The sequence below is a fragment of the Neomonachus schauinslandi genome, chromosome 3 (genome assembly GCF_002201575.2).
Source record: "Neomonachus schauinslandi chromosome 3, ASM220157v2, whole genome shotgun sequence".
NCBI classification, from domain to species: Eukaryota; Metazoa; Chordata; class Mammalia; order Carnivora; family Phocidae; genus Neomonachus; species Neomonachus schauinslandi.
In genome coordinates this window covers 127506153-127633477 of record NC_058405.1, presented here as the reverse complement: position 1 = coordinate 127633477, position 127325 = coordinate 127506153, and the positions used below count along the sequence as shown (strand labels likewise).

At 36.2% G+C, this 127325-nt stretch overlaps 1 protein-coding gene across 8 annotated transcripts; it reads right to left on the bottom strand.

Annotated features, from left to right (window-relative positions):
- Positions 1-41719: 41719 nt before the first annotated feature.
- LOC110592182 (sodium channel protein type 2 subunit alpha) lies at positions 41720-124363 on the bottom strand. 8 transcript variants are annotated; one of them, XM_044913665.1, is made up of 27 exons: positions 124097-124363; positions 123112-123230; positions 111056-111145; positions 109992-110120; positions 109326-109417; positions 108178-108450; positions 105516-105579; positions 103973-104114; positions 103626-103832; positions 103136-103138; positions 101861-102148; positions 96613-96960; positions 92590-92722; positions 87970-88208; positions 85430-85603; positions 82673-83029; positions 77216-77695; positions 66401-66521; positions 62068-62222; positions 60306-60479; positions 56202-56324; positions 53429-53710; positions 52125-52178; positions 49052-49189; positions 48586-48690; positions 44775-45045; positions 41720-42915 (listed from the first exon to the last, which is right to left on the bottom strand). In XM_044913665.1, the coding sequence occupies exons 1-27, from the start codon at positions 124361-124363 to the stop codon at positions 41720-41722; spliced, it is 6024 nt and encodes a 2007-aa protein (XP_044769600.1). The 8 variants fall into 8 exon arrangements, with proteins under 8 accessions (XP_044769600.1, XP_044769602.1, XP_021558808.1 ...); XM_044913667.1 differs by having other exon boundaries at positions 96664-96960; XM_021703133.1 differs by lacking the exons at positions 103136-103138; positions 109326-109417 and adding an exon at positions 109512-109603.
- Positions 124364-127325: the final 2962 nt, after the last annotated feature.

The following is a 127325-nucleotide window of genomic DNA, read 5'->3' as shown; positions in this document are numbered from 1 at the left end:
AAGGAAGGAAGGAAGGAAGGAAGGAAGGAAGGAAGGAAGGAAGGAAGGAAGGAAGGAAGAAAGGAAGGAAGAAAGAAAGGGAGGAAGGGAGGAAGGAAGGAAGGAAGAAAAAATAGAAAGAAAATGGTATTAGAAGAGCAAGACTTGCAAATAGGGATTAACAAATTCCCACCTCATTTGTTTGCCAGGTAGGAAAAGATTCAAAAGAGAGGGGGAGAAAAGAAACTAACATCAGAAGAAGACCAAAATTGCAAGGATGTATAGGGCTTAGAGTAAATAGATCAAAAGCCTATTGATAAAAGCCACATGTATATAATAGCGGCAAACATGGTTTACTCATAATCGATAAAATATGGTGAAGTACTGTACAGAGTTAAACATGTATTACTTACTCATACACTGAACTGATGTGAGAAAGCATGATTATATTTCTGAAAAAGGGAACGATCCATTTAAATAAATAAAAAACAAACTCCTGGTGCTTTTATGAATCAGGAGCTTTAAAAGCATGATCTTGTTTAATTCCAATGACACTTCATGGTAGACATCATGCCCTCTAATCTACAGGTAGGAAAATGAGATCAGAGAAATTAAATAAATTATTTGAATTAACTCAGTAAGGAATTCGAACACGGGAACATCTTATTCTCTGGAATATATCACTAACATCTTTCAAAAAACTTGAAGTCTATAGTCTCTTGCCAGTAAAGGACATCCACACAATATTTTGGACATTAGAGCCTTCCACTGATTTCCCCAGCCCTGCCCATTTTCAGACAAGAAACCTGGGCCATAGCAGGCTTCCTCAGAGTGAATACTCACATCAAGCAAGCCATCATTTTCTTCCTCAGAATTAAAAACTTGGTGAAGTTAACCTTAAAAAAAAAATAAAAGCCAGTTATTTTACCAGCAAAAATGAATTTATTTGGGAATATCAGAAAATCGCAATGCTGGACAACCAAGCTACAACAAAAATCATAGACAAGTCTGTTGAACAAAGGAAAGGAGCACTCTTTTATAGAGGGATTGTTGTAAGTAAAAACTCTGTTGGAGTAAACTGGGAGTTCAAAGTATAGTGGCTTTTCATTGGCTGAGTTGTGACTTCATTGGCTGGGTTGTTGAGGGTGGGGGTAAGGGGATGGGGGTAGTAAAGTAGTATCCAAGACAAGGTTCCTCTCTTCCTATCGGATTTGCAATTAATAGGAATGGTAGGGCAGGAGAGCTTCCCTGCTGAACCTCCTGACTTCGTTCTAGTAAGAGTTCCCTTTATTAATTTTCACAGTGGTAACACAGATTTTGATATGGAGCACGTGGATAAAGGTGGCTTACTCTCTGATTTTTAAAAGTCTAAACAATTTCTTCAAAGAAAGATGTTAAAATGGTTTAAGTAAGATTTGGTGATGTCATAAATATTAATATAAAACATATTAGAAAAACACATTGAGGCTCACATCTTTTTTCAACATATTAGAATCTCAAGCATATAGTATCAATGTTTAATTATATAGAATTGATTAATAAATAATAAAATGTTATTGTGCCATTTAAGTGATACTGTAAATTCACAGTAAAAATGTATTGACAAGGAAAAACTAAAATGTACTTCATGAACCAACTATTTAGTGTTGTGTGTATAGAAAGAATTCTAGAAGAACGTATCAAAATGTTTATAATTTTATTTCTGGAGGTGAGGCCATGTCATGTAGGCCTTTTTCCTTTTCTTTTGCTTATTTGCATTTTCAAATTTCTATGCAATAAATATGCACTATATGAAATTACATAATAGGTTAGCATAGTACATCCCTGTTCAAATGTCAAGAATTCACGGACATCAAAAACTCTTTGGTTAAAGCCAAAAGTTACTTTTATGACTTCAAATAATTTTCAGCACAAAGATATTCCACCAGTTTAGGTTGGGGAGAAACAAGAGTTCTTTTCCTGGTAACAGAAGGCCCCTTTCCTGCTAGTGTGTTCTGTTAGAAAAACATTAATCCTGACTCGAGTGTGGGGTGACATCTAGTGAACTGTTTCTGTAGATGATTGCCGGGTTATCCCTCTATGTCTCCCTCTCCTGCTTCTTTGCTTTCAGTACATAGTCCTACAGATCTGTCCTTTTTCAGAGCATGCATATGTCCTCAATATAGAGAAGGCGATATTTGAGTCATGTGTAGGGATATATGGGATTTCTCATTTTGTGCACCTTGCAAGAGAAAGCTGTTCAGTTTGCCATGTAAATAACACATGCTCTTTTCTCTGAAAAACAAAGACTTTGGCTTCCAGGCTTTGGATTATGATTCACCTAGCTTTTCATCTATTAGTAGTTAATAAGATGACTCCGTATTTGCTAAGGTGTAGGACAAGCAGAAAGTCAGTATCTGTTGTCAGTCAGCAGGTCACAGACCAACCCTTCCTTCACCAACCTTAATGCTTGGGTTCAAGACAGGTAAGTTAGTTATCAGTACTGAAGTTCATGACCAAGGCTGGACTAGCAGGCCTTGTAGCTTAATGCTAAACTATATAATACCGAGAAGGAAGCTACTATCTAAAGTCAGGATTGGTTCCTAAAGACTAGACCTGACAGTGGCCAAGTGGCCTTGGCAATAGGGAAAAATACTATAGGCAGAGTTTGACACATGAAGTAGACAATCCTCTGTAATAATTTTATATAATATAGTTTAGTCACTCTCCATATTAATTTAAAAATTATCAGGATCCCATTTAAAGGTTGCCCATGGGTATAAATTATTGATATAAGTTTGGGATCATGGCTCTTCCGAGTTTTAAGAGGAATTTTGACATCACAAACACTTTTGGCCAACCATAAGCAGAGATTTAAGCAAGCACTGGATATTTGTAGAATCATTCCTGAATTAAAAAAAATTTGAGATCCATTAAGTTGAAGTTCAGAGGGTAGAATGGGGGAAGGGAAGTAGTGGGAGAACAAAGGGTTGATGTCATGTGTCAAAGCTTGCTAGTCATCCCACAGAAGTAGTTACTACATATTATCCATATTTTCCCTAAAACACGAGGTTGGCTGGAGATCCTATACCCTGGAAATCAGATTTTAATCAATAAACATCAAAGAAGTAGAATAAACAGCTAGCACACTTACACAAAAATACAGTAAAGTGATATACTCAAAAATCCACAGCATTATGGGTATTAAATAAAATTGGCTTAAGGCAAATTTAAGTTACCAGTATGTACCCATTAAACTAGCAAAAGCACTAAAAATCCATTGGTGACAGGTTAAGGTATAAAGGTACGCTTATATATTTTAAGTAACATTGTAAATTGGTTCAAATTTTCTGCAGAGCTATTTGTGACAAAAACTATATAATGGTTTCTTTCCTTTGACCTAGTAATTTCACTTTGGGGAATATACTCCTAGAAAATAATCTAAAAGCAAACAAGTAATTTGTTCCAAGCTTTTCATACAAAACTGTTAGGAAAGGGGAAATTTGAAAATAACTCAAATGTCCACCAATAAATGATTATCCAAGGAAACTAGTGTTTAATACCCTGAAATACTAGATGGCCTGTTAGGTTGTATGGACTAGTTAATACAGGCGCATATTTATGGTAAATAACTGAGTGAAGTCAAAAAATAAGATCCATCTGTGAAACCTGATTAGAGTCATATAAATACATAGACCTATGCATGAAGGGCCATCAGAAGCCCCTGAAGTGAAGAAAGGGATTGAATTCAGGTTTATTGATATATTGAGGACCTCTGTGTCCCAATATTTTTATATAGCTTGTCTCTTTTAATCTCAGGTCAATCTTGTGAGACAGATACTATTTATCCAATATCTACTCAAGAAACCCAGTACTTGCCCATGGCCGTGTGACTGGGCAAGGGACAGAGCTAGAATCTGAACACTGTCTGGAATTCCAAAATCCATGACTTTCCAATTCATCATATTGGACATTTTCTGAAGTTCTTTTTAAGAAACGCTAGTCTCATTACATGGTCCTCCAAAACAGATTAATTGGTTGAATAATTTTGAAAATGTATTAAATTACATCTTTCTAATGTTAACTGGCAAAAACTTTTGAAACCTTAAAGTAAATAAGCTCATTTACATTTGTTTAAGACAGCATTTCCCAATCCAGTAAATCCTGTTGGGGGGTGTGTTTACACCTGTAGGTAAGTATATATGGCAGCTGCTAATAAACCATAAAACTCAAGATCTGCAGAACATAGTTTGGGAAATACCAATTTAAAGTTTTGGGCTCACTAGGCATATTCTTCTGAGGTTAAGTATCAAAACTTCCGGTTTTAAAATTAAAACTTAAAGTATTAAGCTTAAAGTGTTGAAATTTATAAAAGTTATCTCTACTGTATAAACCTCTATCTGAAGGCACTCAGAGAATTAAATGTAAATTAGGGAATTGCTCAGAGCTTTAATGTAAATAAATATATATATGGATAAAATATATATAAAATATATACATATATGAATACATATATAAAATATGGATAAATATATTTTTTCATATTTTCTCTCTTCCTTAACATAAGTGGCAACTCTTTAAATGCTGGCACAGAAAATCACCATGGGATCCCTGAGGAACAATCTTATGGCAATTTGCCCTCATTATTCTATAGATAAGGGTAATAAGAATTTTGAGGTCAAAAATTGGGTCAAAAATTTAGCTATCAGAGTGGCCACTGAAGAGGAGGTAGAAGATGAGGATTCTGAATCCATGAGGGGACACATCCTGGTAACGACACCGAATCCAGCCCTCTGAGAGGTGTTTGTGTTGGTGAACTTAAATAAATGAACACTAGGAGCTATAATCCTGTGGAGTCAAGGCTAGTCAGGAATGAAGGCCTCACCACGGAGTATGGTTCAGAGGACTAATGTTTTCCCAAAAGCATTTTCACTTCAAGACCTGTGGCACTGGCCATACTAGAGGATTTGGCCTCCCTCTCTGACCTAACCTTTGTGTTCAAGAACTGTTTTGACAATCAGCCAGTTCTTAGACCATCACAAGTGTTATAATTAGATGGCTGGGGTATGTGGTTAACCTCATAACCTTCACCAACCTCTCATAACTCTGTAACTCCTGGTATTGCAAATACAATAGGGGGCCAAGACAGATTTGTCACTCCTCTTTAGGTACTGATGCTGGATATCCTGGGATACATGACAGTGATTGGTGTAAGGATTTAGAGGAGAATTTATCTAACTCCTGGACCCATTACTATTTCTACCATGTGCTGGTCCCAGTACGTGGAGATGGACTGGCATAAGATATATGTGTGCCCAGCTTCCAGGTCAATTAAGTCAGAATCCATGGTTGGGCACTGGTATTTTTTAAGTTTCCCAGGTGATTTGAGGAATCTGGTCTGAGAATCACTGATGTAGAAAGCCATCTTTATTACGGATTTGAAGTGTGCCTTGTGATGTATTTTGTGATTTAGGCCTTCCTTAATCTTTGCAGTCATATTCTCATCTTCAGATTTCAGCCATTTCTGGTCCTAGTTGATCTTGTATAGTTTGTGGAACAAGAAGCAATGCATGCTGGACCCCATTTGAATATAAAATCTAATCAGTGGCTAAAATTTTATCTAAGGAAATAGAAACCTTCTTATAAGAATGATCTGTTTGATACTACCAAAGATCTATAGGAAATTTCTTGAGTATTTAGGGAAAGAAAACTTTAAGCAAAAAGCAAAATGCAATGTGATAATAGAAATTCAGGGAAAGAGATCATTCGTGCAATTTTAGGAAATAATTTTCTCTTTTTCTAAATTACAAGTAATCCCTAAATAGAAATAATAATCCAGTAGAAGTAGTATAAAACATACAAATTTCCTTCCATTAGCAAACCTCTAACTGAAATTCAGAGATTGTTAGGTTTTACTGAACAAAAAAGAGTTTGGAGTTACTAAAAAAATGCAATGACTACAAAGTAAACAATATTACCCTTTCTTCCTCTCAGATGTTGGACCACATCACCTACTCAAACAAAGCCTTGTTTCTACTTTCTGATCCACAAGACAAATGCCTTCTTGTTTTCATGATCAAAGATATAAAATGGTTTCCAGACACTCCATTCCCACAGAGGATATGCTCACAAACTTCCTTCCTGACCTAAGGATATATCTACTCAAGTCACCAACATCTATAGTTGAAGAGCACTGGAGTTTTTTTGTCTAAGATCCAGGATGGTCTTAGGCAAGTTTTCTTTTTACATCAGTCTGAGCTTAAGTTTCCTCATCTACGAAATGAGGATGTAGTCTAACCACATGGGAAAACTGGTAGCTCATGGCCTCATTTTGGCCTGAAGATATGTTTCGTTTGACAGGCATTTCCTTTTTTTTTTTTTTTTTTTTTTGCAGGCATCAGCTGCCAACATTTAAAAATTGGGATGTTTACCTACAAATCCATTTTTAATTTTTTTTGAAAAAATTGGTAGAGTTCACCTATATTCTCACTTAGCAGTAATCAGCTGGAGCTGTGTCTTCACTCCCTCCTTTAGATATGGCTTGTTCTCTGAGACATCACAGTTCCAAGCAGACCTACTTCACACACTATAGTACTGCCTGGCTCCAGGAGCATAAAGATTGCAATCTGTGACCTAAGAATCTCTTAGGTCCCTTCCAGGTCTGAAATCCTATGATTCTCCTTTTCACTAAACACAAACACATGGAGCAGGACAGGATGAGAGGTGGATGGAAAGGGTTAGAACAGGATGGGGAGAGAGGGGAATTCTCAGCTTCCTTTGAGTGTAGATGTATAACTTCTCTTAAATAGAACTATTCCCTTCAAAAATTTAATCTACAATTTCAGGGGCGGGTAAAGGGTGAGAGATACCTACAAACACCGCAGTCATATTTACCAAGTGATATGGAACAAAGAGAACATCAAGATAGAAAGGTAGCTACTGAATTTCCTTTCTGTTATTTTAAAACTTAGATTAGTTTTCTGTTTGTTTATTTGTTTGTTTAGAGGGGGCAGGGGCAGAGGGAGAGGGAGAGAGAGAATCCCAAGCAGGCTCCATGCTCAGCACGGAGCCCAACACAGGGGCCGATCTCACAATCTTGAGATCACGACCCTGGCCTAATAAAGAGCTAGATGCCCAACTGACTGAGCCACCCAGGTGCCCTGAAACTTAGATTAGTTTTTTTTTCATATTATAAAATCATTTACGTTCATCTCAGAACATTTGGAAAATAAAAAGAGGTATAAAGCAGTTGCAAATTAACATCCATTGAAGTCAATCTACAGAGGGATAAAAGATTTTATATCTATTGATTATAACAAGGATCTATTGAGCACCTATATGTGTGTTAGGTACTACGAGGCATGCAAAACAAAGACAAACCAAAGAAATACTGTTGAACTTCAGGAAGCACATAATCTATGAGGAGGAAATAATACAGGTTACGTACCCCTGATATAAGGAAAAAAGACCAAAAATACAATACTTTCAAGGTCTGTAATTCAAAGAAACTTGCCAAGAAAAGAATATAAAGAATTTTATATGCTCCAAGACAAAGAATACATCTTCAAATTTTCATTTATATCAAATGATGCAATTCAAAAAATAAGGAATTGACTAAAACAAAACAATTGCCTATCAGTGTGATGCATATACATGATTATACTTAATCAAAATTATTCCAAGACAAAAAGTATTAAACTATTGCAAAAAAAATCAAAGTAGAATATAAAGCCTGCCCCCAGTCATTGTGGTAGTACAAGAAATAGAGTTCAATTTCACAGTTACTGGATGAACATTACACTTTGACCAAGACTTCATGGGACCTAGGACTGAAAGTAATTACCACAACTTAAAATAGCTCTGTTTGAAAGATTTTCATTCTCATATATGTCATAAACAAAGCGGAACATGATTTCAGTATGTTATGAATAATACTTGAGAGAAAAATTACCATGTCCAGACATACACTGGTAGGGAAAAAAAAAAAACTTTCTTTTGATTTAATTTGAAAATGATAATTGGTTCATTTTTCAAAGGGCCTTAATTCTGAAAATGTTTTGCCATAGCCTTTTTGTGTATGTAAAACCTAATGATACCTTAGATAACAAGCTCCCAGATGAAATTACAAACAATTAGATGTTACGTATATTGTTTTCAAGTCTACGATGTTATTAAATTATCATTGTTTTGGGCGCCTGGGTGGCTCAGTTGGTTAAGCGACTGCCTTCGGCTCAGGTCATGATCCTGGAGTCCTGGGATCGAGTCCCGCATCGGGCTCCCTGCTCGGCAGGGAGTCTGCTTCTCCCTCTGACCCTCCCCCCTCTCCTGCTCTCTCTCTCTCATTCTCTCTCTCAAATAAATAAAATCTTAAAAAAAAATCATTGTTTTGCAAATTAATACTTGCTTTCATTTTTATAGTAAGTGACCAAGGGCAAAATAGGCTCAAAATGAATGTAAAACAGAAAATATGAATAAAATTTGTAGCTATTTCTACTCACAATCATTTCCTCCTACGTATAAAATATGGTTTATAATAATAACAAAACATTTTCCCCAGCTTTTCACAGCCTCAGAAACTGGTATGCTTACCACAGGATCTTTATTTGTCTAGAAAATTTAGTGGAAACAGCATACTGTCCACTGGATAAACCATGTACAATAAATGTGATCCTTCAAATTTACTGCTGATTTGTCAAAGGTACAGTTGTCAACTAATCAATTTCTTTGATGGATCAACATTTCCATTACTACGAGAAAACGTACACCTCTGAGCTGTATACTATTCTCTGCAGACCAAAAAATGTGGTTGTCATGGCAACTGCAAACCGGGGAAAGTCTGTCATGACCCAGTAGCTATATAATGGAAAACATCTGCTGGGAAATCACGGCCTGACACAAGGTCTTTGGGAGGAAGTATTTGTGAGAATTTAACCTTAAAAGATTTCCTCACCCCTGATCTCAGACTCCCCCAATGCAAATATATAAAATGGTGCTATTCTTGTCAACATCTGCAGCACACAACATAACGAGAAATACAGAGAGAAAACATGATGCTTCATTCATTGCCAGTAATACAACTTTTAAGGAATTAAGTTATTTATTCAATATCAAATTGTTTCTTATAAAGTTCCCCGCCCTCCAAACACACACAAAGAAGAAAAGGACAAGTAATTTCCATTACTTGACCTCAACCAGTGATCTCAAACTTAAATGTGTATTGGAATTGCATGCAGGGCTTGCTAAAACTTAGACCGCTGGGCCCCACGCCGTAAGTTTCTGATTCAGTAAGATGGGGTGGGGTCTGAGAATTTGTATTTCTAAAGTTCCCAGGTGATGCTGTTGCTTCTGACCCTGGATCTGCATTTTGAGAACCACAGAACCTCAGAGAACTCTAAAAGCTTGCTAGCAAGAGAATTTTCAGAGGAATAAGAAAAACGTCAATTCCTATTAACAAAGCTCACTTCAACAATATAAACTGCAGTGGTTTCTATACCTGGTCCTGCATGAGAAATCATTTAAAAAATATAAAATTCCAGGTCTTATCCCTCGAGATTTTTGGTTTTAGTTTGTCTTGGATAGAAGCCAACATCTAGATATTTTTAACAAGCATCCCAAGATGATTCTGATGTAAGCTTGTTTCTCTACTTTGCTTGGTTTACTAATTGGAGGCAAGTTGTCACTTTGTGGTACATCACAATCACCTGTAAAGCTTGTTTTAAAACTTTAATCATTGCCCCATCTCCTCAGGTTCAGTAGCTCTGGATGGAACCCAGGAATTGAAATTCTGTCAACCACTACTAGGACTTGGTGAAGTGACCACAAATATCAGTCTTCAAAATGGCTTATTCAAGATATCTATTGAAGATGGGGGAAAAATACTAGAACTCTTTTTTTTTTTAAGATATTTTTATCTGGGGGCGCCTGGGTGGCTCAGACAGTTAAGCGTCTGCCTTCAGCTCAGGTCATGATCCCAGCGTCCTGGGATCGAGCCCAGCATCGGCCTCCCTGCTCAGCCGGGAGTCTGCTTCTCTCTCCCCATTCTTGCTTTCTCTCTCTCTCTCTCTCACTCTCTCAAATAAATAAATAAAAATAAAATCTTTTTTTTAAAAAAAGATATTTTTATCTGAAAACTAAGAAAGACATTAAGCTTTACTCAGAACTCTTTCTCTCAAAGTGAGTCCTGAACAGTCATGAATCACCTACTGCAGGAGGGAAGAGGGACCTTTGCCAGAGGTGGGGGTTGGGGAGCATGGGGCGTTGACAGCAATACTCTGTCTGGTTCATGTATTATTACAACACAGAGCAGTTCATTGGGACTTATTTACGTAGATTTATGGATTTATTTTCCCTAGTTTTCACTGACCTAAGCCTTCGGAAAATGGGTTAGTGGTTTAAAAAGAATTGCAATTGATTGAAGACATTACAACTAATGTAACCACAAGTAAGCCACCTGAAATGGCACAACTCATACCATTTCCTGCTCTTAGTGCAAGCTGTTTCCCAACCTGATTAAGAAGAATAATCTAAGATCCAAGAAGTTGATCAATGAAGAGAAAGTCTTTTCTGCAAGAAATGCAGGCTGTGGACAGAGCATATTTAAAATAAATGTTCCCATCATTATATAAGCTCGTTGTTAAAATTTTGCACACTTAAAAACATGGAATCCAAATGTTCTACTTTGATTAAGAATCTTTTTTTTTAAAGATTTTATTTATTCATTTGAGAGAGAGAGAGAAACAGCACGAGAGGGGAAAGGGTCAGAGGGAGAAGCAGGCTCCCTGCTGAGCCGGGAGCCCGATATGGGACTCCATCCCAGAACTCTGGCATCATGACCAGAGCTGAAGGCAGTTGCTTAACCAACTGAGCCACCCAGGCACCCTGATTAAAAATCTTCAAAAAGGAGGAGCTCCTGGCTGGCTCAGTCAGTAGAACATGCAAGTCTTGATCTTGGGGTTGTAAGTTCAAGCCCCACATTAGGTGTAGAGATTACTTAAAAAAAATACTAAAAAAAAAAAAAGCTTACTTTAAAAAAAAATCTTCAAAAGGATTTCAGTAAGTTTTGAACCACTGTTTAAAGATATAATTAACAAAACAAAATTAAGATATAATTAACACTTGATTAGTTTAAAAAAAAAACCTGATAGAATTTGGGGAAGATTAAAATTTGCTTGAATTTCAATAAAAATCTTTAGTGGACAACATGGAGAAATGAGTAGAATGATTTGGTAAGCAAAAATTGAAAAACAGACATGATTTTTCCATTTGGATCTGCATCTTTTTTTTGTCAGCTCAGATGGACTTCTAAACCCAAATATCTAAGTAAGCTGAAGTTAAACCCAGACCTACAAATTTCTATATTATAAAGTGTGAGGCCAGAATGTTTTTGCAAATAATGAGGCATGTTAAATATTAATTTTATCCCCTGTAACATAATGTATATTTATTTTTAAGGAAAAAATGTTTTGTTCCTTTTTAAATTAAAATAGTTGTTAAAATAATGGATTAGAGAAAATAGTTTTCCTTAGAGATCTAGTCAATAAGTTAGAAATTCTTTTCTCATTTATGAATTACCAATTGAGGATAGTGATGTGGATATTAATTATGTGTGTATTATAAGCATTGTGTTAATGCTACCTGCTATAGATGTTAAAAATTTGTAACTACCAAATAATCATTGAGCTAAAGGTGACTGACACTTATTCCTTTTGTGAGTAAATAGTGTCTAGTGTCAGAAAAGGTTATGGCATTATAGTTGAGTGCATGTTAACCAGCATCTTGAAATTGAAAGTCACGGAAATAAATATTTTAGCTAAATTATATTAACCATCTTTGGGGAATCAATGAACGATTCACCCATTTAAAAAAATATAATTTGCTTTTCTATCATATACTGTGTAGACTTTGAGCAACATACAGTATAAGTACTTTTTTTTTTAAGATTTTATTTATGTATTTGAGAGAGAGCATGAGAGAGAGAGTGAGAGAGCAGGAGCACGGGGGGGAGGTGTAGAGGGAGAGGGAGAAGCAGGCTCCCCGCTGAGCAGGGAGCCTGATGCAGGGCTCGATCCCAGGACCCTGGGATCATGACGTGAGCTGAAGGCAGACGCTTAACCGACTGAGCCACCCAGGTGCCTCAGTACTTTTTAAATGGTCACAAAAAATATAAAGCACATGCTCCCCTCGCATGGAATGAACAATCTAGTTGGAGAGGTAAGACAGAAAATTTTACCTATACAACTTTTTACATGATGGGAAAGAATGTCACACAACTCGGTCTTGGACCGTTTCCTCTCCAGTTTCTTCTTACTGTATGTAGTGAGGGAATTTCTCACCACTACAAACATACAGCTAGCACTGGTGGTAAAGAAATGCTTTTTTGAGAGTTAATGTCATAATTAGCAGAATAGGACTTCAGCACCTCCTTTGTATGGGCTTATTAGTTTTTCATTGCTATGTAACAAATTACCACAGATTTAGCAGCTGAAAACAATATCCGTTTATTATCTCAGTTTTTGTAGGTCCCAAGCTCATTACTGTATTCTCTGTTCGGGGCCTGTAAAGCCGCATTCAAGGTGTCAGCCAGGGCTGGAGTCTTATCTGAGCCTCACGACTCGAACCTCCTCTTCCAAGCTTGTGTCGTTTTTGGTAGAATGCATATCCTTGCACTTGTAGAACTCAGGGTGGCTCATTCTTTACGGTCAGCAGGAAAATAGCTTTCTTAGACTCCACCTCCTTTTTTTTTTCTTTTAAAGATTTATTTATTTGAGAGAGAGAGAAAGAGCATGAACAGGTGGAGCAGAGGGAGAGAGAGAATCTCAAGCAGACTCCACACTGAGCGAAGAGCCTGATGCGGGGCTCCATCTCAGAACCCTGAGATCATGACCTGAGCCAAAACCAAGAGTTGGTTGCTTAACCGACTGCACCACGCAGGTCCCCTAGACTTCACCTCATTTTAAAGGCCTCCCCTTGATTATATCAGATCCAGACATGATCATCTTTATTTTTATTAACTCAGTGTCAGCTGATGAGTGCCCTAATGACTGGAGTGCTATCCCATCAGATTCATTGGTCCTGTGCTTAAACCCTCCAGTGTATTATTACTTTTGCATTAAACAGTTAAGTATCTTTTAAAGAACTTAAAAATGAGAAAATACATTTTTATATTTGCCCAGATATTTACCATTGCTGGTACTCCTCATTTTTTGATGAGGATTTATATTTCTCTCTGATACAATTTTCCTCCTACTTAACAAACTTTCCTCAACATTCCTTCTGGTGAAGGTTTACTGGGGATGAATTCTCTAAGCATCTGTGTGTCTAAGAAAGTTTTTATTTCACTTTCACTTTTTGGAAAACAATTTTGCTGGATAAGCAGCCTAGAATAAAAGGTTTTTCTCTTTCTTTTTTAAAGTACTTGAAGATACTGCTCTATTGTGCTTCTTACCAGTCTGCCACTATTTTTTTTCTTTTCTTTCCTTTTCATTTTTTTCTTTTCTTTTCTTTTCTTTCTTTTTTTTCCCCTTTGTACTCAGTCTGCCTTTTTTCTCTGGCTATTCTCTTTTTTTTTTTTTTAAGATTTTATTTATTTATTTGAGAGAGAGAATGAGAGACAGAGAGCACGAGAGGGAAGAGGGTCAGAGGGAGAAGCAGATCCCCCGCTGAGCAGGGAGCCCGATGCGGGACTCGACCCTGGGACTCCAGGATCATGACCTGAGCTGAAGGCAGTCGCTTAACCAACTGAGCCACCCAGGCGCCCTCTCTGGCTATTTTCAAGATTGTCTTTTTATGACTTGATTTTCAACAATTTGCTTGTGATATGTCTTGATATTGTTTTCTTTTAGTCTGTTTGGGGTGATTAAGCTTCTTTGAGCTATTAATTTATACATTTTATTAAACTTGGAAATTTCCAGCCATTATCTCCTTAAATACTTTTTCTGTTCCTCCAACCTTCCTTTCGGGACACCAATTACACATAAATGTGGCCAGTTGATGCTGTCCTACAGGTCACCGATTCTCCGCTTATCTTTTTTTTTTTTTTTTCAGTCTCTACACTCTCTTTACTTGTGATCAGAGCTCCAATCAGCCAGTCCTTGGCACCATGTAAACATTGTAGCATTGACTGGGCTGCTTCTGCCAACCGTGCTGACAGAGTAGCAGATAAAACTTCTCTGCCGAAAAAATAATAATAAAATCTGTCCACAGAGAGAAATAGGACTGAGAGACAGAGAAAGCATGCTCTCTGAACTTTTGTTTTTGTTTTTTTTTTCATGTCCTGGATTCAGTTCCATCTGAGGCTTTACAAATTCTTGTCTTTGGAGTAACAGGCTCAATTCTTGCCCACATTTTTGTTCTTGGTTTCTGAGAAATGCCCAGTTTCTTTATAATCATCTTTATTTTGCTTAAGCTAGCTAGAGTTGGTTTTCAACAGCAATTCAACAGCAATTTTCCTCCATTTGTTTCAGTGTAGAAAACTTTGTTCAAAATGAATATAAATGGAACCCCAACATGTAAAGAAACAAACATGGAAATGCTCCAGGTTTGTAGGTGTTGAAGGGCTCTGCGGAGATCCGAATACTTGCATCCCTTCCCCTCTACCATGGCACCTAATTCACTCCACACAAATCTCGGGCTTCCCGGAACACAGTTTGACAACCACTGTCCTGCAGGATTAATCTTGCTACTCATATTTTCTGTACATAATTTTTGTCTTCTCATATCTGTATTTTAGCCCATGCTGTTCCTTGGTTCTGGAATGCTCTTTTCCTTAACTTTTTCTTTATCTATGCTTTGGCTATTCCTCAGGGTCTATGTCACTTAAATGACCAATCATTCTGAAAGCTTTCCTTAATTATTCTTATAAGGAGAAAAGTGAGGACAAGCCAAGATTTGGTGCTGCTTAAATATATTGTCCCTTCTTTAATTTCTTTAAAAGAACTTTGAAAAACACTTATTGAGTTCCTCAGATAGAAATGAACCAAAATCAGCCAAGATAGATGAGGCTTAATCTTTCTCATACTTTCTAAACAAAAGGAAACAATCACATGTTTATTTAAGTATTTGGAGGGAAAACTTAACAGAGAACAATGTTAATTTTGTATATTTAGAAAGACCATACAGCTATTGTTCTCAGATGCTGCCTGACTTTAATGCTCTGAAAATTTTGCCTGAAGTCCTTATGCCATCACATTGATAAAGGAAGAAGGATGGAACCAATATCGAGTAAACACTGCATACCAGTCAATTCATTAGATTTAATTTTCGAAACTATGATGGTCAGCTTTTCAAATTTTTTCCGTTGTTACATTGTGAAGTCAGGATTCAACTGATAGTACTTATTAAATGAGACAAATGATGAGTTGAATAATCCAGCATATTAGAATGTTTGGTTAATTTTTCTTGGAATTCAAAGATTTTTTTATATTTACTAAATCTGTTATTTTTTAAGAACAAAGGTGCTCATGCTAGTGTTTATATTAAGAAGGAATGAAACAAAGTCTTGATTTATAGTAAGAACTGCCTCTTCCTGAAGGATATTTAATAAATCACACGCATCTAGTATAAATCATTTTATATCAACACAGCTCTTCAAGAAAGAGTATCTTGTATGTGAGGACAACTCTGGGGCTTTTAGGTCACATGTACCTAAGTTTCTATTGCAGCCACTTCCTTACTTTTGCCCATCGGCTCTCAGAAATACTAACGTGGATGGTCCAGTATCCTGCACAACAGTGGTTAGAGAGGTGGTGTCTGCAGTCATGTACGAATGCACGTGATAAGATAAAATAAAATATCTGCAGACTTAGCATAATATAGCATAGATGTCAAATGGTAAGCTATGTATTCAAATAGTAATGATAAATTAATATAAATGTCCCATCTTTTATAAAAAATATATTTAATAATACCCTTCATGTTGCGCTGCTACCGACAGCAAGCACTAAAGCGTTCCAAACCCCGGGACATGTCACCTTTCCAACCCAGATGCAACTTTCAGATGCACTTGTCAAATATGAAAGGTTAGAAATACAGTAGCAGTAGTACCAGGTACGGAATTACGCTTTGCATTGGGAGAGAAATACAACAGATAGAGTCCTTTCTCCAAGAATTCGTAACATAAAGCATTCAATCTGAGAAGACAAAACTATGAGAAAAGTGCCGAGATCCAAGATCATGTCACCCTTACACAAACCCAAACTTACGGTCGTTTATTCAAAAGCTCAGTTTTTAAATATGTTCTTTCGTTTTTACCATATTAAGTACTTAGGAAAAAGAAATCTAAAAACGGGCTGTAGGAAGCCTATAAATAACTTGAGATTGCTTGCAAAACATTTTGGGGGAGAGGGGAAGTGTGTACGTTTTGCTGGAGAGAAGGTATATGGCTTTCATCAGATTCTCCCCTAATCTGTAATCCCCCAAAGTTTTAGAGCCATTACTATAAAAGTCCAGTTGGATTATTATTTTGTTGTTAATGGGAATTATTGCTGTCTTTATATAATGTTGACATAACAAGGGTCTGCTGAAATTAAATTTCATGATATGTATTTAGATGGAGCTCTATGTTTAGGATAATATAATTCAGAATTTAGCAGATATCTCACAGTTATCTTTACCAATCTGATTGAAATCAGGAGACACTTGCCCAACTGTCTTCAGGGGTCAGGGAGATATTAAAAATATGTAAAATGAATGACATAAACATGTAGGACACTACAGAGTAGTAGGAATGATGTAAAAGCAGAGTATTAGCCTCTCCTAAAGGTATTCAAATTCAGTGTGTTTCTTTTACTACCATGGGGCTGAAGAAAACACCAGCTTGTGACTCCCGAATAGTTGAAGAATCACTACTGATGATAAATGTAAATGCACCATTGATGTCCGTGACACCACCACCCGCTTCATATGGATTTACTGACTATGCAGAGTGAATTCATCTCACACTTGCCAAACTTTTATTGGATAAATAGGTATATAATGGTTAAAACATTCTAATTCTGGTCTGGGTATATCCACCATTTTAATACTAATTTAGATTGCTTTAAATTTGATAAAAGTAAGTTGTCAGCAACCCAAAAAATTTCACCCTGTTATGTTTAGTGTTTGAAGGCCTCTCATTAAGCTGACAAATGACAGATTAGCAAGAAAAAAAAAACAGATTTAATTATATATGTACTTGGGAGTTCACAAAGAAAGGTAAGTCAGGGAGGTGATTGAATCTGGGGCTTATATCCCATCTTCACTGGGGATGGGGATAGGCAGAGTGACACTTTTGGAGGAAGAAATTACTTGTTAGAGGAGGATGAAGGGGCACTTATGGGAAAAAAATGACTTTTGGAATGGGTCTTTAGGAAAATAGATGAAAAATATGATAGCTTTGTGGCAATGTCTGCTTGGGTGTGTAGACTTCTGGTCTCCAAGAAGAGTTGATTAGAGTTGCCCCTGGGTGGGGGTGGAGAGGGGATTTATGACAGTTGGGTTCTCTTGGGAGGCTTTGCTTTTAGGCAGATAAGGGATTTCAGGAATTCAAATGTCTTTGGCTCAAAATAATTTTTATGCCCACTGGCTTATTCTGGACCACTTCAAAATGAAGCAACATGCAATGAGTATATAAAAAAAAAAAAAAAAGACTGCTTCCATTGTGAAAAGTCAGCATCTGAGGCTTCCTAGATCATTTGTACTAGACTCATGTTGAAGTTCATATTTTTTGCTACGTGTAGTGAGTTAAAACCACAAAGTCACCAGTTTAAGAAGCTTCAGGAAAAAAACCACTTCTGAGTTGCTAAATCACAGACCACAAACAAGTGAGCTGAAATAGAACAATTTTGGTAAATCAATGGTTTATCCTTTTACTCTTTAAAGATCAGAGACTTTAAAATGTTTTTCAGAACTCACATGACTTTATCACCACCAGCAGTTTAGTAGTTGCATTTTAATTAATACTATTGCTAAAAAGCTGAATCTGAGCAAAGTAATCTGGATTCTAATCGGCTAGGCAATTTTCTTCAAGAGCATACACTTAAAAAATAAAATTTGTTCTACTCATCACTGACAATACAACAAACTTCCAGATGTTCTAGAGCCTTCTAGAAGGCTCTCACACCTTCTATAGCATCTTCCCACTGGGACTACTATTCTCCCACATCCTTCCCAGGACCCCTATCCTCCTAACTGTCCTTCCTTTATTTTCTTTTCCAGGGATTGTTTTCCTTTTCAGGAATATTTCTGTTACCCAGTGGCAGAAGTTTAGAGTTATAAATCAGTTACAAATCACAGATCAGAGATATGGGAGCAGCTGCTCTGAAGACCCCCAAAATGAAAGAATGGATGGATGTGATTTTTAAGAGGTGAGACCACTGCTTTTCAATCTTAATGAATGAGTTTACAAATCTCCTGAAGACTTTGTAAAAATGTCTATTTTGGGGGTGAGACCTGAGTCTTTTGCATTTCTGACAAGCTCTCAGTGATACTAATGTTGCTGATCCATGAACCACTCTTGGCTTGGTGGCAAGGAGTCAGACTGTTCTCTATATGAAAGCAATCCTGGGACACTTGGGCAGCTCAGTCGTTAAGCGTCTGTCTTCAGCTCAGGTCATGATCCCAGGGTCCTGGGATCGAGCCCCACATCGGACTCCCTGCTCAGTGGGGAGCCTGCTTCTCCCTCTGCCTGCTGCTTCCCCTGCTTGTGCTCTCTCTCTCTCTCTGACAAATAAATAAATAAAATCTTTAAAAAAAAAGATAAAAAAGAAATCACTCCTTCCTCGAAGGTTCTGAAAAACACTCAAGAAACTGTTTTTCATTATTTTTTCTTGCTACTTTATTATTCTTTGCATTTACTCAAGGTTGCCAGCATTGATTGATTGATTGACTGATTGATTGATTTTTAAGTAGGCTTCTTGCCCAGAGTGGAGCCCAGTGTGGGGCTTGAACTCACAACCCTGAGATCAAGACCTGAGCTGAGATCAAGAGTCGTAAGCTTAACTGACTAAACTACCCAGGCGCCCCAAGGTTGCCAGGATTTACACAGCATTTGTGAAATCTACAGCTTTTCTTAGGTGGTAATGTTGTACTAGGGCATGCATCATGATGTAGCTGTATGATAATCAGAAGATAAAACAGCTTTGCCTGATTCTTGAAACAGTATAACAATGTTGTATTTTTTTTTTTTAAACAACAACAACAATCCCAAAGACCATTTGTTAAACAGATACTGTGTTCCAGGCACTCTACCAGGTCCTGGGGATTCAAAGTTGAAAATCACACCATCCCTACTGGTAAAGACCTAAAATTCATCGTGTTAAGTGCTATAGTCGGGTATGCATAAATGACAGGAGAAACAGATGGAAAAATAACTTGCATATGGGGAAGAGTGAAAGGCCGTTGCGAAGAGGTAACACTTGAGTTAAGGCTTGAATGATAGGTAAGGCTTACCTGCCAGGAAAGCGGGGAGAGAACATTCTCTGCCGAGAAAACGGCAGGCACAAAGGTGTAGAGGCACTTGTCCTTGCAGCCGACTTCTGATGGTAAGTGTTATGCTCTTTATCTGACAAGTTCACTACCCAACAAATAAAATTAGCATTGCAGTGAGAAATAGTATTATGTTATTCACAGTGACAAATAATTGAAATAAGAAGCTGATATTTGTTTTTAAAAAAGTACTTGAAAAAGCAAGTGGATATTAAATTTTCTGTAATTACTCTCTGCACTGCCTTTTAAATGAAGCTTTGTAAAAGAGAAGAATGTGTTTTGCATCTGTGCACAGCTCACTGATGAGGAAGCTACCAGAGCATGGGTCACAAGCAGCTTCTATTGCTTTCAGACACAAGACTAGTTTCCCTATGGAATTAGAGACAATCATTTTGACTATGATTTAAGATATCTCCACATGCAAGGAAAGCCTTTTAAGAAACCAGTTTTATATAGTCTTTTTGTTTTGTTTTGTTTTGTTTTTTCTATCAGCCAAAGTAACTGATAGACATTTATAAGGGGAACACTGTAAGCAAACAGTGCAGTTCAAGCTTCAAATATAGCTAACATTAAATTCATTTGTTTTGTATGCACATATTTATTTTGCAGTATTTTATGCTGAGCACTTCTCTAGGCTTTGAAAGTAAAATGACAAAGCAGAGAGGGGGTATCCCTAATCCCAAGAAGCCTACATTCTACTGGAAGCACCATCAAGCAATAGGGAACTCTATTTAAGAAGCAGTTCTCAAAGTGTGGTCCATGGAACTTTGGGGTTCCCCAAGACTCTTGCAGCAGGCCCATGGGGTAAAAAACTTTTCATAATAACACTAAGACATTTGCTCCCCCCCCCCCCCCCCCAACTTTGTTGACATTTGCATAGATGGTACAGAAGCAATGAAGGGTCAAACCGTGGGTGCCTTAACACAAATATCGACAGTGCTACCAACTGTTCTGCATTTCTAGTCATTGTATTCTTAGGGCCACACACGTGCAGGAGAAAAACGGAAAAAGCCAGTTGTACTTCAGGATGTACTTAATGAAGCAGTAAAAATTAATTTTATTAAATCTTGACCCTAGAGTAAACGTCTTTTGACTATTGGATGTAGGACTTCAGCAAGATGGCAGAGCTTTCTTTTACCGTCCCATTAAAAAAAAAAAAAGAAGAAAGAAAGAAAAGGAAAAGGAAAAAAAAAAAAAAAAAAAAAAAATTTACTTTCCCAGGAATAAAAAAGTCCCCGGGGGGCCAAAATTTTAAAAACCCTTCTAAAAAAAACAGGGGGGCCCCCCCCCCCCGCCAAAAAAAAGAATGGAGAGTAACCACACAGAAAGGATGGCTGGGTAATGGCAGAGCCGAGACTTCCCAAGAAGGCTAGAAAGCAAGAAGAGCAGGGGCTATCACTACCCGTGTCAGGATCAGTATCGGCCACGTGACTGGTGCCGTCCAGGTCCCCAGGGGCATCATCACTGCTGCGGACCCCCGGGACGGAGCTACCGTTGTGTGGCCCTGGGACCAGGGCTACCAGGTCCGCTACCCCCAATCCCGAGTAGGCCTTGCACCCCAGAGCTCCAGCCACGGAGCACGTACCTGCACTCCAGACCTTGGCTCCTAGGAAGTTCCATACGCACCCACAGGCCAGACCCTAACCGCGCAGCCGCTCCGCGTGCACACGCAAGCGTCCCTAGTAGCCGAGCCGCGGCCGCGGGGGGCTGGCCCGCGCCTGACCGCCAGAGCTGCGCTTTCCGAAGCGCCAGCGCTCTGGGGCCGGCTCTCTGGCTGCTCCGTGGTTACAGCACATCAGACAGCAGCACTACTGTGACTTCAGGGCGCCTGCCAACCACACCTGGTGCTAAGGAGGGATCCTGTCAGCCACTGTACCCTCCATGGGAGGAAGGAGGTCGGGAGGTCTCTAGCAGCCTTTGCCACCAGAGAATCTAACAGTTCTCACCACTACTGCAGACACAAGACATCCTGGGCCCTTGAGAACCGCTGAAATCTTCCCCAACACTGGCCTCAGCTGGGGGAGCCCCAGGGAAACGGCACTGCTGAGCCTTTCCTGCAGCGGGAACCGCCAGACTCCGTCCAGAGGGTAGGTACTCTCTACTCACCCGCGAGTAAGTTAAGTCTCTTTCCCAAACAAAACCAGCCGGTAAAGCCTGGGACAGGTGAGTGCTGCATCAAATGTGCAGCTATCAATGGGAGGTTACAAGAAACACGACTGGACACAAACCAATAATGAGTAGAATTGTTAGACATTGTATCAGTAATCAAAAATTTCCAGGACCAGAAGACTTCACTGTTGAATTCTATTAAACATTTAAAGAATCAATAGCAATCCTTCTCAAACCTTTCCAAAAAACTGAAGAGAGGAAACACTTCCAAACCCATTTTAGGAGGCCAGTGTTATCCTGATACCAGATATGGACACTACAAGAAAACAAGACTACAGATCAATATCCCTGATGAACAAAAATGCAAAAATCCTCAACAAAATATGAGCAAGCCAAATTCAACAGCACATTAAGAGGATTACATACCACTATCAAGTGGGGTCTATCCCTGGGATTCAAGGATGTCTCAACATGCACAAAGCAATAAAAATGATAAATCACATTCGTATGTAAGGGTAAATATATGATCATCTCAATAGATGCAGAAAAAACATTTGACACAATTCAACATTCTTTCATGATAGAAACTCTCAACAAATGAAGAAAGTGAACCTCAACATAATAAAGGCCATATTGAAAAGTCCCCAGCTAAGATCATAGTCAACAGTGAAAAACTGAAAGCTTTTCCTCTGAGATCAGGAACAAGACAAGTATGTCCACTCCCACCACTCTTACTCAGCATAGTGCTGGAAGGCCCAGCCAGAGAATTAGGTAAGAAAGAGAATTAAAAGGCATCCAATCAAATCAGAAAGGAAGAAGTATGTTCTCTATGGTTAAGAGTCTCTTACGGTTTGTCTCCGTCTCTAGTTTCATCTTGGTTTATTTTGATGGTTGCTGGAGAGGAGAGGGGTGGGGGGATGGGGTAACTGGGTGAGGGACATTGAGCAGGGCTACCCATAGTTGAGCCAAACTTCACAGGTCAAGGCCACTGTCCTCCACCTGACTGCCCTCACTTCAGATCCCAGCTGTAAGTTAGAAGGTCCCCAGGCCTCCTGCGTTCTGACCAGCTGGCTACAATTCTGAGAAGTTCCCACTACCTTCTCAAGTTCAACTATTCATTAGAACAACTCAGAACTCAGGAAAGTGCTATTATTTTTATTATTTTATTATAGCAAAAGGATGCAAATAGAACTAGCCAAAGGGACAGACACCTAGGTGGGGTCTGGGAGGGTCCCAAATTCAAAGTTTCCCACCCCCTCCACACCCCCGGGAAGCAGGAGTCCCTTTCTCAGCATATTGATGTGTGACAGTACGCAGAGTATTACTGTCCAGGGAGCTTACTTAAGCTTCAGTGCCTAGAACTTTTATTTGGGTTTCATTACGTAGGCATGATTGAATAAATCACTGGCCACATGATTGAACTAAGTCTCCAGTTCCCTTCTCCCTGGATATTGGGCTGCTATCACATGGCTCAAACCCCAACCCTCAAATCACATGGTCGGTCCTGAGTCATCTCAGCAGAAAGATCTAGGGCCCCCCATGAGTCGTCTCCTTAGTATAAACAGTCAGAGACCACTGTGAATGACAAAAACACTGCTATCACTTGGGACATTCCAAGGATTTAGAGGTTAGTTCCCAGAGACTGAAGACAAAGCCCAATTAAATTTTTTAGTTTACAACAGAGACCAGAGGCACTGAAATATGGAGACCTGAATACACATGTCTTGTGAGACTAAACACTAAACACTGGCTGTGGCTTGAGTCTAAGATATTTTGAAGCATAAAATGAATGACAAACCAGAAAAAGCAGCTTAGGGACATTTTATGAGGAATCTTTGAAAGTAGCCCAAGGATCTTATATTTTTAATAATAGAAAATCTCTTCCTATTACTGTATGTGCTTGTTACCATCTAGGATCCTTACCTGAATGACTTCTATTCGGTGAGATGGTGGCATTTCAAAAGATTTTAACAAAGAGAATGGGCCTCGATCATGTTTCTAAAAATCTACTTCATACTTACAAATTGCTTCCAATGAGGCCAAGAAAAATTTACTGAGAGACCAGCAGTTTAACAAAAATAAGAGCCGCCCTGATGCTTCCTACAAGTCAATATTTGACTTCCCTGATCCGATTGCCTATTTAGCTTCATCCCTCGACACTAGATCTGCTTTTGGTCTCTGCTAGTTCCCATTTTGTTTCCTGATTCAGTATGTTTTTCCTCTAGGATTCCAGATGTCTGGCTCCTCCCCAAAATGTTTTTTTGTGTCCTAACTTACCAACATCCATGTTAACCCTTAGCTTGCCTATATGCTACCTCCCGCAATGCCATCGTAGCCAGATGCCGAATTCTACATCCCTGTTACCCATGTGGTCATGCCAGGACCAGCAACTGCCAGCTCTTGAGCCTTGCATTACCTGCCTGTGATGCTTGCATTCTTCTTGTATGAGTGCCCTTTCCATTCCATTCCAACTCTCAGCTCTCGGTCACATGGGGGGATTTCTGCCCTTGCACACTGCTTAGCCATGGCACAGAGCATTGTACAGCATGGGCACTTGGTCCCCCACGATATCTCCACAATATCTCTACTGCTTCGGCAGAAGTAATTGACGACTATAACTGATTTATCCCTTTCCAAAAAACATGGATCTTTGCGATGGTGGCACACAATAAAAAAAATTGTGTCTGGTCTGGCTTACAAGAGATTCTCAACATGGTTAAATGTTCGGTGCTGAGCGAGAGATGTGAACAAATGAAAGGACCTCTGACCTCATAAAGCTAATAGTCGAGTGGGTAGGTTATAACTTTTTGGAATATAAATACTATTAGTTAATTTTTAAACATGTCCCTAATTTTATACATATATATATCCATAATAATTACCAATTTATTAATGTAATAGTATATTGTGCATGTTATAAAACATATATAAACCAGAAAATCAGAAGGATATATTATATAATATTTTTGCAGACTTCTTGATAATGTTTAATGTCTTTGGCCAACTTCTTATTAAATACAATTTTCTTATCAGATACATTTTTCATTGCTTTTACCTGATTACATGGCTGAAGGAGAGGTCTAAATATTAATGGTGAAAGTGTCATTTTCTGGTTCTTATGTCCATTTCACAGTTCCTTACAGGGATCTTTTAAGCTACTTAGGCAGAGAATCCAGAATATTTCTCTCATTTTAATTTAAAATGCCTTTAACAGATTGGCCCCAACCTATGGTTAGTAAGTTCAATATTCTTCATTCCTTTATGTGCACAGGTGGGTACCTATCTCAACACAACCATCCAAAGTGGGCTGGCATGATTCCTTCCAAGCACAGGTATGTAGCCAGGCCATCCAGATTTCCTCCCTGGAATTTAAGGTAAGAAACAGAGAGAATCTGCAGGAGCAGAATATATGGGAACAGAAGCTGAGAGGATATCCAGGATGCCATATTGTGGCAAATGCCACGAGAGCCATGAGAGAGGTGAAGATAAGCTACAAAAGAGATGAACGAGCTGGCTCTGGAGGCTCGCAGGAGCAGAGGTAAGTCTCCGAATTGCCCTCGAATGCTGTCTCAGTAAATGAACCCTAACACAGTGTAGATAATTCTACCTGACTGTGTTCCATTCCATGAAGCCTCAACCATTCAGCTGTTCCTGAGTTCCTGTGGGGTACTTGCTTCCCTTATTGCCACAAGTATCCTTTTACTAAACTCCTGCAATGTGAGGTACTCTAAATGAGTTTCTGTTCCTGACCAACAGACAACACCACCCCTACACCTACAGGTACTGTGTCTCCTCCATATTCCCCTTGCAGGAACCGTTAATCTCTGTCACTGCTCCCCTGAGTATGCTCCACAATGTGGCACCAGAGATGTCCTCATAGAACCAAAGTCAGGCGAGAGTGGAGCGATGGAACGTCTGGGAAGGCATGTGTACAGTGGAGCCGTGGTATGTTAGAGGAATCCTAAAGCACTATTTCTTGTACCAGTATTTCACAGAAGTTAGAGAATTTCCATTTTAATTTACAATTTGCTCTTCCCTAGAACACAAACGGATTCAGGGGCCTCCACCCAGTGTACATTTGAGGAGAGCCACTATGATGCAGGCTAAATCACCACCTCCCTTGGAAGCTTTATTGTTGGGTCTGTGGCTTTATTGCTGGGTCCAGTTAATTCTGTCATCTCCCTAATTCCATAGCTGCCTTTGAGGAGCTGTCTCAAACTCCCTGCAATTAGATTACATGGGACTAGCTCAGTTAGTGTGCAGTCGTGGCCAGGAACACCCAGCCTTCTGCAGAAAAATGGCTTCAATTCCATGACTTACACAAATAGACTTCTCTTGGGATGGCTGGCATCATGACATGTTGAAGCCATTTTGCCCTTTTCACTATGAATCGGATGTTCTTTTCTTTCCCTTTGGTGTTATGTACTATTTAAATATTCTCAATCCCATAGCTTGTAAAGCATTTCTAGTGTTTAGGTTCTTATGTGGCTATATGTCTTTGACTTGACACAAAAACCACTTTTAAGAGACAGTCTTCAGGAAGCATGCTGGGTTTAGGACAGACAGACCCAAATAAAGGAGCAGCCAGCTCAGTGGTGATCCTCAGTCCCTAGGATACAAAACAAAGTGCTCATTCAGACATTTGTTGAATGAATCAGTGAATCCAAAAGCAGGCCTCTGTTGTTTCATTATTTCAACCCTCCTTGTTCCCAACTACTCAAAAGATCAAACAGTTAGAAAGACACTTGATGAAGAAATTTTTTTTTTCCCTAGGATAGTTCATCCTGAAGGAGGATGTTGGCTGTTAACATTGGTGGACATGGAAAAGCTTTAGACATACTTTGACCTGTCTGGTTGGATGGAGCCACTGAGTGAGTTAAGAAGCTGTTCGGATATAAAAGGGGGTTGAGTCAAGCTCATATCTGCCACATATCTCAGTGACTAAAAGCTTGGGTCACACTGCATATGTTCAAATGCTGGCTTTACTATTCAGCTCTATGATTTTAGGCAAGTTACCCAATCTCATTGGGTCTCAAGTTCTCCATTGGTAATGGGGAGAACATTATTCACACACACACACACACACACACACACATACACACACACTTGATGAGAGAAGTCAATGAGACAATTCATGTAAATTACTTGGAAGAATGTCTGGTACATAGTGAGGTTCAATTAAGGTTAATAATACTAGTAAATATAACAAAAGTAGTAGTATTATTATAGATAGTAATTAATAATGTTATAATTATCACCATAATTCTTGGTAGGTAAGGAGCAAATATGATTATGAAAGAAAAATCTCAAGAAATATGGTAGAGATATGCTGCCTCCTGGTAAAATTTTCTGTGGGAGTTAACAGTAGTGACTAGAAATTATCCTCAGGAAGATAAAAGAAGATGATAAACCAATATTCAAGCTTCTTTGCCTTTTTTTTTTTTTTAAAGATTTTATTTATTTATTTGAGACAGAGAGAATGAGAGAGAGAGAGAGCACACATGAGAGGGGGGAGGGTCAGAGAGAGAGGCAGACTCCCTGCTGAGCAGGGAGCCCGATGCGGGACTCGATCCAGGGACTCCAGGATCATGACCTGAGCCGAAGGCAGTCGCCTAACCAACTGAGCCACCCAGGCGCCCCAGCTTCTTTGCCTTTGATGGTAAAAGTCACTCTATATTTCTCTCTTTCTTCTGATATTTTATGTCTCACCAGCTCTGAGCCATTGCCCATAACAAGCCTCAGTCTCTTTTTCTCTTTTACTCTGTTTTTAAGCTACAGACATATGGGGTCTACAGAATCTCCTCTGCTCCTCTCAGTGGAATGCATATGCATAGGGGGATCATGTGGGCTCAAAATCCTGGACATCAGGAGGGCTGATTCATGGAGAAGCATAACGCTAGATGGTCAAGAAGTGGACACCTGATTGGTGTTTTAGGAAATGAGACACCAGGAAGACCCCAGGAGGACATGACATCAGACCTGGAGTGTTTAGGGAACCGTTTATTTCTCATCATGTTTTGCATTACCTAACTGGAAGAGCTACCCTCACCTATTCACAGCAGGAAGTCAAGCTTTCCCATGGAATTCGGCCTATTCAGCCTTTCAGCTGCTGATGAGTAGCAATGGTGTAGCAAGATGGTTACCCAGTGGTGATAAGATCTGACCCTGAGGTTTGGGCTCTTGCGCATTGATATGAGTAAATGTACATCCTGCCACCTTTCACTACTGTGTTTGGCAGGAGAGATGATGACAACAGGAGGTTTGAATCAATCTTCCGTGTTGAGCTAAAGTGTGGTCAGTAAAAGAGTTGTAGAGTGAGACTGGGCAAGAACCACAGGGAGTGCTGCTACCAGTGAGGGTAAAGCAGGAACGGAGGCAGACAGACCCACGTAGCCCATGGCGATGTGGCAGGTTGGGGAGGCATGCACTTCTGTGATATTAGTAACTGCTATTCCAATGACTCCCAACTACAGTAATAACTTAAAAATATCAATATATACAATTTTTAGTTTTTAATCATTCTCTGTAGCCTATCTGAACTTACATTTCTTAGCAAGGGAGAGTAAAAACCAACAATATATTATTAATCAAACTATGTGCACTCTAAAGCAGATGAGTTTCATCAGAGGGTATATTTTAAATATATGAATCTTATAAAATATTTTAAGCATATTGAAAAGTGTAATAAAAATATCCAAGAAAAAAAAGAAGTAAAGCAGCCTCAGATTTTAAGTTATAGAAATTTTAAAATAATATTAGTCATTAAGAAGTTTTATACATAATATTTTGCAACCCTTTGTTCTTCATGGTTCTCATAAAAATTGACATAAGATACAAACTTATTTATATCTTATTAAATCTATGTATATGTTCATTTAATATCATATGTATTTTGAAACAAACTAGAGTCAGACAATTTATAAACTCCAGCTTATAAATAGAAAACCTCTACCAAATGCTCGACAAACATGTTCAATTCTACTGAATCTCTTCATGTTCTTTACAATGCATCTGTCACTTTCTTCATGTTAAACTATTTCTCCTGAGAATTATAAATTTATATTCCTCTCTCTCTCCCTCCTCCCCTTCAAGCTTGGGGGCTGTTGTTGATACAAAAACATTTTCCAGAAAATAAATGTAACGGAGTTTAAACCTGCTGCATCCCTAAGAGTTTGTAATATGAGGATGGAGAGAAAAGCTATTATATACTCTTAAAAGTTTTAAGCTTAATAAGTTTCATGCTTGAAGTGAGAAAAATGAGGAAATAAGGTAATTCACCCACAGATGTCTCGTGTTCCTTTCTTTGGCCTCTGGCACATTTCAAAAGCCCACTGATAATCTTACTTGAAACATCTGAGGTTGAAAGTAATATAATCTTCAAAGTAAACAAAAATAAATGCATAAAAAGAGGATTTATTGAAAAGACATTTCATAGAATCCAAAGAAATGATTAAAAAAAAATAATCCTAAGAAATAGAGTCTTCCTAGCTCCACCATTAAATAGTTCAACTTTCAAATACCAATCTCTATGTCTTAAGTTCAGATTTATAAAAGAGAATCTGATTGATCCAGCTAGATCTTCATCCTTCATCCACTGTGACCAGAAAGGTTAGGCGGCAGAGCTGGAAGAATGCCTGACAAATGACCGGTCTGTGGGGATATGGGCTATGAGTTGGGGGCAGTTCTCATGGGAAAGACTGCTACGAGATCCAAGCTGTCCTGAACCCTTGAGAAAGGCTATATACAGATTGCCATTCACGTAATTTCACAGCAATATTTAATAAGCACCTGCTGTTTTCCTGGTATTACTGTCTACATGGGGGTGGTAGCACCCTGGCACTTTCCCTAATTTTGACACAAATGACTGATTAATCTTGAGCAACTGACATCAAAGCCTTCCAAAGGCGCCAAGATGCATTGAAGTCTTTATGGCTAGTAACCGTCCTGAAAGTAGCCACCTGGATTCTTAGACATTCCCCCACTTGTAGAAAGACAAAAACACAAGTATTAATCTGCAACAAGCCATTCTGTGGCAAGTCATTATGTCATGGAATACCTAAATGATAACCAACTTTGGTGACAAGACTTCCTCAATATCCTGACCCCTTCTTTAGGAGATCAGGATTCATATCCAACACAAAGCCTAACCCTGTATTGGGCATGTAACAGGCCTTAAACACACACTTACTTATTGATTGACTTCATTGCTTTATTATTTCTAGCAACTAAAATCAGTACTTACAAATGGCCCTCAAGTAAGAATTAGATTTTCAGTTTCAGATAATTATTCCAAATGCCATAAATCACTCCCAGAACTAACAAATTATTCAAGATCATGCAGACAGGATTGCAGGATTGTTGCCTCTGCAAACTTTCTCCAATGTCTATTTCTTCAAGGTCTTTACTGCCCTCACAGAAGACTCTTCAAGCTTACCATTTTTTACTTAGTGTTCATTTACTAGTTACTTTCCCCTGTTTGTTTGTAGCTGAGATTTAAGAGACCTCTTTTTTGTTTTTTCTCCCTGAGGTTCTGATTTTTCAGGCAAGGAGTTGTGTAGACCAGCCACTTCTTTTCATTAGTGCAGTAACCAATATCTGGATGCCAGATCATTTCAGTCCCATCTAGAAATAGTCATGTGCAAAGTTAAGTGGTGTGAGAATGAATCATTGTGCATTTTAAAAAATAGGATAAAAGTCAACAAATGCCTCAGGGATTCTTTACCTACTGAGTAAGTTAGAAATTATGACTGGGTAAATTCTAGTAGGTAAGTCTACTTGATTTTTCTTTTGAGTTATTGGTAGAGATTTAATTACAATTTAAAAAATTCAGGCTGCATGCTTCTAAAGGAAATTTCCTCTGGACAAGGGAAAACAATTGTCAATGCTTAGGTCCTTGTCTGATAGAGAAAGATAGTTTATTTGGAGTGCAAATGAATGAATGTGCTGGTGTGAAGGATGAAGAGTGATGGCTGGTTTTAATTGTTGTTTGTGTGATATATGTAGCCACCCAGAGAGAAATCAGCCTCGTTATTCTACAACGATAAGAGGCTTGCAGAAGAGGGTACTTTCTTCCTGGCTTGTCCTCTGTGAGCAATATAATTTTGGTTAGGATAGTCAGGTTTCATTTAGTTCAGCTATCTTTATATGTGGCAGACACACCTAGAGGGATGCCGTTCCCCCTGAGCTCTGCCACCCTGATTTAATTCCCTTTACCTAAATGTGGGCAGAACCTGCGACTTGTTTTTAACCATTGAGATGTGGCAAAGGTGAAGGAATTTTGCGTATGTGATAAAGATACCCAATTGATTTAATTTTATTTAAAAACTTTTATTTATTTATTTATTTATTTATTTATTTATTTATTTATTTATTTTTAGAGCAGTTTTAGGTTCACAGCAAAATTGAGAGGAAGGTACAGGGATTTTCCATATGCCCCTTGCCCCTACACATGCATAATCTCTCCCATCATCAACATCCTACACCAGAGTGGTACATTTGCTATAACTGATAAACCTATATTGACACATCATAATCACCCAAGTCCATAATTCACATTATAGTTCACTCTTGGTGTTTAGCATTCTATGGGTTTGGACAAATGTATAATGATATGCATCTGCCATTACAGTGAATGTGGAGACTTGAAGCAACAAAGACTCTTGCTGGCCTTGAAGAAGCAAGCCACCATGGGTTCTGCAACTGTAAGGAACTGAAATCTACCAACAACCACATGAGCTTTGAAGAGGCCCCCAAGCATCAGATGAGACCCCAGTATTGGCCAATATCTTGACTACAGTCTTGTGAGACCCTGAGCAGAGGACCCAGGTAAACTGTGCCCAGACTCCTGACCCATAGAAACTGTGAGATAACAAACATGTGTTATTTGAGGTACCATATTTGTGGTTATTTGTTACTCGGCAATTGAAAACCAATGCACTATAACAATTTCTAAAGTTATTCCATGGAAAGGACAAAAAGATATTTCATTTGTTGGGTTTTAGAACGACTGAATTGAAGCATCTTAGGAAAATCTATATATGCCTTATATATTGACTATAGAGTAGGTTCTGACATATTTCCATTTCTTTCTAAGTAAAGGTTTATGATTAAGCTCATGTTTGTGAATTTTTAGATTCTCTTGCCAAGCCCCACATTGATTTTTATCCCAAACTGTCTGTCCTGGAATGTCTGTTTCTTGTTTCACAGAGGACTTAGTAGCAAGACCATTCTGATTTTGCTCAGAGTATAGTCTTTATCAGCTGATTCTGAGGAAGGCTTTGCTTCCTGTTAGTATGCCTTGAAAAATGCTGACTGCTGACCTTACAAATTAACCCAAGAATGGTGGTACAATGTTATAATTATATGGTACTAATTAGAACGCTTTGAATCAGATTGGCTTTGGAGACTATGTTTTTTGGGGCTAATTTTTCTCTGCCACAATTGGGATCTGTTGTTTACAATAGCAGAACATTCTCTTTGTAGGAAGAGTAACTTACTGTGTGGGTTGAAACTAAAAATAAATATTTTACACATGTGAAAGCATGATCCTTCCTGTGTGACTTTGTTAAAACCCCTGGCCACAGTAGCTCAGGGAGATTATGGTCTAATTATTTTATTCCTGATACTACTTCAACAAATATAGCTTTATTAATGAATAAATTATGAGTTATTTCATTAATTAGAGAAAGAATTTAAGACATGGGCTGAGTTGAACAACCAGATTTTATTGTGCTCATGAAAATATGGATAAACACTTCAAGACCCTCTCAAGTACTTATAGTAATAATGAAAAGTTATTTGAAACTCTGTACTTGGACATTTTGTTCATCTAGTTTCATGTGACTCTCTGAAATGTTTTCCATTCACCATTTCTTTGGGCTTCATAATTTATTTGTGTTGGTTTCAATTTTCAACTATGAAGTCTTCAATGTTCAAGGAAAGAAATATTTTCTTAATAAAGATGCTTCACAAACTGCTTTTTCCTAAAGAGATGCATTCAAATGTAAAACATTGTTTTCCAGAAATGTTTCCAAAAGGTACAGTTGCTTCTATTTTTTCACATCTAAAATAGATGCAAAATAAGCACAAAATAATCTGCAAAGGTAACTCTCCTACTCCACCAAAAAAAAAAAAAATGTTAGTCATGTTTCTTAATGGAAGTAGCGCCTCCTAGTGGGTAGTGTTGCAATAATATTAACTTTTTTTCATATAAATTTTCATTGAAATGGAAATTCACGTAATTATATTAAAGTGTGCAATTCAGTGGCATTTAGTGTACTCACAATGTTGTGCAACCACAACCTATCTGTAGTTTCAAAGCCTTTAAATAGCCTCAGAAAACACTGCCTAGTAAGTAATCACTCCCTATTCTGCCCTCAGCATCCCCTAGTAAGCTCTAACCTGCTTTCTGTCTGTATGGACTTGCTTATTCTGGATATGTCATATAAAATAAATCATACAATACCTTTTATTTTAGCCTCTTTCATTTAGCATGATGCTATTGAGGTCAATTCAAGTTGTAGTATGTATCAGTACCTCATTCCTTTTTATTTTTGAATAATATTTCATTGTATGTATATTCTACAGTTTACCTATTCATCCAATGATGGGCATTTGGGTTGTTTCCACCTTTTTTCTGTTATGAGTAATGCTGTTATAAACATTTGTGTACAAATTTCTGTGTGTGCGTATTTTTTCTTTTCTCTTGGGTGTATCCCTTATGAGTGGATACTGGGTTGTATGGTAATTCTGTGTTTAACTTTTTGAGGAACCACCAAAAAAGGCCAAACAAGACACATCAGAATATGGTTTCCTAAAATATTCGTTGGTATTACAAAAGAATGTTTTTTAGTATTGGAGAATAATGGCAATAGTTATAAGCCCACTCATAGTTCCCTCTAATAATTCAATCTTTTATAGGAAGCCTTTCTAGAATTGAGCATGGGGTGATAATGACTCTTACCCCCTAAAGATTGGCTTCAATAATAGATTATAAAATTTATCAATTAAAAATGTGCAATGTATTTATGTAGGAAAAAACAGACAATAAATCAATAAAGATGAATTTGAATGACATGATCAATAAGCTTGATCTATTAAACATATATAAAACATTGCAATAACAAAGTAGTCCCCCCAAAGCTAAATGATTAAAATTATGCAGATTATATTATCTGAACAAAGGGAAAATTAATTATAAGTCAAAACAAACATATCTAAAAAATTCCTCAAATATTTGGAAATTAAGCAGTACTCTTCTAAATTTCTAATCAAATAAGAAGAAATCACAATAGAAATTAGAAAACATTTTTAACTGAATGGTAACAAAATAAAATATAACAAAATTTGTGGAATGTTATTAAAGCCATGTTTAGAGAGAAATTTATAGCCTAGCCTAAGTGCATTTACTAAAGAAAGAATAAAGGCTGAAATTTTTAAAATAATTTACAAAATAATAGTAAATTAGAACCAATGAAATAGAAGTAAGGAAATTATAAATATAAAAGCAACCAAAATTAATAATGAAATAGAAAAGGACATACTGTAGAGAAGAATTTAAAAAGCCAAAATTTGGTTCTTAATATATAATAATATAATCCAATGTAATATAATATTAACATCATTAATATCAGGGGAAAAAGGTCTTTACTACAGATCCTACAGAGTTTTAAAAGATAATGTAAAGTAATAAGTAACTTTATGTGAATAAAATTGAAATCTTATTTGAAATAAATAATTAGAAAAAATTTTATGGCAACTGAAACCAGAAGAAACAGCAAAGCTAAATGGCCCTCTATCCATTAAAGAAAATAAATACACGATTAAAAAATTGGATCAGGCTCAGAAGCAAATCAGGCTCAGAAGACTTCATAAGTCATCCAAATATTAAGGACAAATTAACACCTTTCTTATTTAATCTCTAACAGAGGACAAAAAAGGAGAAAACTTTTCCCAACTTGTTTTAAGAGCAAACCATAACCCTATGATCTAAACCTAACAGTCACGTTAAAAGAAAGAAATATTGTGAGCCAAGCTATTTCACAAATGTAGATGTGAGAATATGAAAAAAATATTAAAGAGCTAAATATTGCAATATATGAAAATGATAATGTAAATGACCAAACTGGATCAAATTCCAGGAGAATAATTAGGATTAACATTCTAAAAGCAATCAATACCATTTATCATAACACCAAAGTAAAGAATAATAACAATAATATGATTGTCTAAGGTACAATAAAAATTTAATAAAGTTCAGTGTGCACTGATTTTGAAAACTCTTAGAAGATTAGGAATTGCAGCGATTTTCTTTAAGTTGATAATGAGTATCTATTTTAAAAACCTACATCAAACAACATACTTAATCATAGTCGAATTGAAAAGAGCAGAAATCAATGAATAGAAAACTGAAAAACTGTAAAGAAAATCAATAAACCAAAAGTTGGTGTTTTGAATATATTAATAAAATTGAAGAATCCTTAAATAAGCCAATCAAGAAAAAGATAAATTACAGATTTTCAGGACTAGCAGGGAAAAAAGAGATATGACTAGTGATGCCACAGATACTGAGAGCATAATAATGGAATTACATGAACCATTTATGCAGTAAATTCAATAACTTGGATGAACAAATTCTTTTAAAAAAAAATGCAACTTACCAAAACAAAAAAGGGAAAAATCATAATAGCCCTGTATCTATTAAAGGAACAAATATCTTTAATTAAAAACTTTCCCACAAAGACTCAAGTTCCATATGGCTTTACAAATGAATTCTATCAATATATAAGGGAGAAATAATTCCACTCTTACAGAAATTCTTTCAGAAATGGACAACTTCTAACTTGTTTTATGAAGCCAGCATTATCCTGATACCAAAAGCTGGCAAATTACCCAGAAAAAACACTAAAAATAAGAGACAGTAAAAAACATGGGAGAAATATTTAGAAATTTAACATATAACCCTCAGGAGTTCCAGATGGGGAAAATAAAAGAATACAGGATGAGGAAATATTTGTTTGCTGAAAGCTGAGAATTTTCCTGGAATTTTCCTGAAATTTTCTGAATTATAGATATTAATAAATATGCCAATCCTCAAATTACTTAGCATAAATTCTGAGGCATATTAATAAAAGTAATTTCATAAATAGACTCAAAAAATAAAAAAAACACCAAAATAATTATAATCTAAACTATTCCATTAAAAATATGGCTGGGGGCACCTTGGTGGCTCAGTTGGTTAAGCGTCTGACTCATGATTTCGGCTCAGGTCATAATCTCATGGGTTGGGAGTTTGAGCCCCACATGGGGCTCTGCACTCAGTGGGGAGTCTGCTTGGGAGTCTCTCCCCCACCCCTCCCCCCACTCATGCTCTCTCTGCTTCTCTCTTTCTAAAATAAATAAATATTTTTTAAAATATGGCTGAAATAAAGCCATTTTCAGAAAAAAGAAAAAAAGAGTCTGCTACCCACAGATATTACTACTAGAATTCCTTATGTATTTCAAGAAGGAAATAGGGGGCACCTGGGTGGTACAGTCAGTTAAGCGACGACTCTTGATTTCGGGTCAGGTCATGATCTCAGGGTTGTGAGATTAAGTCGGGCTCTGTGCTCAGGTGCTCAGGGTGGAGTCTGTTTTGGACTCTCTCTCCCTCCCCCTGTGCCCCTCCCCCCCAATAAATAAATCTTAAAAAAGAAGGAAATAGAAGACAAAAATGAAGAAGTAGACAGGAGAAACATATTTTAGGAAAGATTAACAAGTGAGTAAGTCTAACTAAGTCTAACTAAGCACTGACTATACAAATTCACAATAATATTGTTTAATATGTTGGGCGTCAGACAAAGTAGAATTAAAATAGTAGACAAAAATCATATCAAAAGTGGGCAATAATACGTACGGAGTTTAGGGAACTTCATTGTTCCATATAAGGGTACAACTGCTGATTTTATTTCACTAGTTAAGTATGCATGTTAAAATTTAAGAGCAATCACTTATTTAAAAATTAAAAAAAAAAACAGAAAAGGAAGGAAGGGAAGAAGGGAGAGAGGGAGGAAGATGTGTAGCTTACAAACCAGTACAGATGTGGGAGAGAGAGTAAACAACAAAATTAATGCGGAAGAGGACAAAAAGGGAAGGAAGAAAAAAGAAAAACTTGACAAATAAAAAGCACAGAATAAGGTAATAAAAATAAAATCAAATATATCTGTGTTTAAAATAAATACAAGTAGATTAAGATAGGCTATTAACAGAAAATGTTAGTCTTTTTTTAATCTATGTATATTCTTTTAAAAATATATACCAAAAGATAAGAACACAGACATCTTTAAAAATAAAGAGATGGGAAAATGAGATCTCTGTGAAATATTAGCAGAAAGAATGGTCAGTGTAGTCTTCTTACTATCAAATTAAATAGGGACAGATATATCTAATTTCCCTGCCATTGTACTGCTCATGAGCAATCAATCATTCCTCATTGCCAACAGAATAAACCTCAGGCTCTTTAGCATGACATTCAAGGTTCTTCACCTCTGGCTATACCCTTCTTTTGGACATTTAATTTCATCTTTGATCTCACAGCTCCTATCACAAAGTTAATATGTAGTAGACACTCAAATATTTATTTAGTTCAGATGACAGAAAAAAAAAAACCCATTATTGATGCAATCATTCTAACATTTAGTTGCATAATGTCCTCTTCACCTTTCTCAAAGGTATTTTTTCTTTAAAAAAATAGGAGAGGGCGCCTGGGTGGCTCAGTCGTTAAGCAGCTGCCTTCGGCTCAGGTCATGATCCCAGAGTCCTGGAATCGAGTCCCGCATCGGGCTCCCTGCTCAGTGGGAAGCCTGCTTCTCCCTCTCCCACTCCCCCTGCTTGTGTTCCTGCTCTCGTTGTCTCTGTCTCTGTCAAATAAATAAATAAAATCTTTTAAAAAAATAAAAAGAGAGGAGAAACATGTTTGCATTGCGTATCTAACATATTGACGATTAAGCAAAATTTCTTTTCCTATGCCTTTTCTTTCCCCCTTCCTTCACTATTGCTGTAGATATTAACAGCAGGACCTTTTTCCGGAGGATAATTTATAAAGCATCCCTTCCCATTTTTATACTCTCCTCCCTCCACTTCCCCCAGTTGCTTTCCCTTCTTTCCTTCTCTGTGTTTTTATCCCCCCTCTTATTTTCTCCTCTCTTCTTTTTGTAAATCCATCTGTATTATAAAGTACTCAGGAGAACATGTGATTATGAGAGGTGCCCCAGAATAAAGTAGAGAATGGAGGTCTTTCCTCTTTAGATTTGTGACTTGATAATGACAAACTGAATGTATCTTTTTTGTGGACTATCCCTCATTGGTCCAGATTAATGGTTTTTACCCAACAGGGCATGTAGGATTCACCTGAAAGAGTATTTTATGAATCCATACTGTTTCCCAAACCACCTGCATATTCACCTAACCCAGTATGCACTAGGAATAATTGGGGTGCATGTTGTGTGGGTGTATAATTTGAAAAAGCTCTTAAAAACAATACTGATAGAATTCCCTTTCACCATCTATAGTCTTAGAAGAGAACCCCTGATATATAAATAGATCAATATCAATTCCTTGCACTACAAGATAAACACCTCAAAAGCCACCATTTTGGAAGCCTTATTTTATACGCAATGAATTATATAATGAAACTCTGAAACAGGAAAGGGGCATTTTCTGTAAAATATTTTTTTCCTTTTGGGGATAGAGACCCTAACTCACTGGCTTTAACTCACGAATCAGCATCAGTGGTAAGCCTTAAAAAAAATTTGATGCTTAAGTCTCATCCCCAGAAATACGAGTTCAATTGGTCTGGTCTTGGTCCATGCACTGGCATTTTTAAAAAAGCTTCTCAGATAATTCTAATATGCAATCAGAATTGAGAAACATTTCCCAAACTGCTCATAATTAAGTAGAAAAACCAAATCTGTGGTTTTGTTAATATGGTATGAAAAGTTGAGATCTAAGCCCACTTAGAATTTTTGTCAAGGAAATTGTAGACATGAGTATAATAATACTCTATGGATTTTTTTAAAAAAGACTTTATTTGACAGAGAGAGAGACAGAGAGAGAGAGGGCACAAGCAGGGGGAGTGGGAGAGGGAGAAGCAGGCTCCCCACCGAGCAGGGAGCCCGATGCAGGGCTCGATCCCAGGATCCTGGGATCATGACCTGAGCTGAAGGCAGACGCTTAACGATGGAGCCACCCAGGCACCCCATTCTACGGATTTTTTATAGTGACAACAAATTATTAGGGGTTTAGGCACACAGAGCCATTGTTCTACAGAATGTAATTAATAAAGAGATTGGGTGAACACAAAAGAAACAAGAAAAGTATCCTGAATGAAAAACACGAGCCAGAGGAAGGAATGGAAAAGTATATAGGAAAGGAGATCAAAAATACATAAGGAAGGGTTCCTGGGTGGCTCAGGTGGTTGGTTAAGTGTCTGCCTTTGGCTCAGGTCGTGATCCCAGGATCCTGGGATTGAGCCCCACATTGGGCTCTCTGCTCAGTGGGGAGCCTGCTTCTCCCTCACCCTCTCCCTCTGCTTGCCGCTCTTCTGCTCTTTCACTCTCTGTCAAATAAATAAATAAGTCTTAAAAAAAATACATAGGGAAGAAACTAAAGTGAAAAGGAGAACAAAACAAAACAGTAGACGGGAAGGAGAAAGGACACACAGCTTAAAATGTTAGTCAATTTTTTTATTAATTTTTGTAACTTTCCAGTACTCTACCCAATACCATATCTAGATTTTTGGCCAATATTAAAACTAGATATCCAATACACTCTTCTTAATTGACTTCCATTCCATGAAAAAATTTAAAGATGAATTATTATATTTAATGTGTATTCTTTACATTTATATTTTTTTCTGATCATTTTTACATGATAGAAATTTACCTTTAAATGGCATTTCAAAGATAGAAACAAAGACAGAACAATTAAATACAAAACAAAAGCAAAACCTTTATTCTTTTGGCTTGATTGTAATGTGGTTTACCGTTCTTTATGGTAATAGCATTTTCCTGCATGCATTTCACCAACACACTACAAGTCAATAGCTTTAGTATAAAGAATCTACATTTAATGTTGCCTGTGAAAGAAAAACAAAATGTTTTGCTGTAACTGGTAATATAATTTCACTACCTGGCTTTGTGAGAAAACAAACAAACAAACAAACTTGGGTCCCAGATCATAACTGATACAGTTCTAATGCCATACGGGTCAATAAGAGTAAGATATATCTGGGTAAACAAACACTGGAAAAGACTGACGATTTACTAAATAAAAAGACTAGGTGGAAACATCCGATCCAAGCAATGCCAAGAATATCAACTGATCTTTCCTTAAGCCTCTTTCCATGATAAGGCATTACTATTTGAAAGCAAATAAATGCTGGACTCAGTCTGAGATTTGTTTCACATTGAAATGTGTGCAAAGTTTACAGTACTAATAAAAAAGCTGAAACCTACACTGCATCTTAGTCTTTGTTTCTTATTTTGTGAAGTGCTGCAATTTAAAAGTGCTAGGAACAGAAACTAACAATAGTGACTGTGACATCAACCTGAAGATACTTTTAATTTCTCATTTTATGTACAAAAGGCTGAAAAATAAAATAAAATGAACTTTGTACAGTATTTATATTTTCTTAGAAAACTCTAACCATATAGTTTCAACAGATTTAAGCAGCTTGCAACATGTTCGTACAGTTGGGCTTTTCACCATAGAGTGTTCAATTAAGATTGGAAGAATAAAAAGCAAGAAGCTCTTCATTGTTTGCTGCAACCTATTGCTTAATGACATGAAGAATGAGGTCTTGGTCGAACAGTTTGCTTCAATTTACCACTGACATATGGCTTCCCATATTAGACTTCTGAACAGTGGAAGGAATAAGATACAGCAGCATACGCAAGATAAACATGCAGCAGTGACAGCTTCAAACTATAATGGAACCAATTACATCATATTACCTGTTGAAAGCTGGCAAACTATACTTACTGTGGTACATATTTGATGCAATAAATACTGTGCTTAAGTCATCATTTTTGTTTGCTCAAACATGCACCACTGGGTAAAATTACTATTTACAAAGCGGACTTTTATTGTTTAAATTGACATGTACTATGTCAACCTCACCAAGAGCAGAAGATGGCTAAACAATACTGCAGGAAAAAAGCAGAATCAACTTTATAAAGTGGTGGGGGGGGTGCTTTTTGGTCAATTCAGGTTCTTAAAAGGATTGATAGGATATTTTTAGTTTATGCCAAAGGACACTTATCAAAAACGGTATAGTCATGCTGCCAGGACTCTGAATGACTACGTAATGGTGTGTGTGTCTCTCTGTGTGTATACATATATATGTATATACACGCACATATACATATATACATATATACATGTACATATAATGGATTATGTAAAAATAAAACAATTCTTCAACACTTGTGAATTCTATGGAACATTTACAGGCACATTAAAATTTTTCTGGATGAGATACCTTAAAAACATGAATAGCTATTTAAGCACCTCAAAAATCTAAAAACATCCTGAAACAAGAAGTAAACTCTTTCCTTTTGTGATGTGATTTTTTTTTTATGTGTGAATGAGAAGTGCAGCATGCCTTCATTTAAAATATATCCAGTTATACAATAGAGAAATGCAGAATTCCCTACCTTTAATCCCTCTCCCCAAACATAAACCCATTTACAAAAATAGTCACATATAATAGTAAACAACCTGTGAATTAAAAAAAAAGGTGATAAATTCACAGCATACATTTTGTAAAAATATGGCAGGTGTGGCAGTTAAATCATAAACAGTGGTGACAATTACTATCATCAAGTGTCACGTGTTGAATTTACATAAAAATTTAACTTCCCTCCCCCCTTTAAAGTGGTTCCTATAGTCTGAGTAGCCATTACATCTCTGCTCTTCAGCAGTGTCAGCTGGTTGTGAAAACAGAAACCTCCTGTCAATGCTGTTTTCCTGGTTTATTGAGTCCCAGTTTGCTGACCAGAGGTCTCTGTCTTGTTATAGGCACTGACCTTAAGTATACATTTGTAAAAACAGTCAGTTTGGCATAGACCTCCTGTGGGAGTCCTGTTGACACCAATACATCACCATCACAGGCTGTAAACAATTGATCACAAAATGGAATATTCTTTGTTCCTTTTTACTTTTTACTTTCCCTGATATCTTTCCCTTTGTCTTCCTTTTCTGATTTGTCTTTTTCAAATTTTTCTTTTTCCGGTTTGGTCACACTGTCATAGGAAGGTGGAGAGGTGGTGGAAGGCGTCATGTCGGTTTTCTCTGGAGTTGAATTCTCATTTAGTTTGTCAATGAGGATATCTTCTTTGATAGGTGTTCCATCACCTTCTTTGCCTTTGTCTTTCTTATAGATACACGAAACCTTTTTAACTTTTTGCTTCAAGAGGTAGCGTCTATAAGCCCTCTGGATAACAATAGCAGACACCTCCTCTTGTTTGCGCTTCAGAGTGCTTGTGATGGGCTCATAGGAGACTTTGGAGGGGTTCGATGCCATGAATCGCTCCTCCATCTGTATTCGAAGGGCATCCATCTCGCCACTCTCACCCAAAACACGCTTTGTAAAAGCAAATAAAATGTCGAGGCAGTGGATCCGGTCCCCACTCACCATGGGCAGGTCCATGGCGATGAGCTGGACTTTGTTTGGTTTGGCTATGAGAAGAGGAGGATCCAGGGCAGCTGCAAAATCAGAGAGCTTGGCGAACTCTATAAACTGGGTGGCATCGGGATCAAACTTCTCCCAAACCTCGTAGAACATCTCAAAGTCATCCTCACTCAGGGGCTCTGCACTTTCTTCAGTAGCAACACTGAAGTTCTCCAGGATGACAGCGATGTACATGTTCACCACAACCAGAAATGATATGATGATGTAACTGACAAAAAAGAAAATCCCGACAGATGGGTTCCCGCAGTCTCCCTTAACTGAGCTTCCAGGGTGATCTTTTTCAGGGTCACAGTCTGGAGGTCCACTATTAAGAATAGGTGCTAGCAATCCGTCCCAGCCAGCAGAGGTGGTAATTTGGAACAGGCAGATCATGCTGTTGCCAAAGGTCTCAAAGTTGAACATGTCATCAATTCCAACTTCCCTCTTGACATAGGCAAAGTTGGACATTCCAAAGATGGCGTAGATGAACATGACCAGGAAGAGCAGGAGGCCGATGTTAAACAAGGCAGGAAGGGACATCATCAGAGCAAAGAGCAGCGTGCGGATCCCCTTGGCCCCTTTGATCAGACGCAAGATTCGACCAATCCTGGCGAGCCGGATCACTCGGAACAGGGTAGGGGACACAAAGTATTTTTCTATCAGCTCAGCCAGAAACATACCTGTGGAAAATCAAGAAACAAAAACAAGAAAGAGTGTTATATTTAATAGCAGTGAATGCAAATTTACATGGATTAGATAATCACTAGTTTTACAAAATGTGGACGTAAGAATTAGGTATACATACACACATACACACACAATCTGCAGTATTTGTTTAGCAAAATGAAACTGATGTTTGGTGTTATAACATTAACCCTTTTATGCTAACTGAGGTTTCAATGGTCATTTTTCCTAGTTCAAGAAAAGCATCTATTGAAAGATTGAACCACTGAAGGCCTAAAGATGTCACAAAGTATATGGCGGCCAACCAAAGGAGTGGATTTGTAGTTCTAAAATACCAGTTCTGGGGCGCCTGGGTGGTTCAGTTGTTAAGTGTCTGCCTTCGGCTCAGGTCCTGATCCCAGGGTCCTGGGATCGAACCCCACATTGGGCTCCCTGCTCAGCAGGAAGCCTGCTTCTCCTTCTCCTACTCCCCCCTGCTTGTGTTCCCGCTCTCTCTGTGTCTCTCTCTGTCAATAATAAATAAATAAATAATATATAAATTATTATATAAATAATTTATAAATATATAAATAAATAATATATAAATTATATATAATAATATATAAAGTATATAATAAATAAATAAATAAAATCTTAAAAAAAAAAAGTACCAGTTCTGGTATTGGCATAAGAACTAATGGACAAGGCTTGTGATTTTTCGACTGGAATATGGGAGTTCTTATCCTGAGATGGTTATGATCCATTTTATTTGGAAGGTGGCAAGAATGATGGACAGGAGAGAATCCAGGCTTTGGAGACAGACATACTTGTGACTGAATCCTATCTCTTTTTTTCCACATCACTAAATGGTGATAGTATCTACTTTTGTTGTTGTTGTTTTTGTTAAACTTAGTACTTTCTGAGCCTTTTCTTTGTTCTAGGCATGCTACTAAGTGCATCTACTTACATAATTTCATTTAATTCTCACAGTAACGCTTTACAGAAATATTCCCTGGAAAGCCAGGAATTGGAAGTAACTTGCCATTGGTCACTGAGCTGGTAAGTAGTGAAAATAGGGAAGCTCCAGGCCAGATCTGTATGACTCCAGAGTCTCATCCTTTAATCACTATATGACCACCTCATAGCGCTGTTGTGAGGATCAGAGTGGCATATTGTTTCAGTGTTCCAGTCCACCACAGAAAGCAGTATAAATAGTGGAATACTATTTTTTTCCCTCTATGTATGTTTTCTTTTCTCAAATAGGCAGAACCTTGTCTTAAATCTCTAATATTTACTGCCAGCACCTCATTTAATGCCCTATACCTAACCACTTGATATGTATTAATGAAAATGAGTCTGTTTTAGTTTTTTGAACAAAATGGCTACTTCTGGAGAAAGAATATTACAAACCATAGGAACTATCTGAATCCAAAGGTAGGATGAAGCTTATTTATGTGTGAATATATGTAAACACACACGCAAACTATTCCAATTATCAATAGCTTATTTCTGGACTATTTGATTACTTCTAATAATTTTTGTGTGTATGTGTGTGTGTGAATTATTTATTCAAAGCAGTACTTGTCTATACCACAGGAGTCTGAGTGACTATAGGAGTGTTATGACAAATTGCAGTTATTGTCTTCTGAAATGAGACAAGATGATAAATGAAAGCTGAAAAATATAAAATCTTTTTTTTTTATACATCATTTCATGCACAGCATGCAACAAGAGAAATGACAAACTGAAGAATGGACTATTAGGCTTTTATCTGAAATTTTGGGATGAATGAGAAAGATTAGTAAGAAACACTTCCAAAGTTTTAAACAAATTTTTACTACTAACTTCCTTAACTGAGTAAAACATCTCTTCTTACCTACGATAGAGAGAATGACCACCACAAAATCAAAAATATTCCATCCAATGGTGAAATAGTAATAACGAAGAGAGATAAGTTTCAGCACACACTCTCCAGTGAACAGAACAATAAACACCAGATTAATCCAGTACAGAATGTTTGTCATCTCCTGACTCTGGTCATCAGTTTCCACCATCATGGTGACCATGTTGAGGCAGATGAGGATCATGATGCTGATATCAAAGACTTGTTTGGTTACAAAATCAAAGACCATTCCTTGGAATTTGTTCTGGAACAAGAAATATGTAAAATTCACTTAGGAACATAAAAAAAAATCAAATTTGACTTATCTGCTTTTAACACAGCAATATGAAAATGTAGCTTTTATAAAAACACACCATGTTTATTTAATACTTGGAAGAACATTTTGTATATTGGCATATGCAAATTTTTTCAAATGTATTTTAGTTACACTGTTCATGATATCAGATTTTATAAACTGACTTTAAGAACCACTTATTGTATTCTCAGTGCCCATAACATCATCATGTGTACGACAGACAGTCAGCCAATATTTGCTACTATAACAAATCTTCGTTATCCCCTGTATTGGAGGTGCGTATCAAAGTAAACTTCAAAGAACTAATAAATACTTCTCCGGCTTTTTCTCTCATGTTTATTTTTTTCTAGTTTCTGCTTTTATCGTCTTTCCCCAAAGCCAGAGCATCTTAAGTTTCATCTGGGAAGATGTTTTAAAAAATTATGTCCAAGAAAAAAGATATATGTGGAACACCTGGTGAAATCCAATTAAGTTCTGTATTTTATTTAAATGGTATTGTACCAAGGTTAATGCCTTAGCTTTGATTACTGATCTATGGTTATGCCAGATTTTGCAATAAAGAAAAGCTTGGTGAAATTAAATGTGGGTAACTCTTCTGTAAGAATATAATAATCTTTTAAAGTTATAGGCCACAGTCAGATGTTCAGGCTTTGCCCTATTCAGTTTGGACCTTATTGCCAAGCACTAACTGGCTTTATGTCTTGTTTATGAAATTAAGTCCTCCACCTTACCAGTTCTGCTAGTTTGGACCCTGTTTTGTACCATTTACCTGTATGATACCGAATACCTGCTTGGTATTTCAGGCTTTCTAGGGCTCAAGCCTTGACTTAACTTCCACGAGGCTGTCCTCTACTTTTTTAACTAGAAACACTGATGGTCTGTTACCTATACACTTCACAGGCTACTTTCCCAGATCCTGACATGTTTATCCATCTGGATTCTCTGTACTAGTGTTCTGATCTCTCCCAGTTGAGAGACATCCGTTACTCCCTATGGAAATTCTTGGACATCAAACACCACCTGTCTGTTGTATTTTTCTTTCTCTGAGTAGATATCTGGCTTGCTGGACTGGACTTCTATTGCTTCAGCTGGGTCTGTCCTTCAAGAGCCTCCTTCAACTTGATAAATGTGTCTAATTCCAGTTCCAAACCTTTCCTTCTTAGTTCTTATTTACTGTAGCTTACCTTTCCAAGTCTGGCTATGTTTCTTTTATTTCTACCCTTCTGATAAAATTTGCAGAATTCTACTGTATCATTTTATCTTGTCTCCTTGTACTAAAACAGACTTCTCTGACTCCTTCTCTGGTGACTTTGAATTCAATTTTAAGTTTTAAGCACTCTGTGTCCTCAGAAAACTTTATGTTTACATTTGTCATAAAACTGATGACACTGTATTGCAAATGGTTTGCTCTTATTTGATTTTAATTTTTTCTTCTAGTCATTTGGAGGCTCTGCCAGGACAGAGCAGTGTCATTTTCTCATAGATATAGCACCTAGAGTGTAGTAGGTTCAAAACTGCTTAAAATCAGAAGCTTTTTATCAATAAAAAGCTCCTTAGATTTTCCGCCTGTGTAGTTTTCCAATGGGTCACTTTGATGTACAACTCCAATCCCCAGTCACTAATCGCTATCTCCAATTTAAATCCCAGGATGTAGTATATGCTGGAGGAAGCTACGTAACCCTGGCAGTCTTGTTCACCAAAGATTTATGTTCTCTCACTTCATCTTGTCCCTTGACGATGATGAGGAATCCTTTATTATCCCTCACTTGCTCCAGGATAGTTCCAAACTTCTCAAAAATATTCTATTCTTTTGCCCTCTATTCTTTTTTGAGAGCATCAAAATCAGTGTAAGGAAACTCTTCTACTTCCTTTTGCATTTCATATTATCTTGACTTTTCACAAATATCTTTTTATATATTACTCCATATTCATCAGAGGACTCAGTCCCTCTTCTTTTTTTTTTTTTTAAAGATTTTATTTATTTATTTGACAGAGAGAGACAGTGAGAGAGAGAACACAAGCAGGGGGAGTGGGAGAGGGAGAAGCAGGCTTCCTGCAGAGTGGGGAGCCCGATGCGGGGCTCGATCCCAGGACTCTGGGATCATGACCTGAGCCGAAGGCAGATGCTTAACGACTGAGCCACCCAGGCGCCCCAGTCCCTCTTACTTCTAAATCTAACCTAGACCATTCTATTCTTGAGCCACATCTTATGTGTGACTTTATTCTATATTCCTTCTCTTCACACTCTTCTTCTCCAGAACTCTTGCTTTGCTTCAAACCTAAACCTCTCTCCAAATCTTAAGAAACTTTATTTTACTACTTCTAAATATTCATTCTTCCCCCATCTCCTTTTGATTGCCAGATTCTGCAAGCTAGCATCTCCAATTTTTTTCTCCATGCATGTCCCTTCTTCATATCCTGCATGACACTAGTCATCCAGTGTGTATGGCAGAAACTTGTAGGTTCTCTTTGTTGGGTCCTTCTTTGTCTCCCATATTCAATTAATAGACAAACTTTTTAATTTCACTCCAGTGACAGCTCACAAATCCATCCACTTTTATTCATCTCCACACCACTGTGGTTCAGGCTACCTCTCATCTCTGAAACAGCGCCAAAATAAGTCTACAAAGCATACACATTGCCCCTATCAATACCAGTTGAGTGATCTTTACAAAACTGAAAATGACCAGGTTCCCTTCAATGGTTTCCCATTGCTCTAAGAATAAAGACAACTTCTGAACATGGCCTACAAAGCTCAGAAAAATTTGGCCCAACCTAACCTCTTCATTCTCAACACATCCCAATGAGCCCTCACTCTCTGTACTCCAACCTCACTGGCCTTCCTACCTCAGGGCCTTCACACAAGCACCACCCTTCTCTTAAAGGGCTCTTTACCTCCTGACAACAATTTTCTGCAGCAACCAAGCAGCTATTGGCAAATATACAATTGGAATCTCCATAAAAATTCATGAAGAGAATGATGTTATCAGATTTAGAAGCAAGATGCTAGGGGAAAATATGAAATGTTTTTAAAACCAAAAGAAAACAAAACCTGTCACTTGTTTCATTAATGATTCCACTTAATCACCAGAGCTGGGCAGAAAATGGGGCATATCTGAGATGTACCAATACCTGAGATTGTATCCAATTGGTCTTCATTGCACTCTGTGAACATTCAATATTTCCACACAATGTATGTATGCATATGTTTTCTTCTCTACATTATTAGAAGCTCCTCAATGACATCAATCCTATGTAATACTATTGGCATATAAGTCTGAAATTTTTTACTTACATATATTTTCTGTTTATTTATAATACCTATATTATATATTTTGTGCATATGATATACATATAAAACACATATACTTAGGCTAAGATAAAAATTTTGTTCTGCAAATTCATAAAAATACTAGTATCTGGCAATCTGGACTGTGCAAGTGATAAACAACATAGATCTTGCTGGGAATGAAAGCATGTTATTCTTACAGCAGGTCGAGGTATGGGTTTTTGTGGTTTCTTTGAGCCCAGTTTTTTCATTGCATTGTAGTATTTCTTCTGCTCTTCTGTCATAAAAATGTCTTGACCTCCAAAGTAAAGAGATAAAAACAAAATTTGTTAAAATCATGTTCTTTGCTAGCTATAAAACCCATCTCATTAGTTGTGTGAAAATTGGCTTCCAAGTGCTATCTAATGTTGCCAATCTTTGTATTTACAGAGATAGATGCATGGATTCAATCTATAAATTATTCTGTATTAATCAGTCATATTTCTATCCTGAAAATATCAAAACATGCTATCTGAATTAACAATTACTTAAAAACTTACAATTGATTAAATATCTCAAAACAATTTCAGAATTTTATATAGCTGATTACATTTTAGAGCCAAAAAGAACCAGTGTGAGATGTTTAGTCAACATTTTAGAATAAAGATGAAGTTTTAGTATACTTATCTTCTTTTTCTGTTGGTTGAAGTTATCTATGATGACACCAATGAATAGATTCAGGGTAAAGAACGAACCAAAAATAATAAAGATGACAAAATAAAGGTACATGTACAGATTGTCTTCATACTTGGGTTGTAATTCTACCTACAAAATATTAAGTAATGACAACTATTAGAACTACTACTTGTTTTATAAAAAAGACATCAGCTAATTTTCAATTCTCAAAGCATATCTCAACTGCTGGGAATGGGGAAAAAAAAGATCAAACATTAAACAGATTTTATGAAACATCAAATCTAACCTGCTTATTGAAGAGTCCTGCAAGACCACTCACTGACTTGACAAAGTGAAACAATTAATAGAAAAGTCTAGATAATTAAAATTAATTTCACCCAATAAATTTCTAGATTATGAATGCACTTTCCCTTATAGGCGAAGTCCTCCAACAGGGCATGCAAAGTGAGGATTTCCCCTTCCTGCAGAAGAGATGTTTGAGTTTCACCTATTTCATGTTAAAATCTTTAAGATTTAGTCTCTTTGATTTGGTTTTTTTCAACTGTAAAATGGAAATAATAGAACCTTAACCTCATAGGGTGGTTGAGAAGGTTAAATATATTAATATATGAAAAGTGCTTAAAGAAATAGTGCCTGGCCTATTATAATAGCTGAGTGTAAAGGTTTGATTTCTATTACACATTTCTTTTCATAGGCTAGAATTATTATTGTATGTGTGGATATGGGTACATCTGTAGGATCATGCCCTTCTGAAAATGATTCTATAGATTCATCCTACTTAGTAGGCTTTAGGCACAGTTGCTGTAACAATGATGCCTTGTCTTGCCCAGTACACTTTTGGTCAAAAAAAGAGTGACAGTTGGTGTGAGCTTTGGCTGTAATCTATAGCTCAGGTCTCAAAGGGTATTGTTCTAACCAATTCAGTTAACCAGTCACAGGTGGTAATGGATACAGGTAATGACCCATTGTGTCATGAAATCAATTTAGAGGGTAAAGGCCAAACATGATATGTTTTTCTAATGAAATAAGAGTAAAATGGAAAATGTTAGAAATATTGTAAAAGTACCTATTCTTTGATGAGACTTTTATTTCATTTATATGTGTATACAGTGAACAGTGATATAAAATGATATTTTTAAACATTTTAAAATGGAATACAATACATACAGAAAAGTGCACAGCACATAAGTGTAAAATGTAGTAATAAATTGTTATAAAGTGAATCTCACGGTGCAGGACATTGCCAGGAACTCAGAAACCCTTGCTGCATCCTTCCCAAATATAAACTCTATAATCCCTGCTAGAGGTGATCATTATGCTGACTTTTATGGTAATTCTTTCCTCGCTTTTTCTTTACAGTTAACACTTAAGTATGCATTCTTGAACAGTAAGATTAGTTTTGTCTATATTTTGTCTAGTGGATACTTATAACTGTTATATTTTTATATTCATCCACATTGCTATGTATGCTGTATTCATATATCATTTCATCATTGTATAACATTCAATCATTTGTCCAGTTCTACTACTTTTGAGTTGTTTCCAGTTTTTTGCCAGTTCAAAAAGTTATGTTCCTTCTCATGCTGAGATTCTGCTATGCCTGCGCACAAGCTTCTGTAGGATACATTGCTAAAAATGAAACTGCAAGGTTAAAGAATATCTTGAATTTTATTGAATAATGTGATAATGCCCAACTTTTTAAAAGAAATATTTATCCGTTTTGTCCCGTCAGCACTGCATAAGAGTTATTATTGCTCTTTATCTTTGACAATACTTGGTATTGTCATACTTTTTAATATTGCCAGTGAGGTAAATGTATAGTTAACGCCATGTTGTGGTTTAAATTTGCATTTCTCTGATAACTACTGAGATTAAGAGCGAGCAACTTTTCATAATTTTAGTGTCCACTTGGATTTCATCATTTGTAAAATGCTTGAACGCTGAGGAGTTATGTAGCTACTGTCCGCTAAGTTACTAAGGAAGAAACCAAAAGAAAGTTGCGTATCAGGCTGCTGCTAAGGAAGGTAGAGAGAACTCTAAATGAATTATTCAAAGCAGGTAGGAAACTACTGTAGAAGAAAGTGGTTATGAGCCCATTGTTTGTGGTCAGAGTTCAAAAACATGGCCTACCACTTAACGCATTGAGCCTCTTTGCTTCAATAGTGAAATGGAGTTAATTATCAACCACACAATAACGTTGTTATTTAAGATTAAATGGGATTGTGTAAGAAAGCCCTTAGCAGAGTGAGTAGTAATAAGTAGTAAGTTATTAGTATTATTCAAAAAAGCACATGACTGGGATTCCTGATAGTACTCACAGAGATACAATGCAAGTTCTCATGCTTGCTCTCTCTTTTTTTTTTAATAAGGTAAAAAAAACCCCCAGCAACTCAGGAATTCTTTCTCAGTTACCACCTAGTTATTGGTGCTAGGAAAATAACATTTCGAATTTAATTACTATGCTCTGACAATATACCAGAAGCCAATCTCTTTTTTTTAAATGTGATTTCCTCCCCCATTGTTAAATAGTGAAAAATTAATGAAAACTGTACAAAATTTTCAAAAGTGCTGAGGTGTCTAAGGCAGATTGTGAAGGCCCCTTCCTTCTATCACAAAATCTCACTTCCCAGAGAGAAACACTGTAAAGTTTTCTGTTTGTTTTTTTCCACCATTAGCCAGATTCTTCCTATTCCAGGGAAGATAAAAAGACGGAAGAAATCTGTGACAGATGAAGAAAGTGCATGTACAGATTGAGGGCTTCTAATGCACTAATGTCCAGAACTATCAGAGCCAAAAATAAAATGTCTCATTTTGCAAAATCAACAAAATTTTAAGTGCTGGGTGCCACGCTAGATACTAGAAAAGATGTGTTAGAAGACTTACAGTGAGTAGAGAAAAACATTCAAATCAAATTTTGGAAGAAATAATGCAAGGTTGAATATTTTTTTTGTAATATAGATGTTTTCTATAAATTGACCCATTGTTTTATTTATTAGTAAATTACAACACTGTGGAAATAGTCACTGGATCAAATTAAACAATCTTCCCTCTAAAAAAGACTTACATTTCGTGAATCAACAGCTGCATACATGATATCCATCCATCCCTTAAATGTGGCCTGTAAAAAAAGTCATACCATTTAATTTTTCCCCCACAAATGATAATTTTAGAAAAGAAATTAAGTATCAGATTGACCAATTCAATCATTCAAAAACAGGTATATAAAAGTCTGGGGTTAGTGTTTAAAATCTGGGCAAAGTTTTGTAATAGATGCATAGAAAATACTTCAACTTTACATTCATCTATAAATCTATAATTAAATCATGAGCGATTATAACAATATGCTATCATAAAAGCATATTTTATGCTTTTATAGGTATATCAGATCGATATACCTATAAGAATATAACATGAAATTTGATAAAATAGCATCACACAAGTTGAAAAATATGCTGCATTGTTTGATCTTAATGCTTTCCATTCTTATTCTTTTGGTATTATTGCCAATCACTAATCATGATTTGTTCTTGAAAAATCTCCATATCGTTGATTATACTATTTTAAGCCAATTATTCCATAAGATGAAGTAGTTGCCTAATCTGAAAACAAACATATTCAACTGCAATTTACTCTTTTAAATATTTGTGGTTTTTGTGCAGACACCGCACCTAGAAACAAGTTTTATACATTTTTTTCAGTTCCTTAGAGCCGCAGGATCTGTCCTTCCCCTTTACATTCATATAGCGTTAGATATCATGCAGGTGGATCATCTCAGAGAGTGGTCAGTTAAGAAGTTGAATGGATTTTTATGAATTTATAACAGACATCATAGACTTGGTAGAAGATTTTTGTTTGCAGGAACGCAATCTCCCTAACAGAAGAAGTTCAAACAACAGGCAGGAAAGGTGTGGATCAGAGTAGGTGTCTGTGCAACAGATGAAAGGTGGGAGTTTGGTTAAGGGGGTGGTGGAGATCGGATGGATGAAAGTTTGATGAGGGTTTGATACTGTCTGCTAGCTGAGGAGAAATCTACCACTCCTCCTCCTTCACACACACGCTTTTCCAACACCACGCTAGGGCCAGGTCCTCTATTTTGCTCAGAGTAGGGATGGGATAAAAGAGTGGGAACTACATAGAAATCTCAGTAAGCAAGGACTGGTGCTGGGGTAGCTAATGCCTAGTCTGAAAGACCATAAACTTTGTAGAGCAGTCCAGTTTCCAGCGTGACGCCGAAAAGAGAGTTCAGCACTGATTAGAAAGAATCTAGGCAGATGGGCTTGAGGAAGTATGTATTTGCAAATATTGAGAGAGACGATTTCAGATTCATTTTAATAATAAATCACAGAGAATAATAAAGTGATTACTTACTACTTGAAGCAGAGAAAGATATCCAAGTCCTACATTATCAAAGTTTACTTTCACATTTTTCCACCTGGCGGTTTGATTGCTCTCTATGAGGGCTTTACATTCGCTGTAGTTGTTGACCACACTTACATCAAACATTTCTCCAGTGGTGTAGTTAATACAATGATAAAACTTGCCAGCAAAGAGATTTACTCCCATGATGCTGAATATTAGCCAAAAGATCAGACAAACCAGAAGTACATTCATTATGGATGGAATGGCTCCTAAAAGAGCATTGACCACAACCTGGCGCAGAAACGAGAAGGGAAAATAAGTGAAAACTCAACAACCGTTTTTGAACACTATTAAAAGAACAGCAGTCAAGTGACAGAAAATATACCTGTTCCTAAAGCTAAATATTGGGCAGAAACTAGTACCTGGTAGCTCCAATAAAAAATTTTACAATTACAGTTCAGAATGATATAAAATCTATTTTATGTCGTGGAATGTTTTCTCAAGAGGTAAGAACATACACAGAGCAGATGTTCATCAAAGAATGGAACTGATTATAAATGCAAATAGTGACATGGCAACAGCAACAGTGTCAGCGTGTGAATATCACAATTTCCGAACATTTGCAAACCATAAAATTTACTATCCAAAATTTGAAAGTGAAAGAGAACAACACGTGAGGGTTAATTTCCAGGGCAAAAGGGAACACTGATAATAATTATTCTGAGAAAGCAAGTATAAGCCAGGACTGTCCCAAGCAGTGTAGTCTAGGGTCACCCTACAGCTACAACTTCGGAGCAAAAGAGATCGAAGCATGGAAATTGAATACGTGACAGGAGGAAAAGGTTTGGAAGTCAGGAGCTCTGTGTCCCAGTTTACATCACAAATTAGCTGTGTGCCTTTGGGCAAGTTATTTCATTTCTCTGATCCCCCTTTGGGGAATCCCTTTCAGAAGAAAATTCTCCTAAAGCATTGCAATTTGAGCCCAGGGTTTTCACTTAATGGCTTTGTTACTTGCAGCTTTCTCAATTAACTACGGCTTTCAGGAAACATTTTTCAGCACTTTTTAAAATTATCCCTCAAGGAAATATTTAGCTAAAAATCGTGTTCTGTGCGAGTGCACCTAATGTACTTCAGCAATAGACTATCAATGAGCAGGATGTAAAATATAAGAAATACATGCATTAATCTTCCTCCACTCACTTATGGGATAAAAATACATAAAAATACATACATACACACACACATACGTACATACATACATACATACATACACACACATATATAAATATATGAGTAACGATATCTTACAACCAATCATACCAGATGGGTACTTGGCAAAAGGCACAACTCACCTGCAAATTGGCACCTGGAGCCTATTCAGTAAAGAATAATATTTTAAAGTATTTTTAAATGAAAGTAACTTTTCAAGAACTTATTATAGTGTTATTATGAGAACTTCAACTCTCTGATAATGTAGAGGTACTTGTAGACTTGACAGTTTATTTTATTATTTTTTTTAAAGATTTTATTTATTTATTTGACAAAGAGAGATACAGCGAGGGAACACAAGCAGGGGGAGCGGGAGAGGGAGAAGCAGGCTCCCCGTCGAGCAGGGAGCCCGATGTGGGGCTCGATCCCAGGACCCTGGGATCATGACCTGAGCCGAAGGCAGACGCTTAACGGCTGAGCCACCCAGGCGCCCCTTGACAGTTTATTTTTAAGTTCACTACAACAAATGCTCTGCAAATGTGAGGAGATTCTGGTTAACAGAGTTTAAAAAAAAAAAAAAAAAACTGGAGAGCAAAGACATAATACATGTGTTTTCCAAGATAGTCAGATGTATGGAATGGCTGGCAATTTAGGTCCTTATCTATATAAATTTGGTATAGAAAATATGAAAATTATTCTAATACTGAGAGTTTAATTGCCCTTTTAAAATTAAAACTACTGCAAAAACGGTGATTTTAAATTGGTAAAGTGAAAAGAATTTAACAGCTACCAATTCTTTACTATGCAACCATGAGCACACCAACACACAAACACACACACCTACACACATCATTCACTTCTGTTTATGATTGCAACATTCAGAGAAAGTCCCAAGTAAAGACTTTCAAATTATCAGAAAAAGCATCATTTTCTAACAGTTTCTTTTAGAATAGCAAAATCCACAGAGATAGGATGTCATCATTTCCTCTGTGCTGAGGGTGTGTTGGTCTCAGGTTTTGTGCCCCGCAGGGGGTGACAAATGGTAGCACAAATTCCTCCTTCTTCCTTTGTACCACCTTTCTAAATGAGTATTGGATTTCCACAGCTGACCTACTTTTTAGCCACCTCAGCCTGTTTGAAAGCTAAAGGGCCAGATTCAGATTTTAAAAGGCTCAAACACATCACATGGAGCAATGAAAAAATGATGAGGAATTCTTTGGGGTTTTAAATTACAGTCAGCGGAATTTCCCGCACATTTACAAATGGAATGAACATAACTAATCTTGACTCACATCAGAAGTCTACACAACATGATAGAGATTTCCCACAGAGTGAAAAATCTACTTACAAGCAATCTAATTGTTTCTAATAAGAAGCTATCACTTAGGCATTCTATTCTGTGAGTGTCTCCAACAGTGTCAAGTTTACAATGTCTGACAAATACTGATTGATAGGTTATGTCAGTATGAATGTATAAGATATAAATTCTCCATGGATTTGTCATTTCTGGGGTACAAAGTGTCAGTCTATTCTCAATTATAATTCCAGCAAATTCTAAGGCATGCGGTCTTACCCTCATTCCTTCAAACCGGGATAAGGCTCTCAGTGGCCTCAGAGCTCTTAGTGTTCTGAGGGATTTGATGGCACCAAGTTCTGAGTAACCCAAGGCATTTGCAGTCAAGCTAACCAATGACACCTATACAGAGAAAGCAACATAGTTTTCTCATTTACAGACAAAAACGCTTACCCGGTTCAACCTTGCTCTGCAATAAACCAGTAGTTCGCAACTTTAGTGAGTACCAAAATCACTTGGAGGGCTTGTTGAAAACACAGATTACTGGCAGAGTCTGATTCAGCAGTTTTGGGGTGGGGCCTGAGAATCGTCAGGTTTCCAGGTAAGGCTAAAGATACTGGTCTATGAGCCATACTTTGAGAACCACTGCCATAAACTTATGAGAAAGAAGCTATACATGTTCTCTTTTCAAAGATTCTTGATAAGAACAGTTTTTTTCTTTAAATTAAATGCAAAACAAGAATAAGAATCCCACTGAAATGCAATCTTCATCTACAGATCTGTAAACTTTTATCATCTCTCCTATTATTTAGCTGACCCAAAAGGGAGATGACTAAAACTTAGTGTAAGTACAAAGGTGAACTAAGCAAACCACTGGTGAATCTGAACACAAACACACTCAGAAAGATCTAGGCCTCTGAAAGTGGCTTTGTCTTTCCGTCAACTTCAGTATGAGGGCATCAAACCACGAACTAGGTCAAATTAAAATAATTAACCAAAAAAAAGAAAAATTGAGATTTTAGTATGACTAATTAGAAATTGCCAGAACAATGGTTTTAGTCATTTATACAGATGACTAATGTAGTTGATAGAAATTCTAAAATCTCAACTAAAAAGGAAAAGAACAACTGTCAGAGGTAGCACAGAAATGTCTGATTTCCCTTGAAAATACATAGAAAACTCATTAAAACTATATAATCTAAGAAAAACTATTTTGTCCTAAAGGACACTTGAATTTCAAAACCAGATAAATAAAAATAGATGTGTAATAGAGCTTTTAAGAGTATGATGTTAATGGATATTTGAAAAAATCATTTTTTATGAAAAAGCACACAGAAAAGTTTCACAAAATTTATTCACACTAATTTTGCACATGTAATGTGAAATAGAAAAAACCCTCTAAATTTGGCCAAAAATGAGCTACAAAAATTTATCTTAAGTGGTTCACATATTTTCCCTAAAATCTAAATTTTATTTATTTATTTGAGAGAGAGAGAGAGAGGGTGAGAGAGAAAGAGTTCATGAGCAGGGGGGGAAGGGTAGAGGGAGAAGCAGGGAGCCTGATGCAGGACTCAATCCCAGGACCCTGGGATCATAACCTGAGCCAAAGGCAGACGCTTAACCGACTGAGCCACCCAGGTGCCCCTAAAATCTAAACTTTTAATTTTAGGCCTTGTGAGCCCTCTCTTCACTAATAATTGAAAAATAAAGTTACTGGATTTTCATTTGTTGTGAAGATTTTCTGTATATAAAATATGAGGACCTGGACTACTTACTTTATCTTCCCTGAAGACAGAATCAATAAGAAATAGACATAAACTAAAGGATAAAAGATAAAAGTAGGACATAAGAAAAAAAATTGTGAACAGGGGCAGTATTTATTGGCTAACCAAAAGAAGTGGTAAAATACCCAATTTTATGTGACTTGTGTAGCTGAATGTGAGAAGGAGATACATTTATGCTTTCTCCTCTTCCTGGAACAATCTTCTAATTGGTCTTCTGGTCTCTAAAAAACCCCCTTTCTATTCCATCATTCACAACTGCACCAAATTTCTCTCCCTAAAAGATCAAGCTTTTCTTGTCACTTTCCATAGATAATGCTTCAGTGGCTTCTTGAACTAGATCAGAGGCCTACATCTCCTTGGATGGCATCACAGTTCTTTAAACTCTTGTCCAACTTACCTTTCTTACCTTGTCATCCAATTAGAAAACACTTTTCCTCACCCCATGGCACTGTTCTTACCCTCTAGGATTATTTGTTGCTTGCACAGGCCCTGCTTGGCATGCATGGGTCTTAATGCTTTGGTGTCCTTCCCCTTATCTGTATCTGCTGACATTCTCAGCCCTCAAACTCCAGCTCACAAGGGCGTTGCCTCATAAAGCCTTGCCTCCTTCCTCAGTGAAGTGAATGGCACTTCTAATACAGATGTCATCTTCTTGTTGTATACGTATCTTTCCTCACTAGTCAACTGTAAGCTCTCACAAGCCAGAAAAATGACATTCATATTTGTATCTTCCGTAACAAAACAGATGATCAAGAATATATTTGACATAAAGCAAAGTACTGATGAGTTTAATATACTGTCATAATAATTTTCTTAAATCTAAGAAGGTAAATATCAGGATATGCTCAGTAATATGAGCATCAGCTGCAGGGCAACTAGATTTCTCCTAAGAATTTCTTTATATTCAGGTCATATTGATTTAATGCCTTTAATGTTACACAGGTACATTATATATCAGGTATTTTTATTATAAATTCTCCAAGGTATCACGATCACATATAAAAAAATTTTTTAAAGTATCATCAGTAATCCGATTATACAAATAAAAGAATTGGTATATTTTTCCATTGTGTAATATCCAATCATATGTGGTTTTAAGTATTTATTTATTGTCTTCTTTTATTGCCAGAAAAGTTTTGATGTAATTCTGCATGTAGCCTTATATATTATATTTAATAGTAGATTTGCTATAGACAGATTAGGAAAAAAATATAATAAAGATACTCTTCTCTCTTAAATTCAAAGAACTCTCTTTTCCTCATATTTCGTTTCTTTGGTTTGGTGCTTAGAAAGCTCAAATTGGATTAAAAGTTGATATTTTTTCTTTTCTTTTCTTTTCTTTTTTTAAGATTTTATTTATTTATCTATTTGAGAGAGAGAGACAGAGATAGCCAGAGAGAGCATGACTGGGGAGGAGAGGGAGAAGCAGGCTCCCTGCGGAGGACCTTTGCTGAGGATCCCAGGACCCTGGGATCATGACCTGGGCCAAGGGCAGCAGCTTAACTGACTGAGCCACCCAGGTGCCCCAAAAGTTGATACTTTTTCATTTGAAACTATAAAAAAAAACTTTCTCCATGAAAGTCTCCATTTTTTTATTTTGCTAGCATGATAAGTAAATTTTATATATCAAAATATTTCAAGTTAAAAGTATGTCTTTAATTTCCATGGAATTACAATCAACAGAATATTATCTTTAAAATGCACTAGTTAGCACTTGTGCTTTCTTGCAAATTCCAGGGTCCTCCTCCTCCTTTGTTGGCTGTGAACATCATCCTGTCACCTCCCCCATGTGCCTGTCTCCTGTCCCCACTGGCTTGCCTACTTTTCTAAACAAAAGGACTTCCAAGTTTCTTTTTAGCCATTATGAATGGACTACTAATTTAAAAGGTATTTAAGAAGTAAACCTCCAGAACTAAATGAAAATGATTTTTAATTTTTTTGCTCAATTAAGATTTTATATTTGTGAATAAAAGGTAAGATCTTCTTCAAAATTCTCCCTCAGAAATCATGGAGTAACCTGGTATTCAATTTTGTAAAGACTTTTATATTCTGGTACTCCATCTTACTTTATTTTCAACACCAGTGCAGTTTAATACAACTTTTAAATAACTGGCCCACAGCCAATCTGTTTCAACCATCATACAAATCAAGAAGTATGTCTCCTGCTTTTTTGACTTCCAAGTTTCTTTGTAATTAGTAACCCATCTGTGGGACAAACACTTCTCAATAAGCTCTGGTGATAACAAAAACACTAATGTCAAAGATAACTGTGAGGAATTTAAATAGTTATTGTGTCAAAGGCAAGGGTGAAAAAAGCAAAACTTCTACATTAATATATTATTCTGTATAACTTGGAATTTAAATATTAATTTGAAACAAAATCAGTAAGTATAGTAAGGCCAGCATTTGACTGTTTCACCTATGAAAGTATATGAATTTAAATCAGCAAAAAAATATTTTGGGGTATCTTCTCGTTGGGAAAATGGGAATCATCATTTATATTTACATATTTACTGAGTGCCTACTGTGTGCCAGTCACCATTGCTAGAACTGCCATCACATGGCAATGGAATGAAGCATGGAAGTGCAGAACACTCACGTCAACAATCAGGAAATCCAGCCAGCACCAGGCATTGGTGAAATACATCTGAAAACCGTACGCGACCCACTTGAGAAGCATTTCCAGGATGAATATGTAAGTGAAAACTTTGTCGGCATATTCTAACATGGTCTTAATGGTTTTTCGCTGCTCAATATATATATCTTCAAAGGCCTGTGAGTGAGAAAATTCCATGTAACTTCATTGTCATAAACTTGTCTCTAACTGATGTCTCAATAGAGCAAACCTGCAGCAAGCCTCGTCTCAGGGGCCCGCGTCTGGAAGGCTTCGTGTTCCCCACGGTGGCATTGTGCTTTAGGGTCATCTGCAGGCACACTTCAGTCAACCAATGAATTCAAGTAATTTTTAAATTAGGGTATCAGGATATCCCAAAGAGCTTAAAAATATTGAGAAACTGTCAGGTGCTTCTCTCTACAGCAGGAGGCAGAAAGTCATGTGTGAGTAGATCTGCTTTGTTCATTACACTAGAATGTTTTCTCTCAGTAATGCAAATGTAAGGCAAGGAGACACCCCCCCACCCGCCCCCATAGCCTGAGGCAAGAGGAACAGAGGGTTATCACTTTCACCTCTCTATTTCTCTCCTTCAGCATGGGCACGTGTGTGGTGCATGTGGGGAAGTCCCCTCCACCAGGCTCTGCGACATTTTGCAGAGCTCTTGAGACAGTGTGGGGAATTCATTTTCAGGAGCCTCTGGGTGTTCTGGAATGAAAAGATCATTTATCTAACTCAATTGCCTTATAGGAAAAACTATCAGGATAACTTGGTGGCCTGGATTAAGGACAAAAGAAAATTTTCTTTTTTTGGAGAAAAGGGGGATCTGGGCTTGTGATCAGGGCACAAGGGCCTAAAGTCTCTCCAGCTCAATTTATAGCTGAAGCTGGAAGCCCCTCAGAAGCCAGCCATTGTGCCAGCATGGTGATGCACTTTGGTGAGCTTTGACTGGGTAAAATTGAGAACCAAGAGCTAAGACAGCAAAGGCACTAGTTACTGGTGAGACTTCAGAGTTCCCTCTCTACTGGCATTAAAAGCGCAGGGCTGACCCTCTTTGCTCAAGTACATGGCAAGACACAGGACTCTTAGTCAAAGTAGAGGCAGGCTTAGAGGCCTCCAGATACAAGACTATAATCCTAATGAAATCAACTCACCAAACCCTGTAGTGACTAATTAAAAAATAAAAGAAATGCAGCCACATTTGTATCACCAAATGGGAAAACAGGTCACACTATTTTCATATGTTAATTAATATTTTGACCAAACTGACCCTTCCACTGAATGAAATCGGACATAAATTAAGTTTTAATGCTTTCACTTTACTACTAGTCAGTAATTAAGTCAGTCTACTATTTGCCATTCACTATGACTGGCACTAGTGAATCAGCATGAACAAGACAAGTGAATTCCCTGCAAAATGGAGCTTATGTTAAGCAGTTTGATATTTAGCTGATGATCCCATATCTTGTCTGCATAATCACTCTTAATAAGAACTGCCTCTGATGACTCAAAGTCAGAAATATCTTTCTTTAAATATTATAGAAACCATAATCTGAGTTTGATTCAATCTGAGACCTACTCCACAACAATAAAAATTGCTATTTACTGAGGCTCACACTGTGCTAAGAATATCACACAATGTCTCGTACTTCACAAGCACCATATTTTAAAAACATATAACAAGAGGTTCATTGAGGGGGAAGGTAAAGAGTTTCAGTAAAAGAAAAGGAGTAGATCATATGTCACCTACCAGTGCCCCACTGCTGAGTAGAATCATGAAGACAATGAAGGTTTCAAACCAGTTGTGCTCCACTATCTTATAGCAAGTTTTTCTCAAGTTCCACCAGAGTTTCCCTTTGCCTTCTTCTATGCTTATCTGACAACACTTGAACTTCCGCACACAGTCTACAATAAGTCAAAGTAAATGAAGAAAAAATAGTTACTCTTTGATTACGTACATTTGTATTGGTGGAAGACTCATCTACATTATTACCTGATATATTGTAAGTAACTATTTTTAAGATGGCTTCCACTTACACAAATGGAAATCATCTGTACGGTTTTTAAAATCATTCATTCAACAAATATTTTTTATGTATATGTGATTATTGTAATGGATTATATTACATCATAAAAACATATAGAAAAACAGAAAGAAAATAAAATCACCAAAAGTTGATATTTCCATCTTATCCTTATGACATTCATACATTGACATTTGAATTCTAAATAGTTCACTTAATGGTATAGTATACATATTTCCCTTTTATTGTATGTAAATAGAACTGTGAAAGGTTTCACAATACTTCTCTAAATAAGATTACCAGACTTAACCAGAATTTATAGAATTATTCCACTATTATTGAATATGTTGCTTTAATTTTGGCTATTATCAGCAACAATATTATAAACATCTTTGTGTAATTTGTGGATTACTACATCAAAGGCTTATCAACAAATATTTATTAAATATCTATTGCATTCAAGGAATTGTATTGGACAAAGTATAATAATAGAATGTGTAAACATAGACTTTCTCTTAAAAAAGTGTGCACTTTAGGGGCGCCTCGGTGGCTCAGTCTGTTAAGCATCTGCCTTCGGCTCAGGTTATGATCCTAGGGTCCTCGGATCGAGCCTGTGTCCTCTCCCTGCTCAGTGGGGAGTCTGCTTGTCCCTCTCCCTCTGCCCCTTCCCCCCCATGCTCCCTCTCTCTCTCAAATAAATAAATAAATAAAATCTTTTTTTTTTAAGTGTGCATTTTAAGTAGGGGACTTTTGTTCACAAATTCTATAGTTATAGAAAGCAAAAAAAAAATCACAAATTAAATAAGGTATGGTGAGAGTTGATTGGTATAGATTAATTTCTGATATTGAGCTTTACAGAGGAAATGAATTTCAGCTTAGACTTTGAGGGATATGTAAGAACAGGTCTGGTACAGGAGCTATAAAGGAATGGAGAAACAATGACATCAATAAAACTTAATGATAGGTCTAGAAGTTGCATGAAGGAAAGAATTAGGAGTCAAGACTAGAAAAAACACTTAAGAGCCAATCTGAAAAAAGGAACTGGGGACTTAGCTGGAGACTTTAGATTTTATATACTGACCAATGAGTAAAACATTGAAGGATTTATTTGGGAGTTGTGAAGATTTACCTGATAAAAACACTGATTTAGAATGATCTCTGCCTATAAAAGGCACTGGATGGATAGAAGAAAGAAGATGAAAAAGGAGTTAAGAGTGCACGAAAAAAAAAAGAGTGCATGAGATTCAAACAAGGGTAACTGTGGTGACAGTGGTAAGGAATCAGAAGATACCATTGAGCTGACAGGACCTGGCAGCACACAGAATAGGGGGATGCTGGGGTGTGGGAGATGAGTCATGAGATAAGGCTTTAACCATGGAGAGGGCTCTTGATCAATGAATAGAAAAATGGAAACCTCATCTTGAAAAGAGCATAATATTTTACTGCATAGATATTTATCAGATGCTACTTTATAATGTCAGTTGGAGAGATCATATCCTTTGTTTCATGAAAATTTAACGATGTGCTATAAAATGTTATTAGCTTCTCATCTAAGAAATAAATAGCATTGTATTTGTTGTTTCTTTGAGGGCAAGATCTTTTTCATATTCCTGTTTCCCAAAAGATCAAGAAGATTTATATGCCCTGAAAATATTCATTGTATTAAATTAAATGGAACTAAATTTAGGGTTTTTTTTTTTCCTCTAGAGAGGGTATGAGATGAAAAAACAGTTTAACAGAAAAAGACCAATTTTAGCAGGAATGATGAATGCCAAATTTGAGACATTAGTTTATTTCTGAGAAGAAAGGAAGAAAATGGGATAAGGAAGGGGAACAAAATGGGCCTAAATTCTATCTGTTTTATCTTAAATAAAAAGTCTGATGCAAATATGACAAAAGTATTCAAATTGTTAAAGTTGGTTGGTGGGCATCTACATATTATTCATTATTATTTTCTATAATGTTAAGTTATTCTATCCTACAGAGAATATATTCTAAAATATTTCATACTTAAGTGGTTTTTTAAACTTTACAAAAGACAAATGTTGATAGTACCATAATTATTATTGCATAATTACTTATTATTTCCTTATTATTGCAGTATTCATGAATCTATTGTGACCCTAAAGATAAGCTAATTGTCTGATAAGCTAAGAGTAAAAACTAATACCACAGAAATTATTTTTGTGATATACCACTTGAATGTTTTGGGAAGTCATATATTTTTTCATAATCAAGTAACTGCACTGGAATGTATGAAGACTTTTTGAAGAAAATAGCAAAGAGTGACTTCCGTCATAACTTATGCTGAACAAATAGCTCTCCCTCTGAAATTATTTAAAAATTCACAATTAATATTTAAGTATTTATTTTCACCAATGCATTAAAGTCCAAAATCAACAAGTATATGCAACATAATCTTATGTAACAACCTTGAAAGAATCCATTGACGTCAATTGTGATTTCTAACATCTGTGTAATTACATATTCTAAAATTTGCTTGAATTTTAAATTAAAACAGCTTTAGTGTTCTTAATGTAAACATGCATAACCCAAATGAAACACTTTTAGAATTAGTTGTAATAAAATTGCATTACTAGTAACAATTTGAGACAGTCACTATCTTTATTTTTAATTTTTTAAGGATTTATTTATTCATTTTAGAGAGGGGGAAGGGGTAGAGGGAGACAGGGAGAGAAACCCAAGCAGACTCCCCGCTGAGTGCGGAGCCTAATGCTGGGTTTGATCTCACGACCCTGAGATCATGACCTGAACCAAAATCAAGAGTCGGTTGCTTAGGGCAGTGAGCCACCCAGGCAGCCCTGAGGCATGTCACTTAAGCAAAAAAAATAGATAATAGATAAGCAATTTTTGCTTAAGCAATTGCTATATAGTACTGATTTGAGACCAAGACATGATATGCATTATTAAACAGCTGTTAACTAAAAAAATGAGTTAAATGTGAAGTGATATCCAGGGTTTTAGAGAAATGTTCCTGTACCTACAATAGGGATTTATATAAGAAATGAAGAGAATTTCTTATCTTGTGGGAAGAAATTGTACTAAATTTTTCTGTCTCTTTGATCATTAGTGGTGCATTCCCACACAGTCTGGATTGGCCAGGTGACTTTGCTTTGGTGAACAGGACAGGAGCAAACCTGGCAGAAGAGGAGGCTTGGCAGTTAGGCTTCCTCTCCTGCTCCTGTGCCTTCACCCCACGAACATACTTGCTCACTGTGCGGAGGACAAGATTAAGAGTGGAGAGGAGTTGAGTCAGCCCAAGAGTCCATGCGAAACCTCAGGCTTGGAAGAGAGCCTATCCGAGATCAGCAAAACCATCTAGCTGGCCATGGACTTGTGAGCAAAAATATACGTTTTTTTGCTATATGCTAAGAAGTTCTGGGTTGTTAGATATACAGTATTATTGTTCAAGAGATAACTGATCCATACCTCAAATTACATAATTTTAGCTTTCTTCAGAAAATCCTCTTGGTAAAAAAAAAAAAGAAAGAAAATCCTCTTGGTATTATTGCCCTGATGGCATGGTGTCCCATATTAAAAACTCATAGTATATTTTGGCATTTCATTATCTATTATCTATTATCATTCAGAACAAGTAAAAAAATTAATCTTGACAGATACAAATAACCATTACTCATGGACAGTTTTAAATGTACACTTATCATTTACTCCCCATTGTAAGCTGACAAAACAGTAAACAATAAATTACCTCTTGGACCTTAAATTTTTTCTTCCTTTCTTTTTTTTAAAGCTAACGAGAGATAGGTTTGGATTTGTCATTCTCTCTGATTCGATATTCTAGGAGGCCACTAAAACACCCATATAGTTAGCAGCATTTCTTAGTTGAACAGTATGCACAAAAATAGGAATGTCTGATCACATAAATCTTATCTTCTAAAAAATTATCTTTGTTTTGATACAGAAAAAAACAAAAACCAAACAAATAAACGAATGGTCACTAGATAGAGATGATTAGAGGATGGGGAAAGAGATAGGTAAGAGGGGTCCAGTGAGCTCACATGCACTGTTCCCACTTACCTTCCGTGAAACAGGCTTCAGGTTCAAGGGATTCTTCGGGTTCTACCTCAGGTTGCTCTCCCTCAGCGGGAGCTCCTATATCAACTGTGCTGCCTTCGGATGAACTAGTTGCATTTAGCTTCTGAAAATCAATTCCACAGAAAATCTTTTAAAATATTTTCTTTATAATATAAAAATTCAAAAGGCGTGCCCTCAAGTCTTCTGTATGCATTTCCTTGAGCTGTAATTCAAGAGTATCTTAAACATAATGCCAGTCCGCTTAGGAGAGGTGGGGGTCACAAGATTAGATGCAGTGCCACAGCGTATTTTTTTCTTTAAAAATATGGTGCTAACAACTTAAATAATTTTTGATTAAGCCCATGTATAGAGATTCTGAAATAAAATCCTGAAGAGAGCTTTGTAAGCTGCCAGAGTCATATGGTCATCTGTGATCTTGCTTTTGCAAATTAGCTTGCAAATGGTATAGTTTGTTTTATTCTAAAATTGTGACCCAACCAACGAAAGCTGCACAAGTGTATTTTCATGTCAAATGCAGAAAAGATTGATCCAATGCACATAAACAGCAACAATCTAAATTTATCCACTTTTCATTGACATGAAAACATATACCACTAGTTGTTATTAAATATATTCTAAAGTTTTCTAATTCAGAAAAGAGCAGCACATTGTTAGCTTTATAGCAAGAGCTGGTATTTTGCATTCTCTTTGGCCAATGCACCCCTGTGTTTCATTGTGCATTTGGAAACTACTTGTTACTCTGGCACTCTTACCTGTCCTGTTAATATGGGGAGAAGTGAATCTTTGGCAGTCACTTTGGTTTCCTTTAGGCTACATCAAATACCACCAAAAGAAAAATAATAAAGTTGTTTTGAACCTTGACATACAACAAACTTTAGCCAGGTCAGGGTGTTAAAGGGATCAGCTAAAAATAAAGGGATCCAAGTCTTTAGCCTGGTCTTAAAATGCTGCAGGAATGACACAGGGCCAGGTATGAGTGCCACATGGAATCAGAGTAGTTTGGGCCACAGCATTCCCGGGCCTGTTACAATGTTATTACCATTAGTGCATAACATTAGGAAATGGCTGAGCTGATAAGAGCTACTTTATAAAGGGGATGAGGTAAGCACATGATAAAATGCACACTGAAGTATGTTGAACTATTACAAAGTGGATATTGTAGTCAGTACTAGAAACACTCTCATATTTGAGCTAAGGATTACATGGATCTGCTCTGGGAAGCTGGTTCCTTTATTTTATGAAAATCATTTTCTTTATTTAAAATATTTACTTGGCATAGTGATGCTGATGAAGTAAAACTATTTATATATGATAACTATGAGACTGAAAATGCTTTTGTCTCATGTAATTTAACAATATCAGTGATAGAAGCATAAATATTAGATATGTCTATCTTCTTAGAACCAGTTTCAGGACTATTTTTTAATTTGACTGAAACAGTTAAATCAAGGATTATATATTATAAAATGCTTGAAGTTTGTTGAATTCTTCTCCTGCTCACCAGGTGTATCACAATAGTAGACAGATAATCACGATATCTTTGTCCTTAAAATTTAAATATATTTAGTTTTAAGATGAAATGTCAAAGTGGGAATATTTATTACACATATTTTAATTTTTCAGACTTCTAATTTCTTATCCTTTGTCTTTTGGTTAGACCCTTTGATAATATAGCTGTGTTTAGGTACACGTAATTGACTAAGATATGACCAAATTATCCTCTCATTCTAATTCATCTGACTCTAATAAAATTGTTACATATTAGGGAGCTGAAGATACTGATCTTTTCATTTGCAGGATGTTGAAACATGGCAATCGGAAAAACTGAAGCTTAGTCATACCTAATCTAACTGCAGACAGCCCACAATAAGAAATGGAACACATTCCTTTTAGGAAAAAAGGGTAACACTGTAAACAGAGACTGGGGGAAGACTTAGGGGTGAACCCAAGGAAAAAATGAGGCTCCATATTCAGAGTACTCCATATGCTCAGGCTGGCATTAGTGAATGATTGCATTACAGCCTATCAGGCTGGGTATGTCACAGGTACTCAATAAATATTGTTTAAAAATAATGAATGAATGATTTCTCCATAACAAAATGAAGGTTAGTTCTTGACACTGATGGGGAGAAGTCATCAGAGAACAAATTCCAGTGAATCTTGGTTTGAAATGTTCCAGAGGATCCCTGTAACGTCAACTATCACACCTTTCATTTGGTGCAGCTCCTTAATACTAACATAGAAGTAATGTCTTTTTATTGAAGCCAAATATTTGTGTATTTAAAGGTCAGGTTACTACTTTTTTATAAGTGCAACATGAAACTATTTTGTCTCTAGAAGACGTATAGCACAAGACTTAATCTTTTGAGGCAAAGATACTACTTTTGCCATCTCTGTGTCCCTAGTACCTATCACCAATGTTTGTGTTTAATAGATGTTTGTCAAGTAAATGAATAAATGACCAGTGCATGGACTCTTTTATTCTGCCAGTAACTACTTCTGACACCGCCTATCAAATACTTTTACATTCAAGGGAATACAAATAATATCCCCACTTAGGTGCAGAGTAACACAAATCCTTGAAGATTCTGAATTGTATAAATAATGGCCAACAACTTTTAGAATTAGGAGTGTTGTCTCAACATCAGGTTCTCAATTATTCAGACCTAAAATCAGTCTACAACGAAAACTGTAGTTTAACTCTGGAGTTAGTAAACTAACACTGAATCATCCTGACAGTGTTTTCTTTCTTTTCACTCTTTATAGTTAGATCTGCAGTCCCATTGGTGAATCGAATCTTTTTAAGGAGAAGCAATCTCCTCCTTCTCCATCTTCCCTCTGATATGGAACAGCAACCAATCTGGTGTCTATTTAGAGAAGGAAATGTGGCTTTAAATACCTTGTCATAAGTGATAGTGAGTCAGTAACTGGACTCTAGATCTTCTGTACCCTATTTTACCAGAACTTCCTAGAGAATTTTTTGATGATTCATAAGTAAAACCAACCTTTATCAGTATAAAATATTTAGTAGACGTGGTATGTAGTTAAATGTTGTAGGTTCAAGATAGTGCTTGTGATATTATTGATTCCCATGTTTTGTGACAATGAACTTAGTATTAGTTCAATTTATATTCATATTCCTATATGTATTAATGTAGAGTAGAACTAAATATTCATTGGAATATTAAATGAACAAAAAGTAAACAATAACCGAGATGTAGGCAAGAAACTGTGATTTATAAAATCTTTCTTGATAACATCAACCCAATGACTTCCTTAAAATTACATAAGAGGCAAATATCATAATATAAAATATGTCAAGTAAAAGTTAGAATGTGTAAAGAATCCATAAAAATCAAAGGAATCTAGTTAAGACTATAATACTCCAGCTTCAGATATGGTCATAATTATAATAAATCCTATCGTACAAATTCACCAAATAGAACTGTCAAGTATACATCATTATATGGAACTTTTAGACTCATGTACTTGAAGAATTTTCAACTAAAAGTTGCTTGCAAATGCTCCAAACTAGGCATGATCCACTGCAAAATACCACATGAGTAAGAGACCAAAATATGAATTGGCTAGAAATAGAACCAATTCTATACTTTCAAGTTCTACACTTGGCAAGTTTTATATTTCCCTTTGGTAAAATTTAAATGTTTAGGTTCCCTTTTTATTTTTTGTGCTTATTTATTAGGAAATAAATGAGCTAAATGATATTGTTAGAGTACCCTTGCCTAGTTAAATTTTAACAAAATATGATGTATTCTAATATCAGGATAGTAAAGAGATCAAACAGGAATAGCCAATTGTTACTTGCTATGAATAGCACTGGCAATAATTTATTTTCAGGTGGAATATTACATGAACATTTGTTTTAATGAAAATCTCATACTATAGGACTCTTCCTATTGAAAATCTGCTGGATTCTTATTGGAATATTAAATGCTAATATTTGCTAAATGATCTAATAAATAAATATCAAGGCACATAATATTTCATTTTGTATTTTTAAACATTCTATCTCTTTTACTTTTCATGTCATTGATATATTACTATTAAACACTGACATGCCAAACTAATAGTCGTTCTTTCAGAAAGTAAAAGTATTTTTTAAAATAATTAATCACAGCAGGAAAAGGGAGAGAAAGCATCATTTGCTATTTTTTTTCATAGGCACACTTGTTTTTCATTATAAAACTGAGATACATTTTTACGGGAAATATAATTATTACAAAGATTGCATATAATATTATAAAGATTTTATATAATTTAGAAAAGAGGTATATTCTACTCTGATTCAATAAAAGGAGCTGGGATTTTAAAGAATGAAATAGCTTCAAATATAGATTAAATCAAATATTTCATATCTAAATATTTTGACCCCCAAGAATGGCAATCCTTTGTTCCACATGGATCTTAATTCAAATTTATATTTAAGGAGCTCTGGATTATTTTCCATGAAAAATCTTAACACTAGAACAATGAAAGTTATAATCTTGCTTGCTTTGGGATAAGCTTAAGGCCAAAGTGGCACATTAACACCAGAAAGGGATTGTTGGTGTTACGGTCTTAATAAGGAAGATGGCAAAATCAAACATATGACAAAAAGTATCATTGGTATTATACTACATTACCCAGAAATCATTTCTGTCTTTATAACGGATACATTACACAATTTTCAAACCATAAATTGGATTTGAAGTATCCATGTTGGTCCAGCAAAAGTAAGCCTTATATCATGTTGGCCTACTCCTCAGCAGATAGATAGTGACCCAAAGACACACGTGTTTAGTCCATTTTGTTCTTACATGAAGGATATTAAGAGCTTTTTTTCTCCCTTAATCACTATCCTACTGGAAAACTTTCCTTCAAGGACTAAACATTCTCCAGGATAAAATAATAAGTGGGTTCTCACTGAATCCTTCCCACCAAAACCTTCTCTTACATCTTTTCCCCTCTTCCACCCCTTGTACTGGATTTAGTATACTCTTTTATGGAGCAGACAATGTTTCCTGAGGGAGGATAAGAGACATATTCAAGGACATTGAAAACTGTAATAATGTAAGAGTTAAGAATAATCAAGTCAGTTTAAACCAGTTTCTGCTTAGTTGGTGTTTCACCATATGTACTCCAGTAAATCTCCAAAATAAACTGCTAGGTAATATATCTATCTGATTATCACTTTCTTGGTATACCTGTTTATTCAAGAACTTGGAATATGGGATTCTCAGGAAATAAGGAAATGAACCTTCCCTTTTTCCAAGAAACTGGGAAAAACAAGGTATTATCCTAAGGAGTCAAGTCCCACACTTTTCTGAAGAATTAATAAATTATAGGGAAAAAATTCTCTCTAGTCCTTGTGGGTATACGTATATCTGTGTTTCATTGTGAACGCTTATATACCTTGGGTCCTATTTTATGTCATTCTTCAATATACAAGGCATTATCTTTCAAAAGTCTAGAGTGCCAGGACTGAATATTTTGTTCCAAAGTATAAAAGAATACTATAAGAATGACATAATCATTGCTCCTTTCCAGAGAGCCAAATATGCTTATATTGGGGTTGTTTTACAGTTTTAATGGCAGAAGAGGAAACTGCACTTAAGTGACAAAGTATTTAATTAACATTTCTTAAGAAAATAATTAAATCGCACCGAGCAATTTGGTTAACATATTTGAGTACAAAACTATGATTTCAACATTAGGAAATGCAAAGTCCACCAAATGGACCCCAAAGTGGGTTACACTCATTGCCATGATCAATGACAAGGGAGGTCCTTTCATTGAAAAACACTAAAGGACCTCACAAGGATTCTCTTCCTATATAGGACTTTGTAGTGCATGACATATTTAAATAATATTCTTCAGGAGAAAGTTTTCCAGCAGGTCTGGATGAAACAAGGAAAAACAAAACCACAAAGGACAGAGGAGCAACCAAGTAAAGAAGGTGGATTCCAGATCTATTTTCAGAATGCATATCCCACCTAAAAGACCATTATCTTATTTTTTTGGTGTACAAAAAGCATTTTTTCCCCCTTTTCTTTCAGTCTTAGGAGTTTTAGGGGTAGATATCAACAGAATTTCCAAGGTAATCATATTCCAAATGTAAAATACTTTTGGTCAATTGCTGAATAAAGCAATGTCATTTTCTCTGTAATGAAGCAGATTAAAAATTGTACCCACACTGCTAGCAGCCAAAATATAAACATTCCAATTCATTTACATTATTATCACATCAAAATACCCTTTAGGCAGTTTGCACATGAATAAGGAATTACTTTGGTTTGCAGAATACCCTTCAGACAAACTTAATATAAGACAGTGAACAAAAAATTACCAATAAAGTACACCCATTGGGGTTATATTAAAAAAAAAAGGGGGGTGAGAAAGCTTTTCTGCAAGTTTTTCAAAGAGCACCTACATTTCTTCTTTAAGCCCTTAGCATGTTCAAAACTCTGCAGCATTAAATGGAAATTAAATAATCCATAAAGGCATGCACTTTTATTTTTCAATGAATATAATTTCTATTAAAATCTATGTAAGAAGATTAGCAACTAAATCATTGTTTTAAAAAGTTAGGGTTGCCAGACTTGCCTGACCATGCTTTATATGACTCAGCATAAGAGCAGCTGTGCATATTTTTATTTTACTGCCAATGGATGGGCAAGGAATGTAGCTGAGTAACATGCAGGCCAGTCAAAATTCATTTAGAAACTGATTATATTTATATATGTACAACTTGCTTGGGTAACCTGGGTAAAAGTGGTGGCACGAGCCTCTGGCTGGTTAAAAAACACCAGAGCTGCACTCTTGATGGCTCCAGCTTGATTTTACCCCTGTGAGAAGTAAGAACGGTAAGCAGTGAAGGTCACCATATTGTACTAGTAAATTTCACTTTGAAAAATAATCATTCAAGCATGGCTTCAACATTATTAAAACTCTAAAAGAGAAATCAATCATTCAAAATCGCAAACTATGAAAGGAATTACATTAAATATAGTCAAATAATGTTGAGTTAAAGCATACATGATTATAACACGGTAAACTCTAGAGAATCCATAGAAAGGTATCAAAGAATCACACAACTTTGTCAAAGACATAGAGGATTTAGTTCAAACACCCAAACAACCTCCGAGTCCACTTGGTTAGTCTGTCCTATAAAAAGGGATTTTCAGGCATTCCGAAATTTTTAAAGTGCCATATTTTTTCCTTTAATTAAAAAAATTATTTAGAAAAGAATATCAATAACCTTCACACCATTTCTTACTACTCTACATGTAATATTTAACAGCACACCCCATCCCACCATTTAAAAAAATGAACAGAGGGGCGCCTGGGTGGCTCAGTCGTTAAGCGTCTGCCTTCGGCTCAGGTCGTGATCTCAGGGTCCTGGGATCGAGCCCCGCATCGGGCTCCCTGCTCTGCGGGAGGCCTGCTTCTCCCCCTCCCCCTCCCCCTACTTGTGTTCCCTCTCTTGCTGTGTCTCTCTCTGTCAAATAAATAAATAAAATCTTTAAAAAAAAAAAAATAAATAAAAAAATAAAAAAAATAAAAAAAATAAAAAAATGAACAGACAAAAATAACTAGAAGACAGAACACTAAACAGATATTTCAGGTAGGAATATTTGGAACTCTTGGATAATTCTCTCAAATCTCTTTTGTTTTCTCGTATAGAGCTACTAGGTAAAACACCAAATGATTAAAACCTGCACACTTCTCTTCCTAGACTTTTGCCCTAATTTTTTATGAGTTTATATTTAGGAAGTTTGATATAAAGATATACTTGAAAATTTCTCCAAATAATAAGTTTTAGCAACCAGGTAACAATCTCTATGGTGAGAACGAATCAAAAGGACTCCACAGCCAAAGCAATAAAATAATTCTATTTCCAAAGGGCAGATCAGTTCTTTGCCTCCAATTCCAAAGTAATGACTTCACATATGTTATTTCGGAGTACTTAATTGAAACACAAAACAAATGAAAAAGCTTAATGGTAACTGGAAAGAGAGTCTGGATTTTCCTACTATAAGCCCCACCTGACTGGACATTTCTCCTGTGTCAAACATAATGATTTGAGGTGAGGCAAAAATACATGCAGTTTTGGAGAAGCCTGAGGCTTTAAAATTTCTGAAAATTAAAAAGACTGGATGCCAAGTTAACTACATCTCAAAAGATACTCAAACTTAGCCAAAGGTTTAAACTGACTGATGGCTTTAATGTTTGATTCTTCATAATTTATTCTTGGTTTATATGAAATACTCTAAAATTAAACATACATAAAAAGAAAAATTGAAAAAAAAAGAAAAATTGGCTTCCCTTACAGTAAATATTTGCTATTTGGTATAATGTCAGGATAACAAGAGGGGAATATATAGTAAAATTTAATGACCCACTTCTATTTTCTAAATGCTGGCTTCAATTTCTAGTAATATACAATAAGAACAATTAGGCCCCACCCTTTCCTTCAGCATAGCCCAACCAACTACGCTTATCCAAAATTTTATTAACCATATATTAAGATATTATTAAATTTTAAAATAATGGCCTTATTAGTAAACATTTGAGTTCAACTAGTTACAGCAATTCGTTGCCTCAGGCTATAAAGTTTTATAATTTTCCCCTTGAATCACATCACTTATTTTGTGAAACTAATAACTATGGCCTTATTATTTACCCGTTAATTTTATTTTATTTTATTTTATTTTTTAAAAGATTTTATTTATTTATTCATGAGAGACAGGGAGAGAGAGGCAGAGGCAGAGGGAGAAGCAGGCTCCCTGCTGAGCAGGGAGCCGGATGCGGGACTTGATCCCAGGACCCTGGGATCATGACCTGAGCCGAAAGCAGACGCTTAACCGTCTGAGCCACCCAGGCACCCTTACCCGTTAATTTTAATACCTCTATTTAAACTTTCTCTGGGGTGCCTGAGTGGCTCAGTCAGTTAAGCGACTGCCTTCGGCTCAGGTCATGATCCCAGGGTCCTGGGATCGAGCCCCGCATCGGGCTCCCTGCTCAGCAGGGAGTCTGCTTCTCCTTCTCCCCCTGCTCATGCTCTTTCTCATTCACTCTCTCTCTTTCAAATAAATAAAATATGTTGTTTTTTTTTTTTTAAAGAAGATAGCAGGAGGGGAAGAATGAAGGGGAGGAAATCGGAGGGGGAGACGAACCATGAGAGACTATGGACTCTGAAAAACAAACTGAGGATTCTAGAGGGGAGGGGGGTGGGAGGATGGGTTAGCCAGGTGGTGGGTATTAAAGAGGGCACGTTCTGCATGGAGCACTGGGTGTTATGCACAATGAATCATGGAACACTACATCAAAAACTAATGAGGTAATGTATGGTGATTATAACATAATAAAAAAACATAAATAAATAAATAAACTTTCTCTGGATTTCATGTTTAACATCTACTTCTACCTAATCACAGAATTAACAATACTTATCTTAAAACAAGAAAGAATGAAAAATAGCATATTCTTCAGTAATTTTAGGTAATCAGCATGGGAATACTGACTGAAACAGCTAAGGTTTCCTTCATAGAAATATATTTTTGTTCATAATTTTATTAACTAATGTCCAATTTTTGTGACTGTTACACTACTTAAATTTTATCCTTCAGTGCCTCAAGCTCCCCAGTCCTCTGTCTTTCTTAGAATGAAAATAGTATTGGAGGTCTTTCTCTTCCTGTCAACCAATTCAAATGACAAGAAAGGATGAATCTTTGCCTTTGGCTGTTATTTTTATTTGCTTATGCAAGCTTTAATCACTGGGAATTCTGTTTTCATTTTTGTATGGTTAAACAATTAAACACTAAGGGTTTAAATTCTTTCTTCTCTTTATCCCCAACTCTGTGCTTATTAACCTAGAAACAAATTAAAAGCATACTGTGGTACTCATACTTTTCTAGTAAATCAAAGAATACTTTAAACTGCCGAGACTGGTACTGCAGTTGATAAACTCAGAATTTTACATATTCTAACATATCATGACTTGTTGTTTGTGTAGACAGCATGCTCTGGGCTCAGTAGGGTTACACATTTTCAGCATGAGTCATTACTACCTTCATTTCCTTAAAAAAATTATTTACTTCAGAAACATGAAACTATATGTAAACACCAAGCCAAGATCCCAATCAGATTTTTCATGAATAAAAATGCCTGTGCAAACTAAATAAGATCACATTTTATGAAGTATTTCATAAAAGCCAAGTGAGAGGGGCGCCTGGGTGGCTCAGTCGTTAAGCGTCTGCCTTCGGCTCAGGTCATGATCCCAGGGTCCTGGGATCGAGCTCCGCATCGGGCTCCCTGCTTGGCGGAAAGCCTGCTTCTCCCTCTCCCACTCCCCCTGCTTGTGTTCCCTCTCTTGCTATGTCTCTGTCTGTCAAATAAATAAATAAAATCTTAAAAAAAAAAAAAGCCAGGTGAGAATTGGAACTGCCCTCTCACCAAGTATTTTTCTAGTACATAAAAAAAACCACCATTGTGGGAGAATTAAAAGGAAGAAAATGAACAAACTGAGGCATTTTCACAAATCTCGTTATTTTCAGATAATTAAATTCATATTAATCTGAATATTAATATTATCAATAAATCAAAATGGCGAATATTTGAAAAAACAAGTCAGCATACCAAATTCATCTGTCGTCAACTTATCTATCACCAATTTTGCCATGGAAAGTGTGTCAATAGATACTTTCTATTTTCTTACAGAGATAAAACATAACTTTAATGTGGACTCCTAGTTTAAAGCATACGTGATGTCAAAATATCTTATTTAAAAATTCCTACCTCTTTGCTTTCCTCCATATCTGACTCGCTGCTAAATTCTTCAGTGTTTAAATTTTCAAAGTCAGACTCTCCGACAGCAATTGGTACAGTCACAGTGAGGCTGGGGTTGTTGATGAATGACATGTAATCGCTTTCATCCACAACGTATTTTTCCACACTGCTGCCTATGCCACTGGTGGTCCCATTCCCATCTTTGAGATAATTGAGATCTTTGCCTATTTCTATAGTGGTGTGGTTGGAAATACAGCTGTCTTTTTTGTTATTCAGATCTTCAAGAGGTTTAATTTCATCTAAGGCTTTCTGCTTTCTAACAAAGGCTTTCTGAATAAATTCACGTAGTTTTCTTTTAACATAATCGATTCCCTTCTGCATTCTTCCCACGGCAATCTGGAGATTGTTCATTTCATTATCATCATCGGTGGCGGCGAGGTTGTCGGAACTGAACGAACTCAGGAGCAAGGCCAGGAAGAGGTTCAGAACCTACACATAGTAGGAAAATAGGTGATGAAAATGGTGAGCTCTGTGAATTGTGTAAGACTGATGAATCACAGACCTGTACCTCTAAAACAAATAATACATTGTATGTTAAAAAAAAAAAAGAAGAAGAAGATAGCAGGAAGGGAAAAATGAAGGGGGGGAAATCGGAGGGGGAGACGAACCATGAGAGACAATGGACTCTGAGAAACAAACTGAGGGTCCTAGAGGGGAGGGGAGTGGGGGGATGGGTCAGCCTGGTGATGGGTATTAAAGAGGGCACGTATTGAATGGAGCACTGGGTGTTATACACAAACAATGAATCATGGAACACTACATCAAAAACTAATGATGTAATGTATGGAGATTAACATAACATAATAAAAAAAATAATTCCACTATCAATATATACATCTATTAAAAAATAAAATGTTAAAAACAAAACATGGACTTGTATATGCTATGACTGTCTTGGTCTTAATTCAATAAAAACATAGATATCCACTCAAAAAAAAAAAAAAAAAAATATTGTGTTGTTTCAGTTGCTGTTAAGTATAAATTTTCCAAGATTGCTCTTATACCTCATTTTTTTACCAACAGATATTCCTTTTAGTTTGTGATAAACTATCCTGAAAAAAAGTCAATGAAATAAATACCTGTCCAATATCAAATAATACTATTAACACTATTTCCTTTTTAGTCATTACAAAAGTACTGAAACCCCTATTATGTGAAACTTCTAAATTAAGTTCAGTTCCAAAAGAGAAATCTTAGTTATCTAGATAACTATAACAGTGAACAAAGAAAAAAAAAATTATTTGGGATGCTATGTATTTTCCCCATGTAACCTGGATTTTCCAGGACACTGATAATTTATTTTAACTTTATTCCTAAAACCAAAGATAATTCTAATACATTTAAACATGATTTTGTTTTTATGTATTTGTACCAATTTTTGCACCAGACAACTTAACCAAATTAGAAAAAAAAAATACCTATTGTTAGATCAAAAGTCACAGTTTTTGGTTCAGAAAATCATGGCCACTAGATCTATACAATGGCAGGAAATATCTATAAAAAATGGTTATTATACAATAACCATGATGTTAATATTGAGTTAAAGACTGTGGAATCAAGATACTGCCATGGACAAAAATCACTAATTAGTCTCTAACTTGAGTCTCCAAAAATAGGCCCCACTGGTATGAGTGAGTGAAAAGATTAGTGACAATAAACCCACTGTATGTACTCAAAAGATGTAATTTATTAATGAATTGGGTACTCAGATGGGCACAAGACCAAGTTGTATAATTTTTTTTCAGGATTTGATTGATAATTTTATGAGTCTCTGATTATTGAAGCATATAAAATGACAGAAGGATATAGTACTAAAGGGAGCCAAAGGCAAAATGTAAGTAATAAAAAAGACGAATCCTAGAAAAGACTTTAAGTAAAACTCCAATGAAAAAGATGCTGCATTCTTGCTACATTCCTATCTTTCCAATAAGCTAATAAGGCCTAAAGCTCCTTTGTTTAGCCAGTTACAAGTTAGTCTAACAAATGGTAATAGGAAATGTAAAAATGTGTAAGATCCAGTAAGGACTTCACATAATCTGTGAGTCTATATTGACATTTCTCAATTGCTATACCATGGCTGCTGGTATTCATACTAAGCCTTACTCCTTTACCAATAAAATCATATTTTATTGTGATTTGCCTTTGAATTTATTATTTGGATGAAAAATAGATGAAAAGAAAAAATTAAATGCTACATTTTGTTGTTTATCCATAATGAAACTGAATTTTGGTGTCATAATTGTTTTCTAGATTTGATTTCTGAAGGTTATTAATGAACTGTCTTTGTCTATTAGGAAATTTTTCTTGATATGTATCGATCGACCCTCCCAGAGTGAGATACAACTTATATTTCCTCTTCGAAGTGCTGAGGCAAGGACTCTATTTGTAAGTGTGTCATTTACTGTTATAGCTGTATGGCCCGCTCCCCTTTCTTGTTAGAATGAGTGTGGGGCAGTCTGTGGCCCCGCCTCTGTCTCGTCTGTGGACCAGTCATGGCAGTGATTACTGACACTTCTTGTGGTGGAGCACCGTAAGAAGTTTGTGGGAGTTCAAAAGGGGTTATGTCAGCTTGCCTTTGGGGGACCTTTCTCTCTTCAGTGAGGATGAAAAAGAAAAATTATAGGAGGCAGTGCACAAAGTTCATTCCGCCTTGTTTAAGCAAATGTAATATGAACACATTTCCTTACTGGTGGTAAAAATGACAGATATTATTACTACCTTAGCTACTCCAGAAATACATCCAGGATATCCCAAAAGGGGGAACTTTTAAGCTGATAGTCAAAAAAGAAAGGAGAGCCTTTAATTTTTTCCTTAAAGGTACGGAATTTCAATGTATGCATGTAGAAGGAAAGGATTATTTTACAGACTATATCTCTTTAATCATATATAGTAATCCAAATTTTTTAAAAAAGAGTTTATTTATTTATTTGAGAGGGAGAGGGAGCGCACAAGAAGGGGGATGGGCAGAAAGAGAGGGAGAAGTAGACTCCCCGCTGACCAGGGAGCCTGCCGTGGGGCTCCATCCCAGGACCCTGGGATCATGACCTGAGCCGAATGCAGACACTTAACCAACTGAGCCACACAAGTATCCCTATAGTAATCCAAATTTATATGTCCAAATGTCATCCATAGGTACCGATGCTTCTGAAATTCTCCTTTCAATTTGAATCTTCTGTATAATTACATGTCAGATTTGTCTTATTTCTGTAAATTAATAGATTATATGGGATATGTTGAATTTCTTTCTCTTTAAATCCATTCTGCATTTTCCACTTGCTCATTGTTAGCTTCCTAATAAAAAGCCATCTGTAGCTCTGAATTGCCTACAAAAAAATCCAATTTTGTTATGCACAATTGGCCTTTTCATAAATTAAACTCTACACAGTCTAGGCCTACATTTAACTTTCTACTACTCCGACTATGGATTCCCTGCTGCAGTTTGATCTGTTCATTCATTGTTGTCATAAAGGATTCTGTTCTTTGCCTTTTTTTCTTTTCTTCCAATATATGACAAATATATATATATATATGAAATCAAACCAAATCTATAATACAAGCCTATGACTTTTTGTTTCTGTCCTGGGTAACCCCAGGACTATCTCTTCCTGTTCTACGCAATCCTGTACTTCCCTGAAATCAAGCAAATTGTATTGGGGTTTGCGGTGGCTATAAAATATATCTACAAATTATTTGTTACTCCTCCATTCAAAAGTTAAAGCCTAATTCCTTCTTAAGTGTGAGGTTTTTCTTAGTGACTAGCTCTGATGAATACAACATGGCAGAAGGGACAGTGCAGGACCTCAAGATTAGAACACAAACAAAGCCTTCTCCTTGCCTTCTCTCTCATGTCACCTGCTCTGGGAGAAGCCAGCTGCATGTCCTGAAGACAGTCAACAATCCTATGGAGAGGTCCATGTGGAGAGGAACTGAGGCCTTGTGCCAACAGCCAAAGAGTAACTGGGACTTCCTGTCAAAAGCTACGAGAGGGAGGCTTCTTGGAAGCTGATCTTCCAGCTTCAGTCAAGATAACTGGGGCTCTAGCCAACAACTTGATAACAACCTTATGACAGACCTGAGCCAGAACCACCCAGTTAAGCTGCTCCCAAATTTATGATCTACAGAAACTAGAGATAATAAATATTTGTTGTTTTAAGTCACTGTTCACATTTCTGGATTGCACAGTGCTCACGTTTCTTGTTACTTCAAAAATAGGTCTGCAGTATCTAAGCTAATATTGAGGAGGCTGAAATCTGCAAATGAATAGAAATAAACGATTACCTTTTGCCTTTTTTCCTCTCCCTTTTTTCTTCCTTTGGGGGAATTGGAGGTTATTTTTATGTGAAGGGAGATTAAGTCTATAAATTACATATTTAAAATATGGTTATGTCAGTCCTTGTTCTAGTCCACTGGATTGGAACTTAATCAATCAACTCAGAATAATTACTTAATATGTAAAGTATAAGAACCTGACCCCCTCATTGAATCTATCGTCTTCTCTTCCCCATCCACTGGGTCTACTATTGCTTGGCTTGTGACAGTCTACTTTTCTTCCCACCAAGCTAAATCTTACATCTTAATTAAAGATAATTCAGGTTCAAACTCCTTGACAAAGCCTGCCTTGATAATCCTTGCCAAAACAATGTTTACGCTTTGTGAACTTGACATATAGCACTTTGTTTTTACATTTTTGACACATATTAGATACTTCTACCTTTACTCCTGTTTGAGTAAGTCATATCATGGTGTGTATATATATATAGATATAGATATAATGTATCTTCTTATCATCTTTTCTGTGCCTCCAGGACTCAGTAAAGATGTATTGGGAATGGTTCATTTGACATAGTCATGATAGTAAGTGATTCTTGAGTCAGTGTTACTTGCTGATACTGTAGTTCCTAGGCACCAAATAACTCATGTGCTTTTAATGGATTGAGATGATCGTTAATTTTTTTTAACTCCAATTTGCAGGAAACCCAAATCTGAAACATCTTCCAGTGATACAATTGTTGATACTTAAAAATAAAGTGAGTGACTATTCTTAGTAACACATCCATGCTTTAATACAAGAACTAAAAGATAAAAGCCAGAAATGGCCCTCTCCATGGAATAGTAAGAAGTATAGTGATGAAGAACAACTCTGGTTTAACAGTTTGTTATATGCTATATGTTATATGTTATATGTCAATTATATAAAACTGGAAAAAATAAAAATAAACAATAAAATATTTTTTAAAAAGTTTATGTGGGTCTCAATAGTCTAAACTATATGTGGCTCCTGCAATACTGAATAATTAAGCACTGATTTTAAAAAAGCCAAAAACATAAAACATTCCTCAGTTGAACATACTTTTTAATGGTTACATTTCTTTTACTAAAAATAAGGAAAATGTTTTTACTACATACCACCAGGTTTCCAATCACCATGACCATCATGAAGACAGTAAGGCACATGGTTTGGCCAGCGACCTCCATACAGTCCCACATGGTCTCTATCCACTCTCCACACAGCACGCGGAACACAATCAGGAAGGAGTGGAAGAAGTCATGCATGTGCCAGCGTGGGAGCTCACAATCATTGGAGATCTTGCAGACACATTCTTTGTAGCTCTTACCAAAGAGCTGCATGCCGACCACGGCAAAAATGAAGACGATGATGGCCAACACCAAGGTGAGGTTACCAAGAGCCCCCACAGAATTACCAATGATCTTTATCAGCATATTCAGGGTGGGCCAGGATTTTGCCAATTTGAAAACTCGGAGCTGGAAACAAAAGTGAGATGGCTCTTAGTGCCCTGCCCTCTAAAGAATCTGTAAATTTATTTACAGGGAAAATCTATGGCATAATTGTCTCAATTATAGGGTATTGGATTATTTGCATGTCAAACTATTATCTAGCAAATGTATCAGTTATTTAATACCATGGGTTATTTTTCATTCTAAAATAGTCTATTTTATAAATAAAACAAATATACAGTTTTTATGGGCATTTTAATGATAACATATACCAAAATTTCCAGAATCTTACACAAGCATATGTAAGATTTTTTTTTGTTTTCCATAGGGAACTGATATAGCTAAAATTAATGGCGATTAATTGGCAGAGACTGATTCACAGAAGTTGAGGCTGTCATTATTTAAAAGCTCAAAGTGGATACATTTTTTAGTGTACTTGAGATGCATAAGTACAGATAAAATTAACAAAAAATATGTAAGTTACAAGAGAAAAAACAACTAATTTCTTAAATATTTAGATTGCTTTAATCTTGCTATATCATAAGTTTGCTATAACATCAAGCTGTATTTTAAAGGAGATTTATTACACCAGAGTCCCCCTGACCTTGTTTGCGTTTTCATTTTCTGTGAACCATGGTCAACCATGGTCTGGAAGCAGATGATGCTTTGTCCTCCTTCTTAATAGTGGCCTAACACTATGTCACAAGGCCTATGTCATTTACCTCACTTTATCTCAACACATAGGCATTTTGTCATCTCATGTCATCATTAGAAGAAGGGTGAGTACAATACAATAAGATATTTTCAGAAAGAGACCATATTCAGATAACTTTTACTAAGAGTATATTGTTGTAATTGTTCTATTTTATTATTACTTACTTTTGTTAATCTCTTACTGTGCCTAATTTATAAATTAAATTTTACACAGGTGTGTGTGTATAGGGAAGAACAGTATATATAGGGTTCGGTACTATCCACAGTTTCATCCAATGGGGTCATGAAACATATTCCCACAGATAAGGGGGAGGGGACTACTGCGACTACTGTATTCGAATAAGAAATACTTGGACTTAAGTAAAAAGCTGTATTTTGTCAACTCTTATGTCTTCAGTGACTTAATCAATCAATTCATTATGGTGTGTAAATGGCTTGCCACCACTGTACTTGACGTGTTAGTTGTATGAGCTCATGGAATCCTCTAAGGTACCATTTAGAGTTCAACTGCAGCAGCATTTTATTTCTGATGCTTCAGTAAATGTCAGGCCAAGAGTAGTGCATTATTTAATGGCATCTAAGTGACCCAAAGGAGTGGTTATGCACCAAAATGTTTAATTTATTCCCAGAGAATAACTAATGCAAAAGAGCCTACACACTAAGCAAAACGCTAATGCTAATATGCTTCCTATTTCCCCAAACTGCATCACATCATCACAAAGATGTACTAAACATTTTTTAAGTAGTTGCCCATATTATTTGTTATATAATCATTTCTAATTTTTGCTCTGTTTTTTGCATCCTTCTAGCTTCAAATTAGATTCATAGCTATCCATGACAACTAGGGAAGGAAACCATAGCTCTAAGGATCTCAACTCAAATTTCATCTTTGAAGGTGGTACAGGAAATTCTAAATAGACTTCACAGCAAAGTCTTGAATCTAATCACGACTAATATGGTTACCAATAGGAAACTGTCTTTAGTAACTATCTACAACCTCTGTTAATTGAAAATAAATCACAAAAAGAGCCAACTCAAAGTAACAGCATGATAAAACGTATCACACTTTAAATGGAAATGTGTCAAATGATATTTTGTCTCTTAATTTTAAAAGATTCATGAACTGATGAATATAAAGATCAAATAAAAGACTCTTTAAAATTAACAAAACATAATATAGGCAAGTCTACTCAGGACTAGATCTGGTGACTTCCAAGCTGGCTGAAGGGGCAAATGTGTGGGGAGCTCCACCTTCTTCCCTTGCACACTGTACCCAGTCTCAAGTCTTGACTTCTATGGGGGCAAAGTGGGCAACTCCATAATTCCTGAGCCTCTGAGAGAAAGATGAGCTCACCCTAAGTCTCAAAGCCTTATGCACAGTTAAGCTTCACATAACTGAAAGATGAATATTGTGTTGTTTAATTGTATTTGGATTTATATATGAAGCCTTTTTTCTCCCTCGCTATTAGCCCTGCCATTCAATTACTGAAGACAGAACAGTTGGTTGTTCATTTGAATAAACTTCATCTATCTGTTAAAGCTATGATGAAGAACAAATTACCAGCTGGTTATAGAGGAATCCGGTTTGCTTTTAAATATATTCAAATAATATTTAACTATGAAAAATCTTATAATTCTTATTCTTACTAGATAAGAGAGAAGTCTGATTAAATTAATTATAAAAACATTTATGGATACTCCCAGTTAATTTACCAGCCGAAATGATCGGAGAACTGACAATCCTTCCACATTTGCCAAACCAAGTTCCATCAAACTAAGGCTCACGATTAAGCCATCAAAAATATTCCAGCCTTCTTGAAAGTAATAATATGGATCCATGGCTATTATCTTGAGAAACATTTCTGCTGTGAAGATCCCAGTGAAGACCTAAGTGAGAAATGTTATTACACAAGTGAATACTCTTGAAAACATAACTAATTATCGAGCAATTTAACTTACTTCCAACAAACCACAATTAAATTACAAATTTTAAAAATTGGTTTAGGTCCAGCAAATCAGTAACCTCAAATGGTTTGTACTCAAATCAATATTTAATTGTTTACTATATTTAAGGTTTATTAAGTGATGAGGAATACATGAATTAAGACCATAAAATTAATATTGTCACTTTTATTTTCTTACATGAAAGGTTCAGCTAAATCATTGTTGTCAACTGCACTTCATAAGTTTCAATTTGGTGAGTTTTCATTTTCATTCATTTCAAAGTATTTCTAATCTCTCTTGTGATTTCTTCTTTAACCCATTGTGTTTAGGAAAAGTTTTTTAATTTCCACATGTTTGTAAATTTTCCAAATTTATTTGTTATTGATTTCTAATTTCATTCCATTTTTGTCAGAAAAGTACATTGTATGATTTCAATCTTTTTGAGTTTATTGAGGCTTGTTTTATAACTTCACATATAGCTTATCTTGGGGACTATTTCATATGCACTTGATAAGAATGTGTATATCCTGTCCATATATTTTCTACTATTCCATGATTCACCTCAAATGCAAATCTTGCCTTCCTTAACACATAAGACAAGTCCGAGTTTAAATTGTCCATTTGTTGTTTTTGTCTTTCCAGCATCTACTCTCTCTTCATCTAGAAATGGCAGAACTGATTTTTTTTTTTCTTTATTAATTCCACTCATTTACTCTGTCTTCAGTGATAAGAAATGGTTCTGGTTTGGCCAAATAGGGCATTCTAATTCTAGAACCAGAGTAACTGACTGGCTTAGAAATGGTCATGTAACTCAAACCAGGCCAATAATAATTAATTCTTAGACCTTTGTTAAGCAACTAGTTAGGAAGCACAATCCCTCTGCTCAGGAATGTATGCTGGTAAGATAAAAGTTGGTGGGATGTTGTCACCAATAGAATACCCAGCCAGAGACAAAGGAAACATATTGGGAAGAAGTAGGGTCAGAAAATGACTCCCAGTAACATTGCTTGAGAAACAGAATCTATACAGGTTAAAACCTAGAGCTATGCCCAAATGGGTGTTAGCTACTTGAGGTAATGAATTCTCTTTATTTTTTTATTTTTATTTTTTTTTAAAGATTTATTTATTTATTTGAGAGAGCGAGAATGAGAGAGAGTACATGAGAGGGGGGAAGGTCAGAGGGAGAAGCAGGCTCCTCGCTGAGCAGGGAGCCCGATGTGGGACTCGATCCCGGGACTCCAGGATCATGACCTGAGCCGAAGGCAGTTGCTTTAACCAACTGAGCCACCCAGGCGCCCGAATTCTCTTTATTTTTGCTCATGTCCATTTGAGTTGTTTCCTAATACCCACCTCCATTAAGCTTTCTTCCATCCCTTGCTCATTTTTTAGAGATAATATTGAAGTGGTTCCCATATAGGTGAAAATTTAGACTAGGTAATGTTATTATTCTTTCCTATCCCACAATTCTGTGATTTCTGACTACAGTTTATGATATTCTCTGAAATAGCTTTCAGAGTCTCTGATACAGTGTTCAGACTTTCCATTGCTCTGTCAATTTCTTATGGGTACAGTTTCCCCAACTGTAAAATACAGACAATCACAGTATCTGCCTCAGGACTGAATTTATGGGAACCTAGAGAGAGGGAGCTCATGTAAATTTCATTTCTCAAGTCGGAAGGTGCATGAGAACTTAAGCCTCTTACATCGTTATCAATATATTTTTGTTGCCTGAGTTTTTGTTTCTCTGCATAAGATCTCTTCACTTTCCTTTCTGTCACTCTACCATATATCCAGTGAATGTTAATACAAACTTTTAAGTGAAAATGTATGCAAAAATTTATCATTATAAATTCCTAAATTTACAGGAGAAATTCAAACAGAAATAATAATCTCTATGTGCTATTTCCTCCCCAAAGATTCCATCTTCAGTGTTTATAAATGATATTTCAAAATTATCTGACTTGGCATATTTTATAATTTGACAAATGTGGTCATGTCATTAAGAATCTACTCTAACTACCTCAGAAACACATCACAATCTTGTTACCATAGACATATGTCCTCTATAATTCATAATCATCTTTCTCATCAAATTTAATTCCTAATCAAATTGTATGTAAAATCTTTCACTCTTTTGCACTGCTTAACTGCAGCAATATATTTTTGTTATAAAAAAAGGGATGCTAAACTTTTGCTGTCCAGGTGTACATGGCCAATTAATACACATTTAACTTGAAGGTGATATATGAAATTCATTAAGGCAATCATGAACTCTTTCAAGGGGAAAAGGACCCTCAAGTGAGTCTTACCAGGTTCCCGACTGACAGCACACTGCTGAATTGCTCTGTCATAGGATAGTGCTCCATGGCCATAAAAAGTGTATTTAAGACAATGCAGATGGTGATGGCCAGATCAACAAATGGGTCCATCACAACCAGGTTGACAAGATGTTTCACCTTTAACCATGGTTTACAGCAGTCCCATATCAAACACATGTTAGCAAATTTGTACCAGCAGGGTGGGCATTTCTGTCTGGATTCTTCAAGTTCTGGAAGAAAAAAGTTAGAAAACTCATGAAAACTGCTTACTTTCTATTAGGCAGCATTTGGTTTAAATTGAAAGTGATTTTTTAGAAATCTAAAGTTGTCAAAAGGCATTATCGGGTTAATCTGATGGTGGAACAAGAAAAGACCTAACATGGGTTAGCTGTCATAAAAACATGGGCACAGAAAGGCAAGTAAACTTTCCAAATCTATTTTGGCTAAACATAGTTTCCCAGATTCTATCTGCAATATTAAACTGTTCAAAAATTATCTTCAAGTATATTTGAAACTAATGGGGAGGACTTGGGTTAAGCTCATCCATGCTCCAGATAGAGCCAGATGCATATATATTTAATCAAAGAACCCCTTCTCAGGAGATGTCCTAAAACTTATATCAGTCATGTTGAATCTCAGTTTCTTGGATTAGATATGTATTTTGGGTCTTTTAATGAGATAGTTTGGTTAGCGTCACCAGTCTTAGTCAAAAAGTTTCCAGTTAAGCTTTTTTAGATATAGGCTTGCATATTAAATTCAGTAAGATTCCTTTTCTCTAAATTTCTTTATTTAACTAGAGGGCATAAAAGAAGAGAAAATATGCATGTTAAGAAACCAGGATACTCACTGTTAGCATAAATCAATGTTTCCATTGAGACTTATGCACTAATGGTAAAATATAAGAGGATTTTAAGGTGGGACATATGTAGAATTCATAAATTTTCATGGTGTGAATTTATTTTAATGTATTAAAGGGTATAACTATCATACCAAACCTATGATATAAAATTTCATATCATAATACATTTATTTAAGAAAAAAGTACAATGATTTCAAGAAACATTTCAACTGAATAATAGGAGAGAGAAGGCAGACTTGCATAGCTCTTTAAGCTGATACTCAAAACTGAAACTTGGTAAATACTGGCAAAGAATTTTAGAAAATAAGAAGTGGGAAACTATTATTTTCTTTGGTAAGATGATCTTTTAATCAACTCTTGAGTGGAAAAAGAATGCACAACTTGTTTTCTGCCCATATCATTACTTCACACCTGATTATCTGCTCTGCCAAATATAAGACCACCACTTCTTAGCACTAATATAAAGGGAAAGATTCTTTTTTCCTTCATGGTATATTTGACTCTGGTCAGTTACTGTAGTATTACTACTGTAAAACTGGAGTATCCCTTCAAACCTGATACAGTTCACTAGAAGCTAAACTTTGTGGGGGAGAAAACAGCATGGAATGGATAAACACAACCATAGCTAATGATTTTTTGTTTTGCTGATAAACATTCACTACTAATTAATGCTGTAAGTTCACCACTTCCCTAAAGTAAATTAATTTCCTGATTATTTTTAACAGAAATCCATCAGGGTAGGTAGATTCTTCAATTGTCTCTTTAGATACTAAAATTCTTCAAGTGCACGGTTTATTTCTCTTTTTCTTAATATGTAATTTTGTAAACAATAAAGAATAGTTGAGGTGTAAATCAGAGGAAAAATATAATATCTATAACCAGTTACTGCACAGATGCTTTTAAGACTCCTAAACAATGTCATGTTTACACTGAAGATAAAAAGATATCATTTATAGTAACTAACAAAAGAGAAATAAAATAATAACTCTTGGCCTGTGTACAGTCAGAATAAGTATTTTTTTAATGCTACTTGTCATTTAGCAGGTAAAGAGAAGCAAACAGGAATTGTGTAGAAAAAAAAACAAATCAGAGAAAAGTTCAAAAGGGAAAATTCAGCCAGTGTTGCTCATCTTGACACCAGGAAAAAGTGGATCAAAGTTGTTTTAGTTCTAAAATAAAATCATTCAATTATTCATGCCAGAGAGAGAGAATGAAAGAGAGAGAGAGAAAAAAAGAGGGAGAGAGAAGAATCTTACATTTTAAAACAAAACAAAGCACTCAGGAAAGAACAACAGCCATCTCTCCATTATTCCTGTGTGGATTATCCGCACTGAGATTCACTTACATCCCAGTTTAGATATTTTGCTGGTTCTCCTCAATTCCTCAGGTGTTTATAACTTACCCTCCCACTATCCTTCCCAAGGATGCGACCAGGAAACATTTATGTATGGTTTTTGCATTTAAAACTTGAAAAGCAAACAATCATTTTTGCTCATCTCCTACAGTTTCATTAAGTAGGAGGCTATTCATTACCCTGGACAATGGAGACTTGACTGTAGTTCAAAAGAAGGAAAACAAAAGATGCCAGCCAGCTGGATCAACAAGCCTGGTTCAAAAAGAAAAAAAAGAGAGGTGTGTGGGAAGTAAACTAAACCATGAACCATGATTAGACTTAGAAGAAAGGATCCCCAAATAAACAAATTATGTCAACTTAAGAAACCTTTCCACTGTTAGCAGGACCAAAAAAAGGAAGGACTATCTAAGACAGCTCCAATATGCATGTGTATGTGAAGTATTGCTAACAACCAACCTAAATCAATGTCACATTCAAAATTTTTAGATACAATTGAATAAAGAAAAGGTTTATATTCTATATAACCAATGAAAAACAGAATGAAAATGTTGCCATTGTCCCTCACAAAAGTATAAAGTCAAAAAGCTCTGCAGGTATTAAGCCAAACACTCAGTCCTCTGCTTCCTAAGTTATATGTATTTCCAGGACATCCTAGGCAACTCCACTGAGACACATTTCAATGGAGAGCCACGTGGATACACTCATTTTGAACTCTATCTTAATTAGTGGACAAGTCCAATCTTGTGGTGGATTGATGTTTTTCAAGTAATTTCTTACGTTAGCTCAAACTTAATGGTATCAGAAGTGCAAAGTTAGGACTGTTGATTTAGACTTACCCTGTCTCCTTCTCTACTTCTTGCTTTAGGGAGCAGACATGCTGCTGACATCGGTAGCAGAACCACTGGCAGCTTCCTCTCAGTGGTTTTGCTATGGCAAGGAGCAGAAGACCAGAGAATCTTCAAAAGATTTACCTGGAGGGACAGGGAGGAGCAAGCTACTGGCAGCTGGGGGAGAAGAGGGAGTGCAAGCTAATGCAGGCGAGGTTGGGGAAGAACGTACTGAGTTTAATATTCCATAGAAATCAGGAAGAAGATTTCTGATACTGCATTAAGATATAATGAAAGCTGGGTCTTATAATATTGACATGGCTGTGATATATATTCAGCCATCTACACTGTGGGTTTTTTCTGGTGGTGACTTTTAGGCTTTTGGTACTTGTATTAGTATCAAAAAATCTTTGCATTCAGACTGGAAAAGAATTATTCCAAGAATCCAGCCAATGCCAAGAGAAACTATAACTAACAATAAGAAAGGCAAGTGCCCATGCATTCTCTCTCATTCGCCATCTTTCTTTTTCCTTTGACACGTCTACACACACACACACACACACACACACGCACACACACACAACCTGGGAGAGGGCAGAAAGAGGGGGGGCTATAAAAGAGAAAGGGAGAGAAGAGAGATGGAGGGCAAGGGAGGAGGATAGAATATATTTTATATGAAAGTATTTTTCAAGTAGTTGAAGTTGATAGTTCACATTTAAATTCACTTACGGTGTGGAAAGACACAAAAGTGTATTAAAACCAATGAAAGTAAAACGACAATAATGATAATATTTACTGACTGCCTTCTACATTCCAGATACATAGGTGTTTTATATATGATGTCTCAATTCTTACAACAACCTGATGCCTAGACCTCATTATCTGCATTTTACTAATAAAAAAACCTGAAGTTTAGAGTCATAAATTAACACATTTAACAGGTAACAGAACCAAGAATCGATCACAGATCAAGCTGTCCCCAAAGTCTTTATTTTGGCATTGTAAGATCCAGACCGCTAAACAATATGTTAACTACTCAGATATACAATCTGCAACTAAGGAAAGAGCTGATATATTGTAAAACTCTGGTCAAAAAGAGGCAAAAGTAGTTCTACAAAATTTTGAAAAATTTGCTTCAAAGGTTAATATCAAACCCTAATCCACATTTTTCATTTATATTTCTGGTTAAATCAAAGGACTTTATAAATTTTGTCTCAAGCAGTTAATAGAATTCAAATGGGTTAGCATCATCATGAAAATAAACATTTATCATTACACTCCTTTCATTGTCATGCACACAACAAGCTTCAACAGTTTAGAATTTAATCTGCAAAAGCAGTATTCCAATATATCTTGAATTTGTAGTAGCTTCCTGGAGGCTAAATGTAAAAATCTGTATGAGATAGTAGAATCTATGTGTTGTATGTGGATTTTACTTTTATCTGGTAAAAGACATAATGCTGATGTGATATAAAGTCAGGAAGAATTCTCTTTGAATTTATGGAATTTTTTTTTTTTTCATCATTACCGAAGCACCACCAAGTAGCTCTGCTGTAAGACTTTTGACATACCTTCCATGGTGTTGGTCAAAATACTGGCTAGACTCATTGCTCTTTGCCTTGCTGTAGGATCTTCCAGCAAATCCATGGAAACATGATAAGAACTGGACCGTCTCTTTCTTAGTTCTGTTTCAGTAGTTGTGCCCTAAAAATAAAATTTTAGATAAAATAACTATTATTCTTAAGGGTAGCAAAACCCAAAGTGTTCCTATAATAGGTACTACTTAACTAAATGTCCACCAGATGAGAACAGCTCATTAAGACGTTGCTGGAATCAGCATTCTTGGGACGTGTTTGAAAGCCCATCAGATTCTCAGCCTTCACTGATTTTTGGGTTTGCAATGAAGATGGTGGAGCTTTTGGCTGGAGGGATCATGCCTACCATTGCATAGATAAACTTTTAGTATTTCAACCAGTCCTACTTAGAACTTCAGATTGAAACTCATTGTTCCTTGATTTACTCTCAGGTTGAGTTATTAGATCTTTATAGACACATATTCATGGTTTAATGTATGGAAAGAATTTTTAAGGTTTCTCTAAGATGCATTAGTAACAGTTCCCCTAAAATGTGAATTCAACTTGTAAAATGCTTTTGTTCATTATAAATAGGTAACATTTCCTAACATCCATCCTTAATAATAAAAGCAAATATTAGAACTAATTTATAACTGTCTTACATTTACAAAACAAATCCACAAAACAAACATCCTTGGTGCTGAAACTCTAAGTCAATAACACCAATCTGGGGAACTTTGATTTTTAACCATGATAAAATGATTTGATACTTTTCTATTCCAAAATAAACTCACCAAGATTTAACATGGGCAGATATTTATTCCTACTTTAGGAGATCAAACAAGGAAGTTAATTATCACAGGAAGAAAGGGCAAACTCATGCATTTCAAATGCAGATTTGAGTGCTAATAATAAATAAGAATTTTTAGTTCTCTGAGGATCCTCCCTATTTCTAAAAGAGTAATATGAGTCTTGTTCATCTACTTTGACTTTATTGTAGAATGAGTAATTAGCATTATTTTATTAACCTGCATACTTCCAATGCAGACATATTCAAAAGCAAAGTTTCCACTCAGTTGATATGATTTAATGGTGATAAATATCCATATAGGTCACTCTAAAATTAATTTTATGGTAGAAGAGAAGCAAAATTAATGAGAAAAAAAAATAAGCCCTCCCTGTTGAAACTAAAGCCCTTCAGATCAAAAGGTTGTTTCTCAGAAATTAAAATATTTGGCCTGGTCAGAGAGGCAAAGTTTTTTTTTTTTTTTTTTTTTTTTTTTAAAGATTTTATTTATTTATTTGACAGAGAGAAACACAGCGAGAGGGAACACAAGCAGGGGGAGTGGGAGAGGGAGAAGCAGGCTCCCCGCAGAGCAGGGAGCCCGATGCGGGACTCGATCCCAGGACCCTGGGATCATGACCTGAGCTGAAGGCAGTCGCTTAACCAACTGAGCCACCCAGGCGCCCTGGAGAGGCAAAGTTTTAAGAAAAGAAATAGGGTCATTTACAGGTCATCTAGTCTCTTCCGCTCTATACAGAACTTTATGTGCAATCCTAGATCTGTCTCATCTTTAATGATAGATTTCTGATCCTCTAATGATATTACTGAGGAAATTCTTAAGTTAAATTGCTTCTATTGAATTTACATGTCGAGGATACTGTGGACTTTGGTAGGTATCATTTGCCTTTAGCGGTTTGTTTTCTATTCTCATTTCCCCCTCTGCAGTCTCTCAAAGCCTACTCTGTCTGCACCTTTGGCTCAGGGCCCTGCCTCTGAGCACCTGCCTGATTGCAGAATAAACACGATGGAGTGGGAAATAAAAGGATCTCACTAAGCTTTGCTTCAAATGGGCTCCCATTTGCCTTCAGAGATGTATCCTATCCTCTCGATAGGGCAGGAGTTTTATGGTAATTACTGATAAATTCTATTTTCTGAGATACTCCTTGTATTTATGCAAAGAAGTTGTGGATTTGTTTTTGTTTGTTCAATTAACATTTATCAGGATCAGTGATGCTCATACTTTATCATGTGTAAGAATCATCAAGGAAGGAGTTTCCCAGACTTCGTTCTCTTCAGTCTTTTGGTCTGAGTAAGTCTTGATTGGCCCAGGAATCTCTATTTTTTTTCTTCTTTAAACCACTTTATTGAGGAACGACTGACATGTAAAAAGCTGTATATATTTAATATACACAATTCAGTGAGTGTACACTTGTGAACTATAACCACTATCAAGGCCAGAAACATCTCCATCACCTTCCAAAGTTTCCTCCCATCCCCATTATTATTGTTGTTGTTGCTGTTATGATTTGTGATGAGAACACTTAACATAAAATCTGCCATCTTAGCAAATTTTAAGGATACAATGCAGTATTGTTAGCTATAGGCATTATGCTATATAAATCTCCAGAACTTATTTATCTTGCTTAATGGAAATTTTGTATCCTTTGGCCATCAAACTCACAGAAGTAGAGAGCAGAATGGTGGTTGCCAGGAGTTGGGGGAGAGGAAAATGAGGAATCTCCATTTTTAAGAAGCATCCCAAGGAATTCTGATGTAAGTAGTTTGAGGGTGAAGTATGTTTTAAGAAATACTGGGTTAAAATGAAAATGTTTGCTTCCTTAGCCATTTCTTACTTTCCATTTAAGAAAGTTAAAAAAAAAAAATCAATGGAAAGCAATATTACAGTATGGATAGAATGTAGGGTTAGTAGCCAGCACACTTGGGGTCAAATCTACCCCTGTTCCACCATGCACAGGCCTCAGTTTCCTCCTCTTTAAAATGGGGATAATATTAGTACCTATCATAAAGGGTTGTTTTGAGAACTTAATGAACTAACACATGTAAAGTGTTCTGGGCAGTGCCTGGTACGTAGTCAGCCATGATTATTTTAACAGAGAAGTTGATATTCCTTCTGCATTCTTCCTGGTTCCTTCACTACAAAGTTCTACTTTTTTCACAGTTTTATCTGACTCCAGGTACTTGGACATTTCTTTGGGAGAAAGTGGTGGGGAGAGGCCAAGGAAAAAAGTGATCAATGGCTATTTCTATAACCCAGGGAAGAGGTAAGAAGCTCCTGTATTAGGTGACTGAAAGCTGACTCCATATGATTTTAATGTGGCTGAAAGAGCTTCTCCAACTATAATAAATGGGCTTGTTTTAGAAAAATCATACAAAGAAGATTACAATATGATTTGGAAAACTATAAAATACAACCCAATGACATTGCTAGAATATTTTTATGTTGGGCAATAAAATCTTATTTAATACCAAAGTTAAAAAGCACCTTATGTTTACAAAGGAAAATGTCAATAATATATCCCTGTAAGTGTCTGCTATTTAGTTGAAACTCTTTTTTATATGCTTGATTTAGAGCCCCTTTGTTTACAAAAAGAAATCATGATAGTAATATAAAAATTGAAATCTGCTCTAAAAATTGCAATACTTGACCCTACCAGGTACTTTGAGTGACTTCTTTACCACACAAAGGTACAAGGGCTGGGGTCATTTGAGTGGATGCTAAAAATGTTACAGCACTCTTACCTGCAAAGAAAAAGAATGTTGCATCACAGGATTTAGATGTCTTTAGTAATAGTATCTACTTCAAGAGGAAGTATCAAATTCTCCTTTTAATGGAACAGTTGAATATTTATATCTTATTCAACCTTAAGTTGAGTATTTATATCATTTCTTGCATTTCATTCGATTATATTAATTAAACATTATGTTTGATAAATTGTTCCTGTGCTTTTTGGCAAGTTTCATACCCTTAGGCCATTAAGGATATCCTTTTCTTCTTCCCAAAAATGATGAATACTTCTCTGTGAGAGCCAACCTATATTTTTAATTAACTTGCAGAAACATCTAAATAGAACAATTTGACAAAGTGAGTTCACAGCTGGACTGAACCAACCCCAACAAAAGACTTAACAAAATTCCTGGATATGGAAATCAAAAACACTCCTGCCTGCCCCAGCCACAGGTCCCTCCCCAGCAGCGGCAGTTTTCATTGGCCTCACCTCGGGAAGGAGCTGTCCAGCTGGAGATGTGAGGGCAGAAGGGCCCCCGACCAGCGAGACCACTCCATTACAATCCACCGCACTGTGCATCTTTCCATTCACGGGCAGAATGGGGAGTACCCTGGAGGCGCGGCTAGCCTGGCTGACATTGCTGTGACGCCGCTCTCCATGTCTGTGTGGCACAAACAGAGAGTCTCTCCGGCTGTCATTGTCTTCAAAGGTGCTGTGCTCATCATCGGCAAAGTCATTCTCAGAGCCAATATCCTTTGTTCGACCTCTGAAACTGAAAAGGCTCGCCCTACTGTTGCGTCTTGGAGAGAAAAGGGAGCCACGGATGCTCAGTAAAGACTACGAATAATAAGAAAACAAACAAAACACAGAGGAACAGAATTAAGAGCAGTCATCCCCAAAAATATGAGACTTGACTTGTTTCAGATTTGTTGACTTACCTGAGGATAAGTCATGGGACAAGTTGGAACCATGGGCTCCTGTGGTAACTGCTGGTGGTGTTCTGGCACTCTCTACCAGGTTCACCTCATCTGTTTTGCTTTCCCTTTTTCTCCCTTCCTTCATTTTTTATTTTCTGTTATTTTCTTCTATTTTACACATGCCTTAAGAGAGTTGCAAGTACCCCTCAACATTATTTTGTCCCATTATTGGCACCTAGAACAGAATTTTTTGCTAGACCCTATTCTAGAAGCTAATCTCATTTAACATGCCAGTGGAAAGCAACTAAACACACACCTACATTTAGACCCTTTGAAGCCAAAAATATAGCCAGTAAGAGCTCACTAGTGACCACACCCTGATGCAGATCTCACCACAGAGGAAAATAAAATCAATCTTGCTAGTAGGTCTGTTTAATTATAGTACAACGAGCAGCTTCTCCCCTTCTTTGCATATTTTATAATGTCTTCATGAATAAATTAAATAAATCAAGCTGAGAGAACTGTATGATTCATTCCCTGATTTTCATTCTTCTGTCTCTCAAGAAATCTGAAAAGTACCATATTCACAAAAACCTGTTTTCACTAAGTACTTGGTCACAATCATTACACGGATTTCTAAATGGCTACACTGTCACTGCCACCACATAGTTTCCCTTGATTCTTAAGCATAGCAGCATTGAACACAATCACTTCCTGATTATTACTAGTCTACTTTTATAACTTCACTGTAGTAAACACTTTCTTGCTTGTCCGATATCCATTCCTCCTTCTTCTTTCAACAGTACCTTGATTATCCTTGACAAATGATCCTCAGTCAAGACTATGACCCAGGCCCAGCCAATGAGGACATTCCATACCTCAGGCCATAGAAAACCATTTAAAGATGGGCAGGGGACCCACTTGGTCCATTGGCAGCCACCTTTTTCTTTTACAATTGTTGAGAAAGAGGTGCATTTTCAATTGGGGTTGTTAAGAATATTGACTATAAGTCTGAAGTTGCAGTGACACCTTGCCACTCTATTGGAGGAACCTGGGCTTGCAATATGAAGAAATACTTGGCCATGATAACATGCTTTGAGCCTTTGGACCCAGCCATGCCTAAAGCTACTCACAGATATTATTTATCTGATCTAATTAGTTCTCTCTCTCTCTTTTTTTTTAATTTAAGCTGGCTGGAGTTGGATTTCTCTTATTATTAATAGAAAGAATACTAATTTAATCATTTAAATGTTAATAGTGTGATCTTCTTTTCTCCAAAGGATTTAAAGCTAATTAAAATTATTTTGTACCTATATATATGTTTTATACTTCCTGACCAAAAGTATGCTTTTAATTTTCTTTTTGGCTAAAAAATTTTTTTTCTCAATAATGTCTATAAACATCTATAAAACATTTATAAGCTTTAAACCATCTTATGTTATGGAATCCTATTTATTATTTACAGAAAGAAGGACATTTAAAGAGACTAATCTGCTCCCCCAAAAGATGTCCTTTTTCCTTTTCCTGTTCCCAAGTTTTTTCAACTTCACTAGTAAGATTCCTTCTTTTCCTTTATTGTTTTCCAAAAAAGTAATTTTTTTTATGTCTCTCTTAGACTACCCCATTTCTTTTACCTCCTTTCTCTCTTTTCACAAGGGACTTTGAATAAGCTATAAAATCATGAGAGTTATAGGATTTGTGACATGCTGGCTATCACCAGCTCAAAAAGGCAGGCAAGAAATGCTTGGCAATAAGAAATAAGGTAGAAACTATATGTATCACTCTTAGTAAGAGTTTATATTTTAACTACAAGTACTCAACTTAATTAGAGCCAATACAAGGGTTGGAGGGAAATAAGTTATAAAATTGCACACAGGGTTCCTCTCTGAGTTTAAAGGTGAATTCTGCCATAGAAGAGCACAGCTTACATGAGACAGCTGTATGAAAAATGATTGTGCCCCATCTGTTAACATCAGCTTCTACTGCTTGCATTAATTATCTAAATCCATAACAATCAAATGTTGCACCACAAATAAAGGGTGGCCAATACAAAAAATCTGCCATAAAAAAAATGAATCTCTAAAAAGCAAAACTCTTGCTTTATTATAAATAGGGAGTGAACGAATAACTTAAGAAGGTCGACCATATCTAATAACTTAAGAAGGTTGACTATATCTTCAGAATAAAATATCCAGGGACACCTAGGTGGCCCAATAGATTGAGTGTCCAACTCTTGGTTTTGGCTCAGGTCATGATCTCAGGATCCTGGGATCGAGCCTTGCATCAGGCTCTGCACTCAGCACAGAGTCTGCTTGGGATTCTCTCTCCTTCTCCCTCTGCCCCTCCCCCCACTTGCACACGCTCGCTCTCTCTAAAATAAATAAATAAATCTTTTTAAAAATAAAATAAAATAAATAAATATCCAGATTGTCTTGAGACTTGATTAGAGATTGTACTCTTGACTTCCTTCTCTCCCATCTCCCACACTAACAAGTCAAACTGAAGCCTAAGAAATGTTTCATACAATCCACCTACTCTACTGAGAAAATTATAATCTTGCAGTAAAAGCCTACATTATATATATATTTTTTCAATATGAAAATAGAAATGGTTATCAACATAATTGCCTTTCCATCATGTCACCACAAAACAATAGTCTTTAATACTCTGGGGTCTTGGACTTTCAAAAAAATCTAACAATGGGCCTTTCATCACTGTACCTTAAGAACCTCTACCTTCCTTAATATTTCCTGTATTACTTCCAGGGACTTGGAAAGTGGGATTAGTATAAATTCAGGATTCTCTCTGTCTCTTTTCCCTCTACCTCCCTCTCTCTCTCTATCTCTCCCCCATCCTCTTTCTCTCTCCCTCTCCATCTCTTAGCTATTCATCTATTTACCAGATAAAAGGAAAGTTTTTCACTCTTTTAAAATACAGATACCACTTAAGAAACAAATATCAATTTGAGCCAGATGTTGCATGTTGTATAAGTCAGTAATTACTTATCATGCCCAACTAGCTAGGAAACAGAGTTACAAAGAAGACAGTACTGGGGAAATGCTTTAACTGTGGGCAAAATTTGCAGAAGGAAGTAGGTCAGAACTTAACCTTTTCAGGCTTCACTATTTCACTTAGAATTAGTTGTGTTGGATTTGAATTGAAGCAAATTGAAGAGATCGTGGCACCTGGTGATCCGCAGTTTCAAATTTAGGCCATTTTATCTCTAATAACCTACCTTCCTTCTCCCCTCCCTCCTTTCTTCCTTTCCTTCTTTTACAACATGACCAATGCTGTAAAAAAGGGGATTTGATTTTTAAGGAATTCAAATTTATTAAGATTAATGTCTCCACTAATTAAATCATAATGACTGAGACAACAACATGAATAAGAATGAGTGTAAAATGTAGAATTAAAAACAAATTCTATTTTAAATATAAATTCAACCCCAGTAATCCTTTAATCTATTCTATCTCATAATGTTATTTGGACTTGGAATTGACCTATAAAAATTTTACACATATTAAATATGAGGTTTTGTGAGTATATATATACTACAAACTGTATGAAGAGCAAGTATAACCCTAAATATATGTATCTGTTTAGTGACATCAAATTGTAAGTTTCTTTATCAGTTTTTTAAAATATTCTTTCTAGTCAGGCTGTTAAAGTGGAAAGTTCAGGAGTTTTAGTGTCATACCAAATTTGAATACCACCGCAGCCCTTAATAACTACATGACACTGGGCAATTATTCAACTTCACTGGGCCTAATAAATAGTGAAAATAATACTAATGTTAACATTAATTATGATAATGTATCAAAGGATAAAACAAGCACTTGAGAAAGAATACAGCCCTCCTGTTCTCACATCTGTAGACTGGAGATGATGATCGTAGTACCTACTCAGGGCTGTAGTGAGGGGCTTAAATGAGTTTACACTGAAAGCTGCAATGAATTCTGTAAGTGTTAGCCATTATCATTGCTCTCAGCCTTGTTCTCATTGTTATGGCTACTAAATCATACTAAGGTTTCACTACTGGTGACATTGTCTTCTGAGAAACTCTGTATTTCTGGTAATTCTCTTGGTAATTTCAAAATTTAAGGATCCTAAATTTCAAAGTCTCAATAGCTTGTGTTGGTACATAAGCCACAGGCATCCAGTGAACATTTACTGTACCATATAATCAGGATATTCTTTCAGCACAAATCCCACATTAAACATGAGAGAGATAATCAAGTGCAATTAAACACCACTATTTATTTAGTGTCATAAATATTCCTTAGTGCATTTCCAACTAAGAATTTTGGCTACACTTCTAGAAAAATTTTGCTTCAGTTTCTTTTGAAACAAGTGTCTGAAGAATGATTCTTCCAGTAAAGTTCGTATGTGAGTGGGAACAACTACACAGATGGTCTGAAAGAATACAAGGTTCACTTCTAGGAACCTGCCACTTGGAAAACCCATAGTCACTGGGTCCCGGCACAGTAGTGTAGCTAAAGAGGGATGGGAACCATCTGCTGATAATTTCTCAAGTGGAAAATTGCCCCAAGATGTTTGAGTCTTCCACAAAACCTCAAAACCATAAACCTTCCCAAGCTCAGTGGGGTCTATGCTCTAAAAATGCTTTCTTGGGATTTCAAAAAGTTGCAAAACTCACAAAGTCTCTGAGGTGATAAACACAACACTTGATGATCATTACAATTCTGAAAGTACTGTGCCATCCAGGGAGAAGGCGGTTTTATTTCTACCAAATTCTGGCATATCTTTAAAAAGTGGTCTGTTACGAAAACGCAATTTATGTAAGCTAATAATATCTTTACCTGATGTGGAGAAGAGAACCTCTTTTCATATGTCAACCTGCTTCCTTCTAAGGAAAAACGGAAACCTTTTCTTCTTATGCTGTCTTCTGATTCGGATTTGCGGACCGCATCTTCCTTCTCTTCTTCTCCAGACTGCTCTTTCTGCTTCTTTTTCTTCCTTCTGTTTTTCAGCTCTTTTTCACTCTTGGAGCTCAACTTTGATGCTACTGAAGAACTCTCTGAGAAAACTCCTATCCCGCCGGCACCACTGAACTCTCTTGATTCAGCAGATGCGGCTGCAGCCGCTGCCTGGAAGCGGAGACAGGAAATGGCAGTTGCACACAAACCTTGAAAAACTCTCTCGCTGTTTACTACTTCATCTGTCTTCAATGTCATGAATACAATCTTGAAAAACAATTCTCCATTCCGGTCCATATTTCGGAAAACCATGTATTGTCATTAAACCAATTAAAGAATTAAATTCAAAAGACATGTGGAAGATGATACGTGTGACTTTGATGCGAACTTTAAAGCTCTGGCCTCTCACTATGCTCTCTAATTATTCAACAATATGAGCAAGACATTCAAATATCATAATAAATTTTTCTATGACTTAACCACTATATGAAGAAGGAAAGAATTTAAGAATTAAAGGTTTCCTATTTTAACCTGATCCATCACACATCCACTTGACAATAATTTTTAGTGCCAATCTAAATTATTGAACTTAATTCAGCCAAGTATTTTATTTTGATAAACTTCTGCCTCTCACTTAAGTGGAGTATCTCACTAAGAAATGTACAACAAAAACATATCATAGATCATATATATATTTTAATATATATATTATATATATATATTAATTATATATATTATATATATACAATATATATATATTAAATATATATATAATATATATATAAAATATATATATGTATATAGGAATCCAAGATCGTGGCATCTGAATGAATTTCTAAATTATAAGAGTACAGTTTTGGGAAAGGTATAGTATCCTATCTTGTTGCTGTTACTCCAGTATATTTTATCTGACCTTTATTAAATATATAGGATACTCAGTGTTAAATGGGAATTGTAGTCAAGATCCAAGAGAAGCCAAAAATAGGCACTTGGATTAGTTAATGCCATTAAGTCAAGCAAATACAATTAGAGCAATTCTTGCCTTATTCTGAAGTCTTATCAAATCCAAATTAAATTATTTTTTATAGGGTAGGAGGCAGAGAATGTAGTGATTTACTACATTTACACACCAGGGTTTTTCTTATGCAACCTGTAAACTTGCTTTTAAATACCCTTCAAATAAAAAAATAAATATTAAATAGGTCTTTGCTTTTCCAGATTCTAGGAAATATCTTCTCAGTTTGACTCTGGTTTTCTGACCTTTCCCACCTCTACTGACACTAATGAAGAAGCAACTATAACAAATTCCTCTTGCCCAGAAAATTAAGAAAATACTTCAATTGAGGGCATACAGGTCTAAATATTTTGTGAGCCTGAGTAAATGAGGAGTCACAAGGGAGAAAAAAAAAAAGTCAATAAAGCAATTATAATTCTCGATGTTTTGATGCCATCAGCATTGACAGTAATCATCAACATAAAATAATAATCTAAAAATCTAATGGCTCCTAATACCAAACACATATGACATGTTTCAAATGTTACTTTTACCCACTGCCGATTTCGCATGGTAAATGTCACTGACCTCACCAGTGCGGTCAGAGGACTGAGATCAACAAACACAAGAGCTCTATGCTCTTGCTAACGATACCTGAGCTTCTTCTTGTTGCTTTTTTAACTGTTCAAGCATCTGTTGAAATTCAGCTTCTTTCTGTTCAGCTTCCTCAAGAGTTGCCTGATTCTGTTCCTCATAGGCCATGGCCACCACAGCCAGAATTAAATTTATAAGGTAGAATGAGCCCAAGAAAATTACCAGCACAAAAAATATCATATATGTTTTCCCAGCAGCACGTAGTGTCTGTAAAAATGTAAGAGATATTTTATTAAATTTTATATAGACGCTAAAAGCTCACACTCCAAGTAATACAGTATCTTATAGCAATTCCCTTGATTTCAGTATTTCATGCTTCCCAGAAGAATCCTTTTATCTTTTCTCACCAATTGGTAAAGGTTTTCCCAGAAGTCTTGAGTCATGAGACGAAATAAGGACAAGAAGGCCCAACTAAAGGTGTCAAAGCTTGTGTATCCATAGTTGGGATTTCGGCCAGCCTTCACACAGATGTATCCTTCTGGACACTGGCTGTAATTAGATTAAAAGAAACAGTCAGTACTGCAAGTCTGCTGGGTGACTTCCCTGTTTTTATAGATGCCAATGTCTACTTTATATGACAGTAGGGAAAACAGATTTCTTGTAATTATATTTATCATGTCTCCATATAAAAGCAATCATATCATGATTAATATCTCCTGGGACTTGCAGAATGAACAGAAGAATAAGTCTACAGGGAAAAAATTGATTTTCACGGAAGATATCTAGATGCAGAGTGTGTGAGTATGGCAGTAGAGAAGAGGGGTGAAGGAAGGATGGATGGCGGCACATGGAGAGGAGGGAATGTCTCTGCATGGTAAAGATTTCATAGTTATGACTTTAATGATCAAGCCAAATCTGGCCCCAGCATTGTGCTTGACACTTCTGAGATGCATGATCTTGAGTAAGTTTCCTAACTTTGCTGATCTTCGGGCACCTCATATGTAAGAAAGGATTAATAACAGAACCTGCCTTACAAATATACAAGTGTTAAATAAGATAGTCTATGTAAAGCATTTAGTATGGTACAGACAAGGAATTAAAATTAGTCTGTTCTACTTATCACTGGGACTTGGAGGAAAAGGCAGCACAATATTTATCATATGAGCCAAATGAAAGTCTGTTACCATTGGAAATTTTGCTACAGGTATGTCCACAATATCATCTTCCATTGAAGAACACTAAACTTCTTCTATGGTTCTAAATTCTTGCCAAAGAGGGAAAGGTAATTATTTCTCTGAATTTTCATAGGCTTTAGCTCCAAGTGCAATACTTCTTAATAACAAAGTTCACGTGTCAATCATAATAATCAAAAGCACTTATTGAATGCTGTAATAGCTACATATTCGCTAATCCATTTAATCCTCGCAGCAACTCTATTATTATACCCATTTATCACTGTAGGAAACTAAGCCAAGGGGAGGGAGTGTTATTCGGTAGTCAGGCTTGAATCCATGCAAACTTCCCAGCTTGTGCTCTAATATGCTTGACATACACTCACCATGACTCAGATACCGACATTATCTCCAGAGATCTTACATTTGAAGTCATGGAGACCACATTAGCATGTATAAAATATCACACTTACAAAAGTACATGCTTATGAATTCCATTAACTTAATCTTCTAATACATATGTACTGCTTCTCTATTTTCCATTGAACTAATTTGGAAGATTAGCTGTGACCTAGTATGGAAAAATAATTGCCGCATATGAGTGTGTGAAGGAGGTGAGAATCCACACTTATTTCAGCTATTTTGATAATCAGCGTGAAGTGGAATTTACGGAGGGCTTTGAATGAGGAGTGAGGGAGGGCTGGGTAGGTGGGAGGTGGCAAGTTATTGGGGCCGATGGAGCAGTGTGGACTGAAACTCAATACGAAACATCACTTACCCTGCATCTGAGCTGTTGCCACAAAGCAGAGCATCATTTTGCCCTTCCAAAAAATAAAAGTGACCTATTTAAAGAGTGAGGAATAGAAAGAATCATTAAAAAGGCCCTCAAAACACTTCAGCCATTGTGTTCAGGTAATAAACCTCATAATCTTTTTCAACTAAAATGAAATGGATAAAGTAATAAATATGTATATGGCTAAATGAAAATATTTTAATAATAACTGAATACTAAACAAATATCAAAATACAAAATTTTTTATTAAACAAATGTTTAGAAAATCTGTTTTAAAAAGAATTTTTTGGGGGAAGGAATAACTATTATAACATTCTCTTACCAGCATTTATTGCAAATATAAACTCAAATTGCTTGGGATAGTTCAAAAAAAGAGTTGCCAAATTAAGGCTGTTTGGCACAAAAAGTGAGAGAAAGGGAAGCCTTGTTGCTTCAAATTGCTTCCATGCAAGTAAAATTTTACTTTATAAGTACTTTTTTGAATGGACTCAAAATAGATTCAGACTTTTTTTTCCTACCAGTTTTAACTTAATTTCCTGTGAAAAGTGGGGTTAGGTTTTTCCTTTCTATGATGCTCTAAATAAGTATTGTGTTTTGGATTTTGGCTTGATTACTGTATTTCAAAGGAACAGGATAAATCTGTTTCTTTGAACATACATAATTTTCTAAGTATATCTAATTTCTATTCTTAGGGAAACCTTATATATAACTTCAATAAGTTGCAAAGATGATCTCAAAAAATATACATTCATAAACATACATATTCACATACTAAAACACACAAACATTAAAACACATACATATGCCCCATAAAAAATTATTGTAATTGCTTTTAGGACTACTTTAAAGCCTATATTGAAGGAATCTCCTAATATATTATGCAAGGAAATCTGGGCTATAATTTTGCAAAAAGTTTTAGATCCTTACCTCACAATATATGCCAAAAAAAATTCCTAGATTTTTAAAGATTGAAGATTTAAAAACTAAGTCTATTAATATAATACAAAGAATATATAAATGTTTTTATGTAGGATATATAGGTGGTTCCTTTATATATACAGTATCTAAGGGAATATTTTTATGATCTCCGAATCAAGAAGCATTTTCTAAACTTAGAGAAAAATGAAAACAAATTTGATGACTATATTGCCTAAATATGAAAATCACTTAAGCATCAAAAACAAGCAATAAGATGAAAAACAAGCTAAATATATTTGCCAGAAAAGGACAAAATGTTAACATGCTTGATAAATTAAAGAATTCATATGAATTCTCCAAAATTTACTATCACTTGATGAAATAATGGGTAAAAAAAATCAACAGATAATTCACATTATATAAAATATATAACTTGTTATTGATACTAATAAACATAGTTTAAAAATTCTACTGCATGAATAATTAAGGAACAATACACTTTTCTTTCTACCAAAAGATTTTAAAATACGGTAATAGTCAATATTGGGGAGAGTTCAGTAAGATGACCAGTTCTGTAGGAAGTATATAGTGGTATGATCTCTCTTGAGAGCAATCTGACACTCTATCTCCATAGCCTTAATCTGGTTATACCCTTTGACACTCCCCCCCACAACCAAATTCTAACAGAAATTTATCTGAAGGAAATAATCAGAAATAGAGAAAATATTTATGTGCAAATATTGTTACTGTGATGTTATTAATAAGTAGGAAACCCCATAAATAATGAATTTTTTAAAAAAAACTATTTATCCAATGCATCTTAATCTCTGTTATAGAAATCTTCATAAGAATACTAACTCTTAAAACATGAATATAATTTGAGAAGGGATAAAATTTCATATGGTTCTAAAAACCATGAAGAATACCTTAGAATAAGTGTCCCAGTAGAATATTGATAATCAAAAGACCAATGGGTATTGGCTAGCTAATTGCACATGCAGAGGGAGGGACTTGAACATCCAAATGACAGAGAGGCTGGCTTCAATGGTAAGAAATTATACTGAAGTATATGGCATCATGAGTTTATTCTGATGTCTATTCCTAAATAAAGTCAAACTATACTGATAACAACTCTAAAACAATGACTGACACCAAAAGGATAAATTACAATAACAGAGGTTAGGTTTGAGTTTACATTTTCCCATCATCAATAAGTGAATGGCTGGATTGGGGTTGCTTAACTTTCTGATGAGTACACAAATGTAGATTTCCATCTTGGTGAATGATTTCTCTATTTCCAGATATATCATATGCACTCAATACAAATACTGAGTCAACAAAATAAGGCCAAGTTATTTTTCCACAGTCTTCTTAACAACACAATTCAGCATAATACACCGAATAGTTCAAACTACTGATTTATTTACTACATGACTGAAAACTCCTTCCTGTCAGTGCTTACCAAATACCAAATAAAATGGTATTGCTTTCAACACTGGTTTAGGAAAAGATAACACATTTTCAAATGATAACTTTTATCATACTGATTGATAGATAAGGAAAAAGGAGTAAAATATCATTATCATATCATAAATATCATTTGACTTCTGTATCATATGTGTTATCTTAAATTGGTTAAATAATTTAGTTCACATTAAAATTGAGACAATTTCCACTATACGTATTTTTTTTAACTAAAGGACTTAATGGTTAAAAGAGTATATCTTACTTTTATCCTCAATATATTCATCCCAGTTAAACATGCTCACTGTCCTATTGAAAGTGGTACCGTTCCCATCCAATGAGTTATTAAAGAAGGAAGTGATGTTTATTTCAAAGGAAGAATTATCAGGGGGCCATTGCAAACATTTATTCCGCAGGTTGCCCATAAACAGCTGCAGCCCAATCAGGGCAAACACGCTCAGACAGAACACAGTCAGAATCATTACATCAGAGAGCTTCTTCACTGACTGGATCAGGGCCCCCACAATGGTCTTCAGGCCTACGAATAAAACCAGAGGGAGGAATGTCAATATACTATTCAACAGCTACATTATCGACAAAAACATCATGAGCTTGTCCTGGAAAATAAAGATGTCATGCAGAATGCCAACAATATTAGTTTAATGTTTGTGATTGAATAACATTTTCATGAAAAGCCCATAGCTGGTGAAAATGAATGAAAGCAGAACTTGTATGTTTGTTAGAAAACTGAATGGAAATGAACCAAAAGTATATTTCCAAATACTCCTTAGAGCAAAAGAAATGATTTTGTTATTCATGCTTAAACATAAACCTTGTGTAAATATTTTGCTTTTATTTGCAGATGTCTTACTCCCTAACCTCTTACTGATTTTAGAAAAATCTATGTGAATAGAGTAGTAACAAATCTTGGAGTCAATGGATTATGAGGTTATATATTTGTGAATTCTGCAAGCTTGAATACGGGTTAAAAAGGGGAAGACATCTGAAAACTGAGCTCCATGCAGCACTCATGCTATCTCTTGCTCCTTCATTTATCTGCAGATAAGAACATCACCAGTTTTCGACCTAAATGGCCAAATTTGCATCAGTCTGAACGCCTCACAGTTTAGCTTCTATGCGGAAAGCTTGATGTTACAGGATGCAAACCATGTAGCCTGTTACTGCAAATGCCTCATGCAAAGACCTGTTAAACTCAAAGGCTGATTTAGAACAGTTTTAAAGAAAGCAAGAAGTAAAAGCAAAGAATCAAACCCATCCAAAATATGATGTCCTGATTCTTGCTTTTTTACATATTTCTTTGCGAAGTGTGACAAGCAAAAGGCTTATGCACAAAAACTGTAATTGTAGCCCCAATGCAGTAAAGTCAGCCTCGGTGTTTAACCTAGCTCTCACCTGGAATGACTGAAATTGTTTTCAGTGCTCGGAGAACTCTGAATGTTCTCAACGCTGAGACATTGCCCAGGTCCACAAACTCTGTCACATATCTGTAATAGGGAGTTCACACACAACACAATAACAAAACACAAGAAACAGTTGGAGATATAAGGGGCCTACCACCTTATACCAGTTTCTTCTTACCTGGAATTACAGAAATAGTTTTCAAAGCTCTCAAGACTCTGAAAGTTCGAAGAGCTGAAACATTGCCTAGGTTTACAAATTCTGTTACATACCTGTAGAATTAAATCAGAGTTATTCAGAATTTAGGGAAATCTAAGTCTATGTTGGTCTTTCATCAAGACCTTTTCAACTTCAATGAGCGTTGCCATCAGATTTCCCAATTAAGAGAAAAATGGCATTGTCTTCAACCATCGTCTAGATACTTGGGAAACTTTATTTTACTACTTTACAGTGCTAATTGAATCCAAAATTATACAATTTACTACTAGATTCCTAATTTCTCCAAAGTGCATCATTTGATTAGAAGAAAAGTATTCTAAGCTTACATGATAACTAAGGAAAATGCTTGATCTATCAAGGGAAGCCACTGAGGAGAAATAAAGCATAGGCTCCCACCAGTGATCTATTATTCCAGGATGGAAAACGTATGAAGATACTTACGCAAAAGTAATGACTGTGAAATCCAACCAATTCCATGGATCCCGCAGGAATGTGAAATCTTCTAAACAAAAGCCCCTTGCAAGTATTTTTATAAGTGATTCAAAAGTATAAATTCCTGTAAAGGTGTACCTGAGAGGAAATAGCCAAGTCCACATTAAAGATCTAGTAGGTAATTGACATGTACGTGTCTTAAAGGAAACTTAACAAACAAAAATTAGAAGCTTCCATATGGGACTGTACTAGTCTCCCTATGATGTAAGCTTAGGAGGAGTTTAAGGCAAAAGAAACATTACATTCTGAAAGACATTCTCATTGACTGTAAGTAAATAAGTACTGTATTTGCTACATTAACTAACGAAGGCCCAAATAATATGGTTCTATATGATGATATTACCTGAAATACACTGGCTGTCAGTCTGATTTAAGCAAAATAGGTATTAACCTCCAAATTAAGGAAGCATTGTGTTTAATAAAATATGTATCATTAAGAGCCATGAAATATCTAATAAAACAGAAAGGTGATAGCCGGGGCACTTGGGTGGCTCAGTTGGTTAAGCTCTTGATTTCGGATCAGGTCATGATCTCAGAGTTGTGAGATGGAGCCCCTCATCAGGCTCTGTGCTCAGTGGGAAGTCTGCTTGAGGATTCTCTCTCCCTCTGCCCCTCCCCACTCTCTTCTGCTCTCTAAAATAAATAAATACATCTTAAAAAAAAAAAAGGTGATAGCCATGAGAAAAAGAACATACAAACTAGGTGTAACTTTTATCATTGGATATTAGTAATCACTGATAATATTCAAAAGAGTTTGAGACTCACAAGGAAGATTAAGGGCTACAAATATTGGCAGTCAAACAAGTGCAGTAATTTGAGCTAATGAATGAGCCACTGCAAGCTTTGTCCTATGGGAAATTAGTCATTGAAATGATCCTGAGTCATTGTTTAAACTTTTCTGGTTTAGAGTAGCTAGTATGATCTGCTAAAGAAAGTGACAGGGTCTCAAGATAGTAAATTTGGAAATATAAGGGGTGACAATATTGAAAAATATCTTTTTATTTTCTACTTACTCCACATTTTTTGTCCAGTCTGGAGGGTTACTCATGGTCATAAATACACAGTTGGTGAGAATAGTGCACATAATGAGCACATTGAATAAAGTAGAAGAGTATTGTCAAGGAAGACAAAATTCAATGGAAAAATCTCACTTTTATGCCCCACCATGCCTTTACACCATGAAGCTTAGAATTTTTATGCCTTTATTATTTTATTCTTGAGTTCGTCTTTTCCATTTCTGTAATTCAACAACCACATATTTAGGCCATCTCAGGCCAAGCCCTCAACTTTTTTGAGGCCATTTGAGGTGTTTCTTAGTAATTAAATATAAAGAGATGGGTTCATTGGTAAATAATTTATCAATTTAAGTTTTTTAAATGACAGGTTTAATTTTGAAGGCAATAGATTCTAGAATGACTTAGGTGTAGAAGTACCCATGATAAGCATCAGAGAATGCACAGCTTTGGAATTCTTCAAACACAGCACTTCCTCCTTGAAAGCCTTGATTACCCTTCCGCGGGGATTGTCTCCATGTTCGGTACAGGTTCCTTTGTCCATTTCCAACCCACAGGGAGCTTCGCAGGATTTACATTTGGCTTTGCACCATGCCTTGTATACAAAGACCTCTCTCTGTCTTTCAGTGGCTCACAGATTGAAGTCCCAACGTGTGGGTTCCACCTGAGAATGTTTCTCAGTCCTCCCCTCCCATCCAGAGAGGAAGGGTCTTGGATTTCCATAGATCCAGACCGTGCCTGCTTCCTATCAATCCATGTATAGGACACTGTCCTGTATCTGCTTTTTCTGTGCCCGTCATCTGACATGATTCTTTGGAACCCATGAAGGTACTGGTTATATGTAGTAGTTGTATCCTAGGTAAATATGGTGATGAAAATGCCTCTCCTCTAAATTATAACGGTAATGGGTTTTGCATTTTGGAATGGGTCCTGTTATTAGTGAGAGATGTGGGTGTGGTTTTTTTTTTAATGCTTCAAAAATAACAGTTCTTATCTAAGCTTGTTCAGCTAACTTCATATAATCAGTTACTTAGCAAATCCATACAGGGTCTTATTTTGGCAAGGGAGGCTTTATAAAACTGAGATGGTCTGTCTCCACCTCTTCAGGCCCAGTTGTGCAGCCACCTAATAATCTTAATTTCTGGCAAAACTATAATGATTATTTTTTTCGTTGCAGTGAACAATACCTCATCTGAGAGGTTCTAATACCTAAAGAGTTTATCCTTCAAAGTAAAAATGACTTTGTACCATAAAATAACCCCAAAGTCAGTCCAGGGTCTTTATTCTCTTCTTTTTTGGTCTTTTTTTTTTAACCAGGTTTCGTAATTACTTTAGCCACTTTGGTTCCTTCGAACAACTTTTCCATGGTGGGGGGGGGCGGTGCGGGGTCTATACTTCTTACATTGCTATCATTGTCTCAGTGAAGTTCTTTTGTCTTAAAAGATTCATGGTAACACAAAATGTATTTTACTGCTACAACTGAAATGTATTTATAATAAAATGCCTTTTTAATAAAAAAATAAAATATGATAAATGACAGATTTACCTCAACAACTGAACTGCAAGTTCAGAATGTCTATAAACTATGATAAAAATTCAACGAAAGAATAATTCCATTCTAAGGATCATTCTAGAAGAATGTTTTTAATATGATCCTTTCTGCGTGGAGTGTATAATATACAGTAACTGCTCATAAAATTTTGAATAGTAAGAAAAGATGGCTGGTATTAGTGATGGCATTTCTTGGGTTTGTGACTGTGGCCAAATTACTTATTAATGTACCTAAGACTTGGTTCAATTCACTATAAAAGTGAGAAAAAAATAACGATTTCACAGGATTGCTGTGAGGATCAAATTAGTTAAAATACACAAAAGCTCCTATACTTAATGTGCCTGGTAAAGAATTGATGCTCAATAAATTGCCTTCCTAACTTCCTGAATCATAGAGAACATTCCTTATAACAAACATTTGGTTTGGGTCACTGTACCCATTTTGCCTTTGTAGACACAGCCAGTGCCCTTCACTTTCCTTTATATTGAAAAAACAACAACAAAAACTGATAAAATATTCGGTAGTCCCATAATTAAAATGACTTTCATAGTTAAGAAAAAGCACAAGAAAGATTCAGTTGCAATTATGTAAAACGACAACCTTTATCAATGTAAACTTAGACACAATGATAAAAATCCCAGAAATTGGGGGCGCCTGGGTGGCTCAGTCGTTAAGCGCCTGCCTTCGGCTCAGGTCATGATCCCAGGGTCCTGGGATCGAGCCCCGCATCGGGCTCCCTGCTCCGCGGGAAGCCTGCTTCTCCCTCTCCCACTCCCCCTGCTTGTGTTCCCTCCCTCATTGTGTCTCTCTCTGTCAAATAAATAAATAAATAAAATCTTAAAAAAAAAAATCCCAGAAATGGAGTAGACGCTGTTCATAACCCTTCTTAGTCTTAATTTTTATTGTAAGTTTTCACATTACTTGCACATAACAAAATAGTAACATGATTTTAAGTACAGTAATATAGGACAGTGAGTAGCCAATGTTGCATTAATCTATAATGGAAGTTTCTTTGCACCTACAACTGCCGTTAGTCAAAGCCATAATTCATTTTTCGTTTTTACTAGCAGTGATATAAGGCACTTGCTTAATTCTCAGCTTGTTCAAATGCATCCACATAAAAAAAAAAAAAAGGCCTAAGTGAATGACGTGGATCAGCCACGTGAGGGCACTAGAACCTAGAGAACACTTTAAGAAAAACACCATTTCAAAGAAGAAACACCTATTTTTCCTTAATTGTTAGAAATAAACAAAAAGTAAGATAAAATGTAAGATGATTTGCTATTACTATATAAAACTAGATCTTCTGTGTCTGCTAGTTTGCTAGGTCCTACAGGAGAAAACAACTCTTTTTGGCAGATTGACACCATTCTAAATTCATGGTTCTGAACATGGCCAATACTCTACACAGCCCCGTATTTCTCCTACCCTCTGCAAAGACAATTTCAAACATTCTCCAGTCTCCTCTGACCTCCAACCCTCTTCCTCCTTCCTTCCCCACCTGAAGCTGATGTCCTTATTTCCTACTTCCCTGAGAGAATAGATAGCATCAGACTGCCAGATCTCTATTTCCCACCTCTAAGCTGATAAACTCTGGAGACTTCTGGACCTACCCTTTCTTCCTTCCTTCCTATTTCAATGGGGAAAGTCTTCAATGCCCCCACTCATACTCCGGACACCTTCTTTCCAGGATACTTCAGAAATCTCTTACCTCATTTTTCTTTTATCTTTATTATCTCCCATCCTATTGGGAGCTTCCTATCAATATAAACTTGCTTAAGCCTCTCTTGTCTTGGGGGAAGGCACACTTTCTTATAATCCCGAATCCTCTTAAAGTACTTACAGCCCTAACTTTTCTCCATTTCACAGCCAAACTTCTTGAAAGAGCCGTTTATCTTTTCTCTCGCTCATGTATCCAGCACATCCTCAGCTTACTAGCTTTTCTTTCTAAAGGTGTCAGACTCTTCATATTTTGTCATTAAACAAAAGGGCAATTTTGTTCTTATTTGACTTGCTCTCTCAGTAGTATTCAGCAAGGAAAATTCTTCCCTCTTTCATTAAGTTTTCTTCCCTTCCCTTTATTGGAATCCTAATTCTCTAACCAGAGGATGCAACAATTTCTTTGCATCCTTTGAAATGTTTGCAATTCCCTTTGGAAAAGGAGATAGGCTATCTCAGCCATTTTCCCCCTCTTCTGCTATATTCATCCTAGTTAGAGTTCATCAACAAACATAGGTTCACATGTCATTTATGTACCCACCATCTCAACTACTTCTCTCCAAGTTAGACGCCTCTTCTGAACTCTACACAGTGAAGTGTTCAAATGGCATTTGTACTATGTATCTCACTGATACTTCAAAATCATTTAAAAGATTTTGAGTACTAAAACTGAAGTAAAAATCTTTTCATCTTACCCTCCCCTTACCCCCACCCATACTGCTCCTTTGACATCTCTGTATCTTATAAAATGTCCCATGATCTAGCCAGGAACCTAGAAGCAATCCTGGATTTTTCTCTCTCCCTAAACCTCTGCATCCAATTTAGCACCAAATACTGTCAATTCTATCTGCTGGCACTGGATTCAGTGCACTTTTACATCCCCACATCACTACATAGTCCAGTGCCACCAAGTATAACTTAGATTATTGCAGTCTCCTCCAAACTGGTTTTTCTGAATCCATGTTTAGTTCTTTTCAATACATTCTGCATACTGTGCTAAAATGACCTGTGTAAATGTAATTCAGATGATTTCAATAGTTTTCCACTATTCTTAGAATAATGATCAAATGTCTTAACACAGTCTAGATTCCAGAAGGTCTGACCCGTCTACTCCTCTAGTTTTGCATTCTTTAGTTGTTTTTTTTTTTTCTTTACTCTTAATTGCACTCTCCCATGATACTGTAATTGTTTTAGGTCATCTAATGAAATACTCTCTTGCTCAAATAAGGGTCTTTGTAAATGCCACCTCTTCTCCCTGGAAATGCTCTCTACTACACTATAGCCAACTCATACTTGTTCTTTAGTACTTATTTTGAAAAAGATTTCTAGTAGAAAGTTACTTACCATAGTATCTCACCTGTTTAGGTCTACCAGTTATATATCCCCATAGCATCTTATATTATTCTTCCAATGACTAATTTTAATGCCGATCTTTTCTTCTACTAGACTGTCAACTTCGTGGGGGCAGACACCATGTCTGTAGTGTTCACCACTAAATCCTGGCCACTTTGCACAGTCAGTTGACTATTGAATGAAATAAATTTTGCAACTCATTTATTACTAAATGGAATAACATGTTTCCTTTTTAATGATTTTTGATGATGTATTGATATGATATGGTCTAAAAATACAGCATGAAATTTGTCTTCATGTATACTGAGTACACAAGTTTCTACACTTTGTTTTTTGAAAGAGTGTGCAGAAGGCAAACATAGGTGGAAATTAATAGCCTCCTGGGATTTTGTCACATAATGATCTGAGCCATGGTTTTATGGCCCTTAAAAAATATTTACTCTTGGGCGCCTGGGTGGCTCAGTTGGTTAAGCGACTGCCTTCGGCTCAGGTCATGATCCTGGAGTCCCTGGATCGAGTCCCCGCATCGGGCTCCCTGCTCAGCAGGGAGTCTGCTTCTCCCTCTGACCCTCCTCCCTCTCATGCTCTCTGTATCTCATTCTCTCTGTCTCAAATAAATAAATAAAATCTTTAAAAAAAAAATTTACTCTTTATAATGGTAGATTTTAATTATATGTAATGAAGTAAAATATAAATTTCAATATTACTAAACAATAGAAAGAGTGATTATTGTCCCATAAGTCACAATTAATAAAGCATTTATGCTCAAACAGGAGTTTTCCACATTGCACAACTATCCTTTTAATTATAAAAAAATACACTATTTTAAAGATCCTGACAGACACTCAGAAAAGGAAAGCAAATAAAACTATTTTGCTTTTAAAACAAATAAAAGATAACCAGAGTTAGGTTTTCTGCTTTTGATTTAATAGGTATCTCTAAATAGAGTGTGTATCAGAATTCATCAATTTTTAAAAATCACTGTGGATTAATTTTATCAGTCACATACTTTTAAAATTCCTGGAATTTAGTGAGTGACTTTTTATAGTTTCAGACAATCATAATAAATATACAGATATAAAAAAAAAGTAGGTATGGATTTTGTTTTGGTGATACCACACCTTGAAAAAGTATAGGAACTTCACATCAAAGCAGATTTCAAGGGGCAAGAACTAGTAATAAAACATGTAAATCCTGCATTATTTTCTAAACATATAGGCCAAGACTTCAACAAAATATATTTTTCAAAAGAACAACGTATCCTTAAGAACAATATTTCCTTAAGAGCCTTGGTATATAAAATATAATAGAGGCAGACTAACCTTAAATAATTTCTGGAAAAAATGATCCTTTTAATCTACTAATTTATTTATACCAGGTAAAATGTGTTAACTTTTGATTGATTCTGCCAGTTGGCAAATCTAAAATATTTTCTGTGTGTATATGATGAAAAGAAACTTCAAGTTTATACTGAATATGGTTTATGTACTCTTTGACATGGAACCTGAATATTTAAAATACTGGCATGCCTACCCCTAGCTCCGTGTAGATAGGATGGAGCAATGTGAGCTTTAAATTTAAAGCACCAAAAAAAAAAAAAAATTAATTTAAAGCACTGAAGGACAGACCAGATGTATCCTTTACCAACCACATGGGCTTCAGCAAGTTGCTTAATTCTTGGATGTTCAGTTTTCTTATGTAAATACAGTACTAATGCTTTCCTTAGAGGATACAGTTATTTTTATTACTATTGATCATTTGCTTATTGAATATAAAATGTAGGGCGTTTCTTTATTATTCTTAAAGAAGGGAAAGTCATTGTTTGTAAATCTGTTCAGGGACTTTGTAATGTTCTATAACATCCAGAGACGCTGCAGAGGAATTTTTAACTCTAAACTAGAGGGAGAAAACAGTTTAATGTTAGAGTTTTGTTTTGTTTTGTTTTCTTAACATAAAAATGGAAAATTCAAAGCAGAGTAGGATAGGCCTCTTTCTACATATCAGTGCACATTTCTAAGCTAGCAGAAATACTAACTAAATGTCACCTATATACTTTTAACTCTGGAGTTGTTTCATTCTATGATTAACCATCTTCCTAACTATGTGATAATGCATGATGACTTCTGAGCATTAAAAGCAAGGGACATGGAAATTGTAAGTTGCTCCCCTTCCTCTCCTACAGGCCTACATACTTCTTTGCAGGGAAAACCGTAACTTTTTTTTTATTTCTACAGGGATACCATATAATTTTGGGATGAACTAAAAAGCCTACTTCTTTTTTAATGAATAGTAAGTTGAAGCCCCTGAAAATAACCTTTAGAACGCATACAGACAGCGATATTGGCAGCGCACCTAGTACACTGTATCTGAGAGTTTTCGTCTGTTGGGTGGAAAATGCAAAGAGCACGGGGCTGAGAATGAGAAGACCTGGTCTGAAGTTTTAGCTCTGCCATTGATACAAAATGTAGCCTTAGAAAGGGAGTAAACACGTCTGGGACTTAATTAAATCGTCTGCAAAATGAGAAGGTTGCACAATCACATTGTGTTTTAGTCACTGACAGCTCCAAACTCTGGTGCCGTATAAACATTTTCTTCGCGATGTGAAGCCGGAAGAAAGCAGTGATTTATACAGAATTCTTTGTGGAATTCCTTAACAATATGAGAGTTTTCCTTTACTAATCTTGCAGCAGTTGCTGCTAGAATTGTAGCTACTACAACCAACAACAGCTATCATAGCAACCACTTATCCAGTACCAACTAGGTGCTAGTCACGATGCCAGGTACTTATACATTTTATTATTATTCATGTATAAAATTTGATTCCAATTTTATAGATGGAGAAACTGAGATTCAAAACAGTTGTAATACCTTGGCCCAAGGTCATAGAGCAATAGGTAAATCTCAGAGGTGGGGTCTGAATCCAGGTTTTCTGATACCAAAAGCTGTTTTTCATTTTCCCACTCAGTGTGAATGACAGGCAGTCCGCACTAGTTGTGTGATTTGGAGTGTCGCAGTCTTTATTATGATTTTAAATACCATCTAAATACTGATGTCTCCCAAAGTTTTATCTCCAGCCCTGCCCTTTCCTGAACTCCAGATCTGTATTTCTATCCAAGTACTCAGCTCCTCCACTGAATGTCTAACAGCCATCTCAAAAACACATTCAAGGGGTGCCTGGGTGGCTCAGTTGTTAAGCGTCTGCCTTCGGCTCAGGTCATGATCCCAGGGTCCTGGGATCGAGCCCCGCATCGGGCTCCCTGCTCGACGGGAAGCCTGCTTCTCCCCTCCCCCACTCCCCCTGTTTGTGTTCCTTCTCTCGCTATGTCTCTCTCTGTCAAATAAATAAATAAAATCTTTAAAAATATAAAAAAAAACACATTCAAATCTAATTCAATTGCGCAGCAAATCCTATCAGCTCTTCTGCAAAACACATCTAAGTTCGATGCCATTTTGCCACCCTCATTGTTTCTACCATAGTCCAAACCACCAGCGTCCCTTGCCTTCATTATGGCAGGAGGTCCCCAATCAATTCTGCTCCCAAACTTTCCCTCCACGCAGTCTAATCTCCACACAGCAGCCAGAGTGGTATTTATAAAATGTGAGTTGGGTTATGATATTCTTCTGCTGGAAATCCTTCAGCCATCACTCTGCATCTCATTCAGAGTGACTTTGGTGTCCTCATCATGGCCTAAAACTGCAGCCCCTGCCCTCCACTCTCACTGACCTCATACCCTACTACACCCTGCCTTCCCCACTTCACCCCATCACTCTGGACTCCTTGCTGATTCTCCTTGCTGAACACACCAGTTGTACTTCTATCTTTATACTTGGCCTTCACATTTGCTATTCTCTTTACACTTAACGTTCCCCTAGATTTCCATGTCTCAGTCTCTCCCTTCCTTCCGATCTCTACTCAGATGGTATCTTTTTAGAGAGGACCTCTCTGATCTAAAATAGTACATTGCCATTCTTCTCTTTTTACACAGCTTTATTTTTCTTAAAAGCTCTTATCACTAGTTGACATATGGTTTATTTTTCTCATCTTTCTCCTCTCAAACACACATAGATATATGAATGTAACTACATGAAAGCAGGAACTTTGTTTTGTTCAGTGTTGCATCTAATGCCTAGAAGAACACCTGCCATACATTAGGTACTTAGTAAATACTTGCAAATGAACAAATGAATGAGTGACAAATGCAAAATAAGGTGGAATATGCATTTTAAGCTAAAATAATAAAAACTGACATGAAACATTTAAAACTCTGATAAGGAATTTTACGAATATGGATCATTTTTAACATGTTTACTATCTAGAAAATATAACCATATTTTATTTAACTAGCAAAACAAGATATTAGGCATATCAAAAGCATTTTCAGCTTTCAAAATACACCCTGGCACAAATATAGTAAGCATAAGTATAACCTCTTATTCTGCCAAAGTCAAGAAACAAAGCTAATTTGATATTCAACAGCTCCTAATGAAGATAACAGCTCTTTAAGAAACAAGACAGGATTTTCTTTGGAAATAGATATATTAGTCTAAGCTTAAAATACAAATTTCTTTATTGCGAACGGGCATTTTCTGGTTTATAAATTAATGACAATGACCTCTTAACTGTGCCCAAACCCACCGCCATCACCATTTCCAAGTATTTTAACCTTACAGCAAAAGGCATGTGCTTCAAGTCAGAAAACCAGGATTTGAGTGTAGGGCTTGTGTTGAGAAGAATAAAAGACAAAATCACTAGCAGAATCATTTGCAAACCCTACAGTATTATATGCATCAAAGTTTACTAGGCTCTCCCACCAAGTATGCCACTATTGCCAAAAGACTAAAGAATTTATCTATCTTAGACTTTTGGTCCACTTCCTTTTTCTTTTCTTATATCTTTAGTCCAAGATGAAATATGTGAAATATAATATTTTAATTCAGGAAATTAGAGATTTTTAAAAATCTACTTTTTCTATATTAGAAGAAATTTGTGGCTTATCAGACATTTCTAAGCATCTCAGCATTCACTTTAGCAAATCTTAATAGATTTCCCTGGCTGCCTTCACATAACTAACATCACTCCAGGCCTCCAAGCAACTCTGCCCCTTGAAGATTTTCTTCTGGGAAGCAAGTCAAACCCTCAAATTCAAGTTGTCTCAATTCTCAGAGAGCCCCCACCATAAACTATGTCCTTAATGCCTGGATCCTCTGATCAAAACTTCTAAAACTGCCCTTGTCCTCTGTCACTGGGAGTCTCTTTTCTCAAAGGGTCTTAAATTAGGACTCATGGTTCCCTAACTTCCTAGAGATGATCGTGTTCGTGACATTTTCAAAAAAATACATGATCCCCACACAAAAGGTTTAAAATAAAAACTGCTTTTTTCTTTATTAGCTTTCTTAATTCCATCCCATCACTCAGATTCAGGACAAAATAGTTTTTTCTGACCTATTCAGACCTCCCATTTTGTTACTTGTTTTGCGTCTAATTTTCTAGCCTCTGACTCATTAGTCCCTTATTTATTCAATGCATACTCTCCTAGTTATCTACTCTTAACAGAGCATTGGACATAAGTTTGAGTTTTCACATAATTTCATATAAAAATAAAATTTACATAAAGGGTATACAGTTATCTGATAATATAATAAATAATTTATGGAAAGATTTATTTAATGCAAAGATTACAAATACCCAAAACATAATAATAGACCACAATTTATAATTCAGGAGACCCAAATCTAAATCTCAACTTTATTATTCATTTCTAATGCTAACTTAAAGACCTTTATGCCCCATACAATGGGTTATTTTCTTGAAAAATAGAAGTAAGGAAATGTTATTCCTTTAGACAATTCACAAAAAAATTATTAAATCTTAAAGCATAAAAGAAATAATGAATTAAAGTATGTTGATGTCTATGCAAAGGACATAGGGGAGGAAGAGGAATAAACTAGATGTTAAAGGGAGCCTGAATTCTAGAATGCCATGCTTCTGAAAATGTCATTTACCACACTGCCTGGCAAGTCTGGGGACATGATTTACAGCCCCTCCATCCAGAACTGAAATGAGTTCCCGGTACCAAGCTTATCCCACACCCCGAATTCCTCACTTTATCTAATTTAAACATTTTCATGGACTACTGGAGGAAGTAGGCTTTTACACCGCAAGTCTTACCATGTCCTGGAATCCCTGGCCTGATCATCTCTCATTGAAAAGCAATGACTCTTTCTAAAGAAGAAACAACGTTAAAAGTTGCCCTGAGACTCTGCTTAGATTTCAGTTTCCCCTTCAGGAACCTTACCTCTGGTTCCTGATGCATATCAATCCCCATCCCAAGGTTTAAGTGTTCTTCCTGTAAATGCCCCTGCCTGGCAAAGCCCCAGTCTTCCAAACCTTTGCTTCCTTGGTTTTCCCAGGGCTGGCTGTCAGTCAGACCACTGTCCTTCACCTAAAATAAAACCTCTCATTCACAACTACTCTATTTAACTTCTAAGAGTAAATCAAATTACCATCTCCCACCAAGGGGTCATCAATCTCATTTCTAGGAAGTTGCTACTTCAATAAGGAGAATGAAGAATAAAATGAGGATGTATGTGGTTTGACAGACAATAAGCCTTTGGAGAGAGACAGTTGTAGCAGAATCTTTGACTTGAATAAAACACAGGAACAAGTGAGAAAGAAAGAAAAGAAAAGAAAGAAAGAAAAGAAAGGAAGAGAAAGAAAGAAAGAAAGAAAAAGAAAGAAAGAAAGAAAGAAAAAGAAAGAAAGAAAGGAAGGAAGAAAGAAAGAGAAAGAAAAGGGAGAGTGGGGGAGGGAGGGAGGAAGGAAGGGAGGGAAAGAGAAGAGAAGAGAAAAGGAAAAGAAAAGAAAAAAGAAAGAAAATAGAAAATCTTTTCCCCAGTAGGATGCTATTGGGGAAAAGAATTGGAGAGATATCTGAAAGGCTAGTGTGTATACAATCACAACTGTAAGCATTTACTAACTCAAAGCTTTCAAATGCTGAAATAAAAAGCAGAAAGTAGTACAACTCAGATCAAAAAGATATAAAATTGTGCAATTCAGATCATGTACATATTTTCCAAATGTGAAAGCAGTAAGGAAAATTAGCTCGTGGAGTTCACCCATTGCAAAACATTGTAAAATAGGGAGACGTATAAAAGGAGAGCCTGGCAACATGATCAACATTAATGAAGAAGTCTTAGATGTAGCAGCAGTTCAGAAGGAAGCAGAAGAGTCGGGAAGAGAGGAACTACCAGAAGATGAGGAAAAGGGGTTCACTTACCTATAATCCCATTTGCAATATGCTAACTGTTGAGTAAGAGGAAAGAAAAAAAGAAGAGCACATAACATAGCCAACCACATATTTTTTTTTAAATTCCCAGATCAATAATTCAAAGAACAAAATCATAATAAAGCAACTATTTGAAAAAAGGATATGAATGTACCAAAATCTTAATAGCTAATTTTCTAATAGGGTTGAAGGGAGTTAAAATGTACAGGGCAGGGGTGGCACTGAATCGCGAGATTGCTTTCCCTTTATTCAATACTATAAATGTCTGAAAGAGAAAACACAACATATAAAACAGAATTTAGGATCTTAATATTAAAATTAAGAACATTTTAAGAGAAAGGTAAGACCATCATTTAAAATTTTGCCTTATAAAATACTATAGTAATACACTAATTACCAACATACAACATGATGATAGGGGCTTTTTCGCTCCATGCACCACTAACTTTCCTAAATTTGGTAAGTGACATAAGGATTCAAAGGAGGAAGAAAACCACAAAAACCTGTAGTCAATGCCCCGTAGGAATTTAGCACCTTTTATCAAGTTTTGATATCAGTATTTTAAAACTATATTTGTAATTCACAAAAAGCATAAAAATGAGGCTTTGATTACTTCTTCATTTTGACAAAAAATTTTCATGAGAACTTCAGAGTTTTCCATGTGTGTTTTTGGATGAGCTTCTTTTGGGGGTACTTAAGTCACCTACTATTATTTCTCCTGCAGAGAGCCGTGGAAAGGGCAAAGTACAGGTAATGAAGGCATAAACCTGCTGCTGATAAAAATAACTTATATAGAGCTTGAGATTGTAAAAAGGAATTTAAATACGATTTCTGGAAATATAATATAACCCTTGTTTTCACTTTTTGCTTCATCACTTTTTGCCCTTCCTCATTTACCCAACTGCATGATGCCACTTCAGTTCTGTTTGTCCTGGGAATGTAGATTCAAATGAGTACTTCCAAAAGACTTGTAGGATAAGGGGTCCATTACATGCTCAAGCGCACCCAGCATCCTAGTGATGCTTTAGACAAAGGGGAGGAGGCACATCATTCTTCACCAGACATCTGTGGGACTAGTCCAGAACCAATTAGGAAGTGGGGGAAGTAAAGACAACTTGACTAAAAACTCACTTTCTTATTGATATAGTACGGGTCCAGGTCCTCCAAGGGCTCTGACACCATCTCTGGAGGAATGTCTCCGTAAATAAATGGAAGAGATTTCCCTGCTTCCAAGTCACTATTTGGCTTTGGGCCATTTTCATCATCCTCATCCTTACGCTCTTGTTTGGGTCTCTTAGCTTTCTCTTCTGCAATGCGTTGTTCAATAGCAGCAAGGGATTCCCTGGTAAAGAAGCGGAAGCTGTCAGGTCCTGGTGGTACCAGCACTGACTGTGCCATCTTTTCATCCTGCTCCTTTAATCACTGTTTAGCTCCTTGCATAAGAAAGTGCTATGGAAACAAGAGACAGAGAGAGAAGAGAGAGAGAGAGGCAACAGTCATTAGGATAAAAGGTAACTGTGGCAATAACATGATATTGAGATAAAATATATAAACCAAGCTCTCTGCAATATTTTACTAAGGAAGCTGTATTCATGGGATTCTCATGCATGCATTCATTTGCTTGCATGGAGATCTGTCTTTCACATTCAGTAGATGTCTATGAGGTAATCTAGTCTCCCACTCCCAAAATGTTTTAAGTGAAAATAACCAATTCAGAGCTCGGAAATGGAGGATACTGGTTTGTGCTTGCTGTTTCATTGTGAATATTTTGGCAGCCATCTTTTTCAGCATCCTTTCTGAAAAAATATCAGGGATCCAAAACAAGAGATGAATAATCACCCAAAATTATAGAACCTGGGCTATGCAAGGATCTTGCATGTACCTCTCCATTTTTTCCATGTTCCTTTTGGCCTACTTTTCCACCTTTAATAGCTTATTCAAAATCAACGCACCTGGTAAAGAGCCCTGGAAATCCTGAAATGCCAGGCTATGGAAACATAGGTAGATACTGCTTGAAAGCAAGGGAGCAGGAAGGAGCGGGGGATGCCCGATTGCATTTGGAACTGCTCGGAAGCTGCACAGGAAGGGATCCAGCTCCTGCCAAACTGGGCAGGAAGTCATCCACGTCAGAGGTCTGGATCTTGGACCCCCCTGGCCGAGCAACCTGCTGCTACCTAGTATAATTGTTTCTTAAATTAACAAATTTGCAGTACTTAGGAAATACTGTAGAATTAGTTCATTTTCTCAAATAGTGCCCATTTCATAAAAATCTAAATAGCAGATGTAGACTTGAAAAAATAACAAGTTTAAGATAGTTTATCTTTTAAACAAACTCCTATTTGTTGGTCTTTGCCATAGAAATGGAGGCTTACTGTATTCTAATCATATTTCACCGGACTAACATATATAACTTAACAGAGCACACCAATCATTCCAAATGTTATCTCTGAACCAGTGGCAAGAGTTTCTATGATTTTTGAAATCATACAACCAAAAGCTTAACTCCTGCATGCCATCTGTATACAATCACTTATCTATTTTTCCTTCTTTTTAAAATATCAATCCATTGTAACCCCCATCCTACAGGAATGAGAATTGCTATTTAATTATATGAAGTGCATTTTCAAAGAGTAAATGCATTAATATCCAGATCACTTCTGTAGCATATGCCAGATCAAACAGGGAAATTTAAAATAACATAAGCTACTCTATCGTTTTTATTTTTATTTTTTTTCAAGTAGACTAGGACCTTTCAGCCACTAGCTAGCAGACTGCCCTCTCAGTATCACACTGTCTCCAAAACATCCCTCATTTACCTTACCCATCCCCAGAGACCCTCATGCCTCGACAGACATAGGCATGAAGACGGTCCATGCATACTCCATGGAGGAAACTGCCATGCCTGGATGCTCTAATAGAAGAGACATGCTAAAACATGCAGCCAGCAGCTTCAAAATGAAAGTGGTCCTCTGCAGATTCCCCCAAGGATTCTACTGTAAAGGTAGAGAAGCATCACAGAGAATAAGCATAATAAGAATATTAAAACATTACCCCTGCAGAATCTTTTACACCCAGAGTTTGGGATTGATAAGCTGGCACCAAGAAGACTGCAGCTAAAATTCCATCATTCTTTTTTTCTTTTTTCATTTTTTTTTTTTTTTTTAATTCTCCTTCAAAGACCACACCTAACTTCCTGTAAAAGGATTCTGGTAACTGAAGTAAGAACAGGCATTTCCTGTTTGGGGACTACAAAATGGCGTTATTATAACTACCACTAGAGGGCGGGGGAACTGTGAAGAGAAACCCCTCACAGTGTATGTACACACAGCCCTGTGTTTGAAGCAGCCCAAAGCTTTCACTAATGGAGCTCTGATTTTTCACAGGCTTTTCTTAGAACAAAACGCTAAGACTTTGCTGATTTCAATCATTAATTTTGCTAACAGATTAAGCTTCTGTTTATACTTTTTATTTGCTAAGCCAGAAGTCATTCAATCAATACAAATAATTCAAATTAAAAGTAAAAAAAGAAAGTAAATACTGAACGTTAAAAATAAAAACTCATAAAAAAGCAATTATATTAATGAAAGTCTTACATACAGTGGAATTTAACATTAGCCTCAGCCCCAGAGTATCTGAACTCCAACAAAGTGCTTTGCTAATTCAACAGAGATGGTCTTTGTGCTATACAAATAAACTTTCTCTAGAAATAAAATAACCCTGATCAGACTCCCATTTAAACTCTGATTTTAGTGGCTGAAAAGCAGCCGGAATAAAACTGAAAAGCCAGTGAAATCCTAATGCCAATCTTTCAATTAGTGATATAGTGATGATTTGAGGACTTACTACGTGCCAGTCACTGCCAGGGCTGACATGTCTGCATGCACCATATCATTTCATCCTCCCCACAAGCCTATCAAATAAACACTTTCATGATCCTGATTTGAAAACTGGAGAAAGGAAGTACACAGGGGGTAGAACAAGTCATCTAAGATCATACACACAGGATTCAAACTGAAAGTCTGACACCAAACATGTGTGAACTTTATTCAGTCATAAAAAGAAACACTTGCTCATGCAACTAAAGCCTGAAATAAAGATTAAATAAAAACCAGGCAGTGGTACCAATTATAACCAGAAACAGTCCTAATTATTAAATCAATAAATTTTGCATATTTTCTAGTTTCATCATTTTCATTAGAAAATGTATTTGTTGGAACTAAACATAGAGAAGATATAGCCAAAAATAATTTTTTAATCACTCTAGCAGGTCTCTTTTGGTTATAAGAGACAAAAGGATGACTCACACTGGCTTGAGAAAGAAAGAAAGAAAGAAAGAAAGAAAGAAAGAAAGAAAGAAAGA

Bases quoted from the DNA above. Each gene is read 5' to 3' on its own strand.
- LOC110592182 (XM_044913665.1), bottom strand. From the start codon at position 124,363: ATGGCACAGTCAGTGCTGGTACCACCAGGACCTGACAGCTTCCGCTTC. The intron at 110,121-111,055 runs GTAAGTAGAAAA...ATTTCCTCTCAG, and splicing joins GACTGGACAAAAAATGTGGA to GTACACCTTTACAGGAATTT. The intron at 77,696-82,672 runs GTATGTAGTAAA...TACTATGTGTAG, and splicing joins TGGTGATTGGAAACCTGGTG to GTTCTGAACCTCTTCCTGGC.